At 37.8% G+C, this 144,179-nt stretch overlaps 1 protein-coding gene across 4 annotated transcripts; it reads left to right on the top strand.

Annotated features, from left to right (window-relative positions):
- Window positions 1-43,623: 43,623 nt before the first annotated feature.
- On the top strand, window positions 43,624-107,957 carry Ptbp2 (polypyrimidine tract binding protein 2). 4 transcript variants are annotated; one of them, XM_059266165.1, is made up of 14 exons: window positions 43,624-43,742; window positions 45,485-45,515; window positions 62,015-62,090; window positions 67,217-67,389; window positions 68,276-68,419; window positions 79,338-79,502; window positions 79,590-79,700; window positions 87,645-87,840; window positions 100,907-101,061; window positions 102,492-102,525; window positions 102,945-103,037; window positions 105,957-106,173; window positions 106,271-106,348; window positions 106,482-107,957. In XM_059266165.1, the coding sequence occupies exons 1-14, from the start codon at window positions 43,735-43,737 to the stop codon at window positions 106,609-106,611; spliced, it is 1,611 nt and encodes a 536-aa protein (XP_059122148.1). In that variant the 5' UTR covers window positions 43,624-43,734; the 3' UTR covers window positions 106,612-107,957. The 4 variants fall into 4 exon arrangements, with proteins under 4 accessions (XP_059122148.1, XP_059122147.1, XP_059122150.1 ...); XM_059266164.1 differs by having other exon boundaries at window positions 106,479-107,957; XM_059266167.1 differs by having other exon boundaries at window positions 43,625-43,742; window positions 100,922-101,061.
- The last annotated feature ends 36,222 nt before the right edge of the window (window positions 107,958-144,179 follow it).

Below are 144,179 nucleotides of genomic sequence, written 5' to 3'. Positions count from 1 at the left end.
TTGAAGGGTGGTGTTAGTGTTGGTGTTGCTGGTGTTGGTGTTGGTGGTATTGATGGTTAAGCCTGTAACCCTAGACACCTAGAGATTATAACTTCATTATTCCTATTTCTCATGATACTACCTGCATTAGATGTATTTAATTTTTCTATTGATTGGCCATTTTTTGGAAAGTTTCATTAACCATTCACACAGACAAGTAAACTTAAGTCTTATGTGGAGATAGCAGCTCCCCACACACTGAGCAGTCAAATGTCAGAAACAAATTCAGAGGTTCTAATGCTAACTTTACACATGAAGTAGTCAACTTCCTTACTCAAAATATGAGAGATCCTGAAGTAACGTTGATTGTTCAAATTATTAAATATCCACACTTTTATATCATTTATTTCCAAATTAAAGAATACAGATTCAAACTGAAAGCATTCATAGTGAGCACACTATACAGTTAAGATGAGAAATTTTGATAAATTTCCAGGATAGAGCACTGAATGTCTCATGACAGATGGTGGGTGAGATTACACATTAGGTACTCACTCCATAATATCTTTGTGGAAATTAGGCAAAGATCTAAAGAGGGCATATTCTGGCTATGCTGTGGGATAATCCTCTTGTGCACTGTAAAGATTTGTCACTCGAATTGGTTTAATAAAACACTGATTGGCCAGTAGCCAGGCAGGAAGTTTAGATGAGGTGACCAAACTAGGAATGCCAGGAGGAGGAAGAGCAGAGTCAGGAGTTGCCAGCCAGATGCAGAGGAAGCAAGACTTTGTCTTCTAATCTTTGTGTCCTCAACAGTACCTGACACATCATACAGAATTCATGGATCTTATACAGTGAGGACACTGTCAAGGAGACTACAACATAAATGAACACAGAAAAGAATGTCAACCACATGGAGGTTCAATAATCCTGCAAGTTTCCAAACTTGGAGTTTTCATATAGACTAGCTCAAGAATGCTCTATCATGTTCCATTAGGATTCCTGAAATGGCCTCCTAACTCTACTTTCTGCATTAGTTCTTGCTCCATTTAAATCCAATTCTAGTGTTGTAATCAACGATCAATAAAAAGACTTAAAAAAAAAAAAAGACTCTGTCTAAAATACTGTTCTTTTTTCCTTCTAGGGTCCTACCACTTTTTATCCTTAATGTCTGTCAGTGCCCTCCTAGCTATCTAAAGTGGTATTGGGGATTTGTTTGTACCCCCCAACCCGTGCATGCGTGCGTGGGGGTGGGGACAAGTATGTTGCTAGGGTCTTACTCTACATCTCTTCTGGGGAAGGCTAACATTCTATTGTTATACTAAATGCCTAACCTTTCATTATCTTTCTATTATCTGTCCTTCCTACTCTAGTCTTAGATTAGTAATGGTAGGGAATTGTCTTTTAATCTTTGTGTCCTCAATAGTACCTGATACATAATACAGAATTCATGGATTTTATATAATGAGGACACTGTCTAGGAGGCTACAACATGAATGAACACAGAAAAGAATGTAAACCACATGGAGGTTCAATAATCCTGCAAGTTTCCAAACTTGGAGTTTTCATATGGACCATATGAAGCACAGTAGGGGGAAGCACAGTTATTTACAAAGGATTGTTTATGCAATACTTCAAATAATGGACACACACACACACACACACACACACACACACACACACACACACACATTTTTCTGTGGCCAATACAGAAAAACTTAGAGCATTTTTGCCCCAAAACTAAAATAAGATAGCCACCAGTGAGGATTCCTGAAAATATCCAGATTTTGTGTTATAAAACTCGACAATAAGGAGACCAAAAGCAGAGACTTTAGACCTAGGGAAGAGATGAAAAAAACAACTCTGCACCCCCCCAAAAAACACTCCAGAGAAATCAGTGTGTTGCTTCTAGCACGCATCTCTCTCCTCTGCTCTCTTCCACTCTCATTCATCTAAGTTGAAACAGTCATGATTATATATAGAAAACCACAGATGTCTATCAAATGCATGGAAGAAAACTATTTGGAAACAGATTGCCCAAGCATTTGGTGTTAAGCATTGCATAGTACTTGTCTTTAAACATTAATTTATCTCCTTCTTAGGACGACTACATAAGGTAGGTGTAATTTTACAGATGAGGTTAAAAAATGGTGAAGTGATAAGTTCATGCCCTCACAGATTTCAAGTGGCTTAGCAAAGACATTAAACTAGGGAGCCTTGTTCCATACCTCTGTACTCTTTACTGCTAAAGCCTTGGTGGAAGAAATCCATGAAAATACCTCATGTTAATTCCTTCAGCTTTCCATTCATTAATGGAATGAGGAGGAAGAAAAACAAGACACTTGAAGTGGATATGTAACACCAAGTAGAGCAGCTAACATAATCAAACAGAACAATTAACACTATGGGAAGCAAAATAAGTCAGGAAAATTATTTAGTAGATGTCTAATAATATCCCTTAAAAAGATTCAAGGGGCTGTTACCTTCATAACAATTCATATAATCAAGCTGTTTTTGAAAGATGAAAAATCAGAAAATAAAAAGTTCTTGAAAGTCTAACATACTGTCAAAATTTTCAGAATACAACTGCACTTGAAGAATAAAAGAGATACAACATAAAACCAACTACTGACAACTGGTAATGGTGAAATAATTCCAGAAAATACAGCAACAATAACATACATAATGTTTAATGTGATTGACACCATTTATACATGAGAAGTTGATCTAGGACAAGGTGTCATAGTTAGCTCCAGCTGTAAACTTAGTGCAAACCTAGAGCCACCTACTAAAAGGAAGCTTTAATGGAAGAATTGCCTCTTTTGGATTAAAAGTAAGTGCCACCATGTCTGACAAACACCCCATTTTTAAAAGAAGCATCTAGGCAAGTGAGAAGGCTCGGCACACAAAAATGCTTGCTCTGCAAGCCTGGTGACATAAGTTTTATCCCTGGAATCCACTGTAGAAGAAGAGCAAATCCCCAAAATTGCTCTCTGGCCAGTACACCTGCACTGTGGCATGCACATGCTTGCACACACATGCACACACACCCCACCATATTTCATTTCAATAAAAATATGATTCTAGAAAGTCAGTCTATTTTACCAATAGAGAAAAGAGAAATCAATGATGAACTCAAGAGAATACATAAAGCTCTACAGCCATGGTTCTAAACTGAGCTGGACGGTGGGAGGGGCTGTGATTTTCTGTAATTCATATTCTTTTTGAATCCACTTGACATAATGCTAGAACATTCAGTTTTGAGGAGTGTAATTTTAATCACATATGATTATGTTTTCCTTTTTTTAACTGGTAAATCGTACAGTTTGAGTGGTGGTGTCTCATGTTCTATAGTTATAAATACTATTTTTAGCTTATAACATTGAGTGAACATATTTTCAAAATCACAAATTTTTTATTATACTTGTAAAATGATTCAAAATATAATTTCTTGTAATGGACAGTATTAGAATGACAAAATTTGGGAGACCTTTAGGAGACCTGGAAGGACAAGTAAAGAACTTTATTCTTCACATTGTACAAGAGTAACTCAAAGGATTCTACTGAAATATGATATATCAAGAAAAATAATATTAATATTCAAAATCATAACTGTTATAGTTGATAGGTTAACACAATCTAGAGTTACCTAGGAAGAGGAGATCTTAATTGAGAAAACGCTACCTAAAATTGTTCTGTGGGCACATTTGTAGGGCATTTTCTTGATTGGTATGGGACAGTTCAGCTTTCTCTGGATGGTGCCACCCCTGGCCTGGTGACCCTGGGTTGTACAAGAAAGGCTGAAAAAGCCATGGTGAGCAAGAAAGTAAGTAGCTCCATCCTTGCCCATCCCATGGCCTCTGCTTCTGGTCCTGCCTCTAGGTTCCTGCCTGGAGTTCCTGCTTTCATTCCCCTTCATGATGGACTATTTATTACCTGGTAGTGTAAGATAAAATAATCTTGCCTTCCCAAATTGCTTTTGGTCATGGTGTTTTGTTGCCGCAAAAGAAACCTAAGACAATGACAATTACCACTAGAGTAATTAATATAACAAATGGAGTGGGAGAAGAAAAGAGAAGATTTAGGTGGAAATGTAATTGAGGTCACTTTCAATTTGCAGCATTACTTTTGTCAATATCATCTAAATTTATGAGCAGCCGGTGTACAACGTTATTAAGAGATAATAGTAAACTTCTAGAACAACACATCGTATAATACATAAATAAGTAGTCCTTCAAAATTGGTAAATATTTTGGCACCCTGGAGACACCCTGGCTAAAATATTAAATGGAGAAATTAATTAGTCTTCAAGTCATATGGCTCAAAAATTATGTTATTACAAATTAAAGCATATATTGTGAAAACAATAAATTATATGACATTAATTTCAGAATAATGACTGTTTCTTAATTGAACTGAAGAATAAACAATGTCAGATAAGCAAAGATATATAAATGAAATAATAAATGTATTTAAAGTGCTTATTCATTTTAATAGCCAAAATATTTTAGTGTTACTCAACAGCAAGCTTTGCTATCATTGTTACTATTTGCATGAGAATCAGAAGATCATCTGGGAAGCTTCTTCAGTATTTCAGTCTGGTGTAAAGCTCAGCTCAGTGTCCCAGTCAGGAGCCCAAGCTGATTGGGGAAGCAACTACCTGAAAATGTTCTTCTCATCCTAAAGACTGACATTACTAGAAGGGTGAGTGAAAACATACACTGCTTCTTGAGGTCTGGGTCTGTTTGCAGCACAAATGAAAATATGTTCTTTCTATGGAACTAAGAGAGAAAAATGAGACATTTGCAGAATAATAAATAAGGTTACTTCATTCATGTATACGTGTGTGTGTGTGTGTGTGTGTGTGTGTGTGTGTGTGTGTTCTCTAACAGGCTTACAAGTTGAGCTGCCAGCAACAGTGGGTTAATAGAGCAATTTATAATCAAGCCATAATTTATCATCTCACTATAGGCAAACACTGAAAAAGCTAGTGTGATGAATTACCCTCAAAAGTGAAAAGTATCGTTTGTACATCTTTATATCATACACATTTACTTGTTCATTATATTAATTCTGGGAAAAGATTATTCAGTATTTGTGTGTATGTGTAGATGTAACCATCTTATTAAATAAGAAACACAGAGCCACTGTAAAGATAAAAGCCCAAGAGGTCAGAGCTAAGAGCCTTACCCTTCTTGCTTCAGCGATTCTCTTCAGCCAAGAGAGACTACTTCCTGTGTGTTTGTCTTTATATAGACTTTCTGTCCTGCCTTCTCATTGGTTGTAAACCCAACCACATGACCGCCTCATCACTGCCTGTCTGTACAGACTCCAGGTCTTCTATGGTTGGTATTGAGATTAAAGGCGTGTGTCTCCAATGCTGCCTGTATCCTTGACCACACAGAGATCTACCTAGCTCTGCCTACCAAGTGCTAGGATTAAAGGCATGTATCACGAACGCCCAGCTCTGCTATGGCTTACTATTAGCTCTGACCCCCAGGCAACTTTATTTATTAACATACAAATAAAATCACATTTCAGTACAAATAAAATATCACCATATTTCCCCTTTTCTATTTTAATAAAAAGAAAAAAGGAAAAAGGTTATAACTAACATAAGAAAAACTATATACAAAAGTACAATAACTATATACAATATATACAAGTAATAAATACCTAAACAATGTCTAGTCCATTTGTATTTGACAAATTCAGAGAAAATAATTCCATTATCTATCCTATTTTGGTAAGTCCAAAATGTACCTAATTCACTTTCTATTCTAACTAGTCTTCAACTATAACTAATCTTCAACTATAACTAACTAATCTTCAACTCCTTCAGAGACTCAAGTAGAAAATAATATTACCTAACAAAAATAAAAACAGGAAGTGCATACAAGCAACTTCCAAAAAAATTGTGAGTTGACAGAAATAGCCAGCTGCCTGAATAGTCACCTGAGGTTTCTCCGAAGTGTTGGAGCATCATCTTCAGCCTATAGGCTTACCATATCTGACAGACTCATTTGTGAAGTAGGATGTACACAAGGTCAACAGTTCAACATCACATTGGGTGAGAGCAGTCCATGTACCAGAAACACCTGAATTCCACTAGTGTCATGTCATGATTCAGGATTTTAAATTCTGGAAATTGTTGATGGTTTTTTAATTCAGCTGTCCATTCTTTTTGGCTGTGTATATATGGCTTCATGTATAGCTTTAGTGTAAAGCACTGATAGGAAATACTCATTATTCAATTGAATAAGAATTTTATGCTCACAACCACTTGTAACGCCATCTCCTGGAGATCTTCCATTCCCTTCTGACCTCCACAAGCAATGTGCTCACATGGACCTACCCATGCAGAGATATACATAATTACGTAATTAAAAATAAGATAAATCTTTTTCAAAAATTGGCACATTGAATCATCTAGTAACGATCTCAAAAGTAACAGTCAGGCAGTGGTGATGCACATCAGGAGACAGACGCAGATGGAGCTCTGTGAGTTCGAGGCCAGCCTAGACTACAAAGGAGTTCCAGGAAAGCCAAGGTTACACAGAAAATTTCTTAGTATATATTTGAAAACTCCCAATATAGAGAATACAATATGTGCCTTCTCCAAATTATCATATAACAATTAACCTTTCTTTCACCCACTAAAAGGGAAACTGTTTTCATTTCATTTACTTAGCTTTATTTACTTAGTTTTAAGACTTTGCTTTTGAGGAGTTTTAAATTCACAACAAAATTGAGAGAATGTCCAGAGATCCCCATGTGCTTCATCTCCCCACATATGTGTAATTTCCCTTTTACTCCCTGCCCTACCACAGTGGTACACTTACTTTAATTGATGAGCCTGCATTGTACATCACAATTGCCCAAAGGTCATAGTCTATACTCAGGGTTCATTTTTTTTTTTTTGGTGTTTTGAGGTTATTTTTTGTTTTGCTTTGTTTTTTGAGATAAGGTCTCATGTAATGACTGGCCCTAAATTCATGTAGCCAAGGCAAGATGAATTTGTCCTGTTGTATTTCATAAATAGTCATTTCAACCCCCACTACCATTGGTCTTTTAAATTATTGATTTGTCATTAATGAACATTTAAAGTAGGATCAGTGTGAGACATTTTATATGGGGACATCATGAAGCATCATTTCCTGCAGCCTTTGAGATGGTCTATAAAGGAGTTTGAAGGAGTTTTGCTGGTGTGATCATGGAAATGTGCTGCATATGGATGAGCTAATGCTACAAAACAGGGCACCATTTAAACGAATAGCTTTTGCCCAAGAACTCTGTTGCCTTGACCCAAACTAACTGAGCTTCAGTCTGTGCCTCTTCCTTCTAACTCTGTCTTCCCTTTCTCCCTCATGGGTACCAAGCCTATACCACACAGTGTCTATACGTTCTTTCCAGTTCCTTAGGTGCCTTCCCCTTTGCCTTCCACAAATATTTCCCCCATAAATCCCTTGCATTTCTAGCCCCATCTTATTGTGTTTCTCCAGCCATCCCTAAAGCTCATAAATAATTCATCTGAAGAGAAAGCCCAGGATTTGAGGATCATGTGAGCCTTTATAGAATCCTCATAATAACCAATATAGATGCATATATTAGCATTAATGGCATGTCCATATATAAACATATCTATGTATGTGCATTATACACACAGAAAGAGGAGGGAGGGAGGGAAAGAGAGACAGAATTCAGTTCAACATCTTAGAATTTTTGTTAGGACTGGGGAGGGTAGCAGAGCAAGGTGATCTCAAAGTAGCTCTTCAACTAGGTTTCCATATGTTGCTGGGTCCCTGGATTGGAGATGAAGAAAGGGGCTGAAACAGAGAAAAAAATGGAAATATCAAGAGAAACATAGCTGACTTGTCTTTTGGCCTATGTGGATCTTGATTCTGAAAGGGAATCCTGCTTGGCCCATCAATCCAAGCTGACGCTATCATCATTATGTCTCAGAGGCTAGGAATTATATATATATATATATATATATATATATATATATATATATATATATACACATATATATTAGCAGATCCGAAATTTGTCTTGATAGTAAGTCATGCTTGGTTTTGTAAAATGCACTTTACATTAAAAGACTTTTATAAAAACTACCACCTTTTAGTAGAGGTCAAAGGAAATTAAATTTGTCAAAGAATATTTTTTGTCAAAAAATGGTACTTCTTATGCTTAAGCAGCTCTCAAGAATATGCTTACACGTCTATGAATTTTTGCAGTTTCCTCCTGTTTAGCCTCCATTACATTGGCAACCACTCTTCAGATAGGCTGTGTTTTTCTAGTGTAACTTTTTCTTGGTATGTATGTCAAACATGTTTCACAAGTTGTTTTATTGTTATTTTATTAATATAAACATGAAAATCATATTTGAAAGAATACCTGGAAGAGTGCTAGGTGTAAAAACACAGAAGCTATGATGAATAAATGTTGGGGATTGGTTAACAAAACAGAAGACATTATTTGAAGTCATTACAATTTTCTGTCTTCAAAAATGCAAAGACATTAAAAACAGTCCTTAGTGTGATTTGATAAAGGGCACTACATAGACACCTTTAAGACTTACTAGAAAAAGAATTGAATGGAGTACTAGAGAGTTGGCTCAATGCTTAAAAGCACAAACATCAGGAGGTTTCCCTATCTCAGGGGATCGGACACCCTCTTCTAATCCTCCACCGGTACTACAGTCTCTCTCTCTCTCTCTCTCTCTCTCTCTCTCTCTCTCTCTCTCTCTCTCTCTCTCTCTCTCACACACACACACACACACACACACACACATACACACACACACATACACACAGAGAAAGACAAAGATAGAGACGGAGGAAAAACTAAAAGTATATTCTAGATACATAAAGATCATTAGGAGCCTCCTCAATAGACAGAGGGCCAAAGACTAAATAAAGAGTCTGGATAAGACAACCGTTGTCTGGATTGTTTTGTTCCTGATTGTAGTAGCACCAAGAGAACAGAAAGAAAATAAACTATTTGGTGGCCTATATTCATTATATTTATATTGACGTCATGAGGCATGACATGAGGTATAGTATTTGGCACACAATGATGGTAACAAACATTTGTTAAGTGACCATTTAAATAAATGACTGGGTAGCCAGGCCTCCGAAGTACATCTTTGAGTACCAGCAGGAGAACTAAGCTCGGAGGACACTGGATCTGACTCAACATGCCTGGCAAGTTTTCTTTTTAGATGACATAGCAACCTGACAAAATTAACTTTAATAATGAGCGTTGACAGGATACTGCCAGTGTAATTCCATCAGAGGCTAAGAAAAAAAAATCCAGAAATTAAGATGACTCACACATAATAAGTTCATTCCCACTTTCTTTTTCAACCAAAAAGAGGATCCTGGGAAGACAAAATGTTGCTTTTATTACTTTAATTAAATATACAAGTATCTAACAACCTCACAGCATTTAGATATTTTTACAATATTAAAATGAAGTACATTGTGGGTAGGACAGAGAAACGTTTTCTGTTTTGTATCCAAACCTAACTATAGTCTAATTTCTGGCAATAACTGTTTTCATTGTTTCTATAGTTCTATTTGGAGAAGTCCAATAGAGCATAAACCACTGAAAAGACAGGGCTTCTCTTCCCCATTTCTGAAATAATTCCTCCTTAAAAATGTCCCTGGCTTAAAGAAAATTTGAAAAAGGTTTTCTCTTTGAAAAAACTCACATGATTGAAGAGATTTCACCTTCAAAGGGTTTGCCTCCCAAAGGAGCCCCCTTTGAGAATTTTAAGTATTGCATGGGAAATATATTCTTTGAAGATTTTCATGTTAAAAAACAGTTGCGTGTCTTGGGTATCCTCTTTGAAGCTTTTTTTAAAAACAATATTTAAAGGACTTCCCCCTTTCGAATGTTTCCGTGATATGGAGGCTGATTTTCTGGGGAAGTGTTCATTCTGTTAGAGCGGCTTCTTTTCTTTCCCTTTTCATTACTCTCCCTTCGATCATTGTGTTCTAGTGAGACTCCTAGACCAGGACTTCTAAACACTATGAAAATGAGATCAGGTTTCTCAACCCCTTCCTGCATCATTTCAGATTTAGAAGTACTACAAAATTACTAACTCCTAAGTAACCAATGTAGAAATAAAGTCAGATCTATAATCCCAGATATTCAGGGACCTGATGTAGGAAGATTACAAGTTAAACACCTGTCTGGGCTGCAAAGCAAGTTCAGGACCACCCTGAACAACCTAGTGAGACCCTGTCTCAAAATAATAATAGAAAAGGAGTAAGGATGTGGTGTGGTCATAGAGCGTTCACCTAGCATGCACGGGAACTTGGAGCCCTGTCTTTGGGTTCTTGGTCTCATAATTAAAGAATTTAAGAATGGACTCAGAAGAGAAGCTCACAAATAATTTTATTAGAGTTTAAAAGAAAACCTCCTAGGCCAGTAAAGCTGCAAATCTTACCAGCTTTCTGGAAAAGAACAGGAGAGAGAAGGAAAAAAATAAGCCATGTTGTTAAAGCCATCCCAGAGGTCACACACGCAGCAGATAAGCAGCCCCAGGGTGGGGAGAAAGAGTTTAGAGAAAGAATAATGAAGCCCAAGTATCCTGGTTAGGGTTGCTATTGCCAGGATAAAACATCATGATCAAGATAAATTGAGGAGGAAAGGGTTTGTTTGGCTTACATATTTTGAATCATAGTCCACTGAAGGACTGTGAAGCCAAGGCAGGAGCTTACACAGAGCAGGAACCCAAGGCAGGAGATGATGCAGAGGTCATGGAGGATGCTGCTTACTGGCTTGCTCCTCATGCTTGCTCAGCCTTTGTTATTATAGAACCCAGGACCACCAGCCCAGGGCTGGCACCACCCACAATGGACTGGGCCCTCCCCCATAAATCAATAATAAAGAAAATGCCCTAGAGGTTTCCCAGTTTTACAGAGGCATTTTCTCAATTGAGGTTCCCTTCTCTTCAGTGACTCTAGCTGTGTCAAGTTGACACAAAACTAGCCAGCTCACCAAAGAAAGAGAAAACATCCTTAGGCTCTGGCCAGCATCCAAACGAAAGGCAGGAAAAGAAAAGGAGAAACATGCACCTTTCTGACACAGATCTCAGAAAGGCAGGAAGATTTTGGTGGCTCACTGGGTCTATGCTAGTGGCTGAGCAGGGGAAGAAAACCTACAGTATCTTACTAAAGAATAAAATACCCCACCTGTCTCTTTAGCATGGCTTAAAGACAGTTCATTTTATTAAGAATGGTTGACCCGGCTCAACTGGAACGTTAGGTCTCCCCCTAAGCTAGATAGTCTATTCTCTTGACCAGATGGTGTTTTCTCTTCACTAACCTTTATTGCTTCTCTAATGTACAGGTGTGGGGCAGAGGCAAAGGTACCCAAACTAAGGAAGTTTCTAGGAATTGAGGATGCCTCAGGAATTACTTAATAACCTCATAAATTGATTACAGATAATGCTGTATCCCTCAGTGAATGATCTCATCATCATTGTATCCTGAAATCATATATAGCTCAAGAAGAAAGGAAGGATCTCTTAGGATACATTGGGTGAATATATATGTGATGACTTGGGATGATTAAATATAAGGTTTCTCTTATTTGACCAACTTCTTATAATACTCTAATATGTTCTAGATGCCAGAGTACTTAAAATAAAGCACCAATCTTCCTCTCAAAGAGTTTATAGTTGATTAAGACTCTAAAATGCATACAAGTCCCAATCACATAGAGTTCTGTGTTAATAAGCGCAGCGGAAGCGAAGAGCCTATATCAGCGTTTAAAGAAAGGAAGACAAAGGATTAAGTCTGTTACAGCAGATGTCCTTTAGGCCAGCACTACAGCAAGGTTTTTGAGAGAGGTTAGTGATTCACAAGTGGAACAAGAGGAAACTGATGGGATGCAGCTTTGCACTCTCATTTTAGCAAGATGGAATAGTAGAGAATAGACTACTGAGCAATAAAAAGAAGATATGCATCTATCTCCTGAAGTAAGAGAAAGTGTGCTTTTTTTGCTTAAATTTTTTTTCTTTTTAATTTATGTGTAGGGTTGCAGTGCTATTTATCACAGAAGGTCTTAGCAAAACAAAACAGACCCAAAAAAATGAAAAGCTACTATGTTTAAAGATGGAAAAAAATATGAAGGAATTAATGTGGGAGAAAAGACGCATTTGACCGAGACATGAAAAGATGGAAGGAGGTTGAAGGATGCAGTAACTCACCTTCTGGAAGATGCAGTTCACCAGGCGACAGAGGTAAGACTGGATATGAAACGAGGTGAGGAAAGGGGTGAACCACAGGGGTACTTGACATCAAAGCCACAGATTTGGAGTATTATTCTGAGCAGAGAAGAGGCACTGATGGGTTTTGGACAAGCAATAACAGTACCAGAGCTATGTGCCAGGACAATTAGAGGCTGGTGACAGAATACAGCAGGACATTAGAAATGAAGGAGCAATTGCGAGGTATTGCAATACTAATGGAATGAGCATGGTGTTTACCATTTCAAAAATGAAATCTATGTGAAAAATACTCTGCAATTTTTAGAATACCAGCACAGAGGAAACCGTAATCACTGTAGTCTCAAATAGATCGTCTTTCTATTTTAAAAGTGGGTGTTTTTTAATCTTCCCTTTGATTATGTTCTTTCAAATAGGATTATAAATTTTACACCACAGTGGGGCTGGAGAGATGGCTTAACAATTAAGAGCACTTGCCACTCTTCCAAAGGACCTGGGTTCTACTTACACCCACCACATGGCTGCTCACAACCATCTATCACTACATTTCAGAGGACCTGATGCCCTCTTCTGGCGTCTATGGCCACCAGGCCCACACATGGTGTGCATAGCCATACATTCAGGTGAACACCTGTACACATAAAATAAAAAAAGATAGATCTTTCAAAAATAATTCCAAAGTATACCATAGCAACAGTATATAAACACTAAGCCTTGGAAATTAGAATCCATCCAACTATTTTTGGTGTTCTTAACGTTAACTTGAGACATCTCCCTATTTGTTGTGGTTTAAGTATGAAATGTCTCCCACAAGTTGGTGGGTTAAATGCTTGGCTCCAGCTATGATTCTGAGATATTCTGGAAACTTCAGGAATTAGAACCTATTGGGAGATAGTAGTCATTGGGGGTGGGTTGTTAAGGACTCTTGTCCCTGGCTCCTTGTTTTCTCCATCCACCTTGAGGTCAGGAAGCCCCTCCTACACACATTCAAACTACAGGTGCTTTCCATGAAAGCGAGAGAACTGGAGTTCGGAACGCACATAAATGCTGGGTGAGTACGGTCCCTCCTGTTATTCCAGCCTACAAAGAAGAGACAAGAAATCCCCAAACCAAGCTGAGATGCACTGAGAGACTATAGAAAAGTATAGATAGAAGTGTAATCATGGAAGATTCTGACATTAACCACACATGCACACACATGTATGTGCCCCACATATACACACACTTCATGCACATGCCCATGAGAAGAGGAAAAATAAATAAAGCTGAACTCCTTTAAAAAGAACTCTTCATTTCATCCTGCTAGCCTGTGGTAACTGCTATTTCTACTTTTTTCATCACTTGGCTTATTCAGAACACCCATATAAGTAAAATCACACAGTCTGTGATTTTGTATTTTAGGATTTCATTTTGTTGGATGTTTTCAATATTCCCCGTGTTATATCGCACATCAGAATTTCATTCCTCTGTAATGTGACTAAGTGTTTTTATTACAGCATCTCATTAGATGCTAACTTAAGGATTCCCCGAAATCCTCTTGTAGCCTTTCGAGCTGTCTCTGACTCTCACACTCTGGAGGCCAAAGTTGTACTTCTTCCTGCTGCCTCTCTGCGGCCTAATAGTTGCCCACCTCCTCTAAAAAGCTAAAGGGAAGGCAGCTATGCTCACCACTATACCAAACACCCTAATTGTCATGCTAGAAACCCCATCCAATGACTGAGGGAACTGGATCCACAGCTAGGCCCCGGGTGGAGCTTGGGAGTCCAATTGGCGAGAAAGAGGAGGGTTTATATGAGCGAGAATTGTTGAGACCAAGGTTGGATAAAGCACAGGGACAAATAGCCAAATGAGTGGAAACACATGAACTATGAACCAATGGCTGAGGGGCCCCCAACTGGATCAGGCCTTCTGAATGGTTGAGACAATTGATTGGCTTGATCTGTTTGGGAGGCATCCAGGCAGTGGGACTGGGTCCTGTGCTCAGTGCATGAGTTGGCTGTTTGAAACCTGGGGCTTATGCAGGGACGCTTGGCTCAGCCTGGGAGGAGGGGACCGGACCTGCCTGGACTGAGTCTACTAGGTTGATCTCAATCCTCGGGGGAGTCTTTGCCCTGAAGGAGGTGGGAATGGGGGGTGGGCTGGGGGGAAGGGAAGGGGGGCGGGAGGGGGGGAGAACAAGGGAATCCGTAGCTGATATGTAGAACTAAACTATATTGTAAAACAAAATAAAATAAAATTAAAAAAAAAAAAAAAAGCTAAAGGGAGCCATTGGTAACACCACCTGCTGAAGAGATGTGCAAACGCCCACACCCGTGTCTGTTCCTAAGTGCTGTCGCATTTCAGTTTCTGGACTGAGGAACTCATGAGCCTGGACCTTCCATGTCACCAGAGTTTTCTAGCTTTGCTGAGCTTCCTGAATGTTTAATAGTTGTCTGACCATTGATATCACACACACACACACACACACACACACACACACAAAACCCCCAAAGCATCCTTCCCAATTCTTCTGGGGTAATTTGCCATTGTGATGTATTCACTAAGCACTAACATGTTGAGGTTTGCTAAGAGGCTTGGAATTCTTTATTATTTTAAAACACTTGTAGTCACTGAAGCATTGCTGGTCACTTTGAAGAATGCTTGATAATCGCACATGTAATTCCATGGTGACAAAAAAAAAAAAGTAAAGAAAATCCTCTCTTGGAATATGTTCATATGATAATATTTTGAAATGGCTGAGATACTTAATTTCCAGCTCCATTAAATCAGTTTTGTACCATTCTCTACATACCTGAGATGGTTGCTAAGGATCTATTCAATGTAAATATCAAGTAATTCAGATTTGGGCTTCAAAGGGCACAGTGATAAATCTGAGAGATCAGAGAGAGATAATGGTGCTTTGTTTTCTTTCTCCCTTTTCTCTACTTGCAAATGCACAGAGATATTCTGAAGTCTCCTTTGTTCCTGTGTTAGGGGCCCCTGTACCTTGCCTATCACTACATTCATCCTTCTTAGGATGTTATCAGGCCTCAGGGAGAATTTCCATGGTCGCCTGTGTACAGCATGAGGTCTGTCTTGTGTTCCTTCATGTTTCTCTCAATTTTGTCATTCATATCCAGGCCTGACAACAAACCCAGGCCTATTATAGATTATCAAATATCTATTATTAAAGTGAATACATAGCTGACTAGACCAATGGAGTCCTTTCTTTCTTTCTTTCCTAGCTCGGCCTCCCTTTCTCTTCCAGAAGTAACAACTGGGTGTGTGGGTAACCTCGTTCTGAGAAGGCCATGCAAGTCCTCTTTCTAGATCCCACACTACCAGCAATTAGTTCCAGTAGTAATATGGTCCAGGGCTGGCCAGATCAAAATCAATATGGGTTTGTTTTTTTTTCTTGGAGCTTGTGGGGAAGGAGAAAATACTCTTGTCTAGAGTGGCTGAGTTAAGAGGCTATACCTCAGAACTGAACAGAGCCAAAACAGAGGAGAAAAGAGCTGGCAGCTAAACAGAGTGACTGGGGTTCCCAGACAGATTTCGAATCTCTGAAGCCAAGTCGTCCTGACCTTTCCTGTGTGCTATCAGTTCCATGAGCCAGTGTATAGCCTTCCCAGCAGCACAATAGTGGAAGTCTGTTGTCATGTGCAAATTAGCTCTTGCTTGTAACAACATCGAGCTTTAAAGTAGATGGCACATTTGGAAACCCGTAGTAATTATCAGTAAAACGTCTCATTGTGAAGATAACTTTAATTCTTAAACTATTGTTGTTGTTAACTTTCTTTCGTGGGCACTGTTGTTCTCCTACACAGCAAAGACTGCAGAGTTTTCCTCTGTGGATTGACCACATGTGAGGAGCAACCTCCCACTGTGCCTGTTCATTTGTGGAAGCACATGACATGCCTTAGCCATGGATGAGTGCAGGACCTTAACTGATGCAATCAACCCTGGGAAAGAAACAGAACTTTTATTTAGTGGTCATAACCAAAGTCCTGAGATCACTAAGAACAAAGTGAGGGAATGAGTACTCCCCCTGAGGAAAGTGGGGGGGGGGGGAGGGCATGTGAGTAATTAGTAATTCTTGATTCTCCTCAGGAAGATCCTGGCAAACCTTGGAGAAATGTTTCTGGATGATTAGGTGAGAAGAAAAGCGAGCTGGCTGGGGAGCAGGATGGGAAGGGTGTGTGCCAGCATTGATGTAACAAATAACTGAGAAGGTCCCACTGGACGGGCAGGGTGGGAACACAAGCAAGAGCCTCTGCAGCTCTGTCTTAGCTGGATAGTGCTCTTGGAGTCCATTTGAGTATCATGTGGCTTTCCTCGTTTACAGCCTGTAGACAATACAGGAATACAACTGGTCTGTCTCTTTCCACGACAATGGTAGAATTCCAACAGTGGTCTCAGGAATGTACAGGGGACTTCTTACCCTTGACCATTACTTCTGCCAAATTCTGCTAGCCCAAGCAATCACCAGGAAAGGTCAGATGCAAATGGGACTGAAATGGACTCAGTCCTGTGAGAACGCCCTGAAAAGTCACACCAGAGAAGGTATGGATACAGGAAGGGATTCACATAATGGGCTACCTCATGGGCCTAAAGTGACTTCTCCTCTCAGATGTCTTATTTCTATGAATTAACAAATTCACTCTGTAGTGGGGCTTAAGTACACTTTCCTACCTCACATGCCATCCATAATCCCAACTGATATAATAACCGCCTGACTTTTGCAGCCAGACTTTGGTCTCCTGCATGATGAGGATCATGTAAACACTTAAGTCCTTCAGAGATACCATTGGCCAGTGCTTAGAAATTTCACTGCTTGACTGTGGATCTCTGCATCTGATTCCATCAGTTATTGGATAGAGTATCTCTGATGACAATTAGGGTAGTCACCAATCTGATTACAGTAGATGGCCAGTTGAGGCATCCTCTCCATTATTGTTAAGATTCTTAGCTGGGGTTATCCTTGTAGATTCCTGGGGATTTCCCTGGCTCCAGCACTGGCCTGAGCTCTGGGAGTCTTGCTGAAAAGAGGAAGGAGGGATTGTAAGAGCCAAGGGGGTCATGATGGGGGAACCCACAGAGACAGCTGACCTGAGCTCACGGGAGCTCATCGTCTCTGGACCAACAGTTAGGGTGCCTCCATGGGACTGACCTGGGCCTTTGCATGTGTGTGACAGTTGTGTAGCTTGGTCTCTTTGTAAGGCTCCTGGCAGTGAGATCAGGACCTGTCCCTGGTGCTTAACTGACTTTTGGGAACCTGTTCCCCAGGCTGGATTACCTTGCCCAGCCTTGACACAACAGGAGAGGCTCAATCTTGCCTCACCTTGATATGCTACGCCTTGCTCAAGCCCATGGGAGGCCTGTCCCTTCTAGAATGGAGATGGAGGAGAAGTAGAAGGGGAAAGGATAGATGGGAAGGGGGGACTGGGAGGAGAGGAGGGAGGGGAAACTGTGATTGGTATGTAAAATAAATTTTAAAAAATGTTTAAATAAAATAAAATTTAAAAATCTCATTGCTTTAACCACTGTATTTGAAGAGGATTGCATGATGGCAGTTCCTAGTTACCTATGACTATCAATACTAGACAATGGTTAGGCTGCACACATACTGAGAAGTGATAATATTCACCTTAAATTAAATTTAAATACTGACATATGACTAATAGGTAGTCTACTAGATAGCATAGCTCTGAACTAAATATCCCTCTGCTGCCTCTTCCTAGCAGAATGATTATGGTTAAGCACAAAAACCTTTGGTCTCAAATCTTGCTTTTAAGACAAAGTAGACTACCTAAGTAGTAGACTACTCTTACCCTTAAATCATTTTAAGCTATCCAGTAACTTTTGCTAAAAGTTTAGTAAATTATGTAGGAAGTTTGATATTTTGTAAGACTGTACAGATGGTATGAAAGTTTCTATATTCTTTTTTAAAGCAACATTTAGAACACTTTTTTTCTGACTTATAAGTGGTGAGCACACTATATATTGAGTACATCCCCCTTAGATTACTCTGTTGATCTTAACTCCCGACATGATAGTAGTCAAAGTGCTGGCCTGTGGTAGGTAAGGAAGCCATGAACATGTGAATCAGATTACTACCTTTAGAAAGTTTGGGAAAGACTTTTTCTGGACACACACACACACACACACACACACACACACACACAAAGTGAGGGGGAGAGGGAGAAGGAGAGGGAGAGAGAGAATGCATGACAAGCAAAATCGCAATTTGGTAAAACAGTGAGTCTTTACAGGGGTTACTAACAGGAGTGTTTTGAGGACTTACAGGAGCATGGATGGCTCAAAATCAGCTGTATAACTGAAAACTCGACCTCAACAGGGTTAAGACTCATAAAAGCTACAACTCTGGAGTGCTCTACATAGCTTTCAGGCAGCTCTATGGGTCCCAAGAGCTCCTCTCCGCTGCTTGGTTGGTCAGAGTCCTCCCAATCAGTTCTTTACTGCTGTGAATCTCACCAAGAGCCTGGAGAATCTGCCACGTGTGCCCTCTCCCAAACATGTAATGCTCTGCTTCCTTCCTTAATTTCAGTGGTCTCTTCTTCCTCCTAACAGGAACATTATTCCAGGTGTGAATAAGCAGCTTTTCAGGAGAAATATTAGGGTTCCTTCACCCTGTTTTGCATGAAGACACAGTTAGAGGGCACCGTCTACAAACCTGGAAGCAGGTCCTCACACACTGAATGTAGCAGTACCTTGATCTTCCAAGGAGACTTCTGCTGTTTCTCAGAGGCTGAACCCGTGGTGTACGTAAACCTCAACAGGTTAATGCAGAACACAAGAGAAGATCAATTATGTAGGAAAGAAGAAACACATGTAGGGAAGAGAAACTCATTTATAAGTAGGATGGCCATATAATTTGGACAAATGGACAAAACTGTGACAATTTTGAGAGTGAGGACACTAAGGATAATTCCTGTGGGATGGCATATAGGAATCAGAACTGTCCCAAACAAACTAGGGCGTGTAGCCACTCTATGAATAACCCACCAATGCACCTGAAGGTAAACCAACAGCACAGTGGAAGGTCAACATGATATGGTTCGTAGGTGGGTGCCCTTAGATGTCACAGTACAAGGATAGGTTTTGTAGCATGCAAGGAAATAGATGAGATTGCTTTCAGTCAATTCTTCAAAATACCTTTCCTCTGGCCAGACCTTTGAAAGACATTGAATAACAATGCATTGAAGATTAGGATACCAGGCAAACACATCTCTTGAAAATTGCAGGTTAAAAATAGACCTAAGTATTTTACCAGTCAAAGAAAGGGTCAGAACAGCAGCTTTTATTATTAAAATTAGCAGTGACATATGGGAATATTTACTATCACTTTAATGCTAGAAAAATGGAAAAAAATTTATATTTCTATGAGTAATAATTTGCTTACAAATGAGAAGGTAATTGAACTGTGACTTATTACTGATGGTGCTTTATATAGTTTCATTTTACTTGGAGAATAAAATAGATTTTTAAAAGATGGCAGTATCATTTTAAGGTCTGGAGCTATGCTCAGTGGTAGAGCACCTGCCGAGCATGTGCAAGGCCTTTGAATTGAATCCTACATCACAAAATAAACAAATGAATAAAACATTATCATTTTGTTGCCATTTCAAATGGCTACTTCCTCTTTGACTTCCGTTGTATTTAAGCAGTGTTTCTAGTGGACATCAATGGAGGTGGTTCTCCTTTTTCATTCAGGCTCAGAATCTGCTTGTCTCCATCCCCCCAGTGCTGGGGTCACAGGCATACATAACAATGTGCAGCTTTTGCACTGGTGCTAAGTATTCAAAGTCCACTCCTCATGCTCCCAGAGCCTGAGCTCATATTCACTAAGTCCAGCTAGCAACTTTTAAAATTCACGTATGTCTTTCCAAATCCTAGAAGTTCCATGTTATTTAGAAAGCCAACCCGACTGTATATTTGATCTTATGTAACAAAGTAGTATAAGGAAGTTATCTTTTTTTTTCACGGTGTTAGGTCTCAAATCCAGGGCTTCATGCATTCTAGGCAAAATCTCTCCCTCTAATGTACATCATCAGCCCTGTAATAATGCTTTGTGTTTTCTATTCCTGATCTCATAGTTGTATGCTTCATGATTTTTATACTTTTCTTTAAAATTTTTGAGCACATTGTAATATCTAAAGTATCTGCTAAGCTCCATCGTCTCAGGCTTGGGGTGTAGCTCACCTGGGAGAGTGTTTGCCTGGCGTGCACAGAGTCGTGGATTCAGCTGTGCATACCTGGTTGAAGTGCTGGAAGGCTGTAATTTCAGCACTGGGAATGTGGAGGCAGGAGAATCAGAAGTTCAAGGTCGTCTTTGGCTCCACAGTGAGTCTGAGGCCAGTTTGGACTATGAGATCCTGTTTCAAAAATAAACAAAACCATCACCTCTATAATTGACATATATAATTCTATTATTGATTGATATCTCTCTGATATGAGACTCATTTTTCTGCTTCAACTTTATATTGAATTCTGGACATGGCAATTTTTACATTGTATATATGTTTACATTCTTTCTCCCTCTCTCTTTCTCTCTTCCTCCTGTCCTCTTTTGTCAGTGCTGAGGAGTTAATTAAGGGCCTCATCCATGCTAAGCACTTCTTCTACCATGGAGCCACACCCATAGCTCTCTTGTTTTTTAGTGAATGTTGACATTTGTTTGGCAGACATTTAAGGTCTTTTTGGATGAGATTGAATCTTTCAAGATTCTTTTTATAGCTTAGTTAGGAATGATTATGAAGAATCTTAACACTAATTCAGGCTCATAGCTCATCTGTGGCCTTTCATGAATCTCCTCTGAATACCCAGAGAGAGAAACTCCAGTTTGAAGGGACTCTAGTCTCTCCCTGCCTTGTGTGGCACTGGGGTGTCTTAGCTGATACCTCATCCGTCACTTTTACTGGTCTTCTTTTTTTTCCCCCTTTCTTGAAAATGGATTATTAGTAGGAATAACCCACAGAGTCTATTTAATGATCAAAGGAATTTATTTGGTAAATAATTTGGTAAACTTACAACCCAGGAAGATTTATCATAGGGTGTGGGAAGGCTGAGCTATGTCCCATGCTGTAAGATGAATCTTAAAAGGTCTTATAAAATAAAGACCGGGAGCCAGATATTGGGGTTAAAACCTGAGAGATCAGAGGAATAGGAAAAGCCACAGCCAACCTTACCTCACCAACTCCTCAGCCTCCAAAGAGACCTACTTCCTGTATACCCACACCTACATGCATTTCTGTCCCTGCCATTCCCTGCCATATCATTTCCTCTCTCCGCCCAGCTACATCACTTCCTCTTTCTACCCAGCTCTATTACTTCCCGTGTGTCTGTACAGACCTCCAGACCTTTATTCCAACTAGTGTTGGAATTCAAGGTGTGTGCCACTATGCCTGGCTCTGTTCCCAGTATGGCCTTGAACTCAAAGAGATCTGGATGGACCTCTGACTCCCAAATGCTAGGATTAAAGGCTTGTGCCACCATTGCCTGACTTCTATGTTTAATGTAGTGGCTGGCTTTTTCCTTTGATCCTCAGATAAGCTTTATTAGGGTGTACAATATTTTGGGGGACACAATATATCACCACATCACGCTGAATGGCTCAGTCCAAGATCTCAGCATCCAGAACCACGAGGTAACCAAGAGAGAGGGTAGACATATGTGCATCCCAAGTCTTGAGGGTCCCCGGTGGCCACGCCCCAGGGGCAGGTACCTCAAGGTCATCGGCGGGTGTAACAGCTACAGCTGCCTCACTAGGGGCAGTGCTTCAGGGCATGGCTCAAACAGCCACCCACTACAGATTATTTTCTCATATAATATATCCTGACTACAGTTTCACCTCCCTCCACTTTTTCCCATCTCCCTTCCCATCTGGGTTCACTCCATTTTTGTCTCTCATTTGAAAAGAGCAGACTTCTAAGCAACAACACATGACAAAATAAAATACAATAAAACAAAACAAAAACTACCACATCAAAGTTGGACAAGACAAACAAACTAACAGAAGGAAAAGGGCCTAAGAGAAGGCACGAGAATCAGAGACCCACTTGTTCATACACTCAGGAGTCCCACAAAAATACTAAGTTGAAAGTTATAATACATATGCAGAGGGCCTGGTGCAGACCTGTGTAGGCTCTCTGCTTGCCGCTTCAGGCTCTATTCTCTTGAGTCTCTTGAGTTCATAGGAGCTTGATGAACTCAGTTGATTTAGAGGGCCTTGTTCTGCTGGTGTCCTCCATCCCCTCTGGTTTTTACACTCTTTCTGCCTCCTCTTCCGTGGGATTCCCTGAGCTATGAGGAGGGGGGCATTTGATGGAGACATTCCATTTAGAGCGGTGTGTTCCAAGGTCTCTCTCCGCATAGTGTCTCACGGTGGGTCTCTGTATTTGTTCCCATCTCCTGGTCTTGTGAAGTTTCACCCTGTACAGGTGTGGCTTACTTGACACCAACAGAGATCACTCTTGCTGATGGCTGGAGCTTTTCTCTGCTCCCTTTGCTTCCAGTCCTCAGCACTGCACACTTGAGGTGCCTCGGCTTCGCCTGGATCTGAACTCTGCTGCCCTGTCTCTGCATTGCCTGACTCTCTTCTCAGGACAGTCCCCAAACACCTTAAGGTATGAGCTGGAGGGTTCCTAGGCCTTGCCTCAGCCTTTCCCTTTTCTCTCTTCTGCACCACTTGTCCAATATATGAAAACACTGGTCTTTACCTTTTGCAAAATTCCTCAATGTTTCCAATTTTTAATCTTAATGTGTGCAAAAGAATAAGATATTATTCTCTAATAGTAAAAAATCCTACCTATTTTTTTTAAAAAAAAAAAACTTCTCTATGATATTCTTATAGAAGAAGGGAACAGAGCTCCTCTGAGAAGCACAGTATTATTTGAAAGCATTATTTTTTGGAGCTGATGCTAAAGGCTCCCAAAGCTATGTGTCACTAAAATGATATGTAAGAGAGAGGTGAGGTTGTACATTAAAGGAGGCAGATCACTCACAGACACCAGCTCAGTGTCTTTTTATTGTGGTCAATTTGTTTTATTTACTAGTGAAGTTTCTGTTTTCCTTTTCATCCACTGAAGCTGGGTTAGGGGTTAGCTGAGAACCCAGATATTGTCATATGAAAATGACAATATTCATTTTGAGGGTCACAGGTTGAAGACGGTAGCAGTCTAGGGTGGGGAGAGAGGACTGACTGCTCCCTGCGGCCATCATCACTGTGGCTCAAGGACTTTGTTCCCATTCCAATTAGGCCAAATGCCCAGACTGTGGTGAACCTTATTGCTATCAGAGATTCATGCAGGATCTTGGCCATTATTTCTTAACCCAATTGGTGCAAGTTAATTCATATATTTAAGCTATTTAGTACTGTAAATACTTACATACTATGTTATGTACTTACACTAAATGTTATGAAATATTTCACAATACAAATGCTTATAGTGAGATAAACTTTGTAATTATGAAATTCATAATTTGCATTTTATTTTTTTTTAGTTGGATAGTCCTAGAAATACTTTGTTACCAAAAAAAAAACAAAAAAAAAAACAAGCCAAAACAAGCAAAGCCAGCATAGGATGGGGTGAGGGGAGCATAACAATGGATCTTTCCAATGGATCATCAAATTTAAATTTAAAGATAAGGTATGCAGAGGAAATGATGAATTGTTATGTGTAACTTGGTTAAATACATTTCAGCATTATAGTACAAGTGAAGAGATTGGTTTATCAAGGTGAATGCAATAAAGTTTCTGCCCTTGAGATACTACAAAGTGTGTCAGTGAAGAACATGAAGCACAGACTTAAGGAGAACATTGTAGACGAGAATGGGTGATGGAGAGCCAAGGGGTGCTACTACAGCACCAAGGGAAAGACTTTCGTGTAGAAGTGACATATTGACTCCAATGAGGCGGGCAGAAATTAATTATGTGAAGGGTAGCATGACATGAGGGGGCACAGTTGAGCATGGGAAAGCTGGGAAGATGTTATACAGGAGCACTAAAGCAAGAAATGGTGTGGAAGGCAGGCGCTGGTGTTAGTGTTTTATTTGTGCCATAAAGTGGGAGATGGAGTACCTGGGAAACAGGCTTAAGGCTATGAAGTTTTCATCCCATGCTAACAAGGTTAGACTTCATCTGTGGTGAAGGAGAGTCCTCTGAGGGCTCCCAAAGATGGAGTCCCATTCAAGAGATCTATATTTTACATAGAGTGAAATGTGGAGTTAATTTAGATGGTGATCGCTTTAACCATCCAAAAGTTACTATAGCAAATGATTAAAGAGGTGATGGTGCCTGCCCCTCAACAAGAGACAGAATATGAATGGGAGTGGGGGGGGTCATTGATGGAAATGAGAACACAGCACAGATGGTACACCATCAAGGAACTGAAAGGTATGCTCTTCATCCTCAAGACTACAGCAAAGAAATTCGAAAAGTTTGCATGCATTCATCAGCATAAGATCTGCTAGCTGAGAAAGATTTATCTCATGGTTATTTTTTATTTCCGACCTGAATATTCTGAACGGGAGCGCATAGATGCCTAAGATGTAAGCAGGTTTAGGGTGATGGTCTCGGTATAGATCAAAGAATTAGTAGGAGAAACTATTTCTATAAATGTTGTTATCTAGTTTGAGGTTTGGAAATACCACGTTCTGGTGGAGCAGCCCTAGGCCAGGATACTTTCCTCTAGAGGCACGCGCGTGTTCAAGTGTAGGAAGGAAGACTACCAGTGGAAGCCTGGTTGGGGTTTGTGCTGATAGGGGTAGGGGACAGAGGTTCTCAGAGTTTCCCTGGGCAGCAGTCAAAGGTTCTTAAGGTTATCAAAACCAACATTTCCCTCATACCAAAAAGGAAAAAAGAAAAAAAAAAACCCTCTATTTAAAAAAAAAAAAGCTTGACTGTAATATTCCTGCAATGGGAGGGGATGGTACCTATGAGAGGTCCTCATGACAGAAACAAGTTGCAGTATTATTTGAAAGCATTATTTCTTGGAGTAGATTCTAAAGGCTCCCCAAATCATGTCTCCCTAAAATGATTTGCAAGAGAAAGGTGAGAAATTCCATTTTATTCAACAGGGAGAGGAGAAGAGGGCATACATATCAGAAAGACAGAGGGAGAGAAAGAGATTGCAGAAGTCAAACACTGCTCAAGAGACCTCTTCCTTGCTATCCTTAAGAATGTGAGGACAGGGTGTGCGGGGAGCTGCCTCAGTGGGTAACAGTGCCTGCAGTGCAAGCATGACCTGAGTTCAGCTCCTTTGCACTCAGAGAAAGCACAGTGCATGACTTGGCACATCCAGCCCTGGAGGACAGATGCAGAGGAAAGAGGACCACTGGGACTCCATGGCCAGCCAGCCTAGCTGAAAAATCAGCACGCTCCAGGATCAATGAGAAGTCCTGTCTACAAAGGACAAGGGAAAGAGTGACAGAGCAGGACACCTAGCATCCTCCTCTGCTGGTCTCCTTGGGTGTGTATGTAAACACAGGCACCTGCACACACACACACACACACACACACACACACACACACACACACACATGACAGCCTCACACATACTTAGAGAATATGATTCATTTGTGTAAATAGAGAAGGGTCTGAACTTCCCATGTACGTCAGGGCAAAGTGTAAAGATGCCGGAGACAGACACATGAACTGTAGGCAGGGTTAATCACATGGAACAGAGCCCCCAGGCCCAGGCACTGATGCTTCACATAAAGTCTACCTCAAAATTAGGATGATAGCCTGCCCCCTGCAGCTTCTCAATGACACAATTCACAGATTCCACTCTGTGTCCCTGACCTCCTTATATAGGTCTTATACCCTCTGGAAGCTCACTAGATAGACATCATTTTGAGGCATCCTTCTCAAGGGCATCTGCTGCCTTTTCTAGGAGACACTGAAGAGACAGAGTGACTGATCCCTGACCTTTTATTGCTTCTAAATAAACAACATGAAGCACAACTCAGTACTGTCATTTTCATATAACAAGGGCATGACATTTCCAAACATCAGAGCACTGTGAGAGTATATGAACATTTTCTGAGAGAGGCTGTGTGACCAGAAATACATGTGCATCCTGAGCCACTATGCACTCTTGGGACTGGAAAGCCACCCTCATAACAACCCTCTGCTCACAGACCCATGCATCTGTCCTCACAGGCACATGCTGGCTGTCAGGTCTCAGGTTGGTGGATCTGGGACACTGACTGGAAAAGGCTCTTTGAGTCTGTCACTATCATAGCTAGTGCTGGACTAACCAGTAATTAGGCTGAATGTGTGCTTAGGATGTCAACAAAGCAGGGCCACCATATTTTTCTTTTTTAAAGAAACAGTTCCAAACTATGACTAGTGGAAAAATGTGTTGGGCATAGTTTAGAGTTTATTGGATCTGGGAATCTATCAGGAGTTACAGAGAGAAGCTAGGCTTTTGTGAGCAATTATATCTTCAAGAGTTACCACTTGTATCTGTGGATGGATGTTATCAGCACACTTGGTAGCACTGGTGATGAAGGAGGAGGTTAGCTGAATAGGTTGAGGTAGTTGCTGTGTGATTCAGGTTTCTGTTACTCTGATAAGTACCCAAAATGAATTAAGTGGAAGAAATGTTTGCTTTGATGCATGATTGCTTGGTTCTGTAGCTTTGGGATAATGGAAAGGCAAAATACAATGTAAAGGAACATGTGGAGATACAAAGATGTTTAATTCATGATAGCTAGAAAGAAAAGGAGAAAGAAATAACCCCGGTCCTCCAATCCCATGAAGGGGAACGGCATACCCCCAATCCCAATAGTACTACCCTGGATACCAAGCTTCCAAACTGTGGGCCTTTCAGAGATACTCTGGATCCAAACTCCCACAATCACTGAGGAGGAAAAAGAAAAATGCCCTAGTTCATTTGACAAAGATAAAAGGCAGAAAATAGTTCATAATTTTAGCTTGGTCTTAAGCAACTTAAACTCTCATAGCTAACAAACAACATATTAATGAACACAAATCCTTAAGGGAATGGTTTAATGGATAGATAATAATTATTCATAAATTAATCATAATTAGTATATCAATTGTATTTAAATTCCCTACTTGTGAAGTACTTGAAGTTGTTGAAAGTACTTAGAAACAGTTTATATTCTGCACTATTCTAAACACCCTGTTTAGAAATAAATTGTACTAACTGTAAGCTATGAATTATGTGGTAAAAATTAAATTTTATGCAAGTTCAGTTCTGCCTCAGAAATTCTAAATTATTATAAAATCTGAATGTTGTGGAATCTTACAGGTGATTTTATTTTAACTTCTATTTTTTTTTTTTTAAAGTGGACATCATGGTTTGAGAGGAAAGGTGTTTTCAGCTCCTCTCTTCTCGTTGTGATAAAATATCCTGATATTAGGATTTGTTTTGATTCACAGTTCCTACAGATGGATGGGAAGGCATAGGAGCAGGTCAAGAAAGCATGGCAGCAGGAACAGGTTGTCACAGGAGCAGGAAGCTGGCTAGTCACACTGAACCCACACTCAAAGAATGAGTCAGAAAGTGGAACCCAGCTATCCAGTTTCAAGGCCTGGGGGCGGTGACCCACTTCTTCCCACAAGGCTCCACGTCCTAAAGGCAACAGCATCTTCCCATTCTAACACCATGTGGTCTACAGAAATTAAGTCAAGGAAAAAAAAAAAAAACACCATAACCATACCACAGCCAGCAATCCGATTTAAGTGATTAAAAATCTGTATAAAGACAATCTCAAGCCTGGATGGACTCACTACTAAATTCTAGCAAACTCTTAAGGAAAATCAAACTTTTAAGGAAAAATACCAATACTTTCTCAAACTGTTCTAACAAATAGAAAGGGGTGGAACACTTACAAACTCGTTCTGTGAAGCCAGCCATAGTCAGGTAACAAAACTGACGTGGACACAACAACAAAAAGCTAACAATGCCCCAATTCCCCAGTGAACATAGAAGAGAATGTTCTCAAAAAAGAACTCTTGCAGCTGAGGTTAAAAACACAGAAGATCATATGACATGGCCTTGTGGGTTTAATCCCAAGGATGGAAGTTTGCTTCAGCATACACAAATCAATAAATGTGATACATAAAATATATAGGCGGAAGGACAGAAATTATATAATCACTTCAATAGATGCAGAAAAGGCATTGGCAGAGCTCAATATCCTGTCATGACAAAATTCCTAAAGAAATAAGTATAAGAAAGAACAAACCTCAACATAGTAAAGGCTACATACAAAAACCATATAATAGGCAACATTATATTAAATGCAAGAAAACTGAGAGCATTTCTTTCAAATTTAGAACAATTCTTGGATGTCTACTCTCTCCACTTTTAGTTGGCATAATGCCCAAAGTCTTAGCTGGAACAATAAGACAAGATAAATGAATAAAAGGAATACAAATAGGGACAGGAAAATATCCCCATTGTAGATGACATAATTCTATACCTGAAAGGTCCTAATAACGCCATTATAAAACTCTAAATTGTTATACTTTATACAAAACCAATGTATAAAAATCAGTAACTTTTCTACATATCAATATTGAACTTGATAAAAAAAAAAAGTAGAAAAAACACTCCATTAGCAGTACCCTTAAAAAAAAAAAACCTTGCCTTTAATCCCAGCACTCGGGAGGCAGAGCCAGGTGGATCTCTGTGAGTTCGAGGCCAGCCTGGGCTACCAAGTGAGTTCCAGGAAAGGCTCAAAGCTACACAGAGAAACCCTGTCTCGAAAAACAAAAAACAAAACAAACAAAAAAAAAAACAACAAAAAAAACTTAAAATAAGCCTAATGTAGGAAGTGAAAGAACTCTATAATGAAAATTTTAAGACACTGAAAAAAATAAATTGATGAATACACTAGAAAACAAAAAGACCTCCCATGCCCAGGGATTGGAAAAAATTAATATTGTGGAAATGGCTATGTTACTGAAAGCCAAGTACAGATTAAATGCAATCCCCCCCCAACACACACACACACACACATTTCAATTACTTCTTCACAGAATTAGGAAAAAAGTCATAAAATTTGTATGCAAATACACAGGACTCCAAATATCTAAAACAAGGCTAAGCCAAAAGAGCAATATGAGATTATCATAATATTTGACTAAGCTTCAGAGTTATGATGATAAAGACAGCATACTCTTGGAAGCAACACAGTAGACCAATGGAATAGAATAGAGGAAATTAACCAATATAGCTACAACCATCTATTTTGTGACCAAAATGTCAAGAACACACATTAAAAACAAGTCAGCCTCTTTGATAAAGTAGTGTCGGGGAAACTGGATATCCACATAGACCCATGTTTTTCAATGTGCACTAAAATCAATTCAAAGTGATTTAAAGACATTAATATAAGAAAGGTAATGTTGAAATTGCTAGAGAAAAAACATAGGTTAAAAAAAAACCTTTAAGATACAAGCAGAGACAAAAACTTCCTTTCAGTGGTAGAAATAATCCCAAATATCGACAAGCGGTATTACATTAAATCTAGTACTTAGCACAGGAAGCAAACAAGAAAATACCCGAGTAAAGAGTTTTCTATCTTGTTGTAATGACAGCACAGCCTGACAGAAGTTTCTTAGTGGAGAAAAGGTTTATTTCAGCTCACTGTTTCTAAGTCACCGTGGCCACAGCCTGAGGAGCTCATCACATCACATCCATGACCAGAAAAGAACAGAGTGCACTCATGCTTGTGCTCAGTTTGCTTTTTCCTTTTTCTTTCAGTACAAGTCCCCACCCCATGGGATGATGCCACACAGCTGGCTGGCTGTAACTCCAGTTCTCCAGTGTGAGTCCAGGAATTAAAGGCTTGAAGTACCACACTGATGTAAAAAAATGTCTCTCTTTGATCCCTGACACCTGTTTTATCACAGCCACACTACCACTACCAATACCTAAACCTGAAAAGACAAAAGGGCCAGGGAAAGGGAGGAACAACAGCAGTGAACAAACACCCACCCCTCAGAGTGAGTAGGATGTAATAATTGCTTTAGAAAAAATAAGAATGCATGGCACATTGATGATATCCCCAAATACACAATTGTAGAACTTTGCCTTGGGTACTAACACATGATAAAATGATGACCACGCAGGTGATTCATTTTGAGAGATGCTATGTAACTTATCTTACAACTTATAGTATCTAATTCCAATTCGTGCAGAGAAAGGACCATAGTTTTACCATTTATATAAGTGATGCAAGACTTTAGGAATTCAGAAAATTAAATACAAGTGAGCAGAGGTGAAAATCAAAATACAATGTCTATGGGTTAAGACCCATAGGTTCTACTTAACAGAAGTAATTAATTAGCTTAAAAAAAGAGAGAGAAAGAGGGGATGGGAAAGAGGTAAAAAGGGAGAGAGAAGAATCCTGAATGAAGAGAATGAGAAAGGAAGGCAGGGGAGGGAAAAGAAAGCAACACACTCAAGGTTCCAGTATCACTGGGCCTTGGCAAATCCCGGAGTAAAGGTGTGGCAATCCAGGCAATCCGGGCAGTAAGTATCCTCCATCTGTCAAGTCCCCCCCCACCATGTTCTCATCTCTCTGCCCTGGCTTCATTCTTTTGCTCCTTCTAAAGAAGTGTCTGCCTCTCACCATGAGTTAGAAAATGACTGTCCACTGCTCCTGGGTTAGGATGCTTACCCTCAGGGCACTGGGGACTTCCTCTCAGTGAATATGTAGGCTGGAGACTGACTGACAAGCTGCCAATTCATGACCTAATCCACTGTGGCCAAGAGGACTCTGCTCACAGGGAGCAAGCGGCACAGCAGAAAGCCCTTCTGTCGGAAGAGGGTTTAGGAACTAGGAAAGCGGCACGGCATAGAGAGGGGTTTTGTTTATGAAGAGTCCACATCAAAACACGTCATAACACGTTCTGGAGTAGAAATCACCAGGTCCAAGGCATTGCCCAGTGCAGGGGTGCCTTCCACCCTCAAGGACGGACACACTCAGCCCCTGCTTGCACACAGTACTAACAGAGAGCTGACTGAAGTGGGAGGGAGTTCATTCCAGTGGGAGGCAGCTTCATTGTTAGAAGTTAGTTGTTATGCTGAGCTGAAATTTGCCTTTCTATAACTTTAATACACTCCGCTCTGTCGACCAAAAACTACAATATGCCCAATTCTCCTTTTTATATGACAACCCTTTATTTGTTTGGAGATAAGTGATGTGTTCTTCTCTGGTTTTCCCCAAGGTAAACATCACCAACTCCTTCAAACCTTCTCTGGATGTCATGGATGGCTCATTCTTCATTATTTTAGTAGGTAGTTGGCTTTCAATTGTCTAAAAACTTATTCTGACTGCAAACTCATAAAGTAGTAAAAGAATTACCTTGGCTCCCATCAGATTCAGTGTGCAGAAGATATGTGATCCAGCAGTGCCATTATTCCTTCATGTTTCTATAAAGGTTTAGGGAATATCTACTGTTCATCAGGTGTCTTATATTCCAGGGGAGAGAGGCAGAAAGCAATGAACGTTTAAAAAATATATATAGTATGCTATAATATTAACATGTGCTTTGAGAAATTAATACTACAAGGGGCAGTATATTTGTCGGATGGTTATTAGTTAGCCAATCAGATATTATCGGGTTAAAAGGTCCCTCATTATTAGCAGCTAGTAAAACCAGAAATTGAAACGCAGGACTTTGATTACTGGTCAAAGAATAGATTCTGGATAATATCTCTGGCCTTTCTTAAAAACATGGCAAGTTCTAAACTGCCCCCAAAGAACATAAAATTGCTATCTAGCTGGGCGCTTTCTAGTAATGAACAACAACAACAGAAACCTGTACCATTTGTCCCTTCCCTTAAGAGTTAATCCAAAAGATGTCAATCATCTGGACAAGAAAACACTTTCAGGAAAGCTCTATGATCTGGAGACTTTAGGAAAATGTTTAAACTCTACCCAAAAAATGTAGGTTGAAGCAATGGTCTCTCGGGCCATTGCCCACTCTCATGCCCCACTTTACTAAAAATAAACTCTATCTTTTACTCTACACCCTGAGTCTCATCTGAATTTTTTTGATAGAGACATAAAGAGGACAAGGGAGCTGAACAAAGGCCGGAGTGGGATCCCGAGGACATGATCTGGGTATCCCTCTGAGATGGGGTGGGGTGTTGAATAAGGACTGAGAAATGAAGGCATTATCTGTCAGGGAGGCAAGAAATGTTGAGGGAGAACAGAACAGCTTACACTAAAACCCTAAAAGGAGATGGGATCTTGCATGCCAACCACATCAGGGACTGTGGAGGAGGCTGATGCGCTGGTTAGGAATGAACAAACAAGACAGTTGTGAGGAATGAGGTCAGAAAGAGGACAAGAGAACAGCGCATGCTGGCTTATGAACCTCGGTCAGGATTTGAGCTTCTACTCAGATGAGGGAAGGTTTCCTTTCAGGAGTCTAAGCAGAGAAGTGAGATGGCCCTATGTTCTCAAATGATCTCCTCAGTTCTTAGGAAGAACAGATTGTTAAGTTACAGGACTGTTTTCTTTCTTTCTGTAAGCTTTACATCTAGGTAGGTTCTCTTGTGCTCTCTGTGGCCACTAGTGTCCATCAGAGCTATATGCGCCCAGTGAATGCATTTGGATTATCATCAAACATAAATTTCAGCATTATTGATTTACCTCTGAAGCAATCTCTGCGTGAGCGTAGATTGACTTTGGGTCTTACCAGTAACTATCATGATAGCTGGGGAACATTACTTTGATTAGCTTTTCCCAGAGCTGCAAAAGAAGGTCAAATGCACCCAAATTGCATGGCTACTCCACAAGGGAAGGACAGAATAAACATAAATCTGCCAATCACAATACTTTGCACAGTCAATTTGACATAAATAGTATTTATTGTCTTAATGCTTGTTCTAATTCAGCACAAACAGTCAGCACAATCTGAATAGATGGCAACGGGACTATGACGTCCTTAGTTGAGTACATTAATTTCATTAACAAGATCTAAGATTGTAATTGCTTTAGGTCAGTGTCTCATGGTTTCTTGATGGGGATTGTTATAAAGGCATGAATCTCCTTAAATGTAGAGCACTTAATACAGCATTCATTTTATTATTTAATTAAATGTATTGTGTGTGGGGGTACCTGTGTGTTTGCACATGTGTGAATGTGCATAGTATAGCACATGTGTGGTTACAGAGGACTTGAAGCAAGTCAATTGTCTCCCTCCATCCTTTAGGTGCTGGGGATGGATGAACAATTTATAGTCTTAACCCACTTCCAATTCACCTTCTTTACTTTGTGCTTGCTGTTGAAGATGCGATCGATCACCTTCCTGTTTAACTGTCATGCCTCCCACACTATTATGGACACCTCTCTGGAACTGTTAGGCAGAAGAAATTCTCCTTGCAAATGGCTTTTGGCCATGGTATTTTAGTAGAGCAACAGAAAAGTAATATATTAGGCTTGGTGACAAGCATCTTTTTCTACTTTGCTATCTTGCTATCCTAATATTTTATGTTGCTTTGTCTTTACATGTATTTATTTATTTGGGGGCTATGTCACAGAACACGTGTAGAAGTCAGAGGACAACTTGTAGGCATCTATTCTCTTCTTCCATGGTGTGTGTCTGGGGAATTGAACACAGGTAACTGAGGTTTTGTTTTTAATCTGAATAAAAGATTTTGTGCTTATGTTTGTGGTGTAGTCCTTTCAATATTTTGAGTGCTGGTTCTACTTTTGTAGTATAAGTCACCTATCACTTGAAAATCTGGTACACATTATTTATTGGAAATATTCAATAAGAACAAAATTACATTCCCTTTCTTACAAAATGTTTATTCCTATGGTTAAAAATAGGCATGGGGTGAGAAAAATATAGATTGGAGGAACAGTGTTCCAACAGAGACATCTATTATGAAACAATTAAGGACAACCACACTGGGATTATTTTCAACTCTCATTTCTCATTTCATCCTCTCTATCATTAAGGAGTCAAACTTCTTCGAAAGCTAGAAATAGTAAGAGATTTTGAAGAGGCTGACTATTTCCATCTGCAATGTTCCCTTTTTAGTAATATTTGTTATTTAGTCTATGAAAATTTCATACATGTATTCAATATAGTTTGATCATATCCATCCAATACTACCTCCATCCAACTCCCACTGAAGTGCCACCTTGTGTCACTCCCAATTTCATGTCTTCCCTTTTTTGTTGTTGTTATTAACAACCTTCTAAATTCAATGAGTTATGTCCACATGAGCATGAATATGGGGACATCCAATGGGGCGCTGGCAACCTACTGGTGCCATGTCCCTAAAGGAAAGTGACTCTTACTCCTTCAGTAGCCATCAACTTTCAATTGTTCCTCATTTCAAGGGTGGGATCTTAAGGGTCCTCCTGAAGGTCCTCTCCAAGCCATGCTGGAGTTCTGACTGCCTTGACCTAATATAGGTCTTTGTATGTAATAACAGCTGCTGTGAGTTGGTATGTATAACATACAAACTTGGTCACATCCAGAAATCTGGATTTCACAGCTCTCCTCCTCGTTTGTCAGTTCTCACATTCTTTCTATCCTGTCTTTTGTGATGTTCCCTGAGCCTTGGATTATGGAAGGTTGATACAGATAATTTAGCCATAGCTAAGTACCTCAGTTACATATCTTGGCATTTTGACCAGTTATGAGCCCCTGCATTAACTGCTACTCACTGCAAAAGGAAGCTTCTTCTCTGAGCCAAACTGAGGGCAACACAAATTTGCGGGTAAAAACATAAATACTTAAAAGCAGTTCGAGAGCATGACTAGTTAGCAAAACAATAGCAAGTCTCCCATTAGGGCCTATGATATTTCCAGGCATGTTTGATCATGTTTACAGTCCTGGGCATGACATCCCAGTGCTGGATGAAACCACTGATGTCTTTTTCCTCCAGAAGCCAGAATCACCCAACATGACACAGGCCATTGCCATTGCTCTTGATTATCCACCATAACAAGGCGATAAAACCCTACTGCTGAAGACACCCTTTACTTTGGATGCAGAACATAAAGAAAGCAAGCTCAACTGATTGGGAAACACTGCCTGCTGGCTACCTTACATAGTGATGAAAGCTGGTTCTTTTCTTTGTAAAGTTATAAAAAGAATTGAATGTGTAAGCCTTCCTCTTTTCTGGTATGAGCTAAAATCTGTATATTCACAAATGACCATGTATGTGTGTGTTTACACAAAGCCACATATATTATGACATAGATTTCAGGCTTCATTTTATGGTTTATAGTATTGCAAAGTGAGGTGATGTTGTTTTCTCTATATTTCACTCACCCACCTCTCTTTCACTTTTCTATGTGTTTTTTATTTTCTGTCTCACCCCTAGTTTGAGTCTTTATGTATTATCACTCTGAAAAACACCGATCCAATCAAAGGTATTGTGTGCTCTTCCAGGAATAATCTTTATCATGTGCACAATATAGGAAGGACAGCCATCTCTGCTAAACTTCCCTTCAGTAAACATGCAGACAAGCAGTCACTGCTGCTGAATATGAACACAGCAACACTGCACTAAAACCATACTTTGCTCCCTATGACCTACTCCCTTCTTTTTTTTCAACATAAAACTTAGTTTCTATCAAAGCAAATCATTCACATAGCTTTGAAATCAAGTAGTTTTGGATGATCTGTCAGGAAAAAAACTGAACCCCAAACTACACCCTTCCTCCTCCCCAAGTTGCATGACCCAGAGAGAAGTGACGACTTTCAGGTTTTTCACATTTCCCTGACCTAGTGACCTCCTAGTCCTCACCTCTAGGTTACAAGCTCATCTGCCATTTTCTCAACTATGGATTGTATACAAACTATCTGTTGACTTCCTGTTTTGGAAGATGCAAATTTTTAACCCTAACACACTGGAGTACACACATGCACACACATGTACACACACACACACACACACACACACACACACACACACATTCTCTACTGTTCTCTGCAAAATTGTTTCACAGTCTTAATTTTGAATATACTATGATGATATTTCATTACATTTTAGTTATTTTGGAAGTAGTGTTTTTTTAAATCTTGTGTGGGAAAGATGTCATCTGGTAGAGGCACTTGCCACTGAACCTGATGACCTGAGTTGATCCCCAGAACCCACATGGTGACAGTAGAGAACTGACCCTTGCAAGTTGCCCTCTGTCTTTCATGGACATGCTGCGGCACATGTTCTCATACTTAGACGCATGCAACACAAGATAAATAAATACATGTTGAACTTTTAAGAATTCCATGTATTCCCTTATTCTTTTCCTATGCCAAGAACCATAAATCTCTGTTTAGTGGATCTATATATTTAATGATTGTGTGTTCCACGTTTTTCCTGGAGACTCTTTCCTACAGTGTTTGCTCTCTAGTTCCACAGAACATAGGGGCTGGGTTATAGGTAGGGCCTGGGGCTTCTCTCACCCACATCCAATGTCCTCTTGGATCACATATGGGACATCAGCTTTTCTGGAAGCTTCATCTCCTTCTTTCCTGAGTATTGAAAGACACGTCACAACAAAAGAGTTAACTGTGTATAGAAGAGCTTTGGTTGTTAGTTTTGTTCTAACTTTAAGGCACATAGAAGGATTTTTTAAAAGGATTTTATTTTTATTTATGTGTATATGTGTGCATATGTGCAGATGAGTGCCAGTGCCCCCAGAGGCCAGAGGTGTCAGATGCCCAGAAGCTGGAGTTACAGGCATTTACAAGCCTTTGGACATGGTGCTGGGAACCCAACTCAGGTGCTCTGAAGGAGTGGTCCAGGCTGGGCTTATAACTGTGGTGCCATCTCTTCAGACCTGAAGCAATTCTGTTCTGTCTTCATGTGTCAACGATAGCATGGAAGAGACTCTTTCTCCTCAGGATTCAGTTTCCCACTTGTCTGTTTTGAGGGCTTGAGACAAAGCAATCTAGTTCTCTTCTTCCTCAGTATGGGTCTGCTAGACTTGATGGCAAACACCTTTACCTGTTGAGCTATCTCTCGTTGGCTTTTGACAATTACTTAATTACAACAGCAACTGCTAATCTTCCCCCAAGGTCTCAAGTCCCATGTAGGGCAATTTAGTAGCATCTTTCACAATTAAGAAAAAAACAAAACAAAACATTACCTTTTATTTTCTTATGGTAGTCACCTAGCAGATGTATTCAGGTATTAAAAGTGACTTAGAAACAATGGAATTAATTGCAGAATTTCTCACAAAAATTAATATAAAGGCCACCTGTAACACAAATTTTAAAAGGACTTATTAATAGAAAAACCTGGAGCCAGATATTGGGGTGAAAGCTGAAAGACCAGAGAAGCAGAACAAGCCACAGCCAACCTCACCTCACCAACTCCTCAGCTGACCCTGTTTCCTCAAACTGGAAGCCTCTGAGTCCTCACCCAAAAGTGTCTGCCGAACTGCTGCTAAAAAGCTTCTAGTTCCTAGTCTTCATGACTTACATACCTTTCTGCTTCCTGCCATCACTTCCTGAGATTAAAGCCATGTGTCCTTCCCAAGCAAAGACATGAGATCTCAAATCCTGGGATTAAAGGCGTGTGCCACCACTGCCTGGCTCTGTTTCCAGTGTGGCCTTGAGCTCACAGAGATCCAAATGGATCTCTCCCTTCCAAGTGATAGGATTAAGGGTGTATACCACCACTGTCCTCTGATCCTCAGATACATTTTATTTGTTAGAGAACAAATAAAATATCACCACAGCCACCTAAGGACTCATCAATATGACTAGTTAAGTATGATTTACTTGGTGGAATACATAGCCATGTAGAAAGAACAAGATATTCCTAAACTCCATAATATATTTTTATCTCTTATATCTCAAAGACACATATTTTCAATTTATAAAATAGTACCTGATACATAATGATTATCACCTTTGAGTAAAAGAACAATTATTATTGTCCTAGTTTAGGTTCCAGTAGCTGTGATAAAATACCCTGAGAGAAGCAACCTGAAGGGAGGAAGGTCTTATTCCTCTTACAATTCCAGGTGACAGTCTCAGTCACTGTTCTATTGCTGTGAAGAGGCACCATGAGTGACTTATAAAAGGAAGCGTTTAATTGTTGGCTTGTTTACAGTTTCAGTAGGGTGAGTCCATGGCCATCAATCATAGTGGGGAGTGTGGAAGCAGGCAGGCAGGCAGGCAAGCAGAGCACTGGAGCAGTACCTGAGGGCTTACATCTGATCCACAAACAGGAGGCAGAGAGTAAGACATGGCCTCAAACCCACCTCCAGTGACACACCTCTTCCCACAAGTCCACACTTCCTAATAGTCCTAATCCTGCCCAATAGTTCTACCAATTAGAGAACAGGTATTCAAATATATGAGCCTAGAGGGTGGGGGGAATCCTCATTCAAACCACTGCACAGTCCATCATTGGTGGGAAGTCAAGGGAACAGGAATCTGAAGCACCTAGTTGCATCCACAGTCAGAGCAGAGAGCCAGGGAAAGCATCTGTGTTCACTACTCAGCTCACTCTCTCTGCTTTTATACTGTCTAGGACCCAACCTTAGGTAATGCTTCCAGCCACAGCAGGGACTGCATCTTCCCACTCAGTTAATGTGATGGAGTCAATCTCCCACAGACATGCCCAAAGGTCAATCTGATGTACACACTTCCTCCTGAGACTCTCTTCCCAGGTGATTCTAGACTGTGTCAAGTTGATGGTTAAATCATTCATGACAATGTCAATACAGGTGTTAGAACATATCTGAGAAACGTATGTGATAAAGTGGCAAGATGGATGGCTAAGGAATATAGAACTGATCAGGGGGAACAGGGTCCTAAAATATATGCTCTTTTTTCTTGTAATAGATTTATTGGTACATAGTTCACATGCTCTGAAAGTCATGAGCATCAAGTTTCAATGAGTTTGAGTATTTTTAGGAAATTGTACAACCCTTGCCACATGGTAGTTTGGGATCATTTCCCTCATCTTAAAAAGAAACTTTATGCCTATTTACATCTATTTTACATCCCCATTCACTGTGCTAAGTAACCTAGTATCTGCCTTCTGTTTCTAATTGCTTTCCTTTTCCAGGGAATTTGCATACATTTTTATAGCTTTTGAATTTCCTTTTCTCTGCCTTGAATTTATATTACCTATTTAAAAAATATTATCTAATTGGTATTATTATTCTTTTTCTTGTGAAAAAGTTAAATGATACTCTTCTGTACTCTAAGCAGACCATGGTGGGGCTAAAAATAAATTCTTCATGTTGTGAACATGGTCCCATTTCCTATTTTTACTGCATCAATATTAGACCTCATTATGGCTTAGCCTATGCTGAAATTTAGATTTAATCATTGTTCACATAAGTGAAAATCTCTGCAAAAGGTCAAAACATTTACCATTCATATGGGAAAGAACAAATCATTATACTGAAAGAAGATATGGGTATGAAAATAATACTGTCCAGATACTTCATTTTTTATTGCCTTATTCCGTTAGGAGTCCATAAAATGAACAGAACCTTGTCAGAGATTACAAAAGTTGGCAAGCCTCTACTGTTAAGATTAATAATCCGGGCCATGGTTAGCCCATAAAATCATACAGATTGAGATTTGGGTGGGACTTTACAAGTTTACCTGTGACATTTCCCTTGGTCTATTCATCTGCACATGTGACAATTTAACTTCATTAGTGATATGTTTAACCTTTGTGAAGAATCTCTATACAGATGTATCTATATGGACATGGGCTGCTGTGAAAATTCTGAAAGCCAAACATGTGGCCTGTTCCTTCTCCAGAGAACAGACCAGTGACAACAACAAGAACAACAAAAAACGACCTTCAGGGTGACAGGTGCACCCTTTCTTAAGCATTTACTGCAGCCAGTCAAATCATTTGGACTTCACAACTATCTAGGATGATGGCATCCCTTTTAATCTCGTTTTCACGAAAGAACACTTCATCCTTGGGTTCTAATGAACATGTCTAATGTCACATAGCTAATAAATGGAACATCTCAAATGTGAAGCCAGGCTTTCATGGGTATGTTTTTGTGGAATATACAGCACATGGTGAATATAGTCTTTTTTTTTGTTTGTTTGTTTTTTGAGACAGGGTTTCTCTGTGTAGCTTTGCGCCTTTCCTGGAACTCACTTGGTAGTCCAGGCTGGCCTCGAACTCACAGAGATCCACCTGGCTCTGCCTCCCGAGTGCTGGGATTAAAGGTGTGCGCCACCACCGCCCGGCGGTGAATATAGTCTTATCCCACCACCAGGAACCTACAATTGCAGATGACCCCAAACTCTGTATCTGTTAGTTCTTTCTGTACATCTATCTTCTTTATATAACTTATGTAAGTCAATCTCACACTGCTAGTATGTCAGACACAGCTAGAGATTAACAATAACTAACAAACACAGAGTAAATTGAAGAACATACTAATGAAAGTCATGTAAATGTGTGTGTGTGTGTGTATGTGTGTGTGTGTTTTGTGTGTGTGTGTCTTAAAATATCCTACCTCCAAGGAAGCATTTTATGACTTCTTGGCATATATGCATTGCCAGGATGACTAGCCTTGCATTTTAGCACCACTGTTGAGTGAAATAAGAAACCCTTGCATACACAAACCCTGAGCTACTATGACAGTTAAGCTGATGAGAGATACTTGTCCAGTGAATAAACTAATGGGAAGATAGGATATACAGCCTTGATACACTGGACATGGAGATGACGCATGTCCTGACTGGACAAAGAGGGATGGAGAAGATTTCGTTGTGCCTTATTCAGAATGGTGCATAACTTAAAAACTTAAAAATTGTTTACTTCTAGAGTTTACACCTAATATTTCCCAGCCAGGGTTTACCACTGAACAAATGGCTAGAACTGAAACCTCAGGCAGATGTCTAAGGGAGCCTACAGCTGTGGTGATGCATTAGTACCATTCAAAACCCACAATATCTTTTACACTCATTTCTTTTCTTCTTCCTTTTTTTTTTTTTTTTTTCCGGGGGCCAGAGAGGGATTTTTAGACAGGGTTCCTCTGTGTAACTGTCCTAGCTGTCCTGAAACTCGCTTTGTAGACCAAGCTGGCCTCAAACTCACTGAGATCTGCCTGCCTCTGCCTTCCAAGTGCTGGGATCAAACGTGTGCACCACCATGGCTCGGCTACTCTTATTTCTTTACTACATTTTAAAATCTAGTACTTGCTATATCATAACATAAATCTTAAAAGGTCTTATTAATAAAAAAAAAAAAAACCCTGGAGCCAGATATTGGGGTGAAAGCTGAAAGATCAGAGAAGCAGAACAAGCCACAGCCAACCTCAACTCAACAACTCAACAACTCCTCAGCAGATCCTGTTTCCAGGAATCCTCAGGCTGAAAGCCTCTGAGTCCTTACCCCTGAGGTTCTCAGTTGAACTGCTGCTTAGTTCCTCCTTATATATACCTCACGCCTTATATACCATTCTCCACCCAGCCATGTCACTTCCTAGGATTAAAGGTGTGCGCTTTCCAAGCAAAAGCATGAGATCTCAAGTGCTGAGATTAAAGGTGTGTGCCACCACTGCCTGACTCTGTTCCCAGTGTGGCCTTGAACTCACAGAGATCCAGATGGATCTCTGCCTCCCAAGTGGTAGGATTAAGGTTGTGTACCACCAGTGTCTGGCCTCTATGTCTAATCTAGTGTCTGGCTTTGTCCTCTGATCCCCAGATAAGTTTATTAGGGTACACAATAGTCAACTACCTCAAATATTTTCTACAAAGTACTGACTTAAATAAACCAGCATATTGATTATGTTGTATGTTTGTTCTCCTATACTTTATTGAAAGAAAAATAAAGAATATATTTTAATGAATACTTGACACTTGACAGAAGAAATTCTGTCCCTCATGACACAGTTTGTCTTCCCCAAGATAAAGCAAGAAGCAATTAATCAATATTGATTGAGCCAATGTGAGATATATAGAGAATGAATACCGTATTCCTCCCTCCCCTTGGGAGCATACAAATTTAATTGTTGAGTGAAACCACGTGAACGAAACCACAACACATGAAAAACTATTATTAATGGAAATTATAATGGGTCCTTCATGTATCATAAGTCAATAGTGTAGACAAAAGGGAGGCATTATAGGAAGTTAGATTTTTAAAAAGAATTGACAGTCCCTGAGGCAAATCAAGAATATTTAACCGTGTAGTGGCTTTGAAAAGTTCTTAGAGCAACAGTGTGTGTGTGTGTGTGTGTGTGTGTGTGTGTGTGTGTGTGTGTGTGTGTTTGCTTTTGAAGTAAGGTCTCACTAAGTTGCCCAGGCTGATCTCATCCTCTGGAGTAGACCCGGCCAGGTTCTGATCTACCATTTTAAAAAATACCCACAACCTACCATTTAGTGAAGTGAAATTCCAGCTGGTATGGGCCAGAGGTTTTCCCGAAGGAGACATGGCAGATCTGGAGGGGTTATTGAGAACTAGTGGAGAAATGCAGTTGGTGAGTGTTGAAAAGTCGGTAGTGAAGCCTAAAGACAGAGGGTGCTGGCTTTAGCGTCATCCAGTGAGCATTTTCCAGAACCCAAACTTCGTTGATGCTACGCTGCAAATACCTTAAAGGCAAACGGAAAACGTGTAATATGCTATTAAATTTAAGGCCTTGAGTCCTACGGAAGAAAGAGCGGCTTTGTTTAGACCATTTTAACATTTTCAGCCTCTCTGACCAAGGCTAACTCAATTGTCTTCACTGCCATTCCCACTTTTCCATATCCCCTAATGTTGGAATGTACAAACACTCGGACACTCTGCTCAGCGTGTGACCATTCCCATTTAGGGAACTGGGATTATGTTTTTTGTTTTGTCTTATTTATTGCTTCTTAACAGATGCACAGTAATCACTACCCTAAATGAGGATCACGTTTCCTTCCACTTGGCCGGATTGATTCCGGGTTCGGAAGCAAACGCCAATCTGATGATCTCCTTGTTTAGAAGTAATTATTATTACTAAAAGAGTGGGTCTTTATTCAGTTAAGGTAACAGTCTGTAAACACGGTATAGGATGCAGCTATTAAATATTTTCCCCAGGGCTGGGTAGGTAGGTGGAGGGTCACCAGGCTGGGGCCGGGATTGGCCTGTGTGGGTGGAAGCAACCCAGCTCGGGGTTGGAGGGAAACGTGGAGGCTGCCTGGGAGCAATCCTGCCATCCGGGCCAGCCTAAGGCACACCGGGTGCAGGCTGGAGGCTGTCCCACTCACACCGCCCACAAAAGGGAACCCAGGCAGCCCAGCCAGCCACTGCAGCAGGCACGTCGCAGAGGGCGGGAGCAGGCGCGCGGGCAGGCGGAGGCAGCCAACGGCGGAGGCGCCCACTCCCCCCCGGTCCCTGTGCCCCGCCGCTCGGCTCCCGCCGCCGGGCGCCCGAGCGCTCGGCTCTTTCCGCCGCCGCGCGCTGCCCCGTGCGCTCCGGCACCTTCGGCAATTTCCGTCGGGCCCTGGCCGCCATTTTCTCGCCGCTTGTGTGGCTCGCTGGCTGCGTGGCTCGGTTCTTGGGAGCGAAGCTTTGTCCGGTTCGGCAATGGACGGGTAGGTCCCGGAGCCCGTGAGGGGATGGGGGAGGGAGAGGAGTGCGGCCGGGCGGCGGCCGGGGTCGGGGTCGGGTCGGGGAGCGGGGCTCGGGGCGGCCCCTCCCAGGCCGCGCCGCCGTTACCCAACCCCCGCCCCATCACACACACCGCACACACGCACACACACCCCTCCCCGGGCTTCCCTCCGCGGCTCCGGCGACTAGCGCGAACCGCAGCCGGGGCCCGGAGGCCGGGGAGGCCTCGGGGCTGCAGTGGGGACTCGGTGGGGGCCGGGCGGCGGGGGATGGGGCGGGAAGCCCGGTGCGGCGGCCCTGCCCCCTCGGGAGCCATGTCGACGCCGCGGGGGGACCCGAACCCCGGGGTGGCGGCGGCGGCGGCGGTGGTGGCGGCGGCCGCGGCGGTAGCCGTGGCGCGGGCGCGCGAGTGGGGAACGCCAAGGAGGCCCTGTGCCGAGCCCCGAAGCCCGAGGCCCGCCATCCCCCGGCCTCGCCCGAACCACCGCGGCGGGAGAGCCGAGCGGGAGCCGCGCGGGGAAGGGGAGGGCTCGTGGCGGAGGGAGGGAGGGAAGGAGGGAGGGAGGGGGGCACATGTCACACTCCTTTGTTTTCATCTGAGTCTGGGAGCGGGGGCGGGAGGCCATCGAAATGCCTTTACAACACCACATTTCAAGGCTTGGCCCAAAGGGCCCAGGAATTAAACCATAAACACAACAAAACCCCAGGAAGTGTTGGAGGGAGCATCAATCACATGGGCAAGGGCCACCAAGCCATGGCAGAGAAAAGAAAAGAAATTCCACACAGGGTTTTCTGTCTGTCTTTCTTTTCTTTTCTTTTTACTTTCTTTCTTTTTTTTTTTTTTTTAAAGCCGCTTTGGTTAGTTTCTGGGGGGAAATAAAAACTAAAAACAAACAAAAATCCGAGCAAACATGGAACAGAGTCGTGATGCGTCTTTGAAAGCCTGGGCGTGGAGATAGGATGCAGAATGAGATGAGAGCTGTGTGAAAAGATGAGGACCAATGTCGCGCCCGTGTTAACTCCACATCTCAAAGGACTCAGTTCAACTCATTGTGAAGAGAAGGGGGCACTTTTGGATAAAAATATGGCACTACTCACAGCTCATTTAGGGCAAGGGGGATTAAAAGAAACTCAGGTAGCATGAACATTTATTAAAGTGAGTGTCAGTGTTTGAGGAATCCAAAGTAAAAGCCGAGTTTATTAAGTTGATTATCAATCTAGTTATCTGATGTTTTTAGAGATAATAAAAAGTAACAGATCTTAGAAACCATGCCACAGATTACCTTAATGGGATATCATTTTCCACATGAAATGTAGATTTAGACATGTTCTGAATTCCCTCCAGACAATTGATGACAAAACTTGAGCAAAAACCCGTGTTTTCCAGTTCCCAGATTCTATCTAGATTACCAAAGAACCGGAGTTAGGTTGCTAATGTCAGTAGACAAGCACTGTAGGAATGGCGTGTAGTGTTGTGGATTTTCATCTTGCTGTTAAAGGTTCTTAAAAATTACCATAAACTGACTAAAACATCTCATGTTTCAAGTTGTTTCTAAAAAAATCCAGGTAGATAATAGCTTTAAAAAGTATCACTGAGCATCTCTTTACGTGTTTTCTGACTGTATTGCGGTGTCTGGAGAATTTATGAAAGATCTTGAAAGTTTAAAAGTTATGCAATGATCATTTGAAGAGTCAGAGGTTGACACTGTTATTTTTTCCTTTACAGAATTGTCACTGAGGTTGCTGTTGGTGTGAAGGTAGGAGATTGTGTTTGAAAGTAAAGTGGAAACTAGAATTGTTGAATATACTGCCATTATAAAGTTGAAAATTTCAGTTAACCTTGATAACAAAACCCAGTTATAAAATATTTCCTTTAATTTGTAAAGTCAGAGTCTATAAACAACTATACTGTTGGATAGTTAGTATAAATGACTGTAGGCTTTGATAGTAAGCTTTTTTTTAACTCTTGAAGTAGTGTTAACTTTGTTAGTTCAAGATAGTTTGACTCTGATTAAAGTGAAATGTGCATGTTAGGAATGAATCACATTGGGAGTTAGTTGCCCTGACACCAAAGAACAGAATTGTTCAAGTCCTTTCAGCTTGAGTCCCTAAAGAGCTGTCTTGTCTGTAATAGGTTTTTACTCACTTCTTGGGTAGGAAAACTGTTCAACCTTTACAATTGCCTCCATGGTTACCATCTGGCGCTTCCTGGAAGACATAGACCTCGTTGGTGTATTACAGATTCTTGTTTGCAATTCTGTCTGCCCTGTTAGGGCATATTCCCTGTCTGTTAGCTTATGCCCAAGCCTGGAATAAGAAGATTGCTCCTGCCCCTCAGCCATAATTATAAGCATAAATATAAAACCCCTCAAATATCAGTATCCTTAGGAGAATTGCTGGTATTCCTGGTTTAGTGAGGTTGACCCTCAGTATTTTTTCTTGGATCTTAAAAAATTGTGTTTGATGGCTTATTTGTCATAATAGATTAGGAGATGTTATTGTGTTTTCTGTTTGATAAAGAACTAGATGTTCGGACTTTAATATTTAGGTTATTTGTTGAGTTCATGTTGTATAGAACATTTAGTTTTATTTTCAGTCATATCCCAAGTTGAGATAGTTAAAAGCTTTGCAGTTGGGGATAGCTCAAGAGTACAAAATGTGTTGATGTTGTAGTTATTATCCAAATAGATTTCTTCTGTGAATTTTGTAAAAGAATAAATGATATAAGGTAATTTGTAAAAATGACTTTCTAAGTCTCTGGTCTCTTACTAGCAGGTAAGTTTACATACAAAACCTCATGAGCAGTCATGAAAAAAGGGAAGAGGATTAGACTAGACTGCCTGGATAGGATGTGTTGGCTTTTCCAGTTTTCAGTATTGTAGTTCAAGGAGAAACTGTTAGAAAATTGTATAGGAATACTACCCATTTAAAAAAGTTGTTTAATATAAAAGTTTGCAAAGTTAAAATTAATTTTATAACCTTTCTAGAATATTGGTCAAATACGTTTGTTGGTATCAGAATTATGTACAGGCACTTAAACTTTCTTAAAAGTAAAAAATAATTTTAAGGAAAGTCATACATATGCATGTTTAAAATGATTGAAAATGTAGCATGCATTTCTCCTTGATTAGGTGTAGATAGATAGTTTTTAAAATTCTTTCACATTTAAAAAAATTATTGACTTGTGTATTACATATTGCATGCTTGTCTTATTTTTTGTACAAATACATTGTGTTATGACCCATATCTTGACCTTTTAAAATTTTTTATTTCAGTATATGACATAATTGCCTGTATTTAAAGTGTGCAGTATTTTCTATATACATACTTTGATGCCACCACTACAATCGAGGTAGAAGCTTTTGTTACTCCTAGAAATGCCATCCTGCCCCTTTGTAGTCCCGCCCCTACTCTTTTCCCCAGAAGCCAGTGATCTGCTGGCATTATAGATTTGCTTGCATTTTTAGAATTTTAAATAAATGGAATCAGAAGGCGAGGTCTTTTGGCCTATTACACTCAACAGAAAATTTTAAGTTATTTACATGTGTGTTGTGATCCCTTCCCTACCCCTTGCTTAGAATCATTACACTATCTGGTAATTAAAAACTTGTAGTGGGCATTTGTGTTTGGGGATATTATAAGGTTGTTGTGAACATTTCTGCACGTTTTTTGTGTAGACATATGCTTTTATTTCTCTTGGGGCCTATTGTTAAGAATGGCTGAATCGTATGTTTGGCATATGCTTAACTAATTGAGAAACTGCAGTTTCTTTTCCACAGTGGTTGTACCATCTTGCCATCAGCAGGGTATGAAAATTTCAGTTCCTCCAGAGATTTCTCAGTGCTTTTTAGTGTTTAGTGGGTGTGAAGTGATAATTTAATTGTGGTTTTAATTTGTACTTCTGTGTGGTATCTATTATGATCATTTTCAGTGTGCCTTTTGCCAGCTGTTATTGATTTCTTTCTCTTCCTCCTCCTCCTCTTGGTTTTTGAGACAAGGTTTCACTGTGTAGATTAGGCTGGCCTCCCAACTAGGCTAGAGATCTACTTGACTCTGCTTTCTTTTCAAGGCTGCACCACCATGACGGATGATGTCTTATAGACAGGGTTCTAGTCTAGAGGAATAGAAGTGATAGAATGAATCAATTTCTCTTGATCTTTCTCTCTTTCTTGTGTGTGTGAAATCCAGTTGCCTTGGTTCGCCAAATGTTCTTCTTCAAAGTTGAGTCATGGCTTGAATGTGTGAAACAATCTGAGGAAAATTGACAATTTAATTCTGAATTTTCCTATCAATGACAAAATACAGTTTATCTCTTCATTCACATAGGCCTTTACGTTTTTGTTGTTCTTTGAGATTGTTCTTTAAGATTTCACTGTAAAAGTTTTATACATTATCATTAATTTGGGAGTGGTTGGATTCATCCCTAAGTATTCACAGCTTGTTATAAATTATTGGTTCTCAAACTGTGGGCCATGACCATCCCCTAAGACTGTCGGAAAACACAGATACTTACATTATGATTCATAACAGCAAAATTACAGTTATGAAGTAGCAATAAAAATAGTTTCAATAATTTAATTCAATTTGTAAATTTGATGTTTGTTTTAGATTCTAACAGAATTTTCACATTTACCGTTGATGTCCAGTTATACTTAGATAGTTTTCTCTCTTGGCTGTTTGGGTTCCATTTTTTTCTTTTCTTGCCTGTGATTGCTAGTTAGTAAGTATTCGGTTGAATCGAAGTGGTAAGAGTTGTCAATTTTACCATGTTCTTCCCATCAGGATGAATATTATTTCTCCCTTAATTATGAATTGTAAGTTGTACAGAACACACAGTGGAAGGAATGTCATTACAAGGTGAAGCTCTGTAGGCCTTTGGTTTGTTTTCTCTGGGGAAGTTTTAAGCTACATACTGAGTTTGTTTAATAGAGCAGGGCTATTCAGGTTACCCATTTCTTCTTGGGTTACTTTCATAATTTGATCTTCTGTAGAACTGGTGAATTTATTGAATGGAGTTGTTCATGGTACTCTATTACACTTTATATTGTTTTCTTTCGTTCTGAGATAGGCTTTCATTGTTATTTTGGTTGGCCTAAAACTCTGTAGAAGAGTCCTGTCTTAAGGTCACAGATCTGCCAGCTTCATGAGGCTGGGATTAAAGTTGTGTGCCACTGAACTCCAGTCCCCTTTCATACTTTGGATAGTTTAGAACAGTGGTTCTCAACCTATGGGTTGTGACCTTTGGGGGATCTTCACAGAGGTCACCTAAAATCATTGGGAAACACAGATATTTACATTACGATTCATAACAGTAGCAAAATTACAGTTATGAAGTAGCAATGAAATAATTTTATGGTTGGGTCACCACAACATGAGGAACTAACTGTATGAAAGGGCTGCAGCATTAGAAAGGTTGAGCACCACTAGCTTAGAACCTTAATCACTTGAGCTCTCTGCTTTCTAATACTGGTTATTCATGTTTTACCTTGTTTGTTTGTTGATTGATTTTATTAATGTTCTCACAGTAGTCAACTTCATGAAGTTTTCTGTCATGTTTTTGTCCTTTTCATCCCTTCTGCCTTTTCTTTTTCTCCCTTCTGCCTTTGTCTCATGTTAACTTGTGCTTTTCCTTCTCTTTTCTTTTTGAAACCGAATCTCACTGTAGCCCTGACTGTCTCAGCACTCACTATGTGGACCAGGCAGGCTGGACTAGAACCCAAAGTTGTGTCCGCCTTTGGTTCATCAAGTGCTGAGAATAAAGGCATGTGCTTTGTATACCTCATGGTGTTACTGCTTCTCCATTGCTGGAATAAACACATGACTGAAAAAGCATCTTGGAGAAGGAAGGGTTTATTAGGCTTACAAGTTACAGTCTTTGTCGTTGAGGGAAGCCAGGGTAGGAGCTCAAGACAGGAACTGAAGCAGAGACCATGCAAGAGTACTGCTTACTGTCTGGTTTCCCATGGCTTGCTCTGTCAGCTTTCTGATACGTCCTGGGACCACCTCCTTAGATGTGGCACCACCCATAGTGGGCTGAGCCCTTCCATGTCAGTCATCAAAGAAAAAGCCCCATAGATTTGCTCATAGGCCAGTCTAATGGAGGCAAATTCCTCAGTTAAAAGTTCCCTCTTCCTGGTTATCTCTGTGTCAAATAGAGAAAACCTAAGCACATATGAACCTTTCTTTTCTAATGCAGGGTTTTGCTACTATATATCTCTCTTAGTGGTGCTTTGATGGTATCCTCTTAAGTTTTCATTGTTGCTCTTCATTGAAGAGCAACTCTAACCCTAACCCTTAAGTTTTTCATTTGTTTATAGCTACCTTATACAGCAACTTCAGATGCAGACTTGTATGGCCAGATTTATAGAGATTGTTTTTCTAGTGAGTTAATTAAAAACCAAGATGTGATTATAGCTGAAGTGCTGATAAAGTGTTGTTAAAAGCAGCTTGATTTTTTTTTTTAACCAAATTGAATTCTGCTCTAAAAGTAACACATTATAAATTCCTAATTCACAGTTGTAAGTTGTACTATGACTATTGAATTCCTCATCATTGGCTTAGTTTAAGTAGTAATTAAATAATGCTGAGCATATCTTTTTTGGTAATAGTTGAATATAATTGATTTTTAATAAGGTATGTGTTTGAAAAAAGTTGTTTGCTTTTTTTTCTTTTGATTATTATTAAAATCTTTTAATGTAATACCATAGCATATACTTTGTGCTAGATTCTTTTTCTAAAAATCTCAGCTTATAACATAATCTCTATTGAACAACAGCTCTGTTGAGCATAGGCTTTTAAAACAGTTTGTTGAGCGTTCTTCCATTATTAAGTGTTCGTATTAAGCAGTTATGATCACTCAGTTAATACTTAATGACTCTGGAAGTGTCTTGAACTTTAATATGTTTATAATCCAAGAACAATTTAGCATTAAAAAATAAATAATAATTTTATTTTGCTACATTCCTATTTGTTGGAAATCCAAAAGGTCCAGTCTTTAGAAGGATCATGTCTCCTAAGAAAATGCTCAAGGTTTTAAGTAAGTGTCATACTGACAGGATCAGAGTAGGCTCCCTGGAAATAATAAGCTGTTCTTTCTAGTGGATAGGTTGAGAGACAGGAAGAGCACAGAGCAGTACACAGTGAGACAGTGACAAATCCGTGTGTTGACAGGCAGAAATTCAGTCATTTAGCACTAAATTTTAGAGTTTTAGTGTTTTTTTTTTACTGTAAAAGTGCTGATCAACAGATGCTGCTCTCAGTCTAGCAAAACAAGATGAATCAAAACATAAAGGAATATTCTTGGTGATAAGTATACACACACTTGTTAAATGCAGCTTATTTTAATAGAAAAAAAAAATCCTGCTTAGTTACCCGCCCCCCCCCCCCGAAAACCATATAGTCTCTGTGTACCAACCAGTTAACTGAAAGTGCAGAGAACAGAATACAGCAAATAAATGCATGCTCTGTGCAGTTCTGTAAATTCTGTAAATGTGTATCAGTTCTCTTTAGCAAATGAGATGTAATAATTAAAGGATGGAGGACTTCTGGGTAAAAAGATGTTTTAAAAGGTAATATTAACTCATTCACTGTGACTTTTGTTACATTCTGATCTTTCCTCCCACTTAATAACCCTATGAAATAGGATAACATTCATGAAAAGTTACAAATTGTAGCACAGATTTAACTTCCGACAGTACTAGGTAGTTACGAACTTTTGGATGTCCTAATAGTGTTATAGCTGTTGTTGGGTGGTTTTTGAGAGTTCATGTTTTGAAAGGAAAACACTGAAACATTTACATAGGAAACAGTATAGGTGTATGGAAGTTGTCACAGTCACAAGGGGAAGAATTGATTGTGGTGAGTCTCATATTTTACTATGGGTTCAAGATTCCTATAGTTTCCAATATTATCACATTAAAATATAAACTTACAGGAAGAACTACTTGTTCTCAGAACTCCGGTGGTAACTTTTTGTGATGCTTAATTGCTTTTAAAGTGAAAATAGTAACTATTCTCTAGTGCATTCCATCTGTAACCAAATTAAGAATGCTGCTAAAAGTCTTGCCATACAAATAGACCATTATTTTGTCTACTTTAAGTTGATCTTGAATTCTTTTGTATTTTTCTTTAAAAGTACATCAAAAGTGAAGGATGATCTATTGGTTACATTGACACCATTCTTTCTATACAATAAAATTTACAATAACTTAATATCATGGTGTAATTTTCCTTTTATATTAGGAACAAAGGAAAGCCAACATTTTGATTAATGTCTCTTAGATCTCTTTTTATCAATAATTCTCATTTTCTATCCCCTGCCCCTTGTAATCCCCATACCCCTTCTTTGCTAGAGAATCTGGGTCATCTGTACAATTTCTACTCTTCAGTACTCTGCTGGTTATATCTTGTTTCATGTGTTCCTCGGATCTTCTGTATTTGTGAACTTATAAATTAGATGAAACTTGATCAAATATAGGTTTAATTTTTAGCAAGAATGTCTTGCAGCTATGATCCATGTAATTTCTGTTGTATTATCAAGAAGAACAGAACATTAATATTGATCAGTAGGGTGAAGTGTCACATACTCGTTACAGAATGCGTCTATCATTTATTCACTTTTAGTAACGAATGATTGTGGAATTTTATTGGTATTGTGAAAATAATATATTTTCTCTTCATATATTAAAATTCCTCCTTTAAGAACTTTGCTCATGAATTATTTGTTTACATTGTAGCCACACACCATTTTAAAAATGGAAGCAGGACAGATTTTATCTTTGATAGTTTTATACATGTGTATAATGCATTGTAGTTGTTCTCCTACCCATTTTCCTCATTCCCCCTTCCCTCTTCTGCTATAACCCTCCTTCTTATGAAGTCCTCCTCCTACCTTATCTTTTTGTGTGTGTGTAACCCACTGATTTACCTGGGGTTTCTTGAATGAGCCTGGGTGGGAGGTTATTTACTGGAGTATGGGCAATTTTATGAATGCCTATACCACTGAAGAAACAGATAGCCCTCTCCCAGCAACCATTAACTGCTAACACTCCCTTTGGGAGGGAGGGATTGGGTCTCATAAGCCTCTCCCCATCGCAGTTTTTCTGGTGTAGTTAGTGCAAGTTCCTTCTTTTTAATTGTTGTTACTATTATGAAATCAAGCATTTTAATGTTTATCTTCTAGTCCATTGCAGTGACTGTTTTAAAAATGCTATTACATCTTGGGCAGGTGGAGCTTCAAATTGCAGTAACTTGTGATAATGTGGTTCAAGTATCTTTGTTATAAAATTAATCAGCCATGCTTTTAAAAAGTCTCTGTCCAAGATGTGGGAAATGTTCTTTAGAAACTACAGTAATGGGTGCCAAGGGGATACTTGCTCTAAGATTGTTACTGCTTCAGGACCCTTTCAGTGGACAGATAGCATTTTTTGATAGAAATATTTTTTGATAGAAATATATTATGAGCTCATTTATTGTTTTATTTCTGATTCGTATTTCAAGTTACACCGTTTTTGCTTGTTTGATTTTCTTCAGATTTATTTATGTGTTTTGCTCACATGTATGTCTGTGTATCATGTGAATGCATTCTGGAACTGGTATTATGGACAATTGTGAATTGACATGTGGGTGCTGGGAATCAAACCCCAGACCTCTGCAAGAACGAGTGCTCTAAAACACTGGGCCATTTCTCCAGCCCCCTGATTTTATGTTTGTATCTCTTGTCCCTGAAAAACCTTGTTTGCTAATATTAACCTTGGTATACCACACATGGCACTTTAAAAAACACCAGCCTTGTAAAAAAGACACTAGTTTTTTTTTTTTTTTAAAGATTTATTTATTTATTTATTATGTATACAGAAGAGGGCACCAGATCTCATTATAGATGGTTGTGAGCCACCATGTGGTTGCTGGGAATTGAACTCAGGACCTTTGGAAGAGCAAGCAGTGCTCTTAACCTCTGAGCCATTTCTCCAGCCCCGACACTAGTTTTTTTTTTTAAAGCAATATTAATATTGTACTAACATTATTTAATATAATTTATTATTTTTTGTAGCCATGTTTTTGTCTCTAAGGTATAGTCTACAAAAAAGGCATAGTATAATCTTTGAATTTTTAAAGTTTGTTGAAATTGCTCTTTGTTTTACCACCAAATTAATGGTAGATTTGTTTTCATTTTTAAAAATTATTTTTAACTAAATTTCCTCTGACCTCTGAAACAAACTACAGGAAAATGACCTCTGTAACAAGCTACAGTCAGAGAAGCTTAGCTAGTTCCCCCCCACTCCAGCACCCCACTTTTTGTATTTCCTCTATATGTATTTTCCTTAATTGATTGCTTTTTTCAACTCATCCATATAGTCAAGTATAAAGTTCTTCCCCACAATATGTAGAGAGTAGCACAGTATGCATAATGTTTTATAGCTGACATTTTACTTAATGATGCATATCTCCTTGGAAGACACTGCATGGCTGTAAGATGGAAACTTTCTCATTGCTTTCTTTGTATTTCATTGTTTCTACTCTTGCTAGTATGAAAAATCACCAGTATTTCTATAGAATAGCTCCTAAATGTGATTTGTTTGGTCAGTGTGTAATACAAATTCAGTTTTACCAGATATTCCTAAATGTTTTTGTGTGGGGGTTGTTTTCTATACAGAAATATGAATGCCAGTGTCTCATAGCAAGAACACATAGTATGTGACTATAGCTTCAAGTGGGTGGTGGGGGAGACAAGAGGATCCTAAGGGCTTGCTGGCTAGCCCTTGTGGAATAATTAGTGAGCCCCAGGTACCAATGAGAGACCCTGTCTCAGGAACTGAAAAAATTGGAAGTGTTGCTAGTCTGGTGGGTGAGAAAGTATCCAAATACAGAATTAATTTGGATTTGTTTTACCATAAGGAAGAATAAACAGATTTTCAGCTCATGATTTCTATTTGCTATGCCAAAAACTTCCAAGTTTTTAAATCTGTGTTTGAAGTTAAATTTCCTTTTTGATTCATTTATTTAAAATTTATTTCAAAATTTTATCTGGTTAAACCAGTTGAACTTGATTGCAGTTTTCTTCTTCACTATGCTTTTTATTGTAAATATCTTCCTGGTTTGGCTAAACATGGAATGTATTATAGAATTCATATTACAATGGATTTTTTTTTAATGGGCATTTAAATCAGTATTAGGATGATGTTGAAGGAATGAAACAGATTTTCAGTTTACTATTTTGAACTTTTTTTTCCTTTGGCCAGAAAGGGTATGGTCCATGTTTTCTTCCTTTGCATATTCCTGTTTTAAAATGGTGTGTATATATTTGTCTTTAGGAAACAAATCTTGGGCATGGATTCATGAAGTTAAGAACACTTGCTGCTCTTCTGAGGACTCAAGTTTAGTTTCCAGGACTCATGTCAGGCTGTACTCTAGCTCCAGGGGATGTGCCCTGGCTAGTGTTATCTTTAGGATGACTGTAGTTATCTTACAGGAGGGAACCTTGATTGAGAAAAATGCCTCTGTAAGATCCAGCTGTAGGGCATTTTCCATGGTAGGTGGTTCCATCCCATGGTGGGTGGTTCCATCTCTGAGCTGGTTGTCCTGGGTTCTGTAAGAAAGCAGGCTGAGCAAGCCATGATGAGTAAGCCAGTAAGCAGCACCCCTCCATGGCCCTCCATCAGCTCCTGCCTCCAGGTTCCTCCCGTTTGAGGAACTAAGACAGGATTCAACATTTTTGTTGTTGTTGTTGTATAATCCGTGGGTACCTGTATACATATGTGCCATAAACACATGCAGACACATACACATAAAATAGTAAAAATGAATTTTTAAACAAATATTACTTGGTGAGTAGGAGAAATGACCAGAATATGAGGTAAATTTTTATGTAGTGTCAAGTTGTATCTGTTGCTTATGAAATAATTTTGTGATAGCCTTAAAATATTTATTTATTTGTTTGTTTATTTATTGGGGGTTACGTGTATCATGTTGTGCATGTGGAGGTCACTGGGCAACTTCTGCACATTTCTTATTTTCTACTTTGTTAAAGCAGTATCTCTCTTGTTTCTATTGTACTCCAACCTACCTGGCCTGGGAGTACATTCTGTCTTGGCCTTCCGTCTTCCTGTAGCTGTACTGGGATTATAGATTAGTGGCTCTACACATCCACCTTTACCATAGGTTTTGGGGATCTGCACTCTTGTCATTAGGCTTTCCCTAATGACAGTTTACCTACTGATCCCTGTTCCTGACCTTGTGTGATACCTTAATCTACAGTATTGATTGTAGTTTGTTCTGAGTCTTTTTTTTTTTCTTACTTGATATCTTATCATTTGATTATTTCACAGAAGTGGCTTATTGGGGTTATTAAAATGCTTTGTTATTCATTGTTTTCTCCCTGGAATCTTTAATTAATTTGTGAGAATATTATTAGCCCCTTATCTACCGCTTAAAAATGTGAGTGTTACCATATATGTGTATGCCTATATCAGCTTTACCTCCCTCTGTATCTTAACACAGATGTGCCCTGAAGATTTTTTCTTACTCTTTCCAATATGATTTTGTCATGTAAATGAAAAAGATTAATATTTGGTCTTCCATATTCATTAGCTTATGTTCTGCCTCCAGGTAACCTTGGATTGAAAATACTACCTCCAAATTGTTTATGTGAAGACTTTTTCTTACTGTAAACAATGCATTATCTCTGCTGTTTATATTGTATTATGTACTTTAAGTAATTTAGAGACTTAATATGTGTCAGAAGATATGTACAGTTTGTCAGCACTTATGCCATGTCATACACAGGGCATGAGCATTCGCTTATTTTAATATCCCTAAGAATCCAAAAGCTAATTCTCCCAGATACTTAGGAACTGGAGGTGTGTGTGTTCATGTGTGTGCACATAGGTACACAAATGTAATACAGTTTATGAAAATAGTGTACGTGTATAATGTTTTCTATAATTTGTCTTTTTTGGGGGGGATGAGGGGAGCAGGGTCTCACACTGTAATCTAGGCTAATTTGGAACTCATTTATGTAGTCCAGGTTGGTCTTCAACCTGTGGCGATCCTTCTGCATCAGCCTCTGAGTGCTGAGATTACCATTGTGAGCCATTACACCTGACTGAGGCTGTGACTTCTGTTTTGATTCAGTGATGATTTCAGTAATTAACCAAATTATATGTGCAGTTGCATAATACTGTGGAGAGCTCTTCTGTGAAAATGTTCAAATTATCTCATTTGGTGGATATTTGGGATAAGGTTTTTAAAGTTGAATGGTGCTGGTATATGTATGACCGTTTTTTGAGAGTATACGCTGAGTCTTGAGTATGTTAAACTTTACCAGGTAGTAGTAGATTATTTCCCAGCATTTCATTCTGATTTATGTCTCAGATTAATACAAAAGAGTTACATGTCAAATCCTTCTGGCATTTTTTGAATTACGTATGTAGTTTCTTAATTTCTGCTAGTCTGGTGTGTTGTAATTGTTTTTGTTTGCTTGTTATTTTTACCTGCTTAATGGAGTGTACATTGTTTTTTTGTTTTTATTTTTAATGTGGAGCTTCACATTAGCTTTTCACTTTCAGTATCAAATATATTTCATGCACTTATCCACCACTAAGAACAAAAAAATTCATGACAGAATTAGAACTAGAAAAACAATTGTTTTATATTTGTCTTCTTCCATAACTCACGTTTATTGCCTGCTTTCAGTCCTTTCTCATCCCCTTACATTTAGCCTTTCTTATTCTCTATAACATGTTATTTTACACACGTGTACATTTGTTTACACATAAGCATAAATTAGCTACGTTTCACATATGAGAGAGGACATGCAGCGTTTTTTCCTGAGTTTGTGTGATCTTGCTTAATACTATACATTCCAAGTCCATTTTTTTCTTTCCAATTTTTAAATTTTTTTTTTCTTTAGACCTTAGTATTCTACTTTACATGTATACATACATTTTTCATTATCCATTTATCTGTTGATAGGCAGCTAGGTTAATCCCTATTTGTTATAATGAACAAAGCAGCAGTAAACATGAGGTGCAGATTCTTTGGGTATGAATGCCGAGGAGTGAAATTCTAGTAGTTCTTTGTTAACTTTGTTGACAAATCTCCAAACTATTTCCCACACAATAGCTGTGTTAGTTTGCACCCCTACCAACAGTGAATGGGGTGAGGCGTCCTTTTTCTCCATACCCTGGCTGACATTTTTGAGAGATTTGTTGATGTTAGCCATTCTTACTGGGGTGAGGTGGTATTCAGAGTAGTTTTAATTTGCATTTCTTTGGTGGCTAGGGATATTGAATACTTGTAAAAAATACTTATTGGACATTTTTTAATTTTTTTAACATCATTCATTCTTTGCTTTGTGTTGATTGGTTTTTTTATTTCTTTAGTGTGAAATTTCTACAGTTCTTTGTAAATTCTAGATATAGACACTTGTCTGAAGCATAGTTGTAAAGATTTTCTCGTTTTGTGGGGTGTTAATTCTGCTGATTATTTCTTTTGCTATATAGAAACAATTTTCATGTTCTCCCATCTGTTGATACTTGAGACTAGTTCCTGTGCTGTTAGTGTTTAATTTAAAAAGTTTTTGCTTACCCCAGCATCTTGAAGACTATCTCCTGTGGCTTCTTTTAAAGGTATTTTAAATATGGCCACATGTTACATTATTTGCATGTTAGTTAAAATTGTATGAATCCATTCCTTGCACATTTTAATTTTTCTCTTGTTCTTCTGGCTGTCTTTGTGGATGAGTGAAAGCCCATTCAGCAGTATGTTTGGGAAAACGAACTTACTTTCTTCTTTCCCATACCCAGTGGCAGTCAACACAGAAGGCTTTCCTGACCCTAGAAGGTTTGAAGGCTTCTTCCTACTGGCAAACAAGTAATTAATTATTCAATAACAGATACCAGTTGGGTGTCCTCCAAATAACTTCTAACATTGTACCCGGAGAAAGCCTTAGATTGCACAGGTTGAGGGTTCAGTCTTTACATTTCTCTCCATTTTGAGATGCCTGTCAGAAGCCCCTCGTGGTTTGGCATTGCTTTGAATGTGTGGTTCCCACAGTTATCTTCTTGGGTTCACTTAATTTACTAAAGAAAAGGACTTAGAGCTTTATCAGGGATCACATCAAGAGAGGTGCTCAGGGTGAAAGAGAACGGCTGTAGAACTTTTCTAGGTGTGCCATCCCGGGGAATCTCTACTTGTTAAGTTTGGAAACTGTCTGAGACTAGTCCTTTTAGAGTTTTATGGAGGCTTCATTACATAGGCATGTTTGATCAAACCATTGGCTGTTGGTCTTCTTCCAGTTGCTAATCTTGAGCCTGCCTTGAGCCTTCTAGCCATCAAGTCATCTTGTTAGTATCATTTTTATAAGGATTTTTCAGAGTTTTATGCCAGAAAATGGAAATGAAGACCATGTGTGTGTACGTATGTATATATACATATATTTGCAATATCATACAGACATTTAATTATTTTTAATTATTGCAGTAATTTTTGCATTGGGATTTTGTAACTACATAGTACTAGGATTTATCAGTATTTCCTTTTAGATTTAGTTTCTTTTGTAGGGATCCTTGAAATAATTTTTTAAAAGAAGTTTCTGGTGGTGTAAGAATGATCCCTATGCTTTTTGTTCTTGGCTACTTGGTCTGATAATGTGTAACTGCTAATTGTTATTTCCTTCTTGCTATTCTTCCTGCAGGGCTGTCTGTATTGTATTGTTGATAGTTCTTCAAATGTAACTTTTGGCTGTCAGAATTCTGTTAGGTGTGTCAGCCATCGCTTTGTGTATTTTTATGGGCAGTGTCGTGTGCTTTTCTAGCATTTAATAAGGGGTTAGCACTCATACCTGTTCATCCTTTCTCTCTGTCAAGGATGAGTAACCTCATTTTCTGAAAGTCTGGTTCTTCTCAGGAACTTGATATTTTTCTGTTTTTCCAGGTTAGGATTTCCTAGACTGGCATCTTTAGAGTAGGAAGTGTCTTGGCTAGATGTCAGTCTTCAACCCAGCAGGGCTCATGGACTTCTCAACTTGTGCTTACAGTTTTTGCTTGCCTTCATGGCAGTCCTAGGAACTCTTCTGAAGGGAGTAGTAGATGGTAATTTGGTTCAATTATGATAAGCAGAAGACTATTTAATAACATAAGAAAAACTCATTCAGACCTTTCAAATAATGACAAATGACTTGGATTTTTTAAAAATCACATTCATTCCTCTGACAAAAACTTTAATCCTCTTGGGAGCATTTTCTTAATTCTTGAAATGGTCATTTGTACTATAATAGATGTCAACGTTTCTCTGATCATACTTATTTACCAAGAGACATTCAAGACAATTTTAACATGTAAATTTTTAATTGAATGTAAATCAGGTTGACATTTTAGATGAATGAACAGTTTTAGAGATTACATGTTCTTAAGGACAGGTTTGAGTCTGAATTTTATTAAGTATTACAAGTTTGATTTGTTTTCAGCAGCCACTACAATGGAACAGCCATCAATTATTATCATTGTGTGATTTTTATAGCATCCAAGTTAAGTGACTAGGTTGAGTAAGATATTTCATGTAAAATTCCATTAGTTAATATGGTAATCTTAACATCAGTGTTGTAGAATCATAATAGTGGTAAACCTTTTACTCAATGAAAAGATGAGTACAATTTTCTCTTATAGAATGTAATCCATATAGATAGTCCTCAGTAATTCTTCACATCTCAAAATCATTAATAACTTTGTATTCTGACTGTTAGAATATATATAAAATGTACTCACAGGTATGAAACAATTGGATAAAAAGTGACTGCTATATAAAAATTTTTAAACACTCAAAGCAACTTTGTCATACATGGTGAAGATTTGTTGTAGGAGAAGGAAGAGAACCTTCTGCATGCAGTGAGCCAGTTAAGAAGCTTTCCTTTAACTTAGAACAGGGATTTCCTACTCATTACTTTGTAGTTACTTAAGATCGTGTAGGGTGGAAAAGAAAATGATCAGTTTAAAGATACAGTGATAATACACATCTGAAAGGCTGTGTGTTTACCTTTGGAAGCTAGGTTATGTGTAGGGGTGACATCAGACACTGACCCTTCTAAAGGGTTGTGTATCTTCTTCAGGTAAGTAAAGCACTAAGACTTGCCCCTTTTGTTTCCCCCCTTTTTACTTTTAGAATCAGATGTGGAATGATTTAGTGAAGGGCTGATTTTATTCACTGTAGGAAACTGCCATCCTATAGTTGGAAGCCAACTTTGTGTATACAACGATTTGATTTTGGTTTTTTTATAGTTTATAATATAAAATTAGTTTATATTTTAATCTTGATTTTTGTGTTCAGTTTATTATAAGTTCTTTAAATCAGCCAGTATTATTTAAGTATTAATGTCCATCTATGTAAATACACACATTTTTAAAGTAGACAAAACAGTTGATTTACTTTGAATGTTAGTCTAATGAAGTATATTTTTATGAAATATAGGTGTTTTCAAATACCTAAAACATCAGTGAATGATTTGAACATAAAAGACATAACCTTTCCCTAAAGAATTTTAAGATGAGTCAGTTTCTCTCTTTCTTTCTCTTTTATTTTGTGCAATAAACTTTCTCATTCCTTAGATGTTGCATTTGTCTTGGATGTTCTAGTTGCTGATATTTATGCCTGTCTTTTATTATGGTAATGACTAGCTCCCCAGTTTGAAGTGTGAATTTCCTAAAGACCTGATATATCTGAATGAGCAAAACTAGTAGAATGAAAGATTCAAATAATGCTTTTGAGAATGGCTATCTCCTCTGTCCTATTCTTGTCTTTCTTTTTGGTAAAAATTTGAGGTATAGCCTTTTAAAGAATTGATTGTGGAACTTTATAATTTTCTTACTTGGAATTTGGGTAAGAGAAGGAAGTCACTTGGTATAGATGGGAGAGTAAAAAGAGACGAAGTTATCCTTTGTTGTAGGGCATCAGTTTGAATCTGTGGGTCGTAACCTTAACAGGTCACATATCAGATATCCTGTATATCAGGTATTTTCAGTATGATCCATAATAGCAAAATTAGTTATGAAGTAGCAACAAAATAATTTTATGGTTGAGGAGCATCACAACACAAGGAACTAACTGTATTAAATAAAGGGTTACAACATTAGGAAGGGAGTTGAGAACCACTATTTTAGGGATTCAGTCATGTGTAGTAGTTGGAAAGTTAGAAATAAAAGATAAGCTTTTGTATTATTTTTAAGTACAGTGTCTTATGGTAATTTGTTTTTACTTTTTATAGAGAGGATCTGACGAGCTACTCTCAGGCAGTGTTCTCAGTAGTCCCAACTCTAATATGAGTGGCATGGTGGTTACAGGTAAGTGTTGCTGCCTTAGCAGCCCTCATTTACTATTTTCCAAACTAAAGCTTAATTTAGGCCAGAATAGCTTTTGTTTTGAAATCTGAAATTGATGATTTTTGTGGACAAGTGGAGTTTAAGTCTGATTCAATTTATTTGTTTTGTGATGCTAGGGACTGAACTCAAGGGCTTGTAGGTAGACTTTTCTGTCCTGTGAGAGACTTAATTATAAATGCTTGGCCAATAGCTTAGGCTTGTGTTTTAGCTAACTCTTATAACTTAAATTAACCCATTTCTGTTCATCTATGTGCTGCCCTGAGGCTCGTTTACCTCATGTATGTACTTCCCATCCTGCTTGCTCTGTGTCTCATGGCATCTCCTCAGACTCCTCCTCCTCCTTCCCAGCATTCTCTTAGTGTGGTTCTCCCCCACTTAACCTTATCCTGCCTTGTTGTTGGCCAGTCAGCTCTTTATTAACCAATGAGAGTAATATGTATTTACAGTGTACAAAGATTGTTCCATAGCAAGCACTTGCACATGCCAGGAAATACTCTACCACTGACTCATACCCGGTCTTAAAACTTTACCCTTATCTTCTTATTGTTGTTAACTATGGTACATTTTTTATTTAAAAAAAATTATTTTTGTTTGTTTTTAAGTAACACAAATTCTATATTCTTACTTGTTTACCCTTTCACATTTTACTAAACAATTACACTAAAGTGATGAAATCTGGGTTGTAGACTTATCCAGATCCTGTAGTCGATATTTTCAAAAGCCTTTATTTCCTTTTCTTCCTTTCTTCCTCCTTTCCCTTCCTTTTTTCTTCCTTTTCTGTGACAGTCGTCACTGTGTCCAGGTTGGCCTTCACCTAGGCTCAAGTGGGCAAGTAGCCCCTCTGTGTTAGTCTCTCATGTAGTTGAGACTATAAGCACCTTAGACTAACTTGATCTTACAACTTGATTTTTAATTAAAAAGTAGAACCCATTTTCACAGGCCTCATTTTTGCATTTTTCTTATATTTTTAATTTTTGTGTATATATCTTTATTATTTTATACCACAAACCCTCCTGTCTATGCTGTAAATAAAAATCCAAAGTTGACCTATACAATTGTCTTCTGTGTAGTTTCATCTTCTTTTTTTCCTCTAATGATATTTTAATGAATTTCCATTTTGTTGTCTATTTAAAATCTAAGAGGATTTATGTAATCTCCACAGTTAGAACTTTTCTTAGGTAAATCCGAAATAATATTTTAATGTCTAAAGAAATATATATTAATCTGAGACTTTAGTTTATGAATGATAAGACTATATTTTGAATATATTACTACCATTGTTATTATTAGATTAATTTACCTTAAAATTTGACATTTTACACCTCTTTTCCTGAAACCAGTTTCTTTTTTTCTATAAAGATCATAAAAGGATGGAATAAACAAATATTTTTCAATTAGCTCTTTTGATACACTTGGATGTACACATATACAATTCTAATGTTTCATTTCCTTAAAAATGATAAGTATTTGCTAACTGCAATATGATGATGTAAAGATGAATTTCTAGTATATATTTATTTTTTTGTATAGCATTTATGAAACAGTATCATAGTGCCATGATTCTGATAATGAAGAAGCAAGTTCAGATACCTGCAACTCTGCTTTGTCAAGTTTTTTATTTATAATAAATAATAATTGGTACTAGGAATATTTTTAAAATTAATATCTGTGGTTGTACATGTACTGTAGTAGACTTGATCCTTTTTCCAGTCATCTTCCAAACCAAAGTTGATTGTTATAATTGATGAACAGAAAGTATGAGCTTGAATGAAAGGAAACCCCTGCAGTGAGCCTCGTGCTCCTTCTGGTTTTCTGCTTTGAAAGACAGTGACTCCACAACTGCATAGACAAAGCAGAGAGGCTTCCCTGAATCAAAGAAACTCAGACTGGAATTCTAAACATGTGGGACTTGGGAGGCATAAGTCCTGAAGGAAAGGAAATTATACAAATTTAGGCAGAGTTTGGTGTAGGGGTCATAATCAAAATTTTGGTGCTAGCTAGGTTGCTTTTATACAGGTGGGAACTTTGCAGTGCCTATTAGAAATTGCCTTACTAAGGGCTGAGCCACATCTTTCTAAATAGGCTGGTATTGTACCATGCAGGGTTTATTGCTAGATGAGACCATTGATATCTTTTCTCCACCAGCAGGCTGCATAGCACTAAGTAGGGAGACAGTTCCTGGTCAATCTAGGTTGTTTTCTCTATTTGGCAGGATCTTAAGTTAAAGCAGTACACTTAACTATAGGATTCTGCTGCTTTCTCTCCTAGGTGTTTACTCACAATAAATGAACTTCATTAAAAAAAATCTTATTATGTGATTTTGAATAGCTTATATTTATAGTAATCCAAATTTGAAACAACCTGAGTGTCTGTTGGCAGGTGAATGGGTAAATTCCTGTTTTGGCATCATGTGCTCTTTGTACAGTCTGTATTGATTAACTCTGTAGTGTGAGTTATTGATACAGCTGTAGGGATGAATTTCCAAGTGAAATTGTGTGAAAAATAGAAGACAAAAATAAAGTGTGTCTATAGATAATGAGTTTATAAATATTATACTGTAGGAAATGAAAACTAAATTATATTGACTGATCCAGAATATACCCTAGTATATATAACAAGTATGTCTCCATGATGATTCTAAATCCAGTGAAATTGACAAGCTTATTCATTAACACTGTAAATAAAAGGATACAATAGAGAATTAGAACATTGGCTCCATCACCTTGGTGTAACCCATATTTATAAAACTATACTGTGTAACTACAGAACAACCTGTAAATATATATAGGATGTTCATCATGATATAGTGTATTCTGGATCATAAAATAACAGTAAATTTCAAGTGATTGAAAGAGATCCAGTAAGAGAGGGTTAATAGTCCTCAGTTGGGCTCAAGGAGGGATGCATGGATCTCCTGGGTGGACTGGAGGCAGGTGAGGATGGGAACTTGAGGGATTGGGTTGAGGATTGGATGGAGGAGGAGAGTGCTGAAAGAGATGACTGGAAATTTCCAGGTCAGGTAGAAACCTGGTGCAAGGGAAAACTCCCACAAAACTACAAGGATGACCCCAGCAAAGACTCCTAGCAATAGTGGATATGTAATGTGAACTGTGATGAAATTGGTGACTGATCAGTCATCAGCCATTTCTGATGACTACCCCAGTTTTCATCAGAGAGCCTTCATCCAGTAACTGATGGAAACGGATTCAGAGACCTACAGCCAAACATTAGGCCGAGCTCGGAAAATATGCTGAAGAGGGGGAGGAAGGATTGTAGGAGCCAAAGGGGTTAAGGACACCACAAGAAAACCCACAGAAACAACTAACCTGGCTCCTAGGAACTCACAGAGTCTGAACCAACAACCAGGGAGCCTGCATGGGACCGACCTAGGCCCTCTACATATATGTGACAGTAGTGTAGCTTGGTCTGCTTGTGGGACTTCTAATGATGGGATCAGGGGCTGTCTCTAATGCTTTGGCTGGCTCTTGGGAACCTGTTCCTTATGCTGGTTTGCCTTTCCCAGCCTAAATACAAGGGGAGGTGCTTGTTAGTCTTACTACAACTTGATAATGCCATGCTTTGTTGACACCCATGGGAGGCCTTCCCTTTCTGAACAGAAACAGAGGAGAAGAATGGATTGGAGTGGGAGGCAAAGAGAAGGGGGGAGGAAATGGGAGGAGAGGAGGGAAGGGAAACTGGTGAGGATATAAAATCGATTAAATAAAGAAGAAATAGTCCCCAGTCTATGGTGGTCCCTAAAGGCTGGTCCGGAAGAGTGATAGACTCAAAGATGAAGTTCCTTATTTATTTCATTTTTTTAAAATCATTTTTAACCTAAGTGCTCTGTCTTAATGTGAAGGTAACTTGTAGTGAATTATAGGAGATCTTAAGAATGTTTTGAACCAACAACAATTTTAGATAGGCACTTGTGAGGAAGTTAATTACAGTAGAAGCCAGAGCAACAGGGAGAGTACTGTCTTTACTCATTAAGATGTTGATGTTAGATTGAAATAGGAAACAGATTTTGACTTAAGAGAAGTGTTCCAGTAGAAAGAGTTTTAAAATTCATTTGTTTGTATTTTTAAAGTAGAAACTGTCCTTAAAGTGCCTCAGGACTGAGTAATACATGATAAATGGTATGCTTAGTGACTTCTGGGCCTCTGAGGTAGCTCAGCAGGTAAAGGCATTGGCTGCCAAGCCTAGTAACCTGCTTGTGATTTCTGGGGTCCACATGGTGCAGAACACTGACTCAGGCAAGTTGTCCTCTGACTTCACATGAACACTGTGGCATCATAAAATATTTACATTTTATTTTAATGTATTCACGAATAAATTAGCATGTATAAGGATTTTTGATGTCAGTTGACGTCTTAGAAATACACTTGAGTATCTAGTAAATTACGACCAACTGATCAGATGTAGAGATGCTTTACAATTCTGTACAATATATTATCTAATCTATAGGCATCTGTAATTACAGAGTGTTTTTCTTTTTTGGTGAAACTTTGTAATGAAGGCAAATTTATTTATTGAAATGGATACTGCCAGTCTACTTTAAAAAATGATTCAAAAGTGCATACTTTTACTTCATTATATTGTTGTTTCATTCTGTTTTATTATTTGTTCTTAGTAAGCTCTTACTGTGCCCAGTGTAAATTAAATCTTGATTATAACAAAGAAAAGATACCTGTTGAGCTTAATTCTAGCTGTTTATATAGATATAGAGTGGGGGTTTTGGAATGTATCTCTTGGCAAACGGGAGCTTGCTGTATCTGTTAGTCTGTAAAAAGAATTAAATGGTAATATACTTATGTACTTTAGTCATTGGACAGTTTCTGTATAAAATTCAATTTTAATAATTTTGCTGATTACTTATTATTTTCTCTACATAGACTGCACATGGCTAAATGGTAGCTTTAATTGATTTAATAATTTCTCCATTCTTTTAAAAGTCTAATTTAAATTTTTCAAGAATTCATATTTACTCACCTATGTTTTAAGGTTATTCTTAGCTTTTCATAAAAAAAGGAAAATCCATGTATTTTTGTCTTACTGAAATATAAAGAGTGTTTCTGAATATTTTTCAGCCAATGGTAATGATAGTAAGAAGTTTAAAGGAGAAGATAAAATGGATGGGGCGCCCTCTCGTGTACTTCACATTCGAAAGTTACCTGGTGAAGTGACTGAAACAGAAGTCATTGCTTTAGGTTTACCTTTTGGTAAGGTGACTAACATCCTTATGCTGAAAGGAAAAAACCAGGTACAGTTCTACAAACATTGCTAGCATGTTAAACCCAGACTATACAGAATGAGAATTACCTGTCACCTAATGAGAGGATTCATTTTCTGACAAACTTAACTTAAAAAGAAGTCTTGTTCTTCTTGTTTTTTTTTGGATACTCGTTCAGTAATAGTATCAGTAGCAGTAGGATCCAGGTATTTTAAGTATGACATTTTGTTTTAAAATATTTAATGGTTCTATTTAGGAGAATTTATGAAACTTAACATTCTCTAAAGTACAGCTAATGTTATAATTATTCTGGCTGTTTCACATTTTTCCCTTTATATTTTTCAAATGAGACCTCTAGGGTAGTAATAATACAATTCTGATGCTAGAAAATGTTTATTTTTCTCTAGTTTTTGTTAGAAAACAGATTAATGGGGTGTAGTAAATCGTAGATGAAACACAGAAGTAGTTTGTTCTTGAGGGAGATTGCTTGATTTAGCTCTAATTGTATATTTAAAATTAAAATATTTCTAGGATATATTTCATTATTTTCAAATTACTTATATGTGTGTGGATATATGCATGTGAGTGGAGGTACCTACAGAAGCCAAAGGTTTCACATCCCCTGGAACTGTAGTTTAAGGCACTTGTGAGGTACCATACATGGATATTGGGTGTAAACTTGGGTCCAAAGCAACAAGCTCTTTTAACCGGCCACCTCCTTCAGCCCTAAATAAGATACTAAATTCTTTTTATTAGAATACTGAAATGTAAATTGAGGGTTATATTCTAGGCAATGTTTAATTAGCAGACTAGATTACACAGATACTTGAGTTTGAGTTAAAATTTGTAATTTTTATTTAAAAATTTAATTCATAGTTTTTTGTTTTGCTTTGTTTTTTTCTAAACTCACTTTCAGGCATTTTTGGAACTGGCAACAGAGGAAGCAGCTATTACTATGGTTAATTACTATTCTGCTGTGACACCTCATCTTCGAAACCAACCGATTTACATCCAGTACTCCAATCACAAAGAACTAAAGACAGATAATACATTAAACCAAGTGAGTGTATATGTACATAAAATATATAGCTGATTGCATCTTAAGAATCTCATAAATAGTATATATTAATAGAAAATAGTTTCTATATGCATTTTCTTGTTGTCTTTAAAATATTTTAGTGTATGTATATATATTAAGTATTTATTTACAAAAATATGTGGCTTTCTGATACTTACTTTCTGGTCTAAATTAATATTAGATTAGTTTTACTATATTTAAACACTTTGTCAGAGATTTCTATTTCTTGTTACATTTTAAAGTTTTTAATATGGAAACTAGGGCTAAGGGTTAGTTGAACATGTTTGAGGCTCTGGGTTTAAGTTCCTAATACCAAGCAACAAAAGGAACAAACACTGGCAATCATCTGTAGTCACAGCTGGAGCTAGAAGTTAGGTGCAGGAGGGGAGCCAGAGAGGTTGGAGAGGCTTGATGAGATGGAACTTGTTAGTATAAACTGAACTATTCTGCTGCTTAAACTGACATTATGAAATGCGGTACCTCTGGACTCTTGTGTTCTTTCATTGTCATAGTTTTTTGTTTTTATTTTTTTCCTTAAAAATGTCTTAATTTCTGTGGAGTGGTGGTGCACGCCTTTAATACTGGCACTCGGGAGGCAGAGGCAATGAGTTCGAGGCCAGCCTGGTCTACAGAATACATTCCAGGACAGCCAGGACTGTTACACAGAGAAACCCTGTCTCAAAAATACCAAAAAGAAAAAAAAAAGTGTTAACTTCATTGAAGAAAACTAAGAATGAGGACTATATGAATGTTGGCTTACGAAAATATGATACAGAAGATGTTTAAAATTGATGTTAAAATAGATAAGAATGCTTTTAAACCCAAACATGTTAAGTTGATATAGTGTTCTAAGGACTTTTATTTTCTTTAGTACAGTGCTTTTAAAGCTTATTGTATATATTTGCTTCAGTAAGATACGGCTGTATCTAGCTATTTGTTAACATTAAAAATTTTCATTCCTTGTAAGTGAAAAGTGACTTGAAATTATTTTTAATAGCTTACGAGAAATAAGCTGTAAAACTTTTGCCTAAAGGATAGGGGGCTAACATACTATATACTTTTATTGTTTTAGTTTGTAACAAAGATCTCATTCCCTTTGAATCAAAAAGTTAGAAAGTATGCTAAAAGAAATACTTATTCTGTGCCTTTTGTTGATTTTTTTTGCACTTGTTTAATTATCAATTGGCAAATCATGAATGTACATATTTATAGAGTACAGTATGATGTTTTTATATTCGTTCTTTGTGGGTAATCAGATGACATAAATTGACTTCTCTACCACCTGAAATACTTTATTTCATTATGGTGAGAATGGGCAAAATATTTTGAAATATACAAGTAGCTATAGTTTTCATAGTTTGTCATAGACCACTCAGACCTACCCTGACCAAAAGTCATCCTCTAAGCATCCTTTTGGCCATGGGAGTCAGTCTTCTTGATACTTTTATGGTTTTGATTATATGAGATTCTCTATGTGAGATCATGTACTGCATGTCTTTCTCTATGCATTTTATTATACTGAGATTTATCCCAGTTTTATTTATTTTATTTTTTGAGATTCTGAACACATTATCATTCATTTTATGTAGTGCTCTGGATGAATTAAATCCAAGGTCTTAAACATGGTAGTTGAGCACTGAATCACTGGGCTATGCCTTCCGTCTTTAGTTCTAGAACATTGAAAAGAAAGAAATATATAAGAAAGGGAACAAAAATAGGGAGTCTCTAGATACATAATTTTCAGTAGTGATGGCTACTTAAAGCTCCAAATAGAGGGGGACTTTAGAATAATGAACTTCCAAGTGGTTAGGGAATAAATCACTTAGTCTAGTCTGTTTGATTACACACAGAAGGAATGTTCAAATTAAGTCAAGTTTTTAATTTCCAAAGCCCTTTAGTGTTTGGTTTCATTGTTGTCATCTGTTTTTACATTGTAGTTTGGCACAGAAAGAACATTGCAGTTCTTGGAAGTGGTCTGTCCTTCAGTTTTACCTTTTAGTTTATCTTGTCCTTATTCTCTTTCTTGCTCTTTATTTTTATTCATAGTTGAGAATGCACAATTAGAATTTTGTTAGACTCACATGATTTTCCCCCAGATTAAAGTAATGAGGAATTGGATGTCATTGTAGCTCCGCCGCTGCCAAAGAGACTTATTTTGAACTAACAAATATGCCTTTTAGGTCTTTTGATTCTTTTAAGGGATGATTTTGTTGTTTTTAGTGTTGAGGTGATGAGTCAGAAGCAAGAATTGAGTTGCTTTTTCAATATCTAGACTTCCCATTAATCTGTGTTGGTGCTTCCTGTCTTGTGAACCTGCCAGTTGCTGCCCTGATACCTGTTTGGTTTTTGTTGTTGTTGTTGTCGTCGTTAGTATAATTCCCAATTATATATAATTCCCATCTTGCTGTGTGCTCACTGTGTCCTTAGTCTGTTTTCATTCATTTTCTCTGTTCTTGGAATTTAATAAAAATCATTCTTAGCCTATTGTTTAGTATTTGATACATTTTATTCACTTATAGGCATTTTGATATTTGATAAGAGAGGCAAGTTAATATGTGTTTAATTATAAATTCTATTGCAACCATTTATTAAATCACCGAGTCCTATCAATTCACTTTTTATACTTACCTATATACTTCTCTCTAATCCTTTCTACTTCCGTTGCTTAGATGACAGTTATTTGTGTTGATTTCCAGTAAGTTATTCTTCTGCATCATGTCCTTTCTGTGCTTGGTTAGATAAAGGCCCAGAACAACTATTGTTTGTCTCCTTCCTTATGGCCATCTATTTGCCTATTTTTCTGTCTCAGAAGTAATGAGTTAATCCTGTAACTGAATGAGATTTCTCTTGCTTGAAGTCTTTTGCTGCCATTTTGCTCTCACCTATGGATGGGATGTTGATAAGGCCAATCTGGAAAATGTAGTAAAGACCTATCTCTAAACAAATAGACAAAACAACTAATAACAGATGTTGGAGTTAATATGCAAGGAAGCTTGAATGCTCATATATAGGCGACTGGAATGTAAATAGGTAGAGTCATTTTTGAAAACTGAAATAGCTCAAGTTGAGCATATGCATGTTCTGTATTTAATATTTTCTGCTTCTAGTTATGTGGTTGAGAAAATATACATGAATCAAAAGATAGGCAAAGAAAATTCATGAAGCAACCATTATATTGTAGTAGCCCAAAGCTAGAAATGACCCAGATGTGCAGCAGTAAAAGAAGTTGTTATGTATCCATTTAGTGGAATATTTATGGCCAAAAAGAATGAATAAGCTCTGTGTATCTGCAGAGCATAAGCATACATCATAAAATGGTGTTTCTTGAAAGAAGCCAGACCAAAGTAGAATGGTTTTTATTTTTATTATTTATTTATTATTTTTGTTGGGAGGTGATATTTGTTCAGACAAGTTCAATTTGTGGTATTTTACTGAGGTGTCTTAGAGCATTTGCTTCCTTTTCTATATATATGTAATAGTTTGAAAATGTTACATAAAGTCTAGATTGTCAAGCTAACTGTGCTTCATGTATTAAAACAAATGTAAAGTCATTTGTTACTACTATGAGAGATCATAATTGTCAAGCCAAAAGAAATGGTTAATGATGAATAAGCATAATTAATGGAATTAATTCCATGAAAAAGCATGGAATTAATACGTGTTTTTATATTGATTTTTGTTTCTGAAAAGATAGCCACAGTCTATTGTGAGAGATTAGTGCAGGAAAGGAAACTTCCCTGACAGAGTTGCAGGGAAAACTTCACCTTTTGTATTTACTGAATTTTATGCTGTGATCTAATGGTTCCTAGTTTCAAAAGACATTTGAATTTGTAACAGATGTTAGTTGTGGTATTTAATGCTGTCATTGTAGATAAATGTGTATAGGGAAATGATGCTCTTAAGGTCTCTTTATTTTCCATAGTATTAAAGTATCAAGTAGTTATGGCCTTAAAATACTGAGTTTAATTTGAGTTCCTTGTATTGATACATGCATTTACAGTTCAAATTATTAATTAGCATTTAAACAATGTTTATTTAGATGTGCGTTTTTGACTTTTTGAGTATTGAGCTGTGTGAACCCTGGATTTTCTACTTTACTCTCATAGGCATATTAATTCTTTTGTATTTTTCTTGTATCACTTAGTTGTATTTATATTATTTATCCGCAAATAAAGATTTGTCAGATCATTAAGATAATATGAAAGTTAAATAATGGTGTATTTTGCAGTATGGATGGTGAATTATCTACCATAAACACTGAAAGTATCCCTTCACAGTATATCTGGAAATTTTCTAGACAATTGTAATAGAGACTATATTAATTTATTTTTATTTTAAATTTTTTAATTCGTCTATTTTATATCAGCCACAGCCTCCCCCCATTCTTCCCTCCAAGTCCCTTCCTGCCATTTTTCCCCTCCTTCCCCACCCCCTCTTCTTCAGTCTTCATTCAGAAAAGGGCAGGTCTCCCATGAGTATCTATAAAACATGGCATATCAAGTTGCAGTAAGACTAAGCACCTCCCCGTGTATTAAGGCTGGACAAGGCAACCCAGTATGAGGAGTAGGGTCCTAAAAGCCAGCGAAAGAATCGGGGACAGCCCCTGTTATTGCTATTAGCAGTCCCACAAGAAGACCAAGCTACACAATTGTAACATATATGCAGAGGCCTCAGTCAGACCATGGAGGCTCCCTAGTTGTCTGTTCAGCCTCTGCAAGCCCGTATGAGCACAGGTTAGTTGATTGCATGAGCCTTCCCATGGTATCCTTGAACCCTCTGGCTCCTACATGCCTTTCTCCTCCTCTACAGGATTCCTGTACTCTGCCTAATGTTTGGCTGTGAGTCTGCATTTGCCTCCATCAGTTGCTGGATGACTCCTCTGATGACAGTTGGGACAGGCACCAATCTGGTCACAGGAGATGGCCAGTTCAGGCTATTTATCTGCTATTGCTAGAAATCTAGGCTGAGGGTCCTCCATTTAGTCTTGTAGGAGATTCCCTTGTGCCAGGCTTCTATCTGACCCCAAAGTGCCCCCTCCCAGCAGTCCCCTTCAGTACTCTCCCCTTTCATTCCCCCCCCCCCCACAAAATGACTGCTCATGTTATCATCCCCATCTGCCCTCAGTCCACTCACGAAATCACTTCTATTTCCCCTTCTCAGGGAGATCTGGGTGTCCCCCATGAGAACCCTCCTTGTTACCTAGTCTCTCTGGGTCTGTGGGTTGTAGCATAGTTAGCCTTTATTTTACAGCTAGTATCCACTTATGAGTGAGTACATACCATGTTTATCTTTATTGGTCTGGGTTACCTCACTCAGGATGTTTTTTTTCTAGTTCCCTCCATTTGCCTTCAAATTTCCTGGTGTCCTTGTTTTTAACAGCTGTGTAATACTCCATTGTGTAAATGTACCACATTTTCATTATTCATTTCTCAATTGAGGGACATCTAGGTTGTTTTCAGGTTCTGGCTATTACAATTAAAGCTGCTATGAACATAGTTGAGCAACTGTCCTTGTGGTATGACTGAACATCCTCTGAGTATGTGACCAAGAGTGGTATAGCTGGGTCTTGTGGTAGGTTGATCCCCAGTTTTCTGAGAAACCACCACACTGACTTCCAAAGTGGCTGTACAAATTTGCACTCCCACTATCAGTGGAGGAGTGTTCCCCTTGCTCCACATCCTCTCCAGCACGAGCTGTCACTTTTGTTTTTGATCTTTACCATTCTGACAGGTGTAAGATGGAATCTCAGTCATTTTGATTTGTATTTCCCTGATGGCTAAGGATGTTGAAGGTCTCCTTAAGTGTTTCTCAGCCATTTGAGATTCTTTGATTGAGAATTCTCTTTAGATTAGTACCTCATTTTTTAATTGGATTATTTGGTTTGTTGATACGTAGTTTCTTGGGTTCTTTATATACTTTGGAAATCAGTCCTTTGTCAGATATGGGGTTGGTGAAGATCTTATTCCTTTTTGTAGGCCTATTAATGGTATCCTTTGTCTTACAGAAACTTCAGTTTTATGAGATCCCATTTATTAATTGTTGATCTTAGTACCTGTGCTATTGGTGTTCTGTTCAGAAAATTGTCTCCTGTGCCAATGTGTTCAAGATTATTTCCCACTTTTCTTTTCTTTTGGGTTCAGTGTAACTGGATTTATGGTGAGGTCTTTGATCAGCTTAGACTTGGCTTTGTACAGGGTGATATGGATCGATTTGCAAGCTTCTGCATGCTGACATCCAGTTAGACAGAACCATTTGTTAAAGATACTTTCTTTTTTCCATTGTACAATTTTGGGTTTCTTGTCAAAAATCAGGAGTTTGTAGGTGCGTGGATTTACATCTTGGTCTTTGATTCAATCCATTGATTTGCCTCTCTGTTTTTATACCAATACCATGTGGTTTTTGTTACTATAGCTCTGTAGTAGAACTTGAAATCATGGATGGTGATACTTCCTGAAGTTCTTTTATTTTACATAATTATTTGAGTTATCCAGGATTTTTATTTTTCCATATGAAGTTGAGTATTGTTCTTTCAAGGTCTGTAAAGAATTGTGTTGGGATTTTGATGGGGATTGCCTTGATTCGGTAGGTTGCTTTTGGTAAGATGGCCATTTTTACTATTTAATCCTATGATCCATGAGTATGTGAGATCTTTCCATCTTCTGATATCTTTTTCAATATCTTTCTTCAAAGAATGGAATTTCTTGTCATACATTATTTCACTTGCTTGGTTAGAGGTACACCAATATCTTTTATATTATTTGAGGCCATTTTAAAGGGTGTTGATTCTCTGATTTCTTTCTAAGCCCATTTATCATTTGCATATTGGAGGGCTTCTGCTTTTGTTGAGTTAATTTTATATCCAGTCACTTGACTAAAGGTGTTTATCAGCTAGAGGTAGAGTTTTTGGGTTTGCTCATGTGTGCTATCATATCATCTGGGAATAATAACACTTTGACTTCTTTCTTTCCAATTTGTAACGCCTTGGTCTCCTTTAGTTACCTTGTTGCTCCAGTTAGAATTTCAAGCACTATATTGAGTAGATACGGAGAGTGGACAACCTTGTCTTGTTCCTGATTTTTGTGGAATTACTTTAAGTTTCTCTCCATTTAATTTGATGTTGGCTGTAGGTTTGGTGTAAATTGTCTTTATTGTTTAGGTATGCCCCTGGTATCCTTGATTGCTCTAAGACTTTTTAATCATGAAAGGGTGTTTGGGTTTTGTCAAAAGCTTTTTCAGGATTAAGAAAATGATTATGTGTGTATTTTTGTTTGTTTGTTTTTCTTTCAGTTTGTTTATATGGTGGATTACATTGGCAGATTTTTGTATGTTGAACCATCCCTGCATTTTTGAGATGAAGCCTACTTGGTCATAGTGATAATTTTTTTGATGTGTTCTTGGATTTTGTTTGCCAGTATTTTATTGAATATTTTTACATCTGTGTTCATGAGTGAAATTGGTCTGTAATTCTCATTCTTTGTTGGATCTTTGTGTGGTTTGGATATCAGGGTGACTGTGGCCTCATAGAAAGAGTTTGGCAATGTTTCTTCTGTTTCTATTTTGTGGAATAATTTGAAGAGTATTGGTAGTAGCTCTTCTTTGAAAGTATGATAGGATTCTGCACTATAAACCATCTGGCCCTAGACTTTTTTTGGTTGGGAGACGTTTAATAACTGCCTCTATTTCCTTAGGGGTTATTGGTCTATTTAAATTGTTTATCCGATCTTGAATTAACTTAGGTAAGTAGTATCTATTGAGAAAGTTGTCCATTTCTTTTAGATTTTCCAATTTTGTGGAAGACAGGTATTTGAAGTCTGACCTGATGATTCTCTGGATATCCTCAGTGTCTGTTGTTACCCTTTTCATTTCTGATTTTATTTGAATATTCTTTCTCTGCCTTTTAGTTAGTTTGGATAAGGGTTTGTCTATCTTGTTGATTTTCTTGAAGAACCAACTCTTTGTTTCATTGATTCTTTGTATTGTTTTCTTTGTTTCTATTTTATTGATTTCAGCCTTCAGTTTGATTATTTCCTGCAGTCTATACCTCTTTGGTGTGTCTGTTTCTTTTTGTTCTAGAGCTTTCAGGTGTGCTGTTAGATTGCTAATATGGGATCTCCAAATTCTTCATGAAGGCACTTAGTTCTGTGAACTTTCCTCTTAATACTACTTTCATTGTGTCCCATAAATTTGGGTATGTTGTGCATTCATTTTCACTAAATTCTAGAAGTCTTTAACTTCTTTATTTCTTCCTTGACCCAGTGGTAACTCAGTAGAGAGTTGTTCAGTTTTCATGAGTTTGTAGGCTTTCTGTTGAAAATGCAGCTTTAATCCATGGTGATCTGATAAGATAGAAGGGGTTAGGGAGTTACTTCAGTTGTTTTTTTGTTTTTTTGTTTGTTTGTTTGTTTGTTTTGTATCTGTTGAGACTTGCTTTGTAGCCGAGTATATGGTCAATTTTGGAAAAGGTTCCATGCAGTGCTGAGAAGATAATTCTTTTGTGTTTGGGTGAAATAGTCTGTAGATATATGTTAGGTCCATTTGAGTCATAATTTATGTTAGTTCTGTTATTTCTCTGTTTAGTTTCTGTCTGGATGATCTGTCTGTTGGTGAGAATGGGATGTTAAATTCTCCCACTATTATGATGTGGGGTTCTATGTATGATTTAAACTTTAGTAATGTTTCTTTTACAAATGTGGGTGCCCTTACATTTGGGGCATAGATGTTCAGAATTGAGACATTATCTTGTTGGATTTTTCCTTTGATGAGTATGAAATGTCCTTCTCCATTTCTTGATTAATTTTGTTTGGAAGTCTGTTTTGTTAAATATTAGGATAGCCTATGCCAGCCTGCTTCTTAGGTCCATTTGATTAGAAAATCTTTTTCTAACCCTTTACTCTTTACTTTGATGTTGAGGTGTGTTTCTTGTATGCAGCAAAATGTTGGATCCTGTTTTCATACCCAATCTGTTAGCTCATGTCTTTCTATTGGTGAATTGAGTTCATTGATAATTAATTAGGTTAATTAATGACCAATGATGTTAATTCCTGTTACTTTGTTGTTGGTGGTGGTGGTTTTGTGTGTGTTGTGTGTCTGTGTGTGTGTTTCTGTCTGTGTGTCTGTCTATCTGTCTTTGGATTGTGCTGGCGTTTTTGTGATTGTAGTTAACTTCCTGTTGGGAGTTTTCTTTCTAGTACTTTTTGTGGGGCTGTGTTTGTGGGATAGATACCATTTAAATTTAACTTTGTCATAAAATATCTTGTTCTCTCCATCTATGGTGATTGACAGTTTTGCTGGATATAGTAGTCTGCGCTGACATTTGTGGTCTCTTAGAGTCTGTAAGACATCAATTCGAGTCTCCATCGAGAAGTTGAGTGTGATTCCAATAGGTCTACCTTTATATGTTACTTGCCTTTTTTCCTTTGCTGTTGTTCTTTTTTTGTACTGTATGTCTAGTGTTTTGATTGTTACGAGGCAAGGGGATTTTCTTTTCTGATCCGGTCTCTTTGGTGTTCTGTAAGCTTCTTGTACCTTTAAAGGCATGTCCTTATTTTGGTTAAGAAATTAGTCTTCTATGATTTTGTTAAATGTATTCTCTAGATTTTGAGCTGGGTTTCTTCTTCTATTCCTATTATTCTCATGGTTGGTCTTTTCTTAGTGTCCCAGATTTCCTGGATGTTTTGTGTTAGGAATTTTTTAGATTTAACATTTTCTTTGGCTGATGAATCTATTTCTTCTGTTGTGTCTTCAGTGCTTAAGATTATCTCTTCCATCTCTTGTATTCTGTTGGTGATAACTTGCATCTGTAGTTCCTGTTCGCTTATCCAGATTTTCCATTTCTAGGATTCCCTCTGTTTGTGTTTCCTTTATTGCTTCTATTTCCATTTTCAGGTCTTGAACAGTTTCTTTTATCTGTTTGTTTGTTGTTTTTTTTTCCTTTGTCTTCTTTTAGGGATTTACTGCTTTCTTTAAGTTTTTGCTTTGTTTTTTCCTCAGTTTCTTTAAGAGATTTGTTCATATCTTCTTTAAGGACCTCTATCATCTTCATAAAGTCATTTTCTTGTGCTTCAGCTGTATTGGATTGTTCAAGTCTTGCTGTTGTAGGATAGGTGGGCTCTGGTGCTGCCATATTGCCTTTTCTGTTATTGATTGTGGCACTTAGGCATCTGGATTTGGGATGATTTTAGGTCTAGGTGTTGATTCCTGTGTTTGTTTTTGTTGGATGGGTATTTTGTTCCTTGGCTTCTCTTTTCTGTATGGTCTTCTGGCCTAAATGGCCAAGGGTTCTGGTGAGTAGCCTGTCTCTGGGTACAGTAGGGTGTCCCCTCTGGGTTTTTTGGGGCTATAGGATCCTAGATCTGGCCTGGCCTTTGGTAAGGCCTAAGTCTTCTTGCAAAGTTGTAGACCAGGATATGGAAGCCAGGGGAGGGGGTACAGACTGGGGTCCCTAGATCTGATCTGGCCTCTGGGAGACTACATTAATTTCTGATCAGAAAATTTTATAGTATTAATATGAAAAAAATACTTGTTTTTAATCCCCAGTGTCCATTTGCTAAGTTCATATTAGATATAATAAGGTTAATGATAATTTTTGTGAAAGATCACTAATAGTCCCTTTGTGCAATGTACTGTTTTATAGAGTGTGAATAGAATTAAAGTTTTGTAATTCTGAGTTTGTCTTTAAATGGTCTCTGGTTGTAAATATCTATCCAGGTGTATTTCTTTTCCCCAAAATAAATGGCATTGCCTATCTCTGTCCGCATTGGTGCCAAAGTGCTTAGGTGACTGTGTTGAAACATATATAGTATAATGCTTGAAGTATAAAGAGATAGTAGTATATAATATGTAACAAAATGTAAGTAGAAATAATGGCTGAGCTACTAAACTCCTTGTCTGTCGATTTCAGCGTGCTCAAGCAGTTCTTCAAGCTGTGACAGCTGTCCAGACAGCAAATACACCTCTTAGTGGCACCACAGTCAGTGAGAGTGCAGTGACTCCAGCCCAGAGTCCAGTACTTAGAATAATTATTGACAATATGTACTACCCTGTAACACTTGATGTCCTTCACCAAGTAAGTGTAGTGTAATTCGCATACTTGCTTATAGCTTGAAGAAATACTGTGGTTGGTAATAATGCTTTGATTTAAATGTTTTCACAGATATTTTCTAAGTTTGGTGCTGTATTGAAGATAATCACATTTACAAAAAATAACCAGTTTCAGGCTTTGCTCCAGTACGGTGATCCAGTAAATGCTCAACAAGCAAAACTAGTAAGTTTGAGCCTCTTGGGATAGTGATGTGTTTTTCTTTGACTTTTAGTATTAATTTAACTTAGAATTGATTTTTAAGAATAACTATAGCTGTTATAGTCATCTGTAACATAGGCTTGTGTTATATACTTGTGTAATTTCGTACGATGTTGGTAAGACGGTGGGATTGTGTTGTGCGTGCACATGTTATGTACCTTTTGGTAGGGATCTGATAGTAGCTTTTCAAGGTAGTTTGGTTCATATACTTGAATATAGATGTAGTGCAGACATTCTGATCAGCTCTAGTTAACATTGTATCTTACACAGTTTTAAAAGAATTCTTAGGACTTTTTTTAGATTCTTAGTCTGTGTTTTATTCATATCATTCACTTTTTTTTCATTTTTAGATGTGGAAGGTAAGAGACTGTAGAGAAGTAAAATGACCACTTGTCGTGATGCTGTTGGAAACATACAAATCTTTTGTTCCAAATGCCTAAATCTTTCTGTGTAATTTATTCAATTGTTTTTACTGTTTAACTTCTTTTGGCTTATTATCTCATTTAATTTTTAAACGTTTAAAAATCCATATTGACTTTAGTGTTACAAAACTGTTAAGTCAGCTCTTTATCTAGTCTCAACCTAATTTTTTTTTACTTTTTATTCTTTTATTTTCATATTGATCATGTTCTCTACTACACTGATTCCTTCAGATCAAGATTACCCATGTAAAAGTTGCGCTAGTTTTTTGTTTTCATTTCCTTTCACCTACTATATCAGATTTGGCCAGTAAAAAATACTTCAGATAGCAGCAAAAAGGCTACCTTAGTAATAATGGCTTAGTTGTAATACAGCATCTTCTCACTCTAGTATAAAACAGTGTTAAGATTTAAAGAGGTATAGTACTTTTCAGCTTTTCAGGTTTTTAGTCTTAACCTACTTGTTCTCAGGTTATATAATCTTATTTCACTATGCTTTTCAGATACCAGTTAACTATTAAAATTTTCTTATCCAAAATAATTATTCTTCACATGCCTTGCTTCCCAACTTTGGAAAGTTTTGTTTTTTTGTTTTTTGTTTTTTCCATTTTTCGAGACGGGATTTCTCTGTGTAGCCTTTCTTGGAACTCACTCTTGTAGCCCAGGCTGGCCTACTTCTGCCTCCCAAGTGCTGGGACTAAAGGCGTGTGCCGCCACCACCTGCTGGAAAATTTTTATATTTATTACCAAAAATTGATGTGGTATGAAATTATACTATTGGAGTGACTAGAAACTGTGCTTTTGATGGCATTTTTCTACAATGTCAAATGTATTTGTAAGTGGTATACATTTTCTTGATGTGTATTATATATTTGTTTGTTTGTGTCTGTGTGTGTCTCTTAATCTGCCTAATCCAGAGGAAAATATTGACAAAGGATCGATGAACTGGAGTTTGATTAGAATTTATGCTACATTTGTTACAGAGAAAATACGTGTTCTGTGTATCTTGTCTGAAGTAATCTATAGTTAACATTTAATATCATGGTAAAGAACCACAATTGTTATATATATACTTTTGTGCAGTTAAGCATCCAGCCATATACATTTGTGATTATTTACATATGCTCACTAAAGTTTTCACTAAAGAAGATAGAAGTCTAAAGTGAAAATTTTAAGAGTAATACACTTTTTTTTTTTTTTTGAGACAAGGTTTCTCTGTATAGTCCTGGCTGTCCTAGAACTTAGTCTGTAGACCAGGCTCATCTCAAACTCACAGAGATCCACCTTCCTCTGCCTCTCATGTGCTAGGATTAAAGGCGTGAGCCACAACTGCCCAGCTGGGTAATATACTTTCTTAAGTATGCATTCTGGTAGCTGAACCTATTAGAGAAGGAAAAGGATATTCACTTTCCACACTAACTTGCCCTATTTTCTTGCCGTATAAACAACATGGGAAACCTTTTGATGATTCTAGCAATCTGCATTCTTCATGCCTTCAATGGTGTACCTAGAGAATATTACATACTATCACGTCATCTGACAGTTGAAAATGCTTTACATTTTGTTGGTGTGATCAGAAAGTAGTCATTCATGGGGAAATCTTTTCACATCCTTTTAGTCAGTAGTACTCTGTTTTACACAGTATCAGAATTTACACTTTACTGTGCCTCTCCTCACTCTCGTGTGTTACGGGTTTTTAAAATGTCAGATGACTATTCTAGTAGTTTCTAGCAAAATCTGATACTTACACCTGTCTTTCTAATACAAGGCATATTTCAGCACTTATCTAAAATCAGTAAAGAACAGATCCATAGATCTCATTCTTTGCTACCTCAGACTGTATTAGTAATAATGCCATAATTGTCTTACCTACTTTGACTTTTATGTTTTCATTTGAACTGCTTAATCACCAGGATTTCAAGTGTGTTTGGTTCTAGTGAATTGACTTCAGATCTTGATGATTCTACTGCTCTATATGTCTCTCCATCCACCATCCTTTCTTCCTGTTTTCCTTTGTAATCAGACTTTCTTAAGAAAAGAAAATCAGACTTCTGTTTGCTGCTTGTATCTTTTCTATCCTCTTGATTTCTCTTGTCTACTGTAATTTGGTTTCATCCCTGTTTACCCAAACTACCCTTCACCTGTTAGCAGTGGTCATTAGAGTGGTTCATTTTCAGTAGTAGTTTTCAGTCTTTGTCTTCCTTAACCTTTAGGTAATACTGTACACTGTGAAACCCACTTTCCTTAGTTTTTCGGTTTTTCCCTCTGGTCTCTGACACTTTTTACCTAGATTTCTCCTACCTTTCCTGCTCTTTTCCCCTTCCCACACCCCACTTATGTTTGGCAGACTTCTGCTCACACAGCTTAGTTATATTAATGCTTACATTAACTTCTGTAGCTCAGAACTTTAAGACCCAGACTAGGAATCTAGCCAATCATTGTACACTTTCAAACTTAGAATGTTCAGTGCAACTTCTGGTTCCTTGTATTCCCTGTGTCTCATCGCACAAGATGCCAGCATTGTTCTCATTAACAAGCCAGAAAACTTGGAGTTATTATTCTTTTCTGCCATCCTATTTCCAGATACTCAGTCTGATTCCTGAATTCTTGTGTCCTTCAACTGTTTCCATCCTAGTTTAAACAGGCGTAGCTCAAAATCCTTTTTTCTGTTTTTTTTTTAACTTACACTAATGTGCAAAATCACTTATTTGTAGCTATAGTTTATTTAGTGCTGATGTAGATAGAATGTTTTGTGTGTTTAAAAACAAGTAAAGGTGTATATTTTCTCTCTGGTTTTAATTATACATACAGCCTTCATTACAGCATTTTCATACCTGTATATAATGTATTTTAATCATACTCACTCATTCTTATTACCTACCCTTTCTTGTTCCTCTACCATTCCTGTTTATCCCTTTCCTCTTCCATACTAGTCCCCTTTCTACTTCATGTCAATCTTGTGTGCGTCCATGCATTTGCGAGCATGTATATCCCATGTGTGAATATCATTATGGTCACTTACAGGAGTGTGTGTGAAGGGTTATTTACAGGAACAAGGGCCTTAATTTCTTTTCTAGTTTGTGAACAGACACCATGACCAGGGCAACTTGTAGAAGACTTTACTGAAACTTCTAGTTCCAGAGAATTAGAGTAGTCCGTGACCATCCTGGCAGGGAGCATGCAGCAAGGAAGGCAAGCATGGTGCTGGAGCACAAAGCAGAGAGAGTTAACTGGGGATGGCATGTGTCTTTGAAACAAAACAGGAACCTCTGAGGGCCCTTCTCACTCAAACCACCACCGGGGGCAACTTCAGTACCTACACTACTGAAGAAAATGTCTTTTCTTAGTAATCATAAGTGCCTGTAGATTCTCCTTTCTCTTTAATAGAATATTGGCAGGTTCAGTCTCATACAGATCTTGTGCAAATAATTGCAGATGCTGAGTGCTCAATAATGCAAGGCCATGTCATGCCCTGAAGACAGTTTTCATAACACTCCACCCCTTCCACTGGCTCTTATATCTTGTGATGGTCCCTGAGCCTTGGAGAGAATGATACAGTTTTGTTATTTAATGCTGAGCACTTGTGTGTGCAGTAACTACTCCTTACTGCCAAAAGAAGCTTCTTTAATCCATAAGTGACAGTAAAATACTTAGGTGACATAAAAAAATACTTAGAAGATAGAGAATAGCATGTCCATTTGATACTGACAGAACTTTTGACACAAATTCATTTTACGCAGAATGACCTGACCAAAAGTGAGAGTAGCATTGGTCTGGTCTAAGCCATCAAGACATCATCCTCTTGCAAATCTCTACTTCAGTGTCAGTGGTTTTCTGCTGAAACCCACCAGTTCAAGATCGTATGCCGTTCCCAGTAGTTTTTCACAGACTATATGATGATATCAACTTAGTCAGATTACTTACACTCCTAATGTCCTTCAGTGACTACCTTTTGTCCTTAGGATAAAGCCTGTAGTCATTAGCATGGTTTAGGAGATTAAATGGCCTCTTAAAGTCTCGTTTCCTCCTTTTTCATCTACTTTTTAAATACTGTGCAGGTGTGCATTCTCTGATCTTGGAGGCTTTACATTTGCTATTCCGTTTGCTAATACTTCTTTTCATCTTTTACACAACTTCAGCTGGTTTTCTTTCGTTTTAACCAAATTGCAGCTTAGAAATTTCTTCGTGGAGAACTCTTCCCATATTGTACTTTTAATTAGATTAGCTCTTCATAATTACTTCTTTTCTTTTTTTTTTTTTTTTTTTTTTTTGTTTATCAAGACAGGGTTTCTCTGTAGTTTTGGCGCCTGTCCTAGAGCTCACTTGGTAGCCCAGGCTGACCTCGAACTCACAGAGATCCGCCTGCCTCTGCCTCCCAAGTGCTGGGATTAAAGGTGTGCCCACCACTGCCCAGCTTCATAATTATTTCTTAGAGGACTGTTTTTCTGTTAGTATGAGTGGATACTGTGTCCACTTTGTTCTTTGCTGTATTTATTGAGCATTGACATTTAAGGTGATAAACTGAAGCCATAACAACAATCCTAGTTATCATAAAGTAAATGGTCTTCATAATTTTGTAAGGAAACTCATGTAGTGTACTGGGAAAGCAACGATAACTCTTTCCATTGGCTTCCTGAGAACAGTTTTAAAACTGGAGTGAGTAAAACTAATTGATGCATGTAAATACCCATTTAAATAGCAAGATATATGATAGAATCTCCTTTTTACTTGGGCCTTTAAAGGTGGTTTTTTTTGCATCTAAGTTATGACACCAGGGCATGAGTAACAACTGTCCTTTCGTTTTTCTTAGAAATAGCTTCTCATGAACATGTCTTCCTTATAGATACTAGATAATGGTGCTGTGTCTTTTAGAATCTTTTCATACTGTGGGTTACATTTCAGCTTTTATTAAGACAGCAACAGTAAAACTGAGATGGTTGTAGCACTAAGATCATGTCCCTCAGTCCTTCTTACAAAGAACTTACTGTTTTATGTAGATGTTTTGATAGACCTAATGTGATCATACTTTGTGGGCAGTTTGCTTAAACTTGCTTAATACTTCCTTTCAGTTTATAACATTATGCATTCCACCTTTCTTAAACATTCATAATGGATCAGTTTTTAAGAATTATACATAATCTACTAGTGCAGAGTTTTGTCACAGATAGTTGATTTGAGCTTCTTAATTACTGTTAAAAGCCCTATTTTATATTCTTGATGAGTAACTTTTTTTTCCTCACTTGGTAACAACTGGACAGTAAGATAGTCAGAGAACTTGGAGTAAACTTAGAGCCTTCCTAAAGCACCTGCTAACTCTTACGCCCAACAGTCTCTCATTAAAACTTAACGTACAAATAGTGCACGTGGAAGTGTCTGCATATTTCATTGTACTGTTGTTATTGTACATTCTGTTTTAACATTTTAATTTCATTTTGATGCTTGTGTTTGATCTATAAATTTTAATTTTCTGTGGCAAATTTTTCCTGATTATTTTTGCTTAGTATCTAAACTTTTACTGAAAGTAGGAACATTTGAGAAGTCTTTGCTTGCTACACATTATCTTGAACTTTAACTGCCAGTAATCTTTGCTCAAGCCAGATCATTGCATTCCTGAAGGCTGCACCACAGGACGGGTTTGTGTATCACTTCTTTCTTGGGTTGTAAATTCAGCTTGAAATGAAGCTTGCATAATTTTTTTAATATGAATTTTCTTCCTCTCTTACTTATAGTCACTTTACTTTGGGCAGTTTTTGATTCCTTTTTTGCTCTCCTTTGTTGTCCACAATTATAATTTAAATTTTGCCTGGGTGTTTCTTCAGCTCTTACCAGTCTATGTGTAACTGTGTATCTTTCACCTGCTTACAGATATTTTCTAAAAATTAAAATTGAGAATATCAAAAGTTTCTGCAGGGTATTGAAACAATTGCTACATTGATTGTGGATAATTTAGAACTCTACCTTAATATTGCTTTAATTTAAAATAATGCTTCTAAAATCATTAGATTTGTAGATTTGGTAATTTATGTCAGTACTGTTAGCATTAACCTAGGGATGGTGATTCAAGCCATCTCTTCTCTTGACATTTTCTCTTTAATAATAATCAAATAGTTACAGTGCTCTCTGATAATATTTAAATGTTTACCTAAGAGTAAAATTTGGCTACTCATCTACTAGTAGACATTTGCAACACTGATATTAACAATGCCATTCAGACTGCATAGAAATCACAAATTCTGTCACCTGGCTCACATTCTCCCTACAGTAATGCCTTTACTGTAAACGAATACCTATTTTTAATGTGTTATTTGCCTCCACAGGAGGATGTTGGATTATTTTACATTCAATTGTTGATAAAGTTGATATATTTGGTGTCTACTTTTATGTGGTATAGACTATTTTATGTGATTGATTTGCTTGATCCAAATGTAATTTGTCATAATGTGTATGAAATACCTTTAAGTTAGTTTTCACCAGCCCTGTGAACTTCTGATGATGAATTTTTTGCTGCTTTTCAGATCAGTAGTCGTAAAATTTTTGTAGATTGAGGAGAAAGGATTATTTTCCAGAGAGTGAGAATATTTTAATGTTTCGAATGAATTCCAAACTTTATATACTTTATACACCTCACCAACTATAGAAGTTTACTTTTTCCATTAATAAGACATTTTCATTCTTTTAATGAAATTAACTCACTGTTCCCATTTATAGTTTGTTTCTATATTACATCTTATTAGACTTGATTGATATACAACAGCAATAAATCATAATAATAATAGTAATAATTCATGATAAACTTTCATGTGTCATCCTTTATTTAATCCTAGCAATAAACTTGTAAGAAAGCTTGGTGGCCCTTATCATTTCTGTTTTCTGTATTACTATACTGATACTCAGGGTTAAATAGTGGTTTTAGCGGTGATATAATTAAGTCTAGGCTTTTAACTCTAGACATGATGCTCTTTTTATTCCAGAATTTCCTGTAATGACATTGGCTTTTCTAGTTTCATCAAGATATTCTAATTCAGGTCAAACAGTTCATCTTATGGAAGTTCTTATTTTTACTTTATTTCATGGGAATTGTTACAAATCTTGGGGCTGCATTTATTTGGTATGAGGCAACTTCGTAAAGTGTGGCATTTGGTTGTAATTGTATCAGTTCATATTAATGTCATCCTGAATGAAATGTGTGTATAATATATTGTTCAAATGAGTAAATACTATTAGGGCTGACTGTGTGACTATTACCAGTTTTTTTTTAAGCAGTTTTTTATTTTATTATTAGAGATTGCTAATAAATAAATGATAATAAAAAAAAATAATTGATGATGAAATGTTATATTTTAGAGTTTCCTACTTAATGAAGGCAGTGAATGATAGAAACTAACACACTTAGAAGTAGCATGGCTTGATATATGAAATTTTAATCCTTTTCCTGTTTTTGCTAATTATCAAATTGCAAATGGCTGATACATTTTATTCACTTTCACAGGCCCTAGATGGTCAAAATATTTATAATGCTTGCTGTACCCTAAGGATTGATTTTTCCAAACTTGTGAATTTGAATGTAAAATACAACAATGATAAAAGTAGGGATTATACTCGACCTGATCTTCCATCTGGAGATGGCCAGCCTGCATTAGACCCAGCTATTGCTGCAGCATTTGCCAAGGAGACATCCCTTTTAGGTATGATTTTTACTGTCTTTACCACCTTTCTTCCATTGTTCGGTGGGAAAGTACCTGTTAAACTGCTGTAAGTATAATTAATGTTATATATTAAACCTTAACAAATTATGTTCATATTTTATGAGTTTTGTTTTTGTCTGTTCAGAAGGTTATATGAGTTCTGTTACAAGGAAGCCTTTAACTTGCTAAGTATAATTAAAAGTGTATTCATTTTATCCCCTTTTTATCACCTCATTTTGTCCTCATGCAACTCTAAGAAAGACTGGCATGAAAAAGAATGTTAAGTTTATTAAAATATATATGTTTCAGATTTGCTGTCTAAGCCTAAGGCCTTTATGCCTACTTCTTAGGGTTGATCTGATTGTTTTAGCAGTGTGCAGAAACAATAAAGTATTAACATGGGTAAAGTAAGAATGTGGGCACATGGAGTTTTTAAAAGCATATTGTATTATAAATCTTGAAAAATTATAATTGAGGATTTTTCCATAAAATGTGTATTGTTCTTTCTTTAGACTTTGTTATGGATTTGTGTTACTTATGTAAAAATACAGTGTAAAGATAAGCAGCTAGTAGTTGATGGACTGAAGATTGGAGAAAAATTTGTAAGTTAGAATAAGCAAACTGATTTATGTGTCAGAATTTAATAGTTTTCTTGAATTTGGTGTGTTTTGAAGATTTTTATTTTGGTATTTGTAGTATTACCTTTTTTATTTATGTGTGATTATTTTTTCTGTATGTATGTTTGTATACCATATGTGTGCAATGTCTGTAAAGGGCATCAGATACTCTGGAACTGGAGTTTACAGACAGTTAGTTGTTAGCTCCCATGTGAATTCTAAGAGCTGAACCCAGGTCCTCTGCAAGAGCAACAAGTGCTCCTAACCACTGAGCCATCTCTTCCCCCACTAATACTATCTTTAATTCAGGATTACTATCTAGAGAGAATCTAAGATTGAGAAAGTAGATCTTAAAATTTTAGTCTATGTCCATCATTTTAAAAAACATGTTAAAATACTTACTATAGATATGTAACTACCACGTCCACTTGCAAATATGTAAAATATTGGTATGTGTGTGAAATGAGTCTAATATTTATTGTTATTTGAAGTCAGTTCTAATGACCACAAAAAAACTGACCCGTTATTTGGTGTCTCTAGCAGAACCATTGCTGCTTATTGTGATTGAATAGTAGATAGCTTTAGGTTGCTGGCAATGTTCCTTACAGAATCTTATTTGCTGTGTGGGTCTGGTTAAAGCCTTATTAATTCATAGTTTAGTGACAAAGTCAAAATTGAGACCATAATAAATGATAGCTTTTGCTTTTAACTCTTTATTTGACAGAACTTGTACAAAAGAAGAAAAAGGACCTGTAATTGAGAAGCTTGTGGGTCTTAGGCATTCTTCTGAGTACTTGACAGGTATATTAGTGAAACCATAAATAGCGAGATAAAGTAGGTAGGGTGTAAAGATTTTATAGTCTCTAAGAAAGTTAAAAAATCATTTACTATTTCTTAAAGAAAAAAATTGAGGGTAAAATACTAAAAGATTTCCATTAAAACGTTTATATATAACATGATAGGATTCTGAGAAGCTGTGTGTGTGTGTGTGTGTGTGTGTGTGTGTGTGTGTGTATCTCCTGAGTAGAGGCATATTTTGAAGTCATCTGGAATTTTCTGTGGAATGTACAACTCGTATAACTTTTTGTGGTGATCTTAAGGCTTTGGTGAAAAAAGTTTTTTTTCACACACAAATCTTTCATACAATGAACTGAGGATCTGACTCAGTTGGTAAAGTGCTTTCTCTGTTGGCATGAGGTACTAAGCATGAATCCCAAGTACCTTGGTAAGAAGCCTTCACAATGATGGCCATTTGTAACTGCAGGGTTAGAGTTGAGAGGGGCGGGAAGAGATGAGAGGATCCCTGGAGCTCATTAGCCAGGTGAGTTCCTGGTTAGATGTGAGGAATTAAGCTTGCTTTACATGTTCTGTCATCTTTACTTGTTTTAATTGTTCTGCATTTGTAAGTGGGCTTTTGACTTTAACTGTCCTCAAATGGTTTTAAAAGTAGGTGAATGTAACTTTCAAAACTCCAGTAATAGACTGTAAGCTGTGATACTCATAAAAGATAACATTCATGTATTTTGTTCTGTCTGCTGTTATGTACATTTCTGGTACAAAATTAAAACCATTTTACCTTTTGTGTTTTAGTGTAATTGCCATTTAACTTTGAACTTTTAAGTAGAAATAATAATTTTAATAATTTATTACAATGGCTATATATATATATATAATCTTTTTTTTTTAAATGCTGCAGTACATTGAATCTTTGAAAGTAGACATTAAAGTATATTAAAAATGTTACCTTAAATTATTTCCTAAGACTATATTCCTAGAACTATTGCTAAAAACATTTAAGACTATTGATAGTTTTAAGGTTTCTTCCTGGAAGATACCTTAGTTATGATAAGTTAAGTAGTTATGATGTCCTCATAAAAAGACGTCCTTCACAACCATTGCACAGTATTTTTATAATTTTTTATTCATGTCATAATTTACCTTGGCATAATTCTGATGGTAAATATTACTTTATTTTTAAAGCTTGGTTTACTGTTTCTCTTTATGCGAATCCTAAAATTACTAAGTAAGCTTATTTCAAAATTCAAAATTACTGGTTTGCTTCATTACACCTGGTTTCATGTCTTTACCATCTAAAAGTCTCCGGATGACTGAAAAATTATAAACACCAAGTATTTAAAAATGGCAAACTAGTTTACAATGATTGAGACAGTCCCATAGTAAATTAGTATATATTAATATATGCTTTGAAGTACAGCTTTTTCTATTGTTGCTTTTGAATGGGTCATTCACATGGTAATATTTTACAATTTGCATTTATATTTCAATCATTGTCTTACAATGAATCCTGCATTTCTGTAATCATATCAGTAGTGATCACCATGGGTTTTTTTTTTCTATTGTGTTTTAAATGAAAGTATTGATATCACAAGTCAATCTCGCTAACACCACAATATCCCAAAATGTTCTTAACGAAACAATATATCTGTACCACATCAAGAATTATCTGGTTAATTTAATAGAAACAAGGGTCTCACTATGTAGCACAGACTGCCCTCAAACTCAAAATGTTTTGTTCTTCAGCCTCCTTTATGCCTCTGTCACCCAAACAGGCAGTGGATTTTCGTTCTTCTTTTTTAATTTTTTTTTTATTGAGAATAGATTTGTTTTTCTCACATAATACATCCTGATTATTTTTTCTTCTCCCTTTACTTTATCCCAGTTCCCTCTACCCCAATCCAGATCCACTCCCTTTCTGTCTCTCAGTAGAAAGCAAACAGGCTTTTTAAGGGATAATAATAAAGTAAAATATAAGATAAAACAAAAACCAACAAATCAGCATAGGACAAAACAAACAGAAAGAGCTTAAAAAAAAAAGGCATGCAAAAAAAAAAAACCCAAAAAACAGAGATAGACACAGGAATTCACTCAGGAATCCTATAAAAACACAAAACTGAAAACCATAACAAAGGACATGTAGTATAATAAAAGAAATAAATAAAATAAAGTAAAAAATAAAAGTGAAAATTAAAAGAAAAAACAAGAGAAAAAAATGCCTTGAAGTGACATTATAAAACAAGGAACTGGAGATACTGTTGTTCGTTTTGGCTGTGTACTGCTGAGCACAAGGCTACCCTTATGAGTAGTTTCCCTAGTAAGACTCCCTTGGAGAAAACTAATTTTCATTTGCAAGAAGTTACCTATTGGAGATTGCTTCTGGGTTAGGGATAGGAGCATGTACAGGGCATGTGTTCACATTTACTTTTAGTTCTAGAACCCCATCTGGTTTAGACTCGTGCCGACGCTGTGCATGCTACCTTGTTTTATGTGTGCTGATCCTTCCAGTTTAGAAGGCCTTCCTTCCTTGGTATCCTTCTTCCCCTCTGGCTCTTAACACTTTCCACAAACCTTCTGAGTTTCCTGAGCCTTGAGTGGTGAGGGATTTGATTGAGGCATCCCTTTTATGGCTGAATGTTCTGAGGTCTCTCACTCTGCGTATTGTCTGGCTTGTAGGTCTCTGTATTTGTTTACATATATCAGGCAACAGTTTCTTAATATGACCAAATATCTAACCTACCTTAATTTTTTTTTTTTTATTTTTTAAAGGGTATTTACTTATGTTTGGTATTTTTAGGCAGAGTCTTATTATGTAGCTCAGGCTGAATTGCTCTGCCAGTCCCTTCATTTAAAAAAAAAGTTTTTTTAAGGGTAGCTTTGTACAGAACAGGATCCTGAAAAAGATACTAGTGTTGGTTGTTGTTTCTGTCTCATAACTCCTTTTCCTACCGTGGAGGTCCTTTCTCTCCTTTGCACCAACTTCACTTTCGTTGACTTGATAAAGAAGCCTTAAATTAAGGTTTAAGAAGTTTCTAGTTTTACGTTACTCTGATTATTTCCTTGTAGTATCATATTTGTTTCTCTCTTCTCTGTATTTGGGCTTACATATCTCTAAAGAAGACATGTACCATGGGTTCTTCCATGTTTACTGATTTAGTTATACTGGAGATTGATTGTGACTCACGTGGTCACATGAAGCCTTGATTCTTTTTTTCTGCTGATGATCTAGTAATGTCTTTCATTAGAGTGAGAGGTTATAAAGATTGCCCTCTTTTCGCATACTCTTTTCATTAGTTAGTAAAAACTAGATTTGTTTTTTTCCTTAATAAGCTAGACTTTTACCTTGTATAATAGAGTGTGTTCTGGTTTTCCTTTCACTTACTTTTGGGGCTGAAGGCAGTACTAGAGATTAAACTCAAAACCTCACTCCTTATTAGGCATATGCTATATCACTCAGCTCTAGACCTCTTCAGGCAATAATTCCTTACTTTCTTTGCTAAAGATAACAGTTGCTAGACACAGCATTTGCTGTAAATAGTTATGTTCTTACATCAATTTAAGAATGGGTATAAGTGCCGGGCGGTGGTGGTGCACGCCTTTAATCCCAGCACTCGGGAGGCAGGGCCAGGCAGATCTCTGTGAGTTTGAGACCAGCCTAGTCTACCGAGCAAGATCCAAGATAGGCACCAAAACTACACAGAGAAACCCTGTTTAAAAAAAAAGAATGGGTATAAGCACTAATTCTTGCCAAGTTTATGAATTGGTTTTTAAAAAATAGCATCTCTCTTATTGTGAATTTTGAGAACAAAAAGACCCGGATGTGACTTTGAGCTAGTAAAGTGATAAAAGTTGGTAATGTTTCGACCTTGTGGTGCTAGATTGTAAAGTTGTCCTCCTAGCCGGTTCAGTTGAGTTTCATTTCATTATCCATTTTGAGTTACTTTTGTATGAGGAATGAGGCTCAGGACAGTTCGTTGTTGTTTTTCAGCTAGCAGATTCTCCAAGTCCAACCAAGACTGAATGTCTATTGAATCATATTTGTTCTTTTTCAGATAATAATTCGAAATACTGTTTGGATTTATTTTCTCTGTGTGTATGTGTGTGTGGTTCATTCATACTTCCATATTTTTGTCGATACCAGACTGCTTTGGTCCTTCTAGTTCTGTATTAGGTATTAATATAAAAAGCTTTCCATCATTTTGTCATTTTCTTTTTCAAGAGTATCTTGGCTGTTTTAGTACCTTTCTGTCAGTCTTCTGTTTTCAAAAAGCATTTCCTGAAATTACATTTGCCAAATGGTTTGCTTTTTTGTGATTCTGTAACACATGCAGAAAAATGTAAACAACTGTTCTGAGACATTATGTTATACGTGTTGTATTACATATTTTATAACAGCACCGGGAAGGAAAACTGCAAATGCAGACAGTAGCAAATGAGCGTTGTAGCAGTGAGTAATCGGGCTGTTCTCATCATTTCCAGAATATATGTGCTAGTACTGTGCTTTCATTTGTGTGTGTGTGTGTGTGTGTGTGTGTGTGTGTGTGTGTGTGTGTTAGTTTGTTCGGGGTTGTGGAGTCCTGCTGCTTCCAAAGTGTCTTCCTGAACCTTTACTAGAACCAGTGCTTAGAAAGACGGAAATGCTGCTTGTTAGTTTTGTGAGTAAGTAAGGCTCCTTTCAAGTAATTAAGACAGTGCTGGAATTAAGTACCTTTCTAAAAAGAAGTGCCAGTGAAAAGAGTTGTAGACACGTGGATCTTAGGTATAGGTATAAGAATTAGCACTCTCTGTCCTGTCTCTCATTATTTAATTACTGTTTTAAATTTTGACTCCACTGTTACATACCTAAATATCCTTTTGGTGATAGTTTCTACCTGCAGAATAACTAGAAAAATATCAGTTTAAAAAATAATGGCTTAAGATTCCACCTCTATTTAAAGTTCTTCATGTCATTTTTTTGTGGCAGAAACATATGAAATAGAACTACTTAGTGTTTCAGTCAGCAGTGGACTCATCTCATGAGGATGTTCCTATAAGATTATAATGTAGCTAAGAAATTCTACTGTCTAGTAATATTGTATGTTACACAGTGCATTATCAAACAGTTGTGCTGCCCACTGTATAAAGTACAGTAGGTGTAGTAGTTAATGTGAAGTATACAGTACTTGATAATGATGGTGAATGGCTTCCTGCCTCATATAGTTGTCATAGCTTTTAAACATTATTTTAGAAAAGACTCCAGTTACTAACAAAACTTACTATAAGATAATATGTCATGTTATTCCAGCAGCAGTCTTAATGCACCTCCTGTTTGTGAGTATGTTTGCGAAAAGATGATCTTAGAAAATGATGTGGAGTCTTGGTTTATTAACCTGTCTTCTGTTTTACTGTAGTTGAATTTTAAAATTCTTAATGTTTAAGTCTTAACTCTTTTAGAAATGAGATTGGGGGACAACTGTGGTGACTTGAGTAGGTAATCCCAGGAATCCAGACTAGCCTTAATTCCAGGACAGTGCACGCTATGGCTAGAAAAGATCGTTAAAATGAAACCAGGCTACAGACATAATTTTAAATTCCCCATGGTCATGAACACCTAAATCCTACTTGGGATTCTGAGGCAGGAGTGTCATGAGTTTCAGGAACTGTCTGGACAGCAAATGAGACCTTGTCTCACCAGAAAAGCAAAATAGAAATTTTGTATTTTTAAAAGTTGACAGCTACAGATGATAATACGTAATATATAGAAAAAGTTTCAAAATATGCAGTTGAAGATGACAGGTCACTGCCCATGTTATAAAGTCTTCCAGCAGCTTGAGGTGAAGATTATGCAGGGGAGTTTCACCAACTAGAAAACACAATTAGATTCTTGATTTTGAGCATTTTTTTTTTCGTATTACTGTGAACAGAAGAATAAGGTTTCTGATCTTACAGATTTTGTGTTCAAGTGGGAGGAGGTTTAACAAGAATAGTTATAATTAGAGGAAAACAAACATACATAGTGTGGTTTTGAATACACTGAAATGAGTGATTCTTCCAAAGAAGAATTGTGAGGGGTTTGTGAGCCAAGGACATAGTGTAAAAAAAATACACTATAAAGCCTGTGCAGAACTTGTAAGGGGCAAATATTTTGAATGGCATATAGAATAATTGGGAAAATATGAATGAAAAGGTGCCACAAAAGTTTACAGAGCAAGATCTTAGGAATTACGTTACCTGTGAAATGTGAATTTTATACAGGAATTATTAGCCTCTTAGCATCAAAAGAGATAAGTTTCTAAGTATTCTGTAACTATCTCATAAAGATAATAAGATATAATTAACCAAAATAATTGGTTAAGAACCTTTGTTGTGAAGGATCTATCAGTTGTCGGAACAGTTGAATAAAGATGATCAGTTTAGTTTTAAACTGGTTCCAGGGGATGTTTGGGATCTAAAAACAAGAGTACTTAAAGGCTTCTAGTCTTAAAAGAGTCTAAAATAGCATGAGATGAAGAAATGTGGGGAAAGTAAAGCATTCTATTTTAATGATAATTACTTAACAAAGAATGAAATGTGAAGATCTCTATCAGACAATAGGAAATTTAGTGTAGAATTTTGTTTGTTTTGAGACAAGGTCTCACTGTGTAACCCAGGCAGGCTTAGAATTTACTTTATAAAGTAGGCTGGCTTCCAATGCCCAAAGATCCATCTGCCTCTGTCTTCCAAGTGCTGGGATTAAAAGCATGCACCACCATGCCTAGTCTAATCTGATATTTTGAGTTTTAGTCTAAATTTTGGCAAGTGTTAGGGAGTTGAGTTTTAGAAGCCAGAGATTAAAACTTAAAACTTCACTTACAGTTTTCAAAATATAAGAGAACAAAATTAAATTGTTGAATTAAATTTTGGAAGTATACATTCATATTGTGTATCAAAATGAGATTGAGGCTGGGGAAATAGTTCATTGGTAGAGTTGCTTGCTTACTAAGTACAAGGCCCTGGTTTCAACACCCAGTACTCAAAATGAAACTTGATGGCTGTAACAGTTAGGATTAAAAGTTGAAATGGCTCCTCAATGCATAGGAGCCATAAGATTATTCACAAAAGCAAGAACAATCAGTTAATACTCAGAAGAGGAGAAATGGCAGGATCAGTAAAGCATTACCCGAGGGGAATGTTTGCAGTGTGGCAGAATTCATATGGATTTGAAGTCTAGCATTCCTACATTGAAAATGTGACGTAGCTTTACTGTCTGGCTTGTTTTTTTTGCAATGAACATAACAGTAATAATCCCTGTCATCTAAGGTTGTTTGGAGAATTAAATTCAATGATGCATATGAAGGATTTTACCCAGTGCATAGCATGTAACAAATGTCTGTTACATATTGGCTGGTATTTGTTTTTCAGGCTAAAATTACAGAATTAGTTATAGATTGGACCAAGAAATAATGAAAATATTGAGGTTTAGAAAATACACCTTTTTAATAGGACTATTATGAGACCTAGAACGAATTTATCATGTTTATACAGAAAGTTAGGGCCAAAACTGACAGTAGCTAGTAATAGGTTGTATGTTGTTTCAACCAAAGTTTGTGTGTTGGAGACTTAATCAACCCCTTTGTGGCAGTATTAAGAGGTGTTTAAACCTTTTAAGTGGAGTCTAGTAAGAGGTTCTTGGGTGATTTCCTGTGAAAGAATTGTTTTAGTGGTTCTTGAGAAAAGGTTTCCGAAAAATGGGACTGGTGCCTCTTACTTACCTCCCCATGTGGTTTCTTTACACATGTACCTAAAGGAGCTCTTACCATGTGGGACTGCCTAAAAGCTAAATCAACTTTCAAAGTCAGTATGTAGTTTCAAGTACTTTGTTACAGTAATGGAAGATGTATTAATGCTCTTAGCTAGAGTTTGTAAGTCATTAAAGTTACAGTTTATCTTTCTAAATGTTAAAACTTATGGATGTGATGTATTATTTTTTACAAAGGAGCAATTATCTTGTAAAATAATTGAGTTGATATTTATGTAGACATTGCAGTTTTATTGATAAAGATAATTCATTGTGAAACATTTTTTAGGTTTTCTTATAGCCACAAGTACTTAGGTGAAATCTAAAAAAATTCTATGTTGATCAAAGTTAAATTCTCAGAGAAGAGTATTTGGGAAAAAAAGCTGAAGTCCGTCCACAGAGGCTTTAAAGAGCTTAAGCCATGCCTCTGGTTTAGAAGTAAAGGTAGTTTTCCGGTAACCAACCTCGGGGAAGAAGTTATAGAGGAGAAAAGCATAGCATGTTATTAAGGGGAAGTAGTGGTTGCCACAGCTCCTAAAGCACTGGTTCCATATAGCAGATTGCTCATGACATAATCATCTAGGTCCTTTGACATAATTTGACTCACCTGCTTTATAGCTTGGTAGCTGAGGAGTAGTAATAATAAATAGATTGTGAATTATCATTTAAGTAGGTAGAAATACTACTGGGGTCCTCAAAGCTTACATTTTACCGTTTTGGTGATATTTTCATTACCTCCTTCCTTACTAAGAGGAAGTAAATTGCTTCTGTTTTGAACTCCAACTTTTCTTTTATGAAAGTTGGGTGTCTCTATTAAAGGATAATATTTATTAAAATGTAGATTAGACTATTTAACCTGCCTCTTGAATCTATAACAATTAATGTTTGCCTTTTAATTCTCAATTATTTTAGGTTCATTTAAATAATTCTTTTAGTTTAATGATATTTCATAATCTAAAGCTTTATCTAAATATTTTTTTTATTTTTTTTGTTATTTTTTTTTTTAAATCTAAATATTTTACCACCAAGTTTGTTCCCTGATAAAACCCAGATTTAAAAACCTGGAGAATTTTTTTGAACTATTATGTTTAAATATTTAGAGTTTTGAATAAATTTTAATTAGTTTTAAATTTTTGATAATTTTGTTAGATTATTGAATAATTGTCACAGTAGAAACGTATCTTAAAAGAAGCTTTCTTCCCCCAAAAGCCAAGTGGTAAGTATATTTAGATAGAAAATTTAAATAGATCTTGTTTATATTTTAAGGATAATTTGTTTTGAGATGTCAGCAGGAAAATGAGTAGGAAGTGATTTTGACTGACTGAGTAGTAATTTTAACACAGACCCTGGTATCCTTTTCAGATGTCACTACAGCACGTCTTCTCTTTGTCTTTCAAATTCCTTAGTATTTTCTTACGTAAAGTGTACTGTTTACAAAATGTTCCCGAAGATTGTAGGCCATCTTCTAATGCCTGTTGGTGTCCACAAAATCCAAATTTCTGACATTAATACTAAAATAGGCTTTGCCTTTTTGATTTTTCTTACTGGTATGTTTAGGGTTTTTGTTTTCTATATCACCTTTAAGGCTAATAGAGGCATAATTGTATGTTCTTACTTTTAATTTTATTATAGCAAATGTCAGTGGATATAATTCAGGTAAATACTTACATAAACAAAAGCTTGTTTTCCTCAGTAATTTTTAAGTGTAAGGGGGGACATGAAACCAAAAGGTTGCAAAATTCCTTTAGCTTAGGTACAAAGCTCAAGAGAACTCCGATGTTTAACAGAAGATGCTGATCAAGAGACTGGATGTTCAGAGAAAATAGTGTTTGGGGATTCTTGAGATTGTTTTCTTTTGTGTTAAGTTAGGGTTGGTTTTTCAGGAAAAGTTTTCTGGGTCAATGGCTTTGAGAGCCTTTTCTTGCCTGTTAGAATTGAAAGTAGCCCATAAATGAAGTCGACTTCATTTGTTATTGTGGGAAAGAACTTATCAAATAACTGTTTGAATTTTGAAGTCTTTATATAAAAATGTGAGGCTTAACGTGGAACATTTTTTTCCTATTGCACCCAGTTTATTGCAGTTGGTGGCTTTGTTTTTGTTTGTTTAATTTTGCCAGGATTAATTCTGAGTCTCATAAAGACCATGGAATTTAACAGCATTTTAAATTAGTTTTCCTTCCAAGAGGTAGCCAATTAAAGCCACTAAAACAAAGAAATGGTTTGACAATATAATTACTACATCTGGTATTTCCACTATTATTAAATAATTGTATTGTCAACCTAAGTTGAATGCTTTGTACATTCAGCCAAACTGCCTGAAAATGCTGGGTGGTTTCCTTGTGTTGTTGTTACTTTGTTTCTAATCATTCAGAGGTCACTTACCAAGAGAATGTAAGAAAAAAATTACTGAGTATGAATGTCTAGTTTATAAGTGTATATACGTCCCTTGACAAAAAATAAAATTACACTTTGAACATTAAATGGAAATAACCTGTGAGATGTGTTGAGAAGTATTGTATTTAATAAGTCAGGGCCAAGGAGCCTGCTTAGTGGGTAAAGTGCCTGTCAGTCAAGCCCAAGGAATGATCCCCAGAATGCATGTGGAAAAGCCTGGAGTGGCAGCACTCCTGTAAACCTAGAGCTAGGGGTCAAGGGTTGTGGAAGCTTTTCTGCCACCTAGCCTAGCTGAGTCTATGAGTTTCAGTTCAGAGAGACACTCACTAAAAACATAAAGCCAAAGAGCAATGCAAAACATTGGGCCTACACTCATGCGCACTTACATTATCAAGTAAATATACCACATACAAGAATGAGTAAAATGGATTAGTAGCTGATAAAAGATTGTGTCAGGATTACTAAACATGTGTGAAAGTACTTGGTCTTATGTTATTCTAGTCTTCTTATTTTTCTTTAAGCTAGAACATTCTGAAACAAAAAGTAACAACCAAGGAAAGTGGGCAAAAAGCTGTAAAATACACCCACCCAGAACAATCTTATAAATGAGAATCTTCATTCTAGTGATAGAGTACTCACAGAAAAGGAAGGAAAGCTGAATGAGGAAATTGGAAGGGGATGATTCATGTCAGAAGCTTAGGAATTTTGTCTTTAATGCTAGAAACTTGCAGTGAAAGGTCAGAGCAGTCTCTGTAAAGCTAAGAAACCTGCTAAGAAAGAATAAGGTCTCTGCCCCTGAAGGTAGCAGCATATAAGAGCACTACAAAGAGATGATTTACACAGCCACAGCCAAGAGCCATTTCTGAGCAAGTATGCTGCTGTACTGTTAAGCATTGTACTTAATGAGTAATAAATAATAGTAAATAAGAATTGAAGGGTTGAAAGTATTTGGGGTTTGTTGTGTTTCCATTTGAGTCTGAAATTGAGAAGGCAAACATTTGTGTGAATTGTTTAGGAGGATTTGTTTATAGGAGCTGAATTTTATAGAAAAACAATCTTGTTTATAGGAACTGAACTATATTTGTTAAGTGCTGAATGGATTCAAAATTAGGTTATGAAGGAGACAACACTTGTAGAAATGGGATGACGAGTACCATTGTCTTGAAGGTTTTCTTATATTTACCTCTCACTGTAAATCCTGGAATTGAAAATTTTACTCTTCATGCTTTGTTAGCTTTTCCATAGGGAAGATACAGGACTCATGTATGTAATATGCTAACATAATACAGGTATGTACCTTAGTTCAAATGATTAATGACTGTTGAAATCAGTTATTTTTTTATAATTGCTCCACACCAACAAAACATTTTTCTAAACATCATAAAAATTAACTTACAGGAACCATTTGGAACGGTCAGCCATAAGCCATGCAGCCATCGTGCTTAAATTGGTTTTGTAAACGACTTGTGTGTGTTTCGTAAAATATGCTTTATTTTAAAATTAGGGCTTCCTGTTGCAGCTGTTCCAGGAGCTCTCAGTCCTTTGGCTATTCCAAATGCTGCTGCAGCAGCTGCTGCAGCTGCTGCTGGCCGAGTGGGTATGCCTGGAGTCTCAGCTGGTGGCAATACAGTCCTGTTGGTTAGCAATTTAAATGAAGAGGTTAGTGAAATAATTTTTAATGCTTTTTCATCTCCATTTCATTTGTGGAAGTTTTCATATTTATTTCATTTTGCACTTGCCTTTCCTTTTATGTATATTCATTAGCCAAAATATCTTTTGTATTTCTGCTTCTGAATAAAACTTACGCACTTGTTTAGGTAGTACTGTTTTTTTAGACAGTCATATATCTTTATATATGTATATATATTTTAATATAGCTACCTATTTTTCCTAAGAAAAATATGGTGAAGTACCGTAGTCTGGCTTTTTATTTTTTTGTTGTTCTCAAAGGCAAATGTGGTCTAATTTTGCAAATGTATCAAGAAAACAGTTTTGCTCTTTGCCTTTTCTAATGATTTGCTTGTTCATTTCATGCTTATGTGTCATTGCATTTTTTTAATCTTATTTTGTGTGAACTACTCTAATACATTTTTCTTTGAAGGTTCTTCCAAAGATCTTGACGAGGCACTCTTCCAGTCTTTCTTAGTAATTTTTTCTTTGCAGTTTTTAGTCATTGTCTTCTACAAATATATTTCAACTTTACCCTGCTCCCTTCTTGTTAAATAAAGTTGCTGTTATTTTCTTCAGTTGTACATTTTATGTCTGGTATATTTTATTTTGATTGCTATGAAAGCTGGTATGAAATGTGGGACCCTCAGATGTATCAGTTTATGGTGTCTAATTTGAATATTTGTCTCATTTTTGATTGGCCTCTGTTAATAATGGATATGACCTAATTTTATCATTTAATACTGTTATCATTCACAGTTCTGCATGCTAAAGTGTTTGGATCAGAGTGCCTTTGTTTTAAGACTTGCCTGCATTTCATAACCAGCCATGCTTATGCAGTTAAAGTTCAAAGTTTAAAATTCCTATGCATGCATTCCTTCCCTATGTTGAGATGAAATGCTGTAATTTACTCTTTGATATAGATGTACTTTACCCATATTTGTCTTGGATGACTACATTTTGCTCAGTTTTTCTTGTACAGTACATAAACCAACCATTTTCTGACCAAATTCCTGCATTTCCTATGTACTGACCTATATTTTATTTTTTTTTGTTCCCCAATTCCTTATTTTTTTTCTTCTGCATTGCTGTTTCCCTTCCCCATTTCATCCTTTTCCCTGTGTGTTCACCTCCCCTTTCCTTGTCTTTCCCCAAATGCCCATTCCCTTCCCTGTCTTATCCTTTATTTTCCTTGTCCTTGTCTTCATTCCCTGTCTCCATTCCCTATGTTCATGCTTCTGTGCTTGAACAAATGTTCCTCGGACCAACTTGCCCCAATTAACCGCCTTGAACCATGATCCATGACCACCTCACCATTCTGCGGGAACCACCCTTCGTTATGGATGATCTGTTCATCTCCGCTCTTCCTCGACTCTTCTCTCTTCTTGTCTTACGCTGCTTGCTCTTCTCTCCTTCTAAAGATGGTTACGCCCCAAAGTCTGTTTACCCTCTTCGGTATGTTATTGTTAGCACTATACTTTTATTATTGATTTGATTTTTTGTTTCACCTTAATTCTTATTTGTAGCTAGCACTTTGGCTTAAAGTTGAATAGTAAATCTTTTGCTATTTTTCTTTGCTATTTAAAACTCTCCATAGACACAAAGTTTGTTTTAATGCATGCTGATTTATTTTGCATGGTTTTTAATTTAATATCATTCACATAGCTTTGAGGGTTTATCAAAAATTATTCTTTTCAAAATTCACTGTTCAAAATCTTGTTCTTCTTTATTCATTTGTGCAAATGGTGAGATTGAGTGAGTGATCATGTTGATGTCTGAGTGTTTCATTGATGTGTCAGAAATATAATCTTTAGATGACTTGCATATAAAATTAATTCCATTTCTGGATTACCTCTCTGTGACTCCACAAAAAGGTGTTTATGGAGATGTGCAGCGCGTGAAGATTTTGTACAATAAAAAAGACAGTGCTCTGATACAGATGGCTGATGGGAACCAGTCACAGCTCGGTAAGAGGAATATATATTCCAAATTTGTTTTAAGATTTCTATTCCTGATTATTTCCTGAATTAGAAAAGAATTGTTCATAAAGGTCATAAAACCCTGATTAATGTCCTTGTATTCTTCTAAAATCATTTATAGGTATTGATTCAATTTAGCAATGGAAAGGAAAATTCCTTAGAGATATTAAGTTTTACAAAACAAAAAATCTTCACCAATGGTTAGTTAAAAGGCATAAAATGTAGTTCAGTCACGTTACATCTCTATCCTTTTTCATACATGCTTCCATCTAGTATACTCAGCATTTAATAATCTATAATCTGCATCTCTATCACAAGGCTCTTAGCTTACAATTTAATTCATTAACATTCAAGAATGAGGCTACCTTATTCTGATTGCATTCACATTTTTTAATCTTTGAAATTTACCATTTTTGATGGGATTAATGTTTTTTGATGTTATACCCATCTGAAACTCTGTGAACTTAGCTCAGATGATAGAAAATTATCTGACTTTCTGATTTTAAAGTGACAGTATCTACAGGTGTTTTGGTCTATCATTTTCTTGGTTTGTGTGCATGTCTCTTTTCTGAGGTAACTCATTGCCATTATTTTGTTATCACTGAGTAGTTTTTGTGGTGTTTTTTGGTAGTTCTTCAGATCAAATCCAGAGATCTCGCATATACTAGGCAGGTCCTCTGAGCTATAGACCCGCCTCACTGCCTATTTTGTACAGTAACTTTTTGGGGAGTGAGGGTGTTTCAGGACAGGGTTTTTCTGCATAGCTCTGGCTGTCCTGGAACTCGCTCTGTAGACCCAGACTGGCCTTGAACTCACAGAGATCCTCCTGCCTCTGCCTCCCAAGTGCTGGGATTAAAGGCTTGTGCCACCACTGCCCAGCTACAGTAACTATTTTTGTATACAGCATTTGATAGTGTTCCTAGTGAACAAAAACATTCTCAAGTACTTCCTCTTCTTACCAGTATTTGAATTTAACATGGCTTTTATCTTCCTGTAAGTTGTGCCAAATTATCATATTGAGAATTGTCTGTAGTATAGTGATCAACAAATTTATTCTGAACAATTTTTGTTTTCAATTTACATGAAGACTTTAAACAAGTGGGTATTTTATTCTTTATTGTGCTTGGGTGCCACAACAAAATGCCCAAGTTATGGATGATAGAGTTCCAGATCCGGTGCTAACATAAATGGAAGACTGTCTTGTTGAGCTTGGAGACAGCCACCCTTACCTGTGCTAGTTATGCTTTTGCCCAGTATGAGCATATTGAATATATTCGCTTCTTTCTTTTTTGCTTCAACACAATATCTGACCAGAGAAACTTAAGGGAGAAAGGGTTTATTTTGGCTTACAGTTTGAAGGTGCAGTCTATCACAATGAGGTACTCACATCAGTAAGAACTTGAGGTCGCTGACCACATTGAATTCTTGGCCAGGAAGCAGAGAACAGTGAATGCTAGCTGGGGTTCAACTTGCTTTATATAGCCTTGACTGGTCTGGGATGCAAGCCCATGGCATGTTACTGTCCATAGTTATTGTCGGTCTTCCCAGCTGAATTCATCTTGATCAGTGCCTCTACCCTTTAATACAGTTCCTCATGCTGTGGTGATCCCCAACCATAACATTATTTTCGTTGCTACTTCATAACTGTAGTTTTGCTGCTGTTATGAATTGTAAATATCTAATATGCAACCCCAATGAAAAGGTCATTTGACCCCTAAAAGAGTCACAACCCACAGGTTGAGAACCACTGCATACCCACCCCTTCAGAAGCTTCTCTCCTAGGTGTTCTAGATTCTGTTGTGTTAAAGTTCAGTATTAACCATTGTGTTGCTGAACTTTCAATACAAAGTGAAGAACCTACTAAAAACAGCCTCCCTTCTAATACTAGGCAAGATCTCTTCTTTGAATGACATCCTGACAGGTACCTCAAGAAGCCCTTGTTGATGTCCTATTTTTTCAGTACTATGTGCTGTGTAGAGACAGTTGTTTAGTCTTTATGTGTATTACAATTTGAAGGGAGAAAATAATAAATGATTTGAATGAATTTTGGTGAATTTAAAGATATAGAGTACCCATAAAGAATATTTAGTGAGAACTGAACTTCTATAACATACGATAAAAAGGCCTTTTTGTAGAAGGGACTTCAAAAAATGATACAACAAAACTAAGAGAAAGTATCAGTATGCTTTCTAAGCAGAGAGCATATAATATTAAGGAATACAGTACTAAGGTGGGATTCCATAATAGCTTGGATAGTATCTTACTACTTGCTTCCCAGCACTCACATAATAGTTGGTGTTACATACCATCAATAAATATCTGCAAAGAAGCCAGAAGGTATATAAGGGGCAGACTGGGAAATGTAGCTATGTTAAAACATAAGCTTAGATTTTGGTCCTAGTTACTTGTACTAAGTAATGACCCAATCAGTTCATAATATGTGAAAGTCTTTTACTGCTCTGTGGATAGAGTGGGTGGGGGGAAATAGAAGAAGATTAAACAGAAAGGCACATGAAGAATTACGTTACCCAGATCTTTAAAAAATGACAGTGAGCAATGAGAAGTAGAGGGAACATAAATTTGCTAGGGAACTAGAAAAATCATCGCAAACTCTGCTGACTAGGAGATAGAACACAGTAGGAAGTAAGCAGCAGCAGGATGGGAATATTAGCAGTGACACAACCCAGTTTATCATCAGGGGTGTCATGGGAGACAGGTTTGTAGAGGTTTTTCATGTTCTGTGGAAGAACTACCTTGTCTAGTAGAAATGGTAAATGAAAGTTAAGTCTTAACTAACACCAACTCTTGTGCTAAATTCATTACTTATTTTAAATTGTAAGAAAATTCAGACTTTTCAAATTAGAAACACTACTTTCATATCTTAATAGACATTTTTTATTTTTCTAGCTATGAACCATCTTAATGGGCAGAAAATGTATGGAAAAATTATTCGTGTTACTCTCTCTAAACATCAGACTGTGCAACTACCTCGAGAGGGGCTTGATGATCAAGGGCTAACAAAAGATTTTGGTAATTCCCCATTGCACCGTTTTAAAAAACCTGGATCCAAAAATTTTCAAAACATTTTTCCTCCTTCTGCCACCCTTCACCTGTCTAATATCCCGTGAGTATTTCAGCTGATTTATTAATCTTGTTTAGCAAAGCATGAGATTTGTTATTGGTTTGTATTAATTTGTATTCTTTCTGCCTAATTTTTTTAGTCCTTCCGTAGCAGAAGAGGATCTGCGAACTCTATTTGCTAACACCGGGGGCACTGTGAAAGCATTTAAGTTTTTTCAGTAAGCAAGCTTCTTTGTCTTTACATTTGTGACTTGATAGAAACTGTAGTTTTTGTTTAACCTCAAATAGGTAAAAATCAAATATTTAAACTCTTCTTTTGAAGTATCTAATTTCATAATTTTGTTTCAGAAGAGATCACAAAATGGCTCTTCTTCAGATGGCGACAGTGGAGGAAGCTATTCAGGCTTTGATCGATCTTCATAATTATAACCTTGGTGAAAACCATCATCTGAGAGTGTCTTTCTCCAAGTCAACAATTTAAGGAAGAGAAGATGAAGATTGTGGGCAAATCACATTGTTTGGTGTCATCACCTATTGACTGTTCAGAAAAGTGGGGACCAGAGTTTGATTTTTTTCATGCTGTTATCATTCCTTGGTTATAAAATGAAATGGCATATGTAAAGGCAGAGTTACTAACTGCTATGTTTCATCTGTTCTATAGGGAAGCCATTTTATTGTCTGTTTAAATTTTTAGTTTAATTTTGCTTTCTTTCTTTTTTTTTTTCAACTTAGTTGACATACGTGCCTTACAAAGGAAAACTAGTGTTGCTGTTCTGCATTTACTAGGAAAAAAGAATTGGTTGTTTAGGGCACATCGTTATGTGGGAATTAAAATATGTTTAGGCAGGGGTGTGTCAAAAGGTTAAGTTTTTGTTTCTCCTGCTTGGAACTTATTTTGAATTATTGGCTTATCACATTTCTTTCTATTTAATCTAATAAGATACTTGATACTGAAAAAATAAAGCAGCATTTTTAGTTTCTACTATCTTAGGCTTTATTGCTTTTGAAAACATTGGCCTTTTGTATCTCACAAATCTGGTCTAGATTCAGTTATGAATGTAGGCATTAGTTAAAAATTAACAAGATGCAGAGTATTAATTTCTTAAGACAACAAGTGATTTCTGTAAGTTTGAGCCCTATGTGGAAAGCGTTGTGGAACCTTAACCTTTTTGTACACACTCTTGTGGGACGTATCATATAAATGTCAGCACTAAGTAATGTCTTGTTTGTGGCTGAATATTTTTCGTAGATGTTTTTGAAGTTGACATGACTTATGTGCATTTAAATATATATTGCCATCCTTAGTTTGTAATTAAGATTTGGAAAATGGTTGTGGATTTCTGAGCATGTGCAGACTGGTCTAGCTAGTTCAGGAACTGGTGCATGTATTTTTCAAGGACAAAGACAGTGTACTGCGAAAACTTGCAGGAAGATTAATTTTGTGGCAGTTTCCTAAAACTGACAACCAGGTGGGACCAAAGTTTATGTGCCTTTAGTCTTAATTTACCTTGCATTGTAATATTCAGTTTTAATAAATCTTCAAAATATTTTGTATTTAGGAATAGATCTGACTTTAATAAAAACATGGCTCAGAATCTACAGGTCAAATTTATTTGAACAGTTCTTGTCAATCTGAATTGTTGATTCTGTTAAATGACCAATCCTTTTTGAAATTGATGTACTTAGTTTCAAGATTCATAGATTCTGTTATCTATGTAGACAGAATGGTCATGTATATTTTCTATTAGTTGAGTTTTTACATCTTTAGAAATGTAAAATTCAGTATAGTTTGAAAGCGGCACAATTAAAAATTAATTTTCTAACAAAGTTGGGAGGTTTGATGGTTGTTTAATTTCATTTTGTGTGTACTCTGCTTACCTCTGTAGCATGCTCAATAAACACTTCTGTAGCTCTGTATTCACCTTTCTGTCTTTCTCTGCTGCCTTTTCTCTCTCTCCTTTGTTTTCACTCCACTGTGCTTCTGAATTCATGTTTACTCTCTGCCAGGGTGGGAAAGGAATAATAATATTACAATCCTATGGCTTTATACCATAAATAAATCTAGATGCTGTGAAAATGCACCAGCTGTTCCTTTTTTTAATGCAAAAGACGGTAACTGCTTTTTCAGGAGGACACATATTAAACATTTCCCACCCTGTTTATAATCTGCTTTAAAGACATAACTTCTACTGTAGCTTGTTAATTCTCTCTCTCTCTTTTGTTGTTGTTGTTGTTTTCCCGTAGATTTATGCACTAATAGATCTTTTGGATTTGCCATGCTCTCTTGCTGCAGTTTCATCTTTCATCTTTGTGTCTGCTCAAGATTTCCTACTAATTTTAGACTACCTTCTGAGCTACAGCAAAGGGCTCTGGTGTGACTGTGTTATATACAAATATTGGTATCGATTAACTTTGTAGCTACACATGTATATCTCAAAGTCACACAATGGAGACATTAAGAGGAGTTTTTAAAATGAAGGAGCATGTTTAAAAGTTTAGCTCTAATGCAAGAATTCACTCAGCTTCAAGAAATGCAGTAAGTAAAAATGATTATGTTTTAGAGTTAAGAATTGAAGTGTTTCTTGGAAGCCATGGGTGATCATTCATGTTTTTCCTTAAAGGGATGTGGCAGTACAGTGACAACATATAGGAACATCAGCTATGCCTTAATTCTGTTAGTTTACAACCAGCATTGGGACAGAACTACTTTAATGGGGTTTCCTTCAGTATTACATAGTAGTTCCAGTACTTGAAAGTAGATTTTTGACTCCATTCCAGGTAGTTCTTTGTAAGGTGATATTTGCTGGAAAGAAAAGGTTCTGAGCTGGGGTCATTCCACTTGATGACTGAAGGAGTTCCTGATCTCCTTTTAATGAGAATAACCAGAGACCAAGTTCTCCCATCCAAGGATGTGGTGGCTGGTTTTACCGTGGTTTTTTTTTTTTTAATAGTTTCCACCAGCACAGTCTTATTTTAAAAGTATCAAGACACAGAAGTGGGAATTTTGATACTCTAGAATTCTTAAAGTTCAATGTGTTCAATTAAGTAGCCCACTTTGGCAAGAAAATGTTTGGTAAAAGTACTATCCATTTTATATTTTCACTGCCTTGACCTTCCCTCTCCTGGTAGCCAATGTTAAAATATTGTTAGTGTGAACTGTTTTGTTAGAAGATTTGCCTTGGGAATTTAGAAACAACTTGATTTTTTTAAATATATAATTGAGAGAAAAACTGATTCTTTATATGTTAAATAAGATTTCTTTTGAAAATGTGTTTCAAAGTACCTCCTTAAGAAGGGGGTTCATATTGTTTATATTTAATGTTGGAAACCTGTTATGTTTACTTTATAAAGTTACATCCTAGCACTCAGGAGGCTTAGGCAGGAGGATTGCTAGCTTGTGATAAGTGAGACTCTGTCTCTAAAATAAGCAAACAATATTAAAATGCCAGCATTCCTAGCCTTCCAGGTTTGCCTGAAGTAAACCCAGTTACCAACAATCCACAACATCCCAGTATCTTTCTACTTTTGTAAAGAAATGTTTGTTAATGTTTTAAGATCACTTACATGTTACTTATTTAAGGAAAAAGTGTAGAGTGCACTTACAGAATACATTCCACAGCCCAAGAAAAGGAATCTTTGGGTGTAGCTTCACATTTCCATTTGAACTATCTGATAGTTGAGTGATAAACTATAGATATTTTTAGTTACAGACTACCCAGGAAAAGGAGATTTTATATATAAACCTTTAAAATTTGCCATGAAACTTGAAGGTGAGTCTAACCTTAATAAAGATTTGTCAGTATACTATGGAAGAAACAGCATATTTTTGTGAGTAACCCAGCAGATTTAAAAGGAATATCAGTCTCCATTCAGGGGATGCAAATATAGAATTGTTTGATGAAATTGAGCACACATGGGATTCTATTTTAGCTAAACACTGGTTTTTAGAAAGCCTGAAAAGAAATGAAAAAAATTATCAAACTAGTATTAGAATATTGGTTAATTGTCAGTCTTCATTACAGTCATTTCAGAATCTTACATAGTTAACTTTAATCTGATTTTATTTTCCTTAAATTATCTTCAGTTTGGTTTTATAAATAATGTATATTATAGTTCTAGATCATCAGTTACTCAAAGTGAAAACAAGTCTAAAGATGAAGAGAAAAAACATAATGGATACAAATCTGTCCACTCAGCTCTGCTGAACATTACAGACTGACTTACCTGCCCCTTTGTGTACCTACCTCATTTTGCCACTGGAGACATTCATTACCTTGAATTTAATATTTTATTCAATGGTTGTTTTTCAAAGAATTTGTCCCATATTCTGTCATTGTGCATGAGCTTTTTCTTCTTAGTGAACAAAAATACTGTAACAGCCAAGCTGTTTGGTGCAATTTTTATTTTATTTTATTTTATTTTTTTTTTTTTTTTGCATCACAGTTTATAATTGTTAAGATTGGGATGTTAAGGCACTGATATTTTTCTAAAGAAGTTTTATTATAATTCTTCTCAGTAATAGTTTACTTGGATCTCAAGTGTTTCTGAATACACACACACATATATATATATATACACGTATTTATATGAAAGTAAATAAGTGGTCATAGCTAATGTTTAAGAACCTGCTATATTTAAGATCTCCATATAAACTTAACCCACCAGCTGCACAAAAGTACCTTGCAACCTCTTTTAGGACATTGCTTCCTCCCATCCTCTTCTGTTTCAGTAGACAGAAAGGACATTTGGTTTCTGTCTTTGTCCCCTTTATCTGGTATTAGTATGATGGAGCAATTTTATTTTTAAACCAAGAAAATTAGATTTTTTTTACTAAAAGAAATTTAAAGACATTCAACATCCTTATATAACTTTTTTCCTTTCCTTAACCTTCCCCCATTTTAGTGTGTAGCCCAAGAACCTTCGTCAAGGCTATGTTTTATTTCACAGTATTTTCTCTTGTCTTGGATGTCTCTTTTCTAATAGCTGAACTAATTTAACTTGTCAGCCTTGTATTTCTCTCTTGCTCCCCAACATAAAACCACAAACGAAGGGCAGTTAGTATTAGCTTTGAATTACCAGGAGGAACCTCTTACCAACTGAGGCAGCATTTGTGGAGGATTTCTGGTCTTACAAGCTTGAGGCACGGTATAAAACAGAAGTGGAGATGTTTTTGTTTCCTGTTTTCTTTCCTTAGGAAATTTTGTTACATTTCATAGTAATTTTAAGTTAGAATAAATAGTTCTGGTGAGACCAGATGAATAAATAGCAAGCCACATATGTTAGTAGTGACTTAATTGTAACAAAAATGCCAGTCACTGCGTTTATTATAGTCCAGTCTTGACTTACATTGCGCTGATTGAAGGAAATGCAGAGTTGCTGTTACTATTAATAAACTGAGTTGATAGATAAATATGATCGAAATCAATGTGGCTCTGTATTTAATGCTACTTAAGAGTTGCTGCAAATTAACTCTAGCCCCAACTTGGTCAACATACTAAGAGAGAAGGCAACCTGGAGTCTTTTTTAGTAAATAGTCATTTTCTTTTCATTTTGCACCTTTTAAATGTCCCTTTTCACTTCCCTTGGAAGCACAGATACCTAAGGCCTCAGCTGGTGAGTAGTGTGTCTGTAGGGGCTACTCCCGCTACCTACAGTCCAGCAGGTGTCTCTTCTGTCCTGCCGTGCTGTGCCTGCTTCCTTCCTCATTGCTGTGTTACCCTTGTGCTGCTGTCACTGCCCATCTCTGCACTTTAGTTCTCCATCGTGTCCCCATCCTCCTCTTTGAAACGAACTTGTCCTTTGCTCCTCTGGTTTATAGTTTAAAACTGTCAATTAGATTATAGAATTTTCTGGCTAATGAACTGACAAATGACAATGCATTATATATTTGTAATAAGGTGTTTACTGTATTTTTGTCTTTTCTGGCAGAATAGCTTTCTTGCACACACACACACACACACACACACACACACACACACACACACACATACACACCTTAGATTGTGATAGTTCAAGTCTCCCGAAACTTGAAACTTCCAGGTGTTTTGTCCCTAATGTATTCATTCTTAATGGAGAGAAATTGGTCAGTTTGGCTAAAGAACTCCTTTAAGAAGTCCCAGTTCTGTGAAACCATTCAAGTTCATAACATCAGTACAAGTTGCCTCAGGGAGAATGTATAATACTGCTGAGGTTGTTTCAGCCCTTCCTATTAAGTCTGGAATGTTCTAATGTGAAAGTGTACTTAATTATAGAGGCATCTTATGTAAAGTGTAAGTATTGATGACACTAAATGGTACTGAGACCTCATTCTACTGCTATGAGACCTTCATGAGCCTTAATTTTCTCATCTATGAAATAGAGCTAACCACTGCCTATGGTTGCCTGTGAAGGTTATGTGAAATCATTCCATTCCATTGTCAGTTTTATTTTTTCCATGGTACAGACTTCAGCATTCCATTTAGGAAGGGTGCCCTGCCCCACCTCAAGAGATACTTGGTGTATGTTATCGATTGTCAGGAATAAGACAGAGACCCAGTATAATAGGTTTTTCTGGATATCTTGAAAATAAAAATGTTTACTTACATGTGATTGTTTTGAAAAGCTAAGAATGGCAACAGGAAACAACCCAGTTGAACTAAGCTGGGTAGGAATATAAAGATGCCATGTGCACCTCATGTATGGGTAGCTTTTGAGTTCTGCATGTGTTAAGAGCAATACTTACCTCTGTTGCTAGCTTATTTCAGGAAAGCCTCCTTCCAACACTTTACATTAAGCTACAGCCCTTCTGTATCCTCTTCCTCAAACACACCCCAAGGCTTTTTCAGGATAAAGTGTCATAGTATTAAATATTTCTTAGCCACTTAACATGAAAGATCATGCTGCTGTTTTTATTTAAGATGCGGATACTGTTTTTTAAGAAAAGACTATTCAAGGTGCTTCTAGTCTTAATTCATATTGTTGCGGCTTATAGCAAAATAATGTTAAGTTGGACATTGAGAAACAAGATTGAAATTGTTTCCAGTTGCTGTTCCAAGTAGCTCAGGCCAAACAGTTCAGTTCCCCAAGCCCCTTCCTCATCAATGATGCTGATCTGTCTTTACTAGTTTAAGTTTTAAAAAGGGTAGCTAGTGAGACCACTGTACATTATCAAGTACTGTGGTAATAAAAGTTTGGTAATGCTTTTTGCACTAATTTTTAGATGATAGTACAATTTTCTGAGTGAACAGATTTTTATCCTCAAAACACCTGTTAATTTCTTTCTGTACTATAGATGAATACTTATTAATCACAAGAGAGCAGAAGAGGCAAAATTTAGCCTTAAGGATTGCATGTCATTAATCCAGCATTGTGCTTTCAAGTCAAACAGCCCTTTTTAAAAATGAGAATTTCTGTCGCTCACAAACGTCACAGTGTTTTGTTTTGGTGCATGTGTGTGTGCCCAAACAGGAGCCCATGTTTTAAGTCATGTGACCTGAGGCTATTGCAGTTTACACTAGCTTGGCTAGCTAACTGGCTCTGGAGAGTCCATCTCTGCATCCCTTCTGCTGAGATCACAAGCATAAATTGCCATACCTACCTGACTTTCTTCTACAAGAGCCCTCTTCCTGTCTGTCATGTCATAATTTTAAAACTAGATCGTGGACATCCTTTGCTAACATCTGCTTTAGCCTCTTGATCACCCTTTCATCCAACAAATATAGTGTATCAACTTAGATAACTGGTGGTGAAATGGACACTAAAATACACTTTAGTCCTATATAGGGCCTTCATCCCAGTATGAAATAGTACAGCTTAGTAACAATTTGTGGAGAAACAACTAGACTCCACTAGCATATGTTCAGCTTTTAGAAATTAGGATTCTTGGGAGTAGTTATATGTGAACTACCCAGGTTTGGGAAAAGGGCACAAATGTAGATAGACTTCTCAATTTTCATAAGAACTGCAGGACCACCTGTCCAGGGGTAGTAACACCCACAATGGACTGGGCCCCCACATCAATCATCAATCAAGAAAATGCTCCACAAATTTGCCTACCAGCTAATCTTACAAAGATATTTTCTCAATTGAGATTCTTTATTTTCAAATGACTCCAGCCTGTGCCAGATTGACAAAAAACTAGCCAGCACAAGGTATGAACCACCAAGCCTGACCTTTGCAACTTTTTTTTTTAAATAATAGAATGATGTCTTGGGGGTAGATGCATGAATTATTAATTCCTTTAGATTATTTGAGACAAATGAAAGGGACAATTGAAATGAAAAGCAAGACACTAGAGAGTATCAATCATGTAATGTGTTGAGATTTCTGAAAGGAAACATGAACCTTATTTTCATGTTCCTACTACATCTAACAACTCCTGCATTAAGGTCTAGGATTGTGGTGGCACCTTATGTCCCCAAAGAATGGACTGATTTTTTTGTCCGCCCCCCCCCCCGAAGCTTATAGCAGCTGTTGACAGCTTGTAGAAATTACAATATCCATATTAGATACTAAACTCTTACTATGATGATGACACAAAATCAATTTGATGTCTGTCCAGGGACCTATGCTTTGTTAGATTTTCAGTAGACAAGAAGAAACTCCTTTAGGTTCTATATTCAACCCAGCGCTGGAAGTAAAGCATATGATTGGTTCCTTCAGTGAAAGATGAACTCCCTCCAATCTTATCCTTGGCTCTCTACTAAGTCATCTCTGCCATTATTTGATACTGTTGTGTGCTAGCTTTCCTTCAAGGAAAGATTTGCAGGACAAGAAGTTTGCAGTTCATGTGTAAGATTGATTGAAGCAGGGATAGCACATAAGCACACAAAGCTAGAGCCCCCTCTATAATGTAGAAAAGGTCCCAGAGAGAGCATTGTCTGCTCCAGGAAGTCTGGGTTTATTTACTTTGTTTTTATTTGTTTTGAGATGGTTTCACTGTGTAGCCCTGTCTATCCTGGAACTTGCTCTGTAGACCAGGCTGGCCTTGAACTCACAGAGATCTGCCTGCCTCTGCTTCGGGCATGCTGGGATTAAAGGCATGCGGTACCACCTGGCCTTTTATACTTTTAATAGGGTAGAGTAGGGCTAGGTGTCCTTTCTCCTTGAATTGAACAGGGCACGATGCATTTAGCTGGTTGGGTCATATTAAATGACAGCAAGGACCCAACTGAGTGAGACACAGGTAGGGACATTTGAAATTCAGGGGAAGTAAACCCATGGAGCCTGCCTGTTCTCCATATAACTGGCCCATGGGGCAGCAGGAAGGAAGAGGAAATTAGCCTAATCAAGTTCACCCTGTAGGTCATCTGTGGCCCACAGAGGAGTAGGGAAGGAAGTTGGCTTGCTGGCTGAGTCCAGTGATCTGCTAGAGAGGAAAGAGACTCAATAATGAGGAAAGTTTTGTTGGACAAGAGTCCAGGAGATAAAGCCATCTGGGATCTAACATGGAAGTGCTCAGAGGTCAGTCTCATTGGACCTAGGACCTCTCTTCCTAGCCATCTTCTACCTATTTAGGAATTCACTCTCTCTCCTCTCCCCTCAATACTAACTGCTGTGGGATAATGCTTTTATACACTGGTTTAATAAAACGCTTTTTGGCCAATAGCCAGGCAGGAAGTATAGGCAGGATAAGCAGACAAGGAGAATTCTGGGAAGAGGAAGGTTGAGTCAGGAGATGCCAGCCCACCATTTAGGGAACAGCATGTAATGGCACACAGGTAAAGCTACAGAACATGTGGCGACATACAGATTAACAGAAATGCACTGAGTTTAAGTGTAAGAGCTAGTCAGTAGTTAGCCTGACCTAATGGCCAAGCCGTTTTAATATAAGCCTATGTGTATTTACTTGGATCTGAGCAGCTGTGAGACACAGAAAATCTTTCTGACTACAGCTAACATTTCTTCTGTACTTTGGATGTAAGTCCTGTACATCTTAATCACGTGCAAGTATACAGTTTACATTTGGATTATACAACCAGTATATAACTAAATATTTTTGGATATAAGTCAGAATTTTTTCTCAGTTGTCTCCTGTCTGTGTGTTACAGCATCAAACAAGAAGAACATCAATATTCCTTTTTTAATAAGCTATAGGAAATAACATGTTGAATCAGTGACAACAGGAAAAATACTTGATAGCCAGTAGATGTGGGTTGATCCATCTGGTCTGTAGCATGCTTAATGGAAGACATTTATAGCATATTTTATTATCACAAGCTGAATTCTTTGCATTAGCTCACTTAAGACCTATGACAAGTGTGAGGCAAGTATTGTCTTTGGGGAGAATAAGGCTCAGTAGATGTAAAAATGGTAAAGCCTGACTGCGTTTTAAACAAGAATTTCCCCATCACCCTAGCCCAGACTTTTAATGGTAATACTTTGTCATGTTTATAGAAATACCTTTTGGTGCTTTTTTGAAAATCTAGTCTCATTGCAGGGCCTACCTGATGCTCTAGTGTTCAGAGTCCGGCAATAGGACAAATAACTGTGCCAGGCTCACTTTCTAGTGGATCTGAGTTTCGATTACTGTTGAACCTTCAAGTTGGGTACATACATCAAAAGTGCAACCTTGCTATCTAGTAGGGGTGTGTTGTGTGCACAAAATAATTAACGGTCCACTTCAAACTAGTTGCTGTCTCTGTGTGCATTTTTTTCTTTTGAGTTCCATTTTTTTCTCTCTGTCCTAAGCTTTCTTCCTCTAGCTTACGTCCTTCCAGTACCAGTATCAACTGGAGCCTCTGCAGTATCTTCTGTGATGTCTAACCACACACATTTTTCTTCATAATAGTTAACTGATCACCTCATTCATTCAAAATAGGCCTCTTATTGCCAGGAATGCATCCACATTCAGATGTATCTGTGTAGTGCTTTTCATTGTAGCCCCCTGGGCCAGTACTAGCTTTACTTGATAACTTAGTATGAGTGTATATTCTCAAGATGAACCCTATATCCACTGAATAAGAAACCTTAAGGGTTTAGGGTCTGTTTTTTTTTTTTTTAACCAAGCTCTCTAGATGTCTGATGGACACTAACATTCAAGTTACATTGGCCTAGACACCAGGCAACTCACTACCCCAGCGTCTATGTCTGTGCAAGCTGCCAGACCTGCTCACTTGCTGTGTTCTGATTTTTAAGGACTTCAGGACAGGGAGATATCCATCTGTCCTGAGTTTCTTAATGCTCTGGTCCCTATTTCCACAGCGAACCTACTCTTTTTTTTTTTTAACTATACAAAAGCAATATTTTATTAGAATTCTGAGATGACAGCAAATTTGCAAAAAGTATAATAACAATGAGGAAAAGACATAGTGTTGGAAATCTTGCTAAATAGTCATGGCTTTTATTTTATTTTTTGTCTTTTCATTTTATCTTTAATTTTCTTTACATATTCTGGTAAGAAATTCAGGAAATTTCATTAAGTCTTGCTATTTCAATAAGGTCTTGCTATTCAGAGTAAGAAAAGTAACCACTAATGTCAGCTAAACAGCACAGGTTGGCTCTAATTGCATCCTGGCTGACCATTTCTCAAACTAATTTTTTTGAATTCCAAACCCCTGTGTTGACAGAGAGTTTTCCAACAATTACCTCAATGATATTTTTAATTCCACTATAATTCATACATTTTTAAAAATTTTTTAACAAAATAAAATATAATAAGATAAAACATAAACCATCACATCAAAGTTAGACAAAGGAAACCAACAAGAGGAAAAGAGCCCCAAGAGAAGGCACAAGAGTCAGAGACCCACATGTTCACACACACACTCAAGAGTCCCATAAAAATACTAAGCTGAAAGCTATAGTACATATGCAGGGAATGTGTTGCAGACCTGTGCTGGCCCTGCACTTGCTGCTTCAGTCTCTGTGAGTTCATATGAGCTTTGCTTAGTTGATTTAAAGGGCCTTGTTCTCCTGGTGTCAATCATTCCCTCTGGCTCCCATATTCTTTCCATCTTTTCTGCAGGGTTCCTTGACTCTGAGGGGAAGGATTTGATAGAGAGATCTCATTTAGAGTTGTGTGTTCCAGTGTGTAATGTCTGGCTGTGGTTCTCTATTTGGGAGAACCTAGTCTTGGTACTTACTAACTTCCATGAGTACAGATCAGATTTCTGTTTTCCCTTGGACCTCAGCTTAATACTAGATATTATTTAGGAATTCCCATGTACTAACCGAACACAAAATACTTCATAGAGTTTCCCAAGTCTTGGTAAAGCTGGAATTTTACCTTGGGAAGAACCTGCCCTCATTTGCAGTATTGTGACCCTTAAAACTTGAGTCAGCTAACTCATTCTTAGACTCTGTTCACAAGGTTAGCTCAAGTGCTTAGTCTCACCTTACTCTTACTGCTGTATGTCACTATGCTTTTCTGAGCTAACTCTCTACTGCCATTCTCTCCATGGGTCTATAGTTCCATAACCAGAGCCCTCTATACAGAGTGTGCTGTAATGCCCTTCCCACCATACTAGCATGACCCAAGAGTTGTCATTTCACATACATTCTAAAAATGAGCCCCCTTTTCTCTTCATGGATGTCATAGGAGCCTCTACTTTCAAAAACCAAAACAACAAAACCAAAACAATGGCTACAGTGAAGTGTTTGCATCTGGCCACATGCTAACCATGCCCCCTTTTCTACCCATTATCATCTCATCAACTTTGGGGCTCCTTTGTATGCACTGAAGCCATTTACACCTGGCTTTTTTTTTCTATCCAATTCTTGTCATCCTGATTAACTTCTTTAATATTTTTGATTTATAAACCATCTATGTTATCCTTGGAGTTTCTTGCTATCCTAAACTCAAAGGATTCAGATCTCCACTACAATTGTCATCTCTTATCGTGACAATATAATCAAGGTCTTGTATTTTCCAAAACTGCTTTCCTTCTAGAAACATGAATTTCATCTTGGCATTTGTCTTTTTCCCCCTCTCCACTGAATCTCCAGAACCTAAGAGTTATTTGGTCCATGGAAATTATTTACTAAATACTGCATCTATGAATTGAAACTTAAGAGTATTTCAATATCTGACTTTTGAAAATAGCTTATATTCCCATTATACATAATCTGGAACGAATATAGCCATATAACCCACATTCAATAAAGTCTTCACTTTCTTTGCCATGTGTAGCATGTTTTCAACTTTACCTTTAGTAAATACTTTGATGTCATAAAATTGAACTTCTGTCATTCTGCCTGGAGAATGTTCCCTTGTTTCTAGCTATCTGATTTGTACTTTTTCCCAGGATTGAATTGTGTTGTTGGTTTTTTTACTCTTTGGATGCCTGTCACACACCTCCCAAATAAATACATGGAGACTTATTCTTACTTATGAATGTTTGGCATTAGCTTGGCTTGTTTCTATCCTGTTTTTCTAACTTAAATTAACCTTTTTCTCTTTTTGCCTCTGGGCTTTTTTTTTTTTTTTTGGTTTTTCGAGACAGGGTTTCTCTGTGTAGCTTTGCGCCTTTTCCTGGAACTCACTTGGTAGCCCAGGCTGGCCTCGAACTCACAGAGATCCGCCTGGCTCTGCCTCCCGAGTGCTGGGATTAAAGGCGTGTGCCACCACCGCCCGGCATTGCCTCTGGGCTTTTTACCTTTCTTTATTCTATATATCTTTATGGCATGTACCAAATTTGTTTAAGCAAAAATTGTAAAATAAGTAAATTAATTAAATAAAAGTGTTCCACAGCATGGTCTAACAAAGAAAGTAAAAAACATTCATGTTGCACATGGTCACAATGCACACATGCATACATACACACATATCCATGCACTATATGTGTGTGTGTGTATGAGTTATGAGAACATATAGGAAGGATAACTTGTCAGAGGAAGTGACACTTGAGTTTTGAAGAGTCACTAGACATTTGCCAGGAGGAGAAGGCAGTGAGGATGGCATCTTGGGTACAGTGAAAGATTCTTGAAGTATCATAATAAGATCTTGTATTCACCGCATGTAAATAGTTGAATCTAATAAGTGAGACATTGCAAGCGGGACGATTGCAAAAGTGGATCATCTCATATCTATGCAGGCTGAGGATTTTGTCTTTCCTATACATAGGAATAGCAGATATTTAAATAGGGGCTTTGTATGGTCAAATTTCAGGAAGTTATAAAAAAGATGACTGATAGGGATGAGGGTGGATTGTAGTGAATTAGTTAATTGTAATCAACTGGAGAAATGGACCACTGCAAAGCAAAGATAATGGTATAAGCTCCAGCAGTGTAGTTTTGAGGAAAATATCACAGATGGGCTGGGGGACAGACTGAGAAGATGTGAAAAAGAGGGAAAAGGGTTAAGCTGCAATCTGTGTTAGTATAAGTAGCTCTTGCTGTATTGTATTAGAGAGTGGAAGATGGCTACGTGTTAATTTGAAAACTTTTGTTAGAACATCTACTTTATAAAAGCATACATGATTCACAGAAAGGAGACAAGAGCCCAGTCAATATCTGGAGGGATTTTGGGCTGTACCATGTGGATAATAGCTTGAATAGAATGGATAAGGCTTCTATAGAAAGGGATAGATGGTGCCATATTGATCTGTTTATTGTATTATCAATCCTCTCAGCCATACAGCCTATGCCTCTAAAACTCCAACAATACAAAATGATACTTCCCAATGGAAGGGTATCTGGTTAAGCAATGTGCTCCCTTTTGGCTCTTTTGTGTTGTCTTATTATTTGCTTGTGCACCCTGTTCAATTCAGCACAGAGTAATTTAGAAAGTAATTTCTGGCAAAGTGCACAGTGTAAAGAAATGCCATATGGAAGGACTTGGGTACTCTATGGACTTACTATGTAACTGTAGACACTGCCTCTTTCACCTTAGGGACTTTTTAAGAACATGGAAAAGTTTTTGTTGCTCTTGTTTGGCCAAGTGATGTTGACATTATATTTTAACTTGTATTATCATGCTTTGAAGTTTAAATTTAAGTTTGACGCTAATCTGGAAGGCTACAACATACAAATCAGTCTGAAGTCTGAATGGCTTTTACCAGATGTATGAAAAATACGTCGACTATTACTGCTTATTCTATGACAAAAATTGTAGCGATGCTATTAGAGAAATCACACAATTCTACACTTACAAATGTACTCTAGAAGGCTGAATCTATATTTACAGACACATTACTAAATGTTGTGTTCTCTTTTTTTCTTCATGTTTTCCTATTTGGCTGGGTGAGTGTTCTCTCTTGCTCTCATTCTCTTTCTCTCCCTCTCTCTCCACACTCACACACTCTCCTTGTTCCATTAAGACCCGAGTTAAATAAGCAATTTCCTAAGATGTCCTTGTCAAGCGACATTATGGAAATTATTTCAATATCATTGCTAAGCCAGGTGAGCCATTTAAAAATGTAAATAGCTTGCAATACCATGAATCCAGCTGATGAAGAACAACCTTAATGCTGATTGATTTATTAGAATCTTTTCCTGATTAGTAATTGCTTCAAAATCTCTGTTCTGTGGTTCAGTTTATCATTTTAGTGTCAGTTCTTAATATGTAACTGTGTAACTATCAAGTCTGCAATAAGCATTTTCCATTGTCGGTTCCCCTGCATTTCCAGCCAGTGATCAAGGCCAGAAACTGTATCCAATCTAGCTATTGCACACCCTTAGTACTAGTCTAGTCATACTAATGATCTGATTTATAAATTTGTAAAATCTTTGCACTGGTCCTCCTCAGCTCTGTTTTTCCCTGAGTGGTCTACTTTTAAAGTTATCATGGCAACAAAATAACATTCAGGTTATGCATGAACTTTCAGGTTTTCACCCATTCCTCAAAATTAATTTAAAAGGGAAAAAAAGTGTAATCATGACCTTGAGACATTTGAACTTGAGCTTTGCTGAAAATTCACAAACTTGATTATGACTTTACGAAGCAGTGCCTTAGAGCTGCCTCAGTACAGTAATGAAGCTGCCAGGAATTTTCATTTATTCTCAAGTTAAATCTCAGGAAAGCTATCTCATCACAGAAAATCAGCCAGAGCTAAAATACTGCTTTGACTCTGGAGTTCAAATTTATTTGTAGAACTCCTGAGAAATGCCTATCAGTCAATCACAGACATTTTATTGCCTATCATATTTATTTTTAATAAAAATTTCAATTTAGCATTCTCTGGTGGTAAGTACTCTGTGTACTGCTACTTTATCATGGGTGTATCTTCATTCATTTAACTATAGGTATGTTGGGAAATTTGCCAAAGCCTTCACGTCATTGATTTTGGTTGTATTGTGATAGTTTGATTAAGTGCAATACACATTCATTTTAAATTCTGTGATGATGACAGATTTTCTGTGTTCTAGTTAAAAGGAATAAAAGTCAGAATGTACATCTGTAGTTGGGCTGGCAAGCTGGCTCAGCAGATGAAGGCACTTGCCACTAACTTGATGACCTCAGTGTTAGCTAAATTCCCAGGACCCACATGGTGAAGGAGAGATCCAACTTTGGAAAGTTGCCCTATGACCTCCACAGATATGTATACAAATAAATAAGTATTTAATATAGCTGTGGTCAGTGGTGCATAATATAACTTGTAATCCCAGGATTTAGGAGGCTGAGGCAAGGAGAATGGAAGGTTTGAGGCCACCCTGGGGTTCATGGAGACCTTATCTCAAAAGCAAACAACAGCAACACCTGAGGATGATGATGATGATGATGATGATGAGAGAGAGAGAGAGAGAGAGAGAGAGAGAGAGAGAGAGAGAGAGAGAGAGAGAGAGAGAGAGACTGACAATTTGGAATGAAGATTGCTGTGAAGTTATTTTGATAGATAGCTGTGATGATCTTAAAAGCCAAAATAAACCTACAGCCAGTCTAACATTTGTTATATCCCTGAAAATGAGGACAAATCATCTACTATCATAAAAGCAAGTGCATACCTCTTTTATTTGTTTGCCAGTGCTCAAATAACTTACATACCAGTACTGTTTTGTTCCAAAAATATCCTCCTATGAAAATCATAAATCCTTGATGCTAGAGAGATGGTTCACAGGTTAAGGGCATTTGCTATTTTACAGAGTACACAGTTTCAGCTCCCGGTCCTCATATTGGGCCCCTTACACCCACCTGTAACTCCAGTCCCAGAGGTAGGGGTGGTATAGATACATACATGCATACAGGCACTCACACATAACTCTTCTTGCTTGCTTTCTATTGCTGTGATAAACATCATGACAAAACACAGCTAGGAGAGGAAATGGTTTATTTAGTTAATCTTACAGTTTACAGTCTGTAAAGAAAAGTCAGGGCAGGAATCTAGAGGCAGGAACTGAGGCAGAAGCCATAGGCAGGTGCTTTTATGGGCTTACTCCCCATGGCTTGCTCAACTCTAGTGTGCCACTGTGGAGGGGCCCAAAACAGCTTAACCACACAGCAGCCACGACAGGCTTAGGAGCCTAGACACAGCTTCTGTGACAGGCTTACTGGCAGGCAACACCCAGATCCAGGAAAAGCCTTAAGCTGACACCACCCAGGGATCCACCCAGGGATGAGGAAGTACCTGACTTCCCAAACATTCCAACCATTAGATAAGGTGGCCAGATGTCTTTGAGTCTAGCACACACCTTTTTTTTTTTTTTGGTTTTTGTTTTACAGATACCCCTAGACAATTGTCAGCCAATCAGGGTCCTGAACTCTGGATCTGGATGTTGGCTGCCAGTAAGCCTGTCACAGAAGCTGTGTCTAGGCCCCTAAGCCTGTCATGGCTGCTGTGTAGTCAAGCTGTTTGGGGGCCCTTCACAAAAACAACATTCCTGAGGAGGCAGAGAACCATGTGCTCAGGGAATGAAAAGCCAGGTATTTTCTGTAGAAACAGAATGGCATGGCAAGAGAGAAGAGGGGAAGACAGAAGTTCCGTAGATGGTAAGCAGATTTCAGGTAGAGTTTTCAGAGTGCCAAGAATAAAGAATAGCAGAGATGGAGAAAGAGGACACAGAGGACGAAGATGTGGCTGGAAGAATAAGAATTTAGTCGTTAGCAGGACTATGAGCTAGGGAACTGGACGGAACTGAAGCTATCAAGACAGGATTTCATCCCAGAGAAATAAAGTAGATGGATAAAGGACTTGGTGTATCTCTATTTATTCTTGTCCTGAATGCCTGACAGAGTTATAGCTGTATTGATAAAATTTTGTCTCAGAGGAATAAAGTTAACAGATATAAAAACATAGTGTTCGTAGATTTTTTTTTCTCCCTCAGATGTCCCACACCAGATGTAGCTAACCCTGGGACTCCTGGGTCATCCCTACTCAGCCTGCTTCCTTAAACCACTCAGGACTACCATCACATGAGTAGCACCACCAATCATAAACTGGGCCCTCCCATATCAATCATTTGTTATTCAAGAAAACGCCCTACAGGCTTGCCTACAAGGCAATCTGGTAGAGACATTTTCTTTAGTGAGGTTCTTTCTCCCTGGATAACTCTAGTTTATGTCAAGTTGACAAAAAAAAAAAAAAAAAAAAAAAAAAAAAAACAAAAAAAAACAGGACACTGTTTACTGCTCCAGAGGCAGTGGGACCTGGAAGAATGGAACTCATAACTGAGGCAGACTGAAGTCTCAAGCAATAATCAACTTTTTTCAGAGCATCACACAATTTATACTCTGAGGGTTAAGAGGAGTCACATGAGTAAAGTGTACTGTCACGAGGGCAAGCCGCACATGGTGGACAAGCCACACATGGCAAAAACATGGTTTCCCATAAAGGCATATAATCAAATAGCAATAGCCAGTTTTAATGAATAATCTGAAGTAAACTCACTCTGTGTCTGCTATACTTTGGAGGGGCACAGAAGCATAATCCAAGAACAATTCCATGTTTTTGAAGAAACTGAAGTCACAAGTCACTCATAAACACTCAGACATCTCCTATGCCTCCATTCTTGAACCATGTTCTAACAGGACATGAATTCTCAAAAACAGAATTAAAAACAACATAGTTTTATAAATGATGTACTAGTATTTATTACTTTTACAGTGATTATTATTAGTGCAAGGAAGCCTTTGTTTCAGAGATCATAAAATTATAATATTCAGCAGTATTGCAGATTAATATATGATTTCTCTTTATGTGTTCATCTAAATGTTAAGTAATTTGGGTAGCTGGAATTATATATAAATTTCATAAGTTCTATGCCCTGTGTCATGAAATATAGGCTAATTCCATTCAATTTATGTTTGACTAGGCAGGGATTTGTGAGCTATAAATAGGCCGTTTGTTTGAAGCCATATACTACTAGAATTTACAAGAACCATACCACTTATGAAGTCAGTAGACAACTGACAAGCTAGAAGGATCCTAGCAAAGTACATCGAAGACCTTAGTGTAAGATCTGTAACATAGAAACTGCTATAAGAAAACACAGGTAAGAGCCTCTGAGAAGATATAGGCATGTGTAGGGACTTCAGGACTCCAGTGGTCTAGGACAAGTAATAATAATAATGATGATGATGATGATGATGATAATAACAATGGCTATTTCAAGAAATTAAAAAGCTTCTGCACAGCAAAGGCAGCAACAGAGTGAAGAGTCAGCTCACAGAATAGGAGAAAAGTTCTCAAAGCTATTCATCTGATGGAATTAATATCCAGAATTTATAAAGAGCTCCTGATCAGTAGGTGGGGAAATGAATTGAACTGACAGTTCTCTAAATGAGAAGTAGAAATGGCCAATAAATATACAGGGAAATGTTCACTATCCTTAACCAAGGAAATGAAAATCAAAACTACTTTAAGATTCCATCTCATCTTAATCAGAATGGCCATCCTCCAGAAAACAAACAAAAGGTTAGTACTCAAGAGTCAAAGGAACAATACAGGCAAACAATGCTTGTGTAGATGTCAGTTAGTGTAGTCTCTACAAAATCAGGGTGTAATTCTCTCAAAAACCAAGAATGGACCTCTATAATCTAGGGATAATGCTCCTGGGTGTATACCCAAAGAATCAACATGTGTAATAGAGATACCACCATGTCTGTATTTATTGCTTCACTGGTCATAAGAACCAAACTACAAAACCAATCTAGATGTCTAACAGGTGAATACATAAAATATGCATAAACATGTGTACTCACACATATAATGAAATTTTATTGAACCATTTAAGAGAATGCGATTAGATCATTTTCAAGAAAACAGAAGGAGCTGGAGATGACATTAAACAAAGTAAGACTCAGAAAGACAAATGCTGCATGCATGCATCCTTTTGTACAGAATCCAGCCTCTCTCTCTCTCTCTCCTCTCTCTCTCTCTCTCTCTCTCTCTCTCTCTCTCTCTCTCTCTCTCTCTCTCTCTCTCTCCCCCTCTCTCTCTCCCCTCTCTCTGTCTCTCTCTTTGTCTCTGTATCTCTCTCTCTCTCTCTCTCTCTCTCTCTCTCTCTCTCTCTCTCTCTCTCTGTGTAATCCATATTACATGAAAATAGAACTATTTGAGATAAGGAGAGGAAAGGAAAGGACAAGCATAATGGGGGAGGGTGACAAGATAGAGTAATGGTAGTGGTGAATACGATCACAGTGTGTGATATACATGTATGAAAATGTCATCTCTTGGTTTGAATAAGAATGGTCCCTATAGGCTCATATATTTGAATGCTTAGTCACTAGATAATGTCACTATTTGAAAGAATTATAAGGATTAGGAGGTATGGCCTTGTTGGAAGAAGTATGTCACTGGGGGTAGACGCTGGGGTTTCAAAAGTCCATGCCAGGCCCAATCTCACTCTTGGTCTACAGATCCTACAGATCTGGATGTAACACTAAACTATTTTTTCAGCACCATACCTGCCATTCCTGTTGCTATGCTCTCTGCCATGATGATTATGAACTAAATCTCTGAAACTGTAAACAAGCTACCAATTAAACACATTCTCTTATAAGAGTTTCTGTGGTCATGGTGTCTCTTCACAGTAATAGAACAGTGATTAAGACATGTCAAAATGAAACCTATTATTTTATTGAATTAATGTATGCAAACAATAAAAGATTCAAGGACCAGTGAGATGGCTCAACAGATAAGGGTATTTGCTACCAAGCTGATACCTGAGTTTAATCCATGGAGCCCATATGGTGGAAGGACAGAATTGTATCCTGGAAGTTGTCCTCGTACATCCATGCTTATGATGTGGCTGGCTCATGGGCATGCTTCTATGCACACATGAAATGCATATACAAATGAATAAAATTTTTAAAAATTGTTAATATATTAATAGTGCATTTATTTCCCTGCTAACTTCATTAAATCTAACTCCCTTTTTCTTCCCCCAAACAAATGATAGTTCAAAATGCTTAGCTTTAAGTATTAAAATAAAAATAAAATATTTTTTTCTAATGTGGTGAAGCCCACTTGTAGAACCTAGAGACTTGATAACCTCAGATTTATACAGATATTTAGTTCAATTATATTTTTTTTCATCTGGAAAATTTGTATCCTATCATGAAAAATTCTTTACAATTAAAACAGTGTATAAGAGAACACACTAAAAAGTCTGGGAGAGTGAGCCAGTCTTGACTCTGATTGATTTAAATCTGACCTTGAATAAATCATTTGTCCATTTAGTAGATACTTTTTCTCATAAGTAGATTCAATTTGATTAATGGGTGCAGTTTCAGAGAAACTAAAATATCTTTCCGTCTAGAAAAAATACATTTCCACCTATCTATCCATTTCCATAAGACATGGTGCCATTTTTAAAGTGCTGAGAAAGGATACTTCTCATTGCAAAAACATTGGAGACTTGATCTCTAGGAAGACAAATCATTTAACAAATTCAGTACAAGGAACAAAACACTCATGGTAGTTGGAAAAAACATAGAGCTAGATTACAAGAGCTGGATTCCTAGACTAGGTTATCCCCTAGCTTAGCTCTGACTTAGTGCTAGCTCCTTTATCATGGTGATCCTGAAAGATCTCTGTAGGACTGATGTTTACAGTCTGCTGAAGAGCCTTAATCATATCGGCTAGCTACAGGAGGAACACACCATCCATCAGCCTTGTCTACTTCCTTGGTTCAAGGCAAGTTTCAGGCCATGCCCATACTCAGAGGTGGAGATAATATAATGATATGATACTAGAAGGAAGAAAATTGGTGTATCTTCCATATCTGCACTTCACTTTCCCTCACCAATACTCTTTTTGATTGTGTCTCCCTGGGAACTTTTCAAATCTCCATTAATAATGGGTATTATGAGTAGATTTGTAGAACAGATTATACCTTACCTCATAAAAGGGAAGAAGGCTAGTGTGTTTCCAGGCAGGGTGTCATATAAGAGGAGTTTTTAAAAATGCTGTGGAAGCTGAAGATCTGGAGGTTGATTTTCTTTTTTTATATTTTTTTTCAGAGTAATTTTTTTTACTTAAAATTTTTTTATTCATTTTACATACCAACCATAGATACCCATTTCATCCCTCCTCCTGCTCTCCTCCTGCCTCCTCCCAGGCTCCCCCCAACCGCCCCATCCCCTCTGCCAAAATGGTAAGGCCTCCCATGGGGAGTCAGCTAAGCCTGGTACAATCAAATGAGGCAGGACCAAACCCCTTCCCCCTGCATTAAGGCTGAGCAAGGCATCCCACCATAGGTAATAGGCTCCAGAAAGCCAGCTCATGCACCAAGGATAGATCCTGATCCTACTGCCAGGGGCCCCTCTAACAGACCAAACTACACAACTGCCTCTCATACGCAGAGAGCCTAGTCTGGTCCCATGCAGGTTTCACAGTTGTTGGTCTAAAGATTGTAAGTTTCTATGAGCTTGGTTCAGTTGTCTGTAGATTTCCCCATCATGATCTTGATGCCCCCTTGCTCATAGAATCCCTCTTCCTTCTCTTTGACTGGACTCCCAGAGCTCAACCTGGTGCTTGGTTGTGGATCTTTGCATCTGCTTCCATCAGTTACTGGATGAAGGCTCTATGATGACAGTTAGGGTATTCCAATCTGATTACTGGGGTAGGCCAATTCAGGGACCCTCTCCACTATTGCTAGTAGTCTAAGCTGGGGTCATCTTTGTAGGTTCCTTGGAATTTCCCTAGCACCTCTTACCCCATAATGTCTCCCTCTATCAAGATCTCTCTTTCATTGCTCTCCCACTCCATCCCTGTTCCAGCTCGACCATCCCATTCCCTCATGTTCTCATCCCTCATCCCTTCCACTCTATTGTGCCACCCATCCCCACTTTATTCATGGAGATCTCATCCGTTTCCCATTCCCAAGGCTATACATGTATCCCTCTTAGGGTCCTCCTTGTTTCCTAGCTTCTCCAGAGTAGTGGGTTGTAGTCTGATTATCCTTTGCTTTACATCTAGTATCCACTTATGAGTAAGTATATACCATGTTTGTGTTTCTGAGTCTGGGTTACCTCACTCAGGATGATATTTTCTTTTTTTTTTTTTTCTTTTTTTTTTTTTTTTTTTTTTTTTTTTGGTTTTTTCAAGACAGGGTTTCTCTGTGTAGCTTTGCGCCTTTCCTGGAACTCACTTGGTAGCCCAGGCTGGCCTCGAACTCATAGAGATCCGCCTGGCTCTGCCTCCCAAGTGCTGGGATTAAAGGCGTGCGCCACCACCCGCCCGGCAGGATGATATTTTCTAGTTCCATCCATTTACCTGCAAATATCATGGTATCTTTTTTTTTTTTTTTTTTTTTTTTTTTTTTTTGCAGCTGAGTAATACTCCATTGTGTGTATGTACCACATTTTCTTTATCCATTCTTCAGTTTAGGGGCACCAAGTTCTGCTATTATGAATAACACTGCTATGAACATAGGTGAGCAAGTGTCCTTGTGATATGATTGAGCATGCCTTGGGTATATGCTCAAGATGGTATAATTGGATCTTGAGGTAGATTGATCCCCAATTTTCTGAGAAGTTGCCATACTGATTTCCAAAGTGGCTGTACAAGTTTGCACTCCCACCAACAGTGGAGGAGTGTTTCCCTTGCTCCACATCCTCTCCAACATAAGCTGTCATCAGTGACTTTATCTCAGTCATTCTGGCAGGTGTAAGCTGGTTTCTCAGAGTCATTTCGATTTGCATTTCCCTGATGACTAAGGATGTTGAGCAATTCCTTAAATGTCTTTCAACCATGTGAGTTTCTTCTTTTGAAAATTCTCTATTTAACTATGTAGCCCATTTTTTAATTGGATTGTTGGGTATTTTGCTATCCAGTTACTTGAGTTCTTCATATATTTTGGAGATCAGCCCTCCGTCAGATGTGGGCTGTCATTTTGTCTTATTTGCCATGTCCTTTGCCCTACAAAAGATTCTTAGTTTCAAGAGGTCCCATTTATTAGTTGTTGCTCTCAATGTCTGTGCTACTGGTGTTATATTTAGAAAGTAGTCTCCTGTGCTAATGCGTTCAAAACTACTTCCTACTTTCTCTTCTATCAGGTTCAGTGTAGTTGGATTTATGTTGAGGTCTTTGATCCAAAGATTTGAGTTTGGATTTGAGTTTTGTGCATGGTGGTAGATAAAGAACTATTTGCATTCTCGTACACGTTGACATCCAGTTATGCTAGCATCATTTGTTGAAGATGCTTTCTTTTTTCCATTGTACAGTTTTAACTTCTTCATCAAAAATCAAATATCATAGGTGTGCAGATTAATGTCAGGGTCTTCAATTCGATTCCATTGGTCCACATGTCAGTTTTTATGTTAATACCAAGCTGTTCTTATTATTATAGCTCTATAGTAAAGCTTGAAGTCAGGGACGGTGATGCCTCCAGAAGTTGCTTTATTGTAAAGGATTGTTTTAGCGGTCCTAGGTTTTCTGTTTTTCCATATGAAGTTGAGTATTGTTCTTTTGAGGTCTGCGAAGAATTGTGTTGCATAAATCCTAAATGGTCTTATAATAAGAACCCAGAGCCAGATATTGGGGTAAATGCTGAAAGATCAGAGAGACAAAGGAACAAGCCACTAGAGAAATTTCTCACTACTACCGAATCCTCAGGCTGAATGGAAGGCGAGATTCTATCTCCATGAATCCTCTGACTGAAAGCCTCTGTGTTCTCAGCTGAAAAAGCCTAGTTCCTGTCTCCTCATGCCTTATGTGTCTTTTTTTGCCCAGTCATTTTACTGACTTCCTAGCCTGTGTGCTTCCTAAATACTGATAGCAAAGGCATGACATCTTAAGTGCTGGGATTAAAGGAATGTGACTTCCAAGTACTAGGATTAAAGGTGTGTGCCACCACTGCCTGGCTCTGTTTCATTCCTAGACTGAATCAATCTCATGTAGTCCAGGGTGGCTTTGAACTCACAGAGATCCAAATGGATCTCTGCCTCCTGAGTGCTAAGATTAAAGATGTGTGCCATCACTGCCTGGCCTCTATGTTTAATGTAATGACTGACTCTGTCCTCTGATCCTCAGGTAAGCTTTATTTGACACAATAAGTCACCATAGAATTGTGTTGGGATTTTGATGGGGATTGCATTGAATCTGTAGATTGCTTTTGGTAAGATTGCCATTTTTATTATGCTGGTTTTACCTATTCATGAGCATGGTAGATCTTTCCATTTTCTGATATCTTCCTCAATTTCTTTCTTCAAAGACTTAAAGTTCTTGTCATACAGGTCTTTCACTTGTTTAGTTAGAATTACCCCAAGGTATTTGATATTATTTGTGGCTATTGTAAAGGGTGTAAAGAAATTTTCTCTTATTTCTTTCTCAGCCTGTTAAGCATTTGTATATAGGAGGGCTACTGATTATTTAAAGTTAATCTTATATTCAGCCACATTACTGAAGGTGTTTATCAGTTGTAGGAGTTCCCTGGTAGAATTTTTGGGGTCATTTATGAATACTATCATATCATCTGCTACTAGCAAAAGCTTTTCTTCCTTTCCAATTTGTATTCCCTTGATCTCTTTTTGTTGTCTTATTGCTCTAGCTAGAACTTTGAGTGCTATATTGTGAATAGATATGAAGAGAGTAGACAGTCTTGTTTTGTTCCTGATTTTAGTGGAAATGCTTTGAGTTTCTCTCCATTTAATTTGATGCTGACTGTAGGCTTGCTGTAATTTGCCTTTATTATGTTTAGGTATATTCCTTGTACTCCTGATCTCTCCAGGACCTTTATAATGAAGGGGTGTTGGATTTTGTCAATGGCTTTTTTAGCATATTATGTGCTTTTTTCTTTCAGGTTGTTTATATGATGTATTACATTAACAGATTTTCATATGTTGAACCATCTCTGCATCTCCGGGATGAAGCCTACTTGATCATGGTGGATAATTTTTTTTATGTGTTCTTGGATTCAGTTTGCCAATGTTTTATTGAGTATTTTTGCGTTAATGTTCATGAGATTGGTCTGTAATTCTCTTTCTTTCTCTTGCATCTTTGTGTAGTTTGAGTATCAGGGTAACTGTAGCCTCATAGAATGAGTTTGGCAATGTTTTTTCTGTTTCTGTTGTGTGGAAAAATTTGAGGAGTATTGGTATTAGCTCTTCTTTGAAATTCTGGTAGAATTATGCACTGAAACCATCTGGCCCTGGGCTTTTTTTGGTTGGAAGACTTTTAATAACTGGTTCTATATCCATAAGGGTTATAGAACTATTTAAACTGTTTATCTGGTCTTGATCTAATTTTGTTATGTTGTACCTATCCGGAAAATTGTCCATTTCTTTTAGATTTTCCAATTTTGAGGAATACAGATTTTTGAAGTATGACCTGATGATTCTCTGGATTTCCTCAATGTTAGTTGTTATGTCTCCTTTTTTTTAATTTTGTTAATTTGGATGTTCTCTCTCTGCGTTTTAGTTAGTTTGATTAGATAAGGGTTTGTCTATCTTGTTGATTTTCTCAAAAAACCAACTCTTTGTTTCATTGATTCTTTGTACTGTTCTCTTTGTTTCTATTTTATTGATTTCAGCCCTCAATTTGATTATTTCTTGGTGTCTACTCCTCCTGGGTGAGTTTGCTTCTTTTTGTTCTAGAGCTTTCAGGTGTGCTGTTAAGTCATTAGTGTGAGATTTCTCCAACTTCTTTATGTAGGCATTTAGAGCTATGAACTTTCCTCTTAATACTGCTTTCATAGTGTCCTGTAAGTTTGGGTATGTTGGACATTCACTTTCATTGAATTCTAGGAAGTCTTTAATTTCTTTCTTTATTTCTCCCATTTCACAGTGGTGATTCAGTTGAGCTTTATTCAGTTTCCGTGAGTTTGTAGGCTTTATGTAATTTGTGTTGTTGTTGAATTCTAATTTTAAACCCTGGTGGTCCGATAAAATACAGGAGGCTATTCCAATTTTCTGTATCTGTTGAGATTTGCTTTGTGTCCAAGTATGTGGTCCATTTTAGAGAAGGTTCCATTGGGTGCTGAGAAGATACATTCTTTTGTGTTTGGGTTGAATGTTTTGTAGATGTCTATTTAGTCCATTTGAGTCATAACATCTGTTAGTTCCTTATTTCTCTGTTAAGTTTCTGTCTGGCAGACCTGTCCATTGGTGGGAGTGGGGAGTTGAAGTCTCTCACTATTAGTGTGTGGGATTTGATGTGCAGTTTAAGCTTTAGTAATGTTTCTTTTACATATGTGGGTGCCCTTGTATTTGGGGCATAAATGTTCAGAATTGAGACTTCATCTTGATGGATTTTTCCTTTGATGAATATGTAATGTCCTTCTCAATCTCTTTTGATTAATTTTAGTGTGAAATCAATTTTGTTAGATATTAGGATAGCTACACCAGCTTGCTTTGTAAGTCCATTTGATTGGAAAGTCTTTTCCCAACCTTTTACTCTGAGGTAGTGTCTATCTTTGAAGTTGAGGTGTTTCTTGTATGCAGCAGAAGGATGGATCCTGTTTTCATATCTATTCTGTTAGCCTTTGTCTTTTTATAGATGAATTGAGTCCATTGATATTAAGAGATATTAATGATTTTTAATTCCTGTTTGTTTGTTTGGTTGGTTTTTGGTGGTAATGTGTGTGTTCCCTTCTTTGGGATTTGTTGGTGTGGGATTATCTATTGCTTGTGTTTTTATGGGTTCATCTAACTTCCTTAGGTTGGATTTTTCCTTCTAGTGCTTTCTGTAGGGCTAGATTTGTGGATAGGTATTGTTTAAATCTGGTTTTGTCATGGAATACCTAATGGTGATTGAGAGTTTTGATGGGTATAACAGTCCGGGCTGGCATCTATGGTCTCTTAGTGTCTGCATAACATCTGTCCAAGACCTTCTGACTTTCAGAGTCTCTATTGATAAGTAGGATTTTATTCTGATGGGTCTGCCTTTATATGTTACTTGGCTTTTTTTTTCTTTTGCAGCTCTTAATATTCTTTATTCTGTACGTTTAGTGGTTTGATTATTATGTGGTGAGGAGACTTCCTTTTGGGTTCGTTCTATTTGGTATTCTGTAACCTTCTTTATCTCCTTAGGCATTTCCTTCTTTAGGTTGGGAAAGTTTTCTTCTATGATTTTGTTGAATATATTTTCTGTGTCCTTGAGCTGGTATTCTTCTCCTTCTATCCCTATTATTTTTAGAGTTGGTCTTATTGTGGTGTCCCAGATTTCCTGGATGTTTTGTGTTATGATTCTTTGGTTTCAATGTTTTCTTTGACTGACTAATCTATTTCCTCTATTGTAACTTCAGTGCCAGAGATTCTCTCTAACATCTCTTTCATTCTGTTGGTTATACTTGCATCTGTAGTTCCTGTTTATTTACTCAGATTTTCCATTTCCAGCATTCCCTCGGTTTGTGTCTTCTTTATTGCCTCTATTTCAATTTTCAAGTCTTGAACTGTCTCCTTCACCTATTTGATTGCTTTTTCTTGGTTTTCTTGACTTTCTCTAAGGGATTTATTGATTTCCTCCCATTTTTTTTGTTTGTCTTTTCCTAGATTTCTTTAAGGGAATTTTTCATTTCCTCTTTAAAGTCCTCTATCATCTTCATAATGTCATTTTTAAGGTCATTTTCTTCTGCTTCTTCTATGTTGAAATGTTCAGGTCTTGCTGTAGTAGAACTGCTAGGTCTTGGTGGTACCATATTGCTCTTTATATGGTTGAATGTACTTTTGTATCTACCCATCTTTTACCTCAACTGGTGCAAACTGTGTCTGTGTCTCAGGGAACCACTCTTGGTCTAATCAGCACTGGCAGTGTTTGTATCTCAGGGAGCTCTTGGTCCAGTAGGAGCTGGCAGAGTCTGTGTCTCAGGGAGCAACTATGGTGTCAGGGGATGGGTGGGTTTGGGGAACAGAGTGGAGCTTGTAGATTACAGGGTCTGATGGGGGCGGTGGTAGTCAGGCCTACCGGCAGGAGTTTTACCTGCTGGCTTGCAACAGGATGTGCAATGGATGTGTGGGTATGGGGGCATGGATTGTGCTCCTGGGCCTAAGGCCTACAGGCTGGTGTGACCAGCTGGGGAACAGTGACTTTCTTCTTGGTCCAATAGGAGTGGGCAGAGTCTGTGTCTCAGGGAGCAGCTCGAGGTTGGTCTGTGCCCATCTCCCTTGGAATATCTTTGCCCACTGCAAGTATTCCCACCCATGCTTGCATCTCATCCCTCTACATAAACATCTTATAGACTAATGGACCTGGCTTCACAGATTGCCTTTCTCTTTCATAGAGGTGCATGGGATTTAGAAAACTCAAGGAATTCACCCACAAATGGCTGTTAGAGTGATTTTGGCCATGATGGTTTGATTAGACATACCCTTTACCCAGAATTTCATATGTACATATGTTCTTAGGGCATTTATTTATTTATTTATTTATTTATTTATTTATTTATTTATTTATGCATTATGCCTTGTAATAGCAAAAAGTTAATTGCCCTTCGGTAGAAGACAGATTCTGTTTTGGTGCATGTCCTAAAGTCATTAGTCAAAGTCAGAATTTCTTGGGCCCAAGATTTTATCTAGGAAGAAATAAATTGTTAAGGAAAAAGTAAAGATTAGAATGTTAGAAGGATTGAGGAGAGGGTTATATATTCTGTGCTCATATTGGGCTAAGTCTTGAGACTCAACCTTTGATAAATTTGTGGAGCCAAGAATACAGAACTCTGTATTTTATTACCAGGGAATGCTCAAGGGAGTATGCAACCCTTGGCTGGTCCACAGACTAGATGCCTACTCTCACAAATACATGACCATTGTTATGTCACAATGGCAGAGTTCATGCAGTTGGAACAGGTACCTTGTGACCTTCAGATGTCCATACAGAAAATAACTGTTTACCCCTAGCCCAGGACAGTAGCAAATTCTAGTACCCTAAGTTGTCATTGTGTAGGAGTAGGAGAAATGGCTATTATACTTGAAAACAACATAGCACATGAAGGTCAAAGATTCTCCATGCACTCAACATGAAAAGATAGAGAGAATAAGATGTCTGGAAAGCTTTCTACAATACTACGGGCATGGAATCATGACAATTTTCAGAGTGCCTCAGGAAAAAAAATCAAAAGTAGAATATTGTTATGAATAAGGTTTGTACTTTAGTAACATAGGTGGGTCTTTCAAAGTGAAGAGCTGAATGGAACTGGATAGAACTTACCAGAGACTTTCAGGGTTGGTGAACATGGGGAAGTGAGTCTTGATATGGAAAATGGGGGTGGTGAGTAAACACTGTCAGAGAAGTGCTTCTTGGATAAACTGCTTTCCATTTCTTATAGAAAAAAGTGGAATTATTTATTAATTTATAGCCTTCCTTTATCCTTGCAATGCTTTTCCTAGAACAAACAGGTTGTACTGACATAGGTGGTGGTATACTGTCACTTAACTCACATTACCGTGGTGCTCTCGTTTCTCAACAAATCCTCCTGGAGTTGACATTCTAGCAAAGGATGTAAGAAAATGAACACATTGTGCCTTACTACTATCCAAATCTATCCATAATCTATCACCTATATCTATCTATCACCCATCATCTCAAATGGTAGCATGCTATGGAGAAAAACAAACAAGCTAAACAAGGAAGAAGGAGGTTGGAATGAGGTGGTATGCTTAAAGAATGTGATTAGGAGACAGTTGAGTCTTCTGCAGGGTATGTGATAGAGCTTCAAAGAGTGGTCTCGGAATGGCCTGAGGGATTCTCCACCACTTTAGAAATTAGGGCTTCATAATTGGTACAGTCAGAGAAGAATGGAGACCCTTTTCTTTCTCGCCTGAGACTGAAATGTAATACCTGCACACTGATAAAACAGGCAGCTGTCACTTTTCTCTTTCCCCTGTCCTTTCTGCCTTAGTCTCCACTGCCCTCTGTCATCCGTTAATAATTTCCAGGTGCCTGTCATACCTCCCAGATGTTTCCTCTGGGAAAACAGCTTCACCCTGCAATTCTCCTGGCTCACCCTCCACATCAAAATTGTCTTCTTTCTGCACATCCCATGGGCTTTGCTGATAAGAAAATGCGCGCACACACACACACACACACACACACACCCTAGTGTGCAAGAAACAGATCCTCTGGGCACACCACCTACAGGAAGCTGGAGAAACCAGAATACTCTTGCTGGGGAGGAAACTGAGGCACAGATTGCAAAAGGATTTCCCCAGCAGACAGCTTTGGAAATGTAAAAGCCTTGGCGCTCTCCTGATTCCTTGCTCCGATCTGCTGAACAAGGCAGGTTCTCTCACGCACTGCGTGGAAGGTACTGCCTTCCGCCGAAAGCTGTGTGTTAGTTTTCACCTTACCTGGCATAGCTCACACTCTTAGAGCCGAACTTCTTATTTAGCATACTTACCCCTCATGCTACACTTACCCAGCACTCGCTTGCCATGCACCGTTACATTCGTTCACCATTTGCATTCAGTTCTCTGATGTATTCTAAGCAACAGTGGCGTCGGAGACCACAATGACAATGACAGAACCTTAACCTTTACCACATCACTATCTACGGGCCCCTGGCAGTCCTAGAAGATTTATATACATTAGCATTTCACCATCACAAAGTCTCGTGGGATTATCAGCCCTCCTTGCCTGGCTAGAAGACTAAAGCAAGTCATGTGAGGATGTTAGCCGTCAGTCAGGAATTAAAGCAGTGTGGCCCAATGGAGCCTGCCGCCTCCCTACTCTACTGGGGGCCCCAGAGCTCCTCCATTTCACAGCTGTGCAAACAGAGGCTTCCCTGCTGCTTTTCAATGGTGGAACTAGAAATAGAACACAAGGTTTACTCATTTCACTGCTTCATAAAACCTTTTAAACAGTCTTGCCCTGTTTTCCTAGCTCAAAATGGGAGCCATTGGAAGCAGCTTTTTTTCCCCTAGAGGAGAGGATGAAAAATCAGAAGTCATTTAGTATTAATCACAATAAGGAAGATTCAGGTCCCAGGATTGATCTACCCATCTACCCCTTATATCCCCCATTGCCTAAGTAATGAGTACTTGGTCATAAGGCTAACCTAAGAACCGAAACTCTCCTGAAGAAGGCATTCTTCGTGCAGTCTTATTATGCACTTAACATGAACAGCCATGTTCCCCCGAGGTCTGCTTGCTCCATGACATCGGACAGGTGGGTGGTGGTAGAGGGCTCAGAGTGCCTGCCATCCATGCATGAGGACCTGAGTTTAGATCTGTAGCTGCTGCAACATGGCCAGGTTTGGCGGTGTGCTTCTATAACTCCAGCACTGGAGGGTCTGGGATGAGAAACCGAGGCAGCTAGGTTCCTGGAGCTTCTTGGTCAACCAGCCTAGCAAATAGATGAACTCTAGGAACAATGAGAGACCAGGTCTAAAAAACAAAGAGGTGGAATCTAGGAAAACACACAAAATTGACCTCTGGCTTCCATGTGCATGCACGCCTAACTACAGATACACTCACACAACCCACATGCATACGTTTACACCCATGGCCACCACACACACAACTAACAGACAAAACTAAGAAACCCAAATGTAATTTCCACAGTTTCTCTTTTCCTGACTTGAATGCAGTGGCTGCTCTAAGTGAATGTAGAGAAAGAGCCTGAGTGGAGATGGGTAAGAGATTCTTCTGGGAGTTAGCTGCAGCTCGAGAAAGATAAGCAGCACTTGGTGAACGCTTCCATCTTCAGAGTATTCCAGTCTGTTCACATAAACACTGTGCTGCTGCCCATGGTCTCTTGCGTCTGTATATGTCATAGGCAGCATCTCCTCAGTGAAACAGAATGAGTGTAAAGTGTGTAAAAAGGTTTCCTACACAGCTCCATGCCTTTTCTTGTTCCCAATCTGTTGAGTCCCACAGCTCACATTTTCTATCATATTGGACCATTCTCATCTTCAAAGAAGTTTCGTTGCTGTTGTTGTGTTGTGTTTTTCTTTTTTCCCAGTGGTTGGTCTGTTAGTCAGCTTTCTGTCACTTTGGCAAAATCCATGGGATATTTCGGAAGAAATCAAAGAAGGCAGTTAAGGAAGAAATGTCTATTTTGGTTCAGGGTTTCAGAAAGACTGTCTGTGTCAGGCTGATTGTACTGTGTTGGGACCTGTGGTGAGGCAGAACACCATGGTGGAGAGCAGGAAGTACCTGATGCCTGGGAAAGGGAGCTTAGCAGGGCAAGGGGGAAGGAGAAACGCTGACAGGGGTAGAGATAGGGATGGATGGATATATAGGGAGAGACTGAGACAGATGAAGGATGAGGCCAGGATTTCAATATCCCTTTAAAACCCACACTCCCAACTTTTTAAATTTCCTTCCTGTTGGTCCTACCTCTTAAAGGTCCACAACCTCTCTCAAAAGCATCACAGACTGAGATTTTAACAGCATGGCCTTTGTTTGACATGTCCAATCCGGACAGCTGGTGATTCGTCTTCACAACCCTCTCTGGAACCTTATCATCTGCCTTTTAGAAATGCAGAAGCCAAGGTAGAAAAGTCAGGAAGTTAAGAGCTTTGCAAAGAGCTAAGGAGGTATTTTTGCAAAAGCTGAGATTAAGATGACACCGGATCTTTGCCTGAGGTTCTGCGCTCACAGACTTCTCTTGCTCCATGAAAAATACATGCCATTTAAATATTTACATTTTGCTAACAGTAGCAGATATAATGCCAACAAATGTTAATTAAGCAGCCAGAAGATGATGCTCACACTGGCACCAGCCTCCCCAGCAAGTGTAAATCTATTAACATTTCTTATTGACTCAGATGTCTCCCTGTGATATGTCTCCATGAGCTGAAACAAAACCAGTTTTTTGATCAAAGAGATTTTTCTCAGGGGGGAGCCAACTTTTTGAAGAGCTGTGGCACATGGCTGGTGGGGAGTAGATGCTTATCTCAGGGTAGCCGGAAATGGCAGCATGCCTCTTAAAAAGGATTTGTCATTAAAAACAGTTTCTCTCTGTGGGTCAGACTTGAACCAGCACTGTCCATCTCCTGCCACTACTGACTTCAGCCATTTCTTGAACAAAAGGACATTTCTGCTTGCTGCATTGACAGCTGCAAGCAGAGTTGTGATCCTCTCCCACCCCAGGTCCTGTGAAGCCACAGATGCCTGGTGAGCTTGTGTGCCAGGAAGCATGCTTGTCCCCTCATCTAGCAAGCCCGTTCTTTACTAAATTGGGGCCTGGTGCTGGGCAGGCTCAGGGTGCTGTTTTCCAGCTCATAAATCCATTTCCTGATAGTTTTATTTGCATTCCAACACCTTGACAATGGCTTCTTTGCAGTTTTACTGTCTTCCTCCTGTCAAAGAGTCATGGACATGCTTCCATGCCAGGCGTGGAATTACTATCAACATTGCCAGATTTGATCTTTTTATTAGCTACACTTCTTTCAGCTCTGGGCTTACACACACCACACACACACACACACACACACACACACACACACACACACACACTTTTAATTTTTACTTCTTTCTTTTTCCTTTTCTTTATTTTCTTTCCCATTTTTATTTTATTATTTTATTTTTATTTTCTTTCCTATTAGGGCCCCTTCTTCTTGTTTTGGTTCTTGCCACTGTACATACCTGACAGACAGACAACCTCCAGTTTCCATGCCAAGAGTTACCTTCACATATGGCTTTCTAGTGGCTCTGGAGGTCACAGACACTTGCCACTAAAGAAACGGGGGCTTTTCTACCAGAGAGGATTTCAGTTACAAACTAGAATATATAGTATGAAGAACTTCAAAGCAAGAATTGCTTCACTGGCTCAGTTAGAAAATACCCTGCTTAGTGTTGGGACTGCAAAAGCATGATGCCTATCCCACAGGAGAGAACCTATGAAGGTCTTCAGCCATCAGTCAATGCAGCAAGGTAAGTATCTTGAGGATTAGAATTTGTATAGAGCATCCAAATTAGACCAATAGGGTAAGGAAGTCTGCATGGTGGGGATGATGCCAACGATTTATTTTGAAGGATATATCTGCTTAGGAGTCAGAAACAAAAGAGGGTAAATTATGAATTGGGTTATGAGTAAGAAGGATGAGAAAATTTGGGGTGGCTGTTGATCTCTCTCTCTCTTTTGAAACAAAGGCATTGTATGTTCTAAGTAACATGACTAAGCACTGACCCTACCACTGAGCTCTACTTCCACCTCAGATTTCTTTTGAGTGTCTCCCTGGATGGAATGCTGGCCACTGAGAAGGGAGTGCAGGAATGGGATGGGATTGTCAGGGAAGACATGCTTGTCTGGGATGTTTCCTTTGAGCTGCTTGCAGCCCAACCAAGTAAAGACAGCATTCAACTTTCTCTTGTTTCACAGCCTCATCCACAGAAGCAAACCAGTGAAAGTTTTGTCAGGTCCTCGTAGAGCAATTTCCAACTAGCAAGGAGTCAGCAAGTAGGCAGCAGAAACCCTTTCTAAGTTCTTTATGGATGCATTGACTGAGGACCAGCAGCTCCCTTAGAGGACAGAACTAGCTGTGTGTGAACACCTGTCTACCATTACCACAAGCCTTGGACCCAACAGAAGAAATGTGTCACTGTTGGCTGCCACAGGGAGGATGAGAATGATCAAAGGATTTCTGTTCTCCGAACAGAACACAGAGCCCCGGGAATGAAGCCTTCTCTGTGTGAACACTAAGCCTGCAATGCTTGTGTGTGAAGAAGAATCCTGAAGGTGGATATGCACTGAACCATGTTGCAGTTAGACACCCCCATCCAAGCAAAAGAAAGTCTTCTCTCCTCACAGAGCTTTTGAGTCACAGATCCTCAAATGGCCTAGAACAAGATCTGAAGAGAGTTGGTGTTAGATTATGAATGACAAGCCCATTCTCCCCTCCTATTTTCCCCTCACACTCCATGCTATAAAGCAGAATAATCTAATATTTATTGAACTTTACGATGCTTTGCTGAGTACCATGAATTGGAGACAGAAAGAAAAGATATGAACTCCATCTTCAGACTTCGTAAGCTGGCAAAATAAACACACTTTTTTTTTGGCTTTTTGAGACAGGGTTTCTCTGTTGAGTTTTGATGCCTGTCCTGGATCTCACTCTGTAGACCAGGCTGGCCTCGAACTCACAGAGATCCGCCTGGCTCTGCCTCCTGAGTGCTAGGATTAAAGGCATGCGTCACCACCACCCAGCATAAACACACATTTGTAAATGGAGCATTGCAACATTGGTTTTTCACTTGTTCTTTTGACAGATTTATCTCTCAAAAGTTTTGGTCAGTGATATGGATTAGCAAGGTAAGAGCACTTCTGACACCTGAGGACCTCAATTAGATCCCTAGTGCTCACATGGTATAAGGAAAGATCCAAGTCTTACAAGTTGTCCTCTGGCGTTCCACCTGTCCCCCCCCTCCACCCACTCCACGTACTCCCCCCCAGCATGCATGCGTGCATAATGCACACACATGTAAAATAAAAGTAAAAAATAAAAGTAGAAAATTGAAATAAGTTTAAGAAGGGCTGAAGAGATGACTCAGCACTTAAGAGCACTTTCTGCTCATGTAAAGACTGGGGTTTGGTTCTCTACACAGAGGGGCTCACACCACTTGTAACTCCAATTCCGGTGAATCTGATGCTCTCTTCTGGCTTCTGTGGGCATCTACACATGTGATTCTCTTTCTTCTCTTCTCTTCTCTTCTCTTCTCTTCTCTTCTCTTCTCTTCTCTTCTCTTCTCTTCTCTTCTCTCCTCTCCTCTCCTCTCCTCTCCTCTCCCCTCCCCTCTCTTCTTCTCCCCTCTTCCCCTCCCCTCTCTTCCCCCTCCCCTCTCCTCCCCCCTCCCTTCTCTTCTCCCCTCCCCTCCTCTCCACTTCTCTTCTCTATCCTCTCTCAAATGAATGTTTCTTTGAAAAGTTTAAATCTTTAAAAAGAAAACAAAAAGTTTAAGAAAGTAGCAAGAGGGGCCACACTTGGACTCTGTTGTGTTTTGAAGGTGAAATGTCCCACATGGACACTTGTGTTAGAATGCCTGGTCCCCAGCTGGTAGCACTGTTTTTTTGGTGGTTATAAAACCCTTAGGAAGGTGGAGCCTGCCTGTACAAAGAGGGTCTCTGGCTCCACTTCCAGCCTTGTCTTTGTGCCTCCTAGTCTGCCCAGATGTGAAGGACCAGCACCACATCTCTGCTGCCACACCTTCCCTGAAACTGTGAACAGAAATAAGTCCTGAAGCTGCTTCCTGTCAGGTATTTGCTCACAGATGAAAAAAGAAAACGATAGAGCTTATATCTAGAAACCTCCAGGAAAGAATCGTCTAGTTTTTTATTTGTTTTTCTCTAAAAAAAAAAAAAGATCTTTAGGAGAAAAAGCATATGAGACATTGTAAGGGGAATTCAGGCCTGAGGAGGTGTATAAGTTCTAATGTGGGTGATGTTTATTCCAGGCTACTTTCAGGACTTCCAGTTCTGGTTCTCAAATGTGACTTGATTTTCCCTTTTTCTTACTTCTTAACTTTTTATTTATTCTTTGTGGCTTTCATATCATGCATCTCAACCCTGTTCATGTCCACATCCCTTCGTATCTACCCTCTGCCCATGCAACCTACCCCCTAAAATAAGATAAAATAAAATTTAAGAGAAAAGAAAGAGAAAAAGAAAAGAAAAATCCTGTTGTAGAAACCGTAGTGTGACAGTGAGTCACGCAGCAAACCATTTTATCCACATACCTCTACTTGCAAGTGTTCATTGCAAAGAGTCATTGATCTGGTTGGAGGCCTCTGGTTTCTGCTACATTATCGATGCTGGGCCCTCACTGAGACTCCTTTTGGATATCAGTGTTGTTGTTCTGTGTTGTAGAGATCCTGTGGCT

The sequence above is a fragment of the Peromyscus eremicus genome, chromosome 6 (assembly GCF_949786415.1).
Source record: "Peromyscus eremicus chromosome 6, PerEre_H2_v1, whole genome shotgun sequence".
NCBI lineage: Eukaryota > Metazoa > Chordata > Mammalia > Rodentia > Cricetidae > Peromyscus > Peromyscus eremicus.
The sequence above is the reverse complement of the archived record's forward strand: the minus strand, read 5'-3'. Positions and strand labels throughout refer to the sequence as shown.

What these genes read in the sequence shown, in the direction of transcription:
- Ptbp2 (XM_059266164.1), top strand. An exon ending in CAGATAATACATTAAACCAA is followed by an intron (nt 68,420 to 79,337) that starts GTGAGTGTATAT and finishes TGTCGATTTCAG; the next exon opens with CGTGCTCAAGCAGTTCTTCA. An exon ending in TTAGCAATTTAAATGAAGAG is followed by an intron (nt 101,062 to 102,491) that starts GTTAGTGAAATA and finishes CTCCTTCTAAAG; the next exon opens with ATGGTTACGCCCCAAAGTCT.